The 144,179-nt window shown below is 32.2% G+C and overlaps 4 protein-coding genes and 1 pseudogene across 6 annotated transcripts; 3 read left to right on the plus strand and 2 right to left on the minus strand.

Annotated features, from left to right (window-relative positions):
- Nucleotides 1–13,309: 13,309 nt before the first annotated feature.
- LOC127714611 (leucine-rich repeat-containing protein 74A-like) lies at nt 13,310–47,765 on the minus strand. 3 transcript variants are annotated; one of them, XM_052220682.1, is made up of 14 exons: nt 38,038–38,177; nt 31,829–32,210; nt 25,497–25,699; nt 24,617–24,724; nt 24,001–24,094; nt 23,337–23,386; nt 22,908–22,989; nt 21,666–21,751; nt 19,608–19,802; nt 18,801–18,896; nt 17,610–17,873; nt 16,462–16,547; nt 16,032–16,051; nt 13,310–13,558 (listed from the first exon to the last, which is right to left on the minus strand). In XM_052220682.1, the coding sequence occupies exons 1-14, from the start codon at nt 38,047–38,049 to the stop codon at nt 13,518–13,520; spliced, it is 1,719 nt and encodes a 572-aa protein (XP_052076642.1). In that variant the 5' UTR covers nt 38,050–38,177; the 3' UTR covers nt 13,310–13,517. The 3 variants fall into 3 exon arrangements, with proteins under 3 accessions (XP_052076642.1, XP_052076641.1, XP_052076640.1); XM_052220681.1 differs by lacking the exons at nt 16,032–16,051; nt 38,038–38,177 and adding an exon at nt 47,485–47,765; XM_052220680.1 differs by lacking the exon at nt 16,032–16,051 and having other exon boundaries at nt 38,038–38,171.
- A 4,918-nt stretch (nt 47,766–52,683) lies between these two features.
- LOC127714613 (actin-5-like) lies at nt 52,684–57,800 on the plus strand. Its single transcript, XM_052220684.1, has 7 exons — nt 52,684–53,115; nt 53,447–53,601; nt 54,317–54,556; nt 55,319–55,457; nt 55,874–55,981; nt 56,290–56,601; nt 57,304–57,800. Exons 2-7 carry the CDS (start codon nt 53,473–53,475, stop codon nt 57,507–57,509), a joined length of 1,134 nt encoding a protein of 377 aa, XP_052076644.1. The 5' UTR covers nt 52,684–53,115; nt 53,447–53,472; the 3' UTR covers nt 57,510–57,800.
- Nucleotides 57,801–65,381: 7,581 nt separating this feature from the next.
- On the minus strand, nt 65,382–69,059 carry LOC127714614 (actin-5-like). The gene is made up of 7 exons (XM_052220685.1): nt 68,974–69,059; nt 68,427–68,582; nt 67,879–68,118; nt 67,349–67,487; nt 66,877–66,984; nt 66,247–66,558; nt 65,382–65,776 (listed from the first exon to the last, which is right to left on the minus strand). Exons 2-7 carry the CDS (start codon nt 68,553–68,555, stop codon nt 65,571–65,573), a joined length of 1,134 nt encoding a protein of 377 aa, XP_052076645.1. The 5' UTR covers nt 68,556–68,582; nt 68,974–69,059; the 3' UTR covers nt 65,382–65,570.
- Nucleotides 69,060–75,130: 6,071 nt separating this feature from the next.
- On the plus strand, nt 75,131–80,213 carry LOC127714612 (actin-5-like). Its single transcript, XM_052220683.1, has 7 exons — nt 75,131–75,249; nt 75,946–76,100; nt 76,383–76,622; nt 77,718–77,856; nt 78,290–78,397; nt 79,042–79,353; nt 79,789–80,213. The coding sequence occupies exons 2-7, from the start codon at nt 75,972–75,974 to the stop codon at nt 79,992–79,994; spliced, it is 1,134 nt and encodes a 377-aa protein (XP_052076643.1). The 5' UTR covers nt 75,131–75,249; nt 75,946–75,971; the 3' UTR covers nt 79,995–80,213.
- Nucleotides 80,214–80,388: 175 nt separating this feature from the next.
- LOC127713986 (actin-like) lies at nt 80,389–82,960 on the plus strand (annotated as a pseudogene).
- The last annotated feature ends 61,219 nt before the right edge of the window (nt 82,961–144,179 follow it).

Here is a 144,179-nt window from a genome sequence, read left to right on the forward strand (position 1 = left end):
ATTTTATTTATAGTATATGTATATTCATAGTATCCAGAAAAGGCGAAAATAATTGTTCTGTCCCAAAGAACCTATGCAATGTATTTGTAATTTTAAACAGTCCTAAACGGAAGTCTTGTCTATGACTTTAAAGTTCGTCCGATGACGGAAACAATATCCGGGCGCCTTTATTTTCGTTAAACTCCGTAAATAACCCAAACGGAATAATCATAAGTAAGGAAGGCAAATGCGGCTATGCATGGTACCTATATGACACAAAGGCATGATGATTAATTTATTGTGGAAGGAAGAGAAGCAACACACAAAATGAGGTCTTCTCAATTAATAGTATAGAAGATGGTTAATGTAAATTTCATGAGGTATGTTAAGACACACTCATGTCTTTCAATCCAGATAAAACATATTGCAGTGAACACCACCTAGTAACACTCAATTGCATCAACTGCACAGTAATAGTTGGGATATCTTTGAATTATGTGATAAAAAGGGAACGCTATCTACTTTCTAAACATTTTACATCAACACAAATTCATTCAAGATATATGGTTGATTATTCATGGACTGTGATTGTCCAAAAAGAAAGTTTTTTTTAAACCTTGCATTGAGTTCAAATTGAAATATTGCTGTACCTTGGCTACCACGGTCGAATACCTCGTAGCCTGGAACGGACATTAAACAACAAAGTGTTCAACACGGCTCTCTTTTCGAACTAATGAGCATTTAAGGTTCAACAAATGAAGATTCATATTGGCAATTATCGTTTTCTGTTGGCGAAAAATTTCTAATTTATACATGTTATATCTTAAGATATACACAGTTACTATTTTATGCTCTAATAAAATTCTGTCTGAAACAGCTGCTGACTTCAAATGAAGCAAATTACTTTGTTCATATATCATAAAAAAAAATGTTATTTTGTATTTCTGAGTCATACCCTGCACAATAGATTTTTTAATAAATAACGATACATTAAATAGAACTGTCGTTCTTTAAATGAATGTAGGTTAAATAGAATACCTTCCAGAGTATTTGGGTCTGTCCTTTATGGAAAAACTGCATGGTCCCTGTCCAGGACCATAGATCAGTAAACACAAACGATACCATCAAAGATACCGTGCTTATAGTTTTGTATGCTTTACGTGCAGGCCTGCATCATACGCATTAGCAGCACAAAAGTTTAAACTTTAGTTTTTTTTTTTAAATGAAATATGAGCATAACATACCGAATCTTCAAAGTTGTAAAACAAACGGCTAAAATAATCTATGCTTTGGGTGTCAGAAAAAACCCTAAGTGTTTCAAATAATTCAGCATTTTAAAAACAATTATTTTACAAAAAATTAACGTACCAAAAATGTTCACTACTAGGACGATGACACCCCCCAGGGAAGAAACTTCCACCAGCAGCGGAATCATCACAATGGTTGTTTAATCTTTGAGAAGATACATGTACTTGAATTAAAACAGGGTGAGTCAAGCCCACATTACGTCTACATGTGTACATAAGACTTATTAATGGCGATCGGATACGAGCATTTGTAAAATCGATTGAAATACGAAATTAAAGTGCATTAAATCTCGAGATTTCCGAAAAGTTGCACTTATTAAATTTAATACAAACTGGACTTCATAAAATATTGATTTTGTTAGTGTAATTAAGAGATAACTGTATTGTATTAAAGCTTTGCGGACGTCCATCGGTAGTTTTACTGTCGCAAATTTAGTTTACTTGGTGACGCTTATCGGAGACAGGTAAACGGGTATTTGCGACAGTAAAACTACTGATGGACGTCCGCAAAGCTTCAAATACAATACAGTTATCTCTATTTTAATGCAAAACACGTTAATAATTCAATTTCAATCATTATTTCAGTGTAAAATTTTCATTAAGAAAATTCCGCGAAAAGATGTTATCTTCTTTGGCCCCTAAACTAGGTGACGTCATAGGTATGCTTCCAGCGTCTAACGTAAACACCGGGCGTTTTCTGGCTTCTTGGCCACTTACGAATGTAATTAAATTTGATAAAAAGAAGATTTATAGGTGCAACATGTGAGTTTATTTGGTTATTATTGTAGAGAAATTACATGTCAATACATTCCGCAATTCAAAATGTCGGCTTCCTTAGTTACATACTTAAGAATTGAATGCTTCTTTTTGTAAATTCATTGGGATGTAAAAGCGTTGACCGAAGTACATTTTGTATGAAGCGCGGAAGCGCTTCATTCTAAAAATGTGCGCACGGTCAACGCTTTTACAGCCCTATGAAATTTGCAAAAGAAGCATTCAGTACTTATAATTACATTTTTTCGTTATGATCATGAAAAATCGATTTTTATCGTTTATTTTTTTTATTTACCAGTGCCCTTTTTTGTGATAGCACGTGTCATCATGAATGTTAAACTTCATTTGGGATATGAAGGTGGATTTTAGTATGACGCATAAGCGTTGTTATCCAATCAAAATAATTGATTCTTCTGAAACATACATGTAATGTAATTATAAGGAGATAGAGAATTTTACGCTTACTCTCATCCAATCAGAACCATTGATACAAAATAATTGCATTAGAATGTTGCTGAACTCCAACCTTTAATAGAGTGTTAACACAGTAAAATTTGTCGCGAATATGTTGGGTTTTTTTTTTTGTCGTAATGAGTAATACATATCTCAAATGCAGTTACATTGTACACTCGTATTTTTTTTAATTGTAAGCGAGAATTTAGAAAGTAAAGAGTTATCAGCAACTCACCTAATTTATAACGCTAACATAAGTAGTTGCAGAACTGAACAGGATGAATTTGAATTGAATCATGACCGTCTTTTGTTCTTTTTCAGAAAAGGACTTTTCTCCTCACAATAGATATGTTTTCATTATTTTTTAAAAATTAAGAAGCAAGAAACATTTCATCCATTACAAAGTCTTATCACAAGCGTCATTATATAACTACAATAAAGTCCCCCTTTTGGTTAAGAAAATTCACGATTCCCCGATACACAGTAATTTAGATAATTAACAATAGGTTTTCTCTCTAAAAAAATTCACAATTCATTTAACTGAAGTTATTTTGTATTAAGTTTTCCTTCAGCAGAACGATAACATTTGTTTGGTTTTTTAACCTTTACCTGTACATTATGTAAAAACGAAAGGAAATGTTTATGGTAATTTCCGTCGGTTTATTTAGGTAAACAAAATTACACAAAAATGGCAGGCAAATGTTGTTTAATAACCAAGTTTACACCGTTCTTCACACATGCCACACTCGTTACCTAAGCACATTTTATATTGAAATTGAAAAAAATAGCCAAATACATCATGTAAATATAATGTTTAAGTTCATGATAAAGTCTTATTAAAATCGTTGTTTAGATAAAGCTACTAAAAAGCTCCCTTTTGGTAAAGGAAATTCACAATCCAGTGTTTTAGATAACCACAAATATGTTTCCACTCTACTTTCTTCACTTAAGTTATTTTGTATAACGTTTTGCAACACAAGAGCATTTCTTGTTTTATACCTGTACCTGTACTTTATGTTGAAACGAAAGTAAATGTTTATGGCAATTCCCGACAGTGTATCCAGGTAAATAAAAAAGGCAGGTAATTGTTGTTTAATAACAAAGCTTACACCCGTCTCCACAGGCGTTACCTTTTCTCGTTTTAATATTGAAATTGAAAAAACAAACCAAATATCTAAATCATATATATGTAATGTCCTACAATAAATCCCCCTTTTTTTAAAAAGAAATTCACAATCCCCAATGGTCAGTGATTAAGATAACTTCAGAACTGACATGATTAATAACAAACTATCTAAAATTGCCCGTATATAAATTTGGAAATTAAACAGAAACTAAAGTTGGCCTTAGATGGATTTGGCTATTGTTTTTAGGTCCTTTTTGGTTTATAGCTCTTCAACGTTTTCGGTTCTTATACATTCGTGGCTTTCAAATATTCGGCTTTGAGCGTTCCTGATGAAGGTAAATCCAGAAAAGCGCTTCGGACGCATGAAATTCATAACGTGTTTTTATTTTTTTTTTTCAAATATATTTCCGCTCTATAAGCATTCACAATTATTCTTCACTTAAGTTGTTTTGTATGATGTTTTGCGATACAAGAACATTTCTTGTTTTTATACCTGTAGCCGTACTTTATTTAGAAACGAAAGTAAACATTCATGGGAATTCCCGTCAATTTATCCATGTAAATAAAGATTACACGAAAATAGCAGGTTATTGTATTTTATAACAAAGCTTAAATCGTTTATCACATGATATTACCTTTAAAAACTGCATATTGAAATCGACAAATAAACAAATACCTCAATTTCACGATTTTAGCACGAATTAATTAAGTTTAGAGTACGCCAAATCAACTACACTCCGCTTGTAATGAATAAACTATGCCTGCTACATGTATACGCGTATGACTATATAAGTTTCGTGCAACTTTAAGGTATGAATATAAAAAAGATTATGTGGTATGATTGCCAATGAGACAACTCTCCACAAGAGACCAAATGACACAAAAAATTAACAACTATAGGTCACCGTACGGCCTTCAACAATGAACAAAGCCCTTACCGCACTGTCAGCTATAAATGGCCCCGAAATGACAATGTAAAACAATTCAAACGAGAAAACTAACGGCCTAATTTATGTACAAAAAATGAACGAAAAACAATTATGTAACACATAAACAAACGACAACCACAGGCTCCTGACTTGGGACAGGCACATACATACAGAATGTGGCGGGGTTAAACATGTTAGCGGGATCCCTACCCTCTCCCTAACCTGGGACAGTGGTGTAACAGTACAACATAAGAACGAACTATAAAAATCAGTTGAAAGAGGCTTAACTCATCAGATGGATACAAATACAAATATTACAAATACAAGTGGACGTGACCTTGTACTTGTACATCCAAACAACAAAAAGACACTAAGTACAGATTTGAGAGTACTCGCAGTTACTGACAGATATTTCAAAGCCACTAAAAACTAATAAAAAAAATCATGCATCTAAGACTAAAAATTCAATCCGTACACATCCAGCATCCAATGTATTAAGTGTAAAGACGTCATAAACAGTCAGAGAAAAACATGACCTTGTGCAATGCCAAGATACAGGTATCGACAGATTGTAGATCCATGAATGTGTAAATGTATATAACAATAATATTTAGTTTTTAATTTACTGATAACAAAATAAATATCAGTACCAATAAAAACAATATTTAATGATTTAATTACAGTGTTGAATTGGTAACCTTTTAGACTAAATAAGTTTATTTAAAGGATCGATAGTTTACCAGGATCGTTTCTAAATTTCCGGGCACGGTAAACAATATTGCCGTAAAAATGAAGATGTGCAATCCCGTTTGAAATAAGTTTTCTACAGGTACAACGAAACTTCAAAACCAAATCTTTATATCTGTGGAAGAATTTAGTAAAGGTTTTAAGTAATTTGTGGTAACGAAATTCCTGGCTTAATAATTTACCAGTAATACATAGATTACGTTCGTTAAAATCAAAAACGTCACAACAGACACGGGCATAGCGAATGAGTTGTGAAATATAAACACCGTTGGATGGTGGCAAAGGAAAATCACCATCCAAAAAGGGAAAATTAACAATAGGGAACGAAAAATCGTCCCTTTTGTCGTAAATTTTAGTGTGGGGTTTCCCGTGTAAAACCGAAATATCTAAATCTAGGAAAGGACAGTTGTTACCGTTTAAATTTGATTTATTTAAAGTAAGTTCCTTTGGGTAAATTTCAGCAGTATATTGAGAAAATTCTTGATTATTTAACGAAAAAATATCATCAAGATAACGGTAAGTGTTGTTGAATTTATCAATTAAATGCAATTTAGACGGGTCTTTACTGAGTTTGGTCATAAACTGTGATTCATTACAGTACAAAAACAAGTCTGCTATTAAAGGGGCGCAATTAGTGCCCATAGGAATACCTACAACCTGTCGATAAACTTTGGTGCCGAAACGTACATAAATATAATCAAGGAAAAAATTAACAGCTTCAATCATCTCATCACACCTCCAGTAAGTATATCTAGCATATTTACCTTTCTCTTTGGGAGAAGAAGGCTTTAAATGAGTTGCAGAAAATATATTTGCATTCAGATTTACCAAACGACCATTTAATTAAATAGTCAAATTTGTGTTTGATAAGATTGTGTGGAAGTATAGTGTAAAGAGTAGAAAAGTCAAAACTGTCAACAGAATCAAAAGGACCATTAAAAGCACGTAATTTATCTAAAACATCTAAAGATTTTTTTACACTCCAAAAATAGTTAATTCCACTATTTTCATATATTTTATTACAATAGTTTATGATAAGCTCTTTGATAGTAGTTAAGGAACTTGTCAAAAGAACTGAAAGATTAGTTGTAGAACACTTACTAGAGGCCGAGATGAAACGATATTTTACTGGTTTTTTGTGTAGTTTAGGTAACCAATACATAGTAGGGACCTTCAAATGTTCAGAAGAAGCCTTAAGCTGTGATGTGGTTATGATATGTTTGTTAACTATATGACTCTCTGTGGGGCGCATGGACTTGAATGTAGATGAATTTAAAATTTCATTCTTAAGAACGTCCGTGTAGTATTTACGGCATACCACCACCACATTGTTTGCTGCTTTGTCGGCCGGTACAAACACAAACCGCTTTGAAAGTTCTTGAAGTTTATTTCTTATTCTGGAAATAGGCGTATTATGTACTCTATTATTTACTTCTAAATTATTTTCAAAATGTTATATTCTATTATCTACCACATTCATACATTTATTTAAATAAGAATCAAGAGATTTTTTATCAGATTTTTCCCGTTTACACCAGTTTTAACAAAACGAGGAAAGAGCATTTTTGGTGACCTGACGACACTGTTTCCAATCTATTTTAGATGCAGAACGATATTTTGGTCCTTTTTTCAAAAAGTTTTTAACTTCTCTGTCCTGGACGATTTTGGGGTCCCCCGTAACAACATGGCCATAGAGAACATATCTAAACTTCGACGATTCACAGTTTCAAGTTAAAGGAGTATTATTTTCTACATGGACGTCTGGTGTTACCGGCGTATAATTAATTAAAAATTAAACCTCTGCTGGATTGCTTGTATGTGTATGAAATAAAAGGTGGTTATCAAAATAGGGAGGTATGAAGTTTTGAACGGTAGAGTCATTAAATATACTAGATAAGTTGATAAAATCAATACCTCTGCTGATATATTTAATTTTTAGAAAATTGCGTTTATGATCTTCATGTTTGTCGATACGAGGGAACAGCCTATGAAGTCAATTTATAAACAGTAAACGAATGCAGTTATTATTTTAGATTATCGTACTGAATATATAGCATCTGCTCTTTTAACTTTTCAATAATCGTACTTGCGATAGTAGTGCACATGTTTTATTTGCAACATTAAAACGAGAGTAAAAATTATATTGAACCGTAAATATATGTAATATATATATATATATATATATATATATATAATGGAGTCGCTTGTTCTATTTACTAGTTAGCAAGTAAACACATCGTAAACGTTGAATTGATATACTGGGATGTAGGTTTGTAGCCTTACATTTATCCCTATCGATATTTTAGGATTAGTTCTTATTTTACAGAATTTGCGACGCAAGATATATTAGTAGCTCTGTATCGGTATATGTGTTTATGTATTGTTGGAACAGAGGAGCACGTAAAAACAATCAGAATGATGAACACTGTAAGAGACAATTTATCAAGCGACAATATAGCAGCAGCCATCACTAGTGGAAGCTTTGGTGAGGGACTAGAGATGCGAGGTAGCGATTTGGATATTATGCAAATATTTAAATTCCATGAGGTCTATGAAGGCACAAACATTCCTTTTTAATCTGGTATAACGTGTTTCACAATGGAAACAGATGATACACAACCGGGTTACACTAGATTACGCCTACTGCACAGTAATCAGTGGAATTTACCTGAAATATGCGTAAAAAAGGGACATGATTTCTTTCTTTCAAGCTCTGTATGCAAACAGATGGTCTCATCTAATTTTTTGTCAGTTGTTCATGGGCCATGTATTTCCGATAAGAAAGGGCATTATGACCTTGCATTATCCTTACATAGTAAGTTATGGGTAACTCCCGTGTCGCAGTGGATAATACGGTCTAATAATTCGTGGCCTGGAAAAGATGTTAAAGCTTCAATTGTTCAATACGGCGTTTTATTCGTACCAATAGGTGTAAAAGGTTCTACCAATGAAGATTTAGAATGGCGAATATCGTTTTCTGTCGGCGAAAAATTACTTATCTTTACGTTTACACATAGGCAGTTACTATGTTATGCTCTAATGAAAATTCTTTTAAAAGACATTATAGCTATTGACTTACAATGTAACGGATTACTCTGCTCATATTTCATGAAAACAATTGTTTTCTGGATATCTGAAGAATATTAGCCTGTTTATGAGATGTTTAAGAAGACTTAATATATTGTGTTAAAAACTCAGTGTGCCCGCATTACTTCATCCCTGAGATTAATTTATCTGAGAATAAGATAAAGGGACATGTACAGGAAATACTCCTAAAAAAACTGTATAGTATCAACAGTTATGGTTGGCAATGTCTTTTATTTTCAAACCAATTTTCGAATTTCTATAAACTATTTATTGGCAGTCCCAAAGAACCATATTGTTTACGTGTCCACTGAACTGAAAAATTGTTATGTTCAATTATTAATCCGGCTGATTGTATGACAGCTGAGTTTTCACTGGAAAAGAGATTGTGGAATGTATTGTCGTTTAAGAGTTCCAAAATAACATATCTATACTGGTATTATGTGTCAAAACTTTCCAGCAATTGTGTTCAATTGCTAAGTTTCAATGAAACATTTAATTAAGGTAATAAATCTACGTACATGCAATACAAGAACTGCATAAGTATCCTGTTACGGAATTTACGTCATGATGCTGTATCTTTATGGCTGTTGTTATCATCGTTTTTCTATAAGAGAAAACAATATAGGTAAGCATTATACATCCTCCAGTACTCCTTATCCAAATATACTTCGGAAAAAATGCAACGATTCAGGGAATTATCACACATGTATTGTGAATTATCAAACCTAAGTTTATTTAGACAGATGACTATTGTGCAGTTGTTGAAATATTTGCAGGTAGATCATGCAGTATTTTCTGTAAACTCTACGTTGATACCAAAAGAATTAAAAGTTGAGATTCAGTTGGAAAGGATCGGAATACCACCATTAGTGTATGCACATTTTCTTCGTTTTCTATGTCATTATCATCTTAATAAGACCCAACAATGTCGTGATTCAATCAGAGATCTGAAATTGACTGTGGTGGAAAATTCTTGTATAGCAAAGCCAATAGAACAAGCTTCATCTTACAGAATTCTTGGAATAGCTTTCCAATTAACAGGAGACAAAGAATCGGCCAAGCAGGAATTTACACAATCTATAGGATTGCAACCAGATCCAGTGAAAAACAGTTCTTACAGCAGATTGTCATTAATAAATTCATTGTAGTTATTATCATGTGTATGAAATTCACCATTTCAATGAGTATATTATTTCTATATGATGTATGTCCTTTTTTTATTTTTATCTGCCGTCGATCATATTTAATTTTTTTTATTTTTGGATGTTTATTTAATCATTTTTAATCTCTTAAAGATGTGTTACTAACAAATTGTACAAAATATATGAATATCAAATGATACAGCCTATGACCTATGTTTTGTCAAACTCTAAATTGCCTATAAAGTGACCAAGTGTGTTCAAGCAAAGCAACCTTTCTTGTGAATGAATGAAGTCTCGACAGCTGGAGTCTTCTTTCATGACTGATCCGTATGAATATATAAGTGCATATAGGAGGATTTTAACAGTGTTATGCTATCGTAGTAAAATAATTTATTCGATATAATCCTGCGAAAATAGCCTTGGAGGTTTTACTTTTGACATGAATCCGATTTAACCTAAAGTCCAACATGTAATGCTGTTGCTACGACTATGTCAACTTCCTTTGCCGAAAGCATCACTCTAGGAACATCAATAGTCAAAATGCTGATCTGCTTATGTAAAATTGGTAAATTTTACTTTGAATCATTACTTCTTAGAATATTCTAAATAGTTTTAACGGTATGATTCAATATCCTCTAGAATAATTTCAACTGACATGCTGCCTATAATTCTAGAATTAAAGCCACGGTATATAAGTTGACTTCGTATATCATTGAATAGAAATATCTAGTCAATTATCATAAAATGAATAGCTAGAAACAAACCAAAAATCTACAAATGTCATTGCCTCACTGCTGAATTCCTAAATACAAACTTAACTCTTAATTTTTGACATGTTTACATATTATGTCTGTTTGTTTTGTTCACACATCGTTGTAAATATATTGAAATTTTATGCAACTGTCATACAAGTGAGATGTTTAGCTAGCAATAAACCAGGTTTAATCCACTATTTTTCTCGGAGTTCAGTATTTTTTTTGTGATCTTACTTTTTACCTCAGCTGAAATTGACAAAAAATAAATCACAAAAATACTGAACTCTGAGGAAAATTCAAAACGGAAAGTCCCTAATCAAATGGCAAAATCAAAAGCTCAAACACATCAAACGAATGGATAGCAACTGTCATATTCCTGACTTGGTACAGACATTTTCTTATGTAGCAAATGGCGAATTAAAACTGGTTTTATAGCTAGCTAAACCTCTCACTTGTATGACAGTCGCATAAAATTTTATCAAACATATGTCAACACTTTGAGTCGTCTTTACTCTTCGTACTTTATTTTTTTTTTCGATTTGAGTGGCATTGGCTCGTCTTTTGTAACCGAAACGCGAGTCTGGCATACAAAACTTAAATCCTGGTATCTATGATGAGTTAATTTACAAAATTATTTACCAATAATGTTGACCGGTTAACCAAATTATCCAAGAACCTTTATCTTATATACGCTCATCTTGTTTTTATTTAAACCAAGCTTCAGTTACAGTGAAAGTACAAGCTATACGAGTGATCTGAATCAGTTATGGATATTGTAAACAGCTGTTTGAGAACGTTTTATATAAGTCTCTCCATTCGAGTGTCCTCTGGTCTTTGCAAAAAGGTTCCTCTCTCTAAACTAAAAAAAGATGTGATCCAACTTTGATAAAATAAAACATAACAACGCTGAATAGGGTCACGTCACAGTATGTAAGACACACACCAATTGTAACAAATCATTTACTGAATTGACATGGTATCTAGAAGGACATTTTTTCAACTTGTTCCTTAATTTGTTAGTGGAATATTTCATACAGGGTCTTTAAAAGAAGAAAGCACGAAACAAGCAAACTGTTTCCTTTGATTTCCACTTTTTAGATTATGGTCTCGAAGCCTTTTATAGTTTAATATGTGGTATGGGTTTTGCTCATTTTAAAAGGCCTATGCTGTTAAAATATATGTGTTGTCATCGTTGTCAGGTGCATAGTTATCTATATCCTTTAACTCTACGTTCCGCTATATATATGATGTTCTCTCACTAAATAATACAAAATTTGGTGACTATGTTGAACGAATCTATCCCATCGAACTAGAGATAAAGGATACTACAGATACAGTTAAGTCTGCGTCATATCTTGACTTACATCTAAAAATTGACAATGAGGGTCGGTTGAAAACAAAACTTTACGACAAAAGAGATGATTTTAGCTTCCCAATTGTGAACTTTCCATTTCTATGTAGCAACATTCCAGCTGCGCCTACATACGGAGTATATATATCCCAATCGATACGATATTCCCGGGCTTGTGTTTCCTATCATAATTTCCTTGATAGAGGATTGCTGCTCACAAGGAAGCTATTAAACCAAGAGTTCCAAATGGTGAAGTTGAAGTCATCCCTTCGTAAATTTTACGGACGCCATCACGAGTTGGTTGACCGTTATGGAATAACCGTTTCACAGATGATATCGGATATGTTCCTTATGTCGTAACTACAATACCCTCCCTTTTCACGAATATGACTTACCGAATTAGACTATTTACCGGATTTGTAATAACATAAGCAACACGACGGGTGCCACATGTGGAGCATGATCTGCTTACCCTTCCGGAGCACCTGAGATCACCCCCAATTTTTGGTGGGGTTCGTGTTGCTTAGTCTTTGGTTTTCTATGTTGTGTCATCTGTACTATTATTTGTCTGTTTGTCTTTTTATTTTTGGCCATGTGTTTTTTTTGTTTGCATGTTTAATATCCCTTGCTTTTATCTCTAGTAACAAGTTTTACTACTGCAACGGTCATTTTAAACCGAACAACTCTAAAATGCCTGAACTTAACGCAACAAAATATAAATTACCGCGCATGTGGTGTCGTCGAAATCACTGCATATTTACTTAATTACATGAAGTATTCTAGCTTGGTACCGAAGGTCGACCCAGGTTATAGTTAGTAAAATGTAATTCTATCTTAGTGTTATGCACTGTGTCTTACGAAATTGTGTTTGTTTGTCTTGTTTGGCATGTTTGCTGTCTTGTGTTTTTCTTCCAATGTTTTTCGCCTGCAGCCTTCTTATATACTCTTTGTTTTTTCTTATGATTTCAGTTTAATAAAATTGGCCATGGTTTTGTTATGCATATAACTTTTATTAACCATTGAAATTGTAAACATTCAATTGTATTCAAACTCATTCATTGTTTCCTTAGATATTGAACAGAAAGTAAAAAACCAAGTAATTGCAAATTATATAGGAAGCTCAGACAGCATTTTATCAAAATGAAAGTTGTGGGGATATACAAAATTCTTCAAACAATGAAGAAGTCTTGGTTGTTTGTATTGTTTGGTGTTTTCTGTGTGAGCCAAGGATCTGTGTTGAAGGCCGTACTTTGACTTATAATGGGGTAATTTTGCATATTGTGACTTGGATGAAGAGGTGTATCATTGGCACTGACACCACATCTTCTTATACATACGAAATTTTAACACCTGTATTTCTATAACATGTGTATGTCCTGAATAAAACAATCCTCGTATATTAGTTGCTCGATAAACTTCTAAGCATACAACATTACTAGCCCAGATGACTTTTGCCATGAATCTTTCAGAAATGATAAGGAAAAGTGTGGCAAATATTATAGATGGTCCCGTGGCCATTCCCATAAAATACAAAAACCTTTCGTTGATCATAAGAATATTTCATATGATAACTTTGAGAAATAAATGAAAACCTTGCATTCAATGTTTTTTAAATTTTAGTTTAAATTCAAATGGGAAGTGTAGGCGAAGACAATGACGAAATCTATTATAGTTGTAGTTTAATCAACAAACACGTCATGAAAGACAATGGTTATGATTATTATAATGCGTATAAATTGTCACAGTCAATGGTCAAATGATACTACTATGTGAATTCATGAATGTTCTCCTATTGTCAAAAGTACTTTTGTTCTTTTGAATTCTGCTCTACGTTTGGCATTTGCTTTTTCTCTTTCTAATCGTCTTCTCATTCTCCGCCTGAATATCCTTTCGCCTGCAAGTAGTTCTCTGTAAAGAATAATGCGTGGAAATAAAAATCATTACTATAAAGATGTCGAATTAAAGTGTGTTGCAATTCTATTCTCAGACCATCAGATCCTATAAAGATGTCAAATACAAAGTGTGGTTTTATTTTCAGAAACAACAAGGCTAACTCTATTTCCGAGGCTAATTTTTCTTGATTTTCATATTTTTCGATTAAAATTGCAAAACCAAGTTTAATTTACGCAATGTTGTCATATTTAAGAAAAAAAATCAATATCAATCCCTTTCTTTGGATTCACATAATCGGAGACATCTAAATTAAATTACAAAATGAAGACAACACTTTATAGTGTTTCGGCTTCCGACGCGCTTTTCTTGATACGTAATCAGGAACGTTCCATGTCAAGTTTTTGAAGACCAAGGATGTATAGGAACAGATCCTTAAAAGACATTACGAGAATAGCCAAATCCATGTAACGTCAACTATCCCTGGTGAAGATAAAACCTTTGGTGGTTTTTTTTTTTTTGGCAACTATTGCTTATTTCATAAACGGACAATTTAAGAAAGGTTTATAATTATCATAAATTATGTTAGTATCGAAGTAACTTACTAATGATACACTCGGGGATTAATTTTCCACCAGCAGTGGTAGCAACCAATTGCTGTCAAAAACATTCGAACTACTTTTCTGGATTTACCTTTATCAGGAAAGCCAATGGAAAAGAATCGAAAAGGTGAAGAACTATATGACCAAATAGGACCTGAACATAATAGCCAAATCGATGTAAGGTGAACTTTGTCAGAGGGAGTTGAACCTTTAGTTTCCTATCAATTTAGAAATTTATAAACAGAAAATTTTAGAAAGGTTTTTTATAAATGATATCAGTACCGATGTACCGAAAAGGCTCTGTAAATGTACATTATTAAATGAAACAAAAAACTAGACGTTGATTCTGATCATTACATTTTCTGTGCTATTTTGTTTACATTTTAATGCTTATACTTACCATTTTGCCACATTTCAAAAATAACGGTAATAAATTGTTTATTTAAAAAATGCAAATAAAATGAATTATGATCTTGTTTCTCCCTAAAATATATTTATTTATTTTGAACCTACACACTCAAGGTACTGATCAATTACAAAACTAAAAAGAAAAGTAATTTTGTTCATTTAAGCAAATTAAGTAAATACATTTTTTTTTGTGTAAAATGTATAATAGCAAATAATTGTGTCGGAATTAACATTTTGATTATTACAAAACTAATCTTGCATAGTGTTTGCAATAATAAATATCGGCAAGTAGTGTCTGAAATTGCAGTAAATTCCAAGTCCACTGTTATAAGTATGCAGTTATAAAATATAACTTGAATGTATAATTTTAATGGTAGCAACTAAGTAAAAATTTGGTCTATACCATTAGCAAATTCATTTCAGTCTTGAACGCGTATGGACATTTTGATATCAACACAATCTGTTAAGCCAGAACCTAAAAAGAGTTAAGATAAATTTAGAATCTTTTTGTTGTAATTTTTGTAATGTTCAGACATTTGTCTTGCAGTCAATTTAGCCATGTTTACTACTGAAAAATCTGAATCACGACTTTACAGATCTTTATTGACTACGGATGAATTGTCTTGACAGTACTGAATATACCGCAGTCGAAAAGTCTACATATTTCCTGAAAGTCAAACATTAACCAATAGTCTGAAATCAAAATTCACTTACTAGTGTTTCTAGCTAAAACGTAATGTCCATTGTCATACTGTATCATAGCAAAATTAATGACTAGATTAGAAATATAACAGGCTAGAAAATCAGTGTATTCGTTGTTCCTTTATGACGATATTTCAAAAATTAAAATTTGTTCAGTTTCGACTTAATTTGTCTTTGGAATAGGACATACAATGTATACAGCGCATGTGTCAACAAAACAGGTATTTTGTCATAACAAACAACTCGTATGACGTGTACATTTATTTTTTTAGAAACGTTCGATTTACCTTTGATATTCATTAATGCAATTCAAATCAAATAACTTTAAAGTATTTTTGTTTTGGACTATTTGCAGTTAATTTAGGCAACAAAAATCGTTTAATTTCATATAAAAATAAGGAGATGAGGTATGAGACAACTATCAACCAAAGTTAAAATGAAGTAGATGTAACTATATATATGCAATGTTCCCTAAAATATATGCATCACTTTGACCCACAACGTGATACGCCACTGCACGTTACATCCTAAAAAAGGACTTATTTATTAGGGTCAATCCCAGGGCGTTACCAATCATTCTTCTTTGTAAATTGGGTGACTTTTAGGTGTCAAATATCATGAATATGAATAAAATGAAACGACCATACCTAAATTCATAAATAGCATTTGTGTAGCATTACACTCATTCGGTTACTGTTTTAACTGTCACCACTAAAATGGATAAGCAAGATCTAGCTTCTACATTTGATACCAAGCACATGAATAATCTAAATACCTACCAAACATCTTTTCTAATTTTCTGAGAATTAGAATGATAGCAAACATTAAGATTTAAAGTTATTGCAAAATCTCAAATAGTTTAATAGTTTTTTTTATTGTTCGTCACCAGACAATGTGAATCTCCTGCGCAACTTGAACTGTGTGGTGTTTAGTGATCTTTAGTGAGAAAAAAAAGTATTGAAATGGAGTCTGCTTCCACCTGTCTATGTAAAGAACCAGATTCATTGCATACTGATTTTCGCTGTACATTTATTTTATACACATTAAAATGAACAAATGTGGTACGGGCTTTCAAAATAAACATTTTGATGAAAATGAGAACATGTAATTTTTTCCATTATGTGGCTTAATGTTAAGGCTGTCAGTTTTTGATTTCTGACAGTGTTTAAAGGGAAACAAATCATATATGCATTTGTGATTAATTCTTACGAGAAATCAACTTCGCCATCACCATCCATGTCTAGTTCGTCTACCATTTTGTCTAGCTGAAATTCTGTCAATGGAAACTGTGCTGTCTACAAAATGAGAAATTATTCGAAATTTGATTGTGTAATCATGTTACCCCACAGTAAGTATACATATGTGTGTATGTGTGTATTGTTTGTATATGTGTTTGATGTGTTGCACGAAGTACAGATAGTATATTTTCCCTTTGTCGCATTAAAACGCATAGTTCCTACTATGTTACTCTAAAAACGAATTTGTAAGCACAGTTTGTAAATTTTCCATTTGTGACATTAAAACGCATAGTTCGGACTATATGACTCTAGGAACTCATAATATAAAAATAAGAAGATGTGGTATGATTGCCAATGAGACAACTTTCCACAAGAGACCAAATGACACAGATATTATTAGTGCGATTTCTGACTCGTCAGTATTTATACTGCACTAACCACAATATTTCCCACTTGCATTTTGTTTTATTTTTACAATTTTGTAATTAATTTTTACGAAGACATGGCTTATTTTTTTAGTGATAAATCATGCAACGTTTAAAGCTGAAAATGACATATCTAAGTTTAAACAAACGATTTGATTTATATTTGCATCATGTTCACAAAGAATGTGCTATTTTTAATATTTATTTCACCTCTACGTTTGATTTCATCCTAATTTCTCTGGTACTGTTTCAGATATACTAATAGCGTATTATGGCAAATTTTAAACACCACATGCGCATTTTGACAAAAATATCTTTTAATGGTGGGGCGATGAGAACGTGATACACACATCGATCATAAGTGCTGATATAACAAAGGGAAACACTGAAAGTATCACTAAACCGATTTACTTACGTTTTAACACTGAACATATTTTTTAAACCCGTAAACAATCTCATAAAGAAATATTTCCATGTTATTCATCAAGAATAAAATAGAAAAAAACAATTTTGAACTATTTTTATCACTGTTTGTTTTGTTGGATTTTGTTTTTTTTTTAGTTGTTGGTGTTGTTGTTTTTTTTTTGGGGGGGGAGGCGGGATGGAGGGTGGCAGTTTGTAAGATTTTGTTCGAGGGTGAAGAGTAGGAGAAATAAAATAGATAAGCAATGAAAGTTGTTAGGTGCAAACTTACTTTCATCCCTTGTTTAAACTCTTCCCTACTGACACTCATGCTGCCATCTTTGTCCAGCCATTTCATTAGATCTATCACTCGGTAATTATTTTCATGCATATATTTGAAAAGTTCGTCAACCATGTTCACATTATAGTCTATGCCTTCCACTTCACGTTTTTGTAAGCCGCCATGTTTTAACACATTTGAATATAATACTTCAAAGGGCCTGTACATTGTTATATCATCAACAACGGACACAAAGTCTTCGTTGACGTCTATGTCCTACAAATAAAAATTAATATAAAAATTTTAATTTAAATTTTAATTGATAAATAGATATTTGTTTAAAATGATTTTAGTTTTGATGGAATGTGAAACAAACTCAAAGATTAACAAACAACTATATAAAAAAATTGAATGAATCTTTCAAATTACTTTGTTCTTTTATTATACTGTAACGTGTAACCAGGCGTTTATATCTCAAACGATTCGTTCCAGTAAATACTTGGATTCAAGCTGTCCATAAATAATACGGCAATACTATTAACTATCTATGTTATACACAATGAACTAAAATATACACACGGGCTCTTTGCCGATATAAAGTAACGATGAACTCATATATATACAAGTATTGTACAATCTTACAGCCTGTCCTCCAGATGGGACGGTCTGTCACTTCAAGACAGTGTGGCTGGTACAGTTTGTCTATCCAGACAGTGTGTGCTGGTACAGCTGTCCTCCGAGTGGGACAGTCTGTCACTATCAGACAGTTCGGGTTATTGCAGTCCGTCCTCCGTATGGGACAGTCTGCTCTGCCAACTTCCTATGTTAGACCAACTTGTACCCAGTACAAGTTGTCCCCAATACAAGTTGTCCTCGACTATATCACTTACAGCTATGTAACGTGCTTACTCTTGTACACTGGTCTTTTTAATAGGAATATCGACAGAACCCGATTTGTATTCCTCACCCGCTTATATACCCCAGGGCGAATACAATATTTTCTGGATAGGGTGTTCTCTAAATGTTCCCATACTGAACACAAGAATCCCTCTCAAACACCCCCATACCCTTGGACCCAACCACTGACTTTCCCGCCAAACGTCTAAATCGACACAACGCTTCCTTCTGCGTGAAACATGTATTGATACAACAAGGCTCTTCTTGTTTGTAACCATAACGACCAATAAACATTACAATACTAACCCCCATGTCCAACTGCTGTATCCGGAAATTCTCGGACTCTTGTATTACTTTTACTATAGCTAGTGCTAGTTCCGGTGAAACAGGGTTACCTCGTATCTGTAAGTGAAAATGATAATCAAACAAATGATTACTGTAACAATGACCGGACATTTCCTTTTATGATTATACCTTATTTGATTTGATAATTTTAGATAAGTTGATACTGAAGATTTCTACTATTTAGAGTACCATTGGCGGTATCAGATGTGCATTTCAAAAAGTATTATATTTAAGTAATGCTCAAGGTCGAAAAAATTGTAAATTCAAAACCTTACAATAAAAAGAGCTAATAATGCAAAGTGGACCAAAAGTATAACCAAATTAGGACAATGAGTTTTGCATGATGGACATAAATATTCGTTAATTTAAACCGATTTTTAAAGTTTTATAACAACAAATTTCATAAAGATACATATCCGTATTTTTGTGCCAATTCTGAAGCACTGGCTATAAGCCAAAAGTACTTTCTGGAATGATCTGTTGTTTTCACAAAAAAAAACATTTATATTGTTAATTGTGAATATCAACCGTGCATAGGGAACTGGGGTTGTATTACACTCTATCATAATATAATGAGACTATCGAAAGTCATGAAATTTTTTGAATTGGTGTCTTTAGCTAATGATACATTATAGCATAATATTTTATGTTCTTGAATGAATTAAACAGCAAATTTTTGACAGTTGCTTTTTGCTTAGATGTAGCTATTAAAATGCACATGTAAAATCCGGGTTTGTTTCCAATTATTAAAATGATGAAACATCTTACACGTAGAGTTTCCAGACCGTCTCCATTTTGTATTCCATCTAAAAGGTGTTTTATGGCTTCCTTGTTCAGTCGGTTATTGGATATATCAAGTTCCTTTAGTGTTGTATTTTCTTGCAGTGCATGACTCAGAATAAAACATTCATCTTTGCCATAACCATTCCATGAAATATCTAGTTTGCGTAGACCAATATTTTTCTGAAATATAAGAGAGCTTCCGAATATAAAATTTGTATCCGAAGGTTTAACGAAAATAAACAATGCCAGAATAGGAATACTCAAACATGTCACAAACGAAATAAAACAAAAGGTAAAAGGTTAAATTTCTAAAATGAAACCCATGACGTTTATGATATCATTTAGCACTGTAACATGTGTAATAACCGATAGTTAAATGCATTTTATTATATTTGATGATTTACGAACTTGACGTTGCGCACGATGTTGGTACTACTTAGCGTTACACTACGTTCCTCAAAATAAGGCGATTTCGACGATTTCAAAGAACGTTTCAGGCGTTCAAGCATATAATTGATGAGGTCAATTTACTGTTGTGAATTTGGTAACCGATTTCGGTTTGTTTGAAAATGCGTAGTTTTACAAATAAAACTCAAAGTGGTCGTATAGATATTTGTTTTTACATTATATTCATTTACAGAAGTTGTCAGTCTTTCCAGGCCATAATTGATAATTTTCCTTTCGGCAGAATTTACAATCTCGAATCCCAAATTTACACAGACTTATTTTTAATATAAAATATATTTTGAATTTATATTCTCCTATTTTTTTTCATATTTATACGTACTCCTTTTGTTGCATTTATTTCCGTTTCCGTTTCCTTTCTATATTTTATCATTTCCCGATGTTTTTCACATTTCCGTATTTTTGTGGCATTATGCATATCCTTTGTTTGTTACATGTATAACTGCCAGCAATGGTTTTTCTCTATTTCATTTTATTAACAAATATGCTATAAAAAAAAACTAAGATCCCGATATTTTTTTTATATCAATCTCACTTGGTCAACATTTGAATTTAAACTTAAACTATTCCTTTCTCGTAGATTGGTTGTATTGTAACTTATACAGGTATTGTTAATTTCATTGGAATTAAACTGGAAACAAATAATTACGATATAAAATTAATAACCAGAGCATGACATCAATTACGTTTTGCGAACGTTGGGACAAAACGGCTATACTTTTTCAAACGATCTAAAAACCTTGTTGCCTAACGAAAAAATATTAAACACTTATAGTCTATATTGTTTAAAAACAAAAACAGAAAAACTTTTACCGCCGAGTTTATTTTCTATGATCTAACTATGCTTATTTGATAGACAGGTGGTTAAAACCTCAATTTTAAAGAAAATACAGCGTTTTTTTTCGTTGGGACACGATGGCTATACTTTTTGAAGTCATTGCAATAGAAACTATACGCATGGTTTCCGGCAAAAAATTATCACGAACCAGGAGAAAAATAAAAAAAACTTTCAAAATATAATAAATATTTTTCCTCTCAGCTTTTTCAATTTCACGGTATAAATGCGCAAACCCGAAATATACTTACCATGCATGCATATGCTTGGACATTTTTCAGACCGTTTTCAAAAATAATATTTTCCGGATTACGGTTTCAGTGATATTGATTTTGCTTTAACACGCGAATAACTATAACAATAGCAACACTCTTGTGAAGTTTTACGATGATCGGAGAAAAAATACCGTAGGAAAGAAAAGGACCTCTGATCTTTTGCATAACAAATGTAACGTTGGACATTACGTTTTTGCGTAAAAATGGGATAATTAAGTGTTATAATTCCTGGTATTTTTAATTTCGGTTCCTTTTTTTCTTTATGTTCAAGTCTAATGTAATGAATTCAACCAGAAATCACCATATTTTATCGAACTGACCAGTCTACGTATTTATTTTTATGCTAATCTATAGCAAAATGGAATTGGTACCAACATCGTGCGCAACGTCGTTATGTTCACAAAGTTTTAACGGCTACAACAATTGAGCGTATTTCCTATGCAGAATAATTATGATATTAAAAATTACCTGTAATGCTGCTACTATGGCCATGGCACCTTTACCTCGAAGATGATTCCAACTCAAATCTAAAATTCTTAAGGTATCGTTAGTTGCTGAAAAAAAATTAAAAGATGATTATGTAGAGTGAAAAACTACCAACGAGTCTAGTTGCAATCATTTGCCATTTTCACGTAATAATTAGTCAAAAAGTTTTCCCGCTGAAATGTAGAATTTTGAAGATTTTCGAAATCTTTGGCAAAGCACAATATATAAGCAATATCACTAATAAACAAACTGATTTGTAATTGTTTCTTAACATTTATAACACAATTTTGCACCATAAGACCGTAAACGAATACATAATGCAATAAGGATGTACTAAGGTGAAATTAAAAAAAATCTAGAATTTAAAATTGATGCTATAAGTCGAATAAGCATTAGTTAAGGAACAAAATAAGCTAAACACATTGATAGCTTATGGAGCTCCTTTCCGATGTCTTTGGGGGTTTTTTTAAATGGCGGGATAAGGCTGACTCGGTTTTTACCTTGTATTTGCATTGGTATTATTTGGGTCTCAAATCGAAAGAAAAGAAATCTAGAAACTGCTTACATTTTTTAAATGATTTTTTATGAGCTATTAAAGTCTTAAATGAAAAGAAAAATGGTGTTATGGGGCAACATATTTTACCCTGTATTGAAGCAAAAACCCAAGTAGTCCGAAAATCTGACACAAATTCCTCACCTAAGAACATCCTTTAGTGATTTCAAAGGGTTTAAATCATTTGATATTGTTATGTAACGTTCAGAAGGCCTTCTACATGTATGTGGTGGGTTGGATTTTTAGGTTGGCTGTCCCATTTACTTGATATTACACGTCTATTTAGGTTCAAGCAATATGTTCAAAGGATTGTTGAATGGATTGATAGATGGATGGACGATTAAATATGCTAATTTATGATATGAAAATGTAAATCTGATATGGATACGAAAACTGTTTTACTAGATCTACATATAAATAATAAGGTGTAGTATGAGTGTCAATGAGACATCCAAGTCACAATATGTAAAAAGTAAACAATGATAGGTCAATGTACGGCCTTCAACAAGTAGCCACATCTGATTCTGAATGAAGCGAATTATTTCTCAATAACAACAACAGTTCGTACAATGGTAAGTCACATGTTTGCCTAGAGTAAATTAAACGTGTCCCCTATGCTATGGTTATTCTTGTAACGTCTACAATAATATTAAGATTCATTTTAAACTAACCTATAGCTGATCCTAAAATCATCCCTCCTTCACCGCAAAACTTATTATGGCTAAGAATTAATTCACGTAAACATGGAGCGTTCTGAAAAAAAAAGAAAATATATTGCAAATGTGTTTGATTTTGATTTTTGGAAAGAAAGAGATTCTAAATGAATTAAGAGACCCTGCAATAGCAGATTGAACAAAGAAAGAAAGAAAGAAAGAAATGCATATATTCATACATACATAAATAAAAAAAACTGGTCACAGATGACGGTCGGCAACATTGCTCTTATCCCAATAATCGTATTTAACGGATCTTTGTGTATACAAACTTATTAGCATTACCAAAGCATATCATGGGGTAATAATGCACACAGTATACAAAGAAACAACGCCTACAAATTGACGCAGAATTGAAACATTATACAATTATGATATTCTTCTTACTTGCAAAATATCCGCTAACACGAGTGCATCTGTATCTACTAAACCACTTCCTAGAAAAAAAATAGAACACACAAACAATTATGTTCCAGGATATACATGTACATGAACTTATTTAAAGTAAACATTTTCCATACATTTTCTATGTTGTGTGTTGTGTACTGTTGCTTGTCTTATGGTCGTTTTTTTCCTATTTTAATGTCATGGCATTATCATTTTGTTTTCAACTAATGAGTTTAATTGTTAGTTTTGGTATCTTTCGCATATCTTGTAAATTCTTTCTATGTGGTACTGGTAACGAGTCCGATTTATTGATTAATTGTTATTTCCTAAACGGCCAGCGGCAAATATTGCGTGCATGTTCAGGACGGGAACAAATTAAAAAAAATCCTATCGGTAAATCCTACAATTCGTGATCACCTAAACTAACTACGCCATGACTAAAATAGAAAAAGACAAACAGAAAAACAACAGTACACAAAACACAACATAGAAAACCAAAGACTGAGCAACACAAACCCCATAAAAAAAACTGAGGGTGATTTCAGGTGCTCCGGAAGGGTAGGCAGATCCTGCTCCACATGTGGCACCCTTCGTGTTGCTCATGTAAGTACAAACTCGGTGATGTGTTTTTTTCTTACGTCATTCACATTAAAAATTGTCTTACCTGATATATCTAATGAGGTAATTTTATGATTGACATGTAACACATCTGCTATTGCACGTACTCCTTCTGTACCAATTAAATTTTCTGCTATATTCTAAAAAAAAAATACACATAAAATGAATTATTTATTTCTACTTACTTTTGAGAATAAAAATACACAGTGCTGTTTTGTCTTGTTTTAATATTATAGAATAGATAATTGAAACGTGAAATGGGCCAAAGAAACAACAACCCGACCAAGGAGCAGAAAACAGCCAAAGGCTACAACTGGGTCTTCAACGAAGTGAGAAAATTCTTCACACAGAGGTGGGCTACAGTTGGTCCCTAAACAATGGTGTATACTATTTAAGTCAAATTGACGTCAAACTAAACTCAGAAACATATATATGAACCAAGAATTTAAACAAAAACCTAAGACAATCAAAGGCTAGATGTTTCTGATTACGGACAGGAGCAAAATGCGGCGGGTTAAACATATTTCGTGAGATCTTTACCCTCCCCCTATTATAATGTTCGTAATACAATGACATTAAAAGCCAAAGGCAGAGGGGACAGGAATTTGGACAATCACATAGATAATACATAAAAGTATGTTTACTGACAAATCTATACTTACGAGATCAATGATAGTTCTATTTTTATGGAGCATTTCTGCTATATATTTAGCACCATCTGTAAACAGACCATTGTCTTCTAAATCTAAACTAGTAACTACTTGATTATCCTGAAAACAAGGGAATCAAAAGAAATCAAAATACTAGTAATATAAACTATTATACTTTGAAAACATACAAAAAAGTCATGTAAATCAAAAAGTGTTCACTGTGACATATCGTGTTACTTAAAATGTACTTTACTGGTCACAGGTGTATACATGAGGAAAGGTGTGTCCATTTCATATTCTAGGGTTCGAGAGTGAACAGGTTTTTTGGGCGGAAGAAATATTATATTCGTCTGTTGCTATGGAGGCTTATTTTTCACTTTTGTACACATTCCATTTTGTGTGGCAGAATATTCCCATTCTGTCTTGAGCAATATTAAAATTCATTTTTTATCAGGCTACGATATTTATACCGAAAATAATCAGGTCCCCTCCTCTAGCAAGAAAATCAAATATAGTAAATTTTCACAGTGATATTGACTTGAAGGAGATGAAATAAAATCGAAAATGACGTATAACCAAACAAAACAAAATTGGCTTTACATATTCAAATGAGCAAATGAAATACATAACAAAATTGGTTGTATCAATAATTCCTAGATTTTCATGCAAGAGATAGCATTGTCATAATATAATGCTGACCTGCACAAACTGTATACTTGATGGTTTCAAAACAACAGATTGTATAATGCTGGTTATTACTACAGGTTGGATGTTGAAAATCGAAAATTTATCTATCTTAGAAGAAACACTATAATAATATTTAGTCGGATTCCAGTGGAAAAAAAGGCTTTGATCATTTTCCAATTAAGAACCACGACTCTAGTTTACTTACAACTAATGCGATCGCCATCGCTCTGACTCCTTCGGGTCCGGTCGGGTGACTTCTCATGGTAATAGCTGGTGTCGCCACCTGGTTTTTAAATGATGATGCAGGTGTAACACCTAGCATTTTACATGTGTTACGATATGTGCTTTTAATCTGACGAGTGTCGTCGTCGTCATCTTCGTCGTCGTCTGAACCCTCTGGTGAAGCAACTACAAAAAGCATTGTGAAAATATAATATGAGAGTGTGGATAGGGGTTTACAGAATAGAGAGTACGTTATGGGCAAAAAACAGAAAGAACACAGAAAAATGGACAAAAAAATAAAGAATAGAGAATATCGAGGTGCTAAAATATTAAGAATAGATAATAATGAACAAAAAGTATAAAGAATAGAGAAAAATAGCATAAAAAATACATAATACAGAAATGAAGGGGCCCCATCCATACTCTAGAATATCAGTTTCAAATAACGAAAGACTTAATCTCAACGTATGTCTTCACTGTGTATCCAACTACACCGGATATTGCAAGTGCTGTACCGTATTGAAACCGGGGAATCGGGAATTTGGGGAGCTGATACACCGAGCAGTATATCTGGGCAATCTTTAATTTTCAATTTCTTGTGGATTCAGTTAGAGTTATGGCTGGCAATTTGATTTAAACATATTTTTAGAAAAAAAATCATCGTTACCGGGTATATAATAATATTGTCCTCAAATACATGTACATAGATATAAGAAGATGTGGTATGAGTGCCAATGAGACAACTCTCCATCCAAGTCACAATTTGTAAAAGTAAACCATTATAGGTCAAAGTACGGTCTTTAACACGGAGCCGTGGCTCACACCGAACAGCAAGCTATAAAGAGCCCCAAAAATGACTAGTGTAAAACCATTCAAACAGGAAAACCAACGGTCTAATCTATATAAAAAACGAGAAACGAGAAACACGTATGAACCACATCAACAAACGACAACCACTGAACATCAGGCTCATAACTTAGGACAGGTGCAAACAAATGCAGCAGGTTTAAACGTTTTAATAGGTACCAACCTTCACCCTTACTTGAAACAATAGTGTAACATTGTTTGTATGTATATCTGGCATTGTTGGAAATATATATCGAATAGGGTTTTCGTCGGGTCATTTATAGTTTATCTAAGTGCCATTCATAACAGCAAAGTATTAAATAGCTATGCCCCTACTCAGGTATTTGTTTTCCTAACGGAAAAATATCAAATTCGCAGGTAAGTAGAGTTTTCGGACAAAGAAAATCCGAAAAAAAAAGAACGAACCAAAAAAATTAAGAAGGAAAAAGGCATGTAGATCAATAACGATAGCAGGTAAAATACTTGTACCGTCTCAAATATATAATAGATGTGAATTTACAAGTACGATCATTCAAAAAAAAAGTCTTTTAAATTACAGATAATCAGTTGATTAATAGTTAACAAAATGCCAGTAGCATATATTACACATATGATTTGTGTTGTTTTTTATTTGTATCAAAGTCTCAAGTAACCTTTACAGTTACAACTGATCTAAAACGTATGTTTACTGTCTATCACATTCGGTTTTAGCCAAAAAGATCAACTGAAAACTTCTATTTTGTATCTAATGATCGCCGCGGGACGTTTGCGCTTTTTCATAGGTCATTTGCGCTTTTTAATGGACATTTTCGCTTCAATTAATAGGATAAAAAGGACACGTGCGCTTTTACAACATTTGCTTCTTATGACTCTACTCCTGTTTCATCCGGGTTTTGGACCGATAGGTTTGACCTATCAGAGTTAAAGTCACAGTTTACATTATGGTTCAAAGTTAAATAGTCATTTCCTATTACATTTGTGCTTAAAGGTCATTTCATAGCAACATAATATACCTGAATGTAAACATTCTAAAGACATAAAGACGCGTATAGTCATCACAGGTCAGTTTTCGCTTGATATCTGAAGCTCAGGGAATATACAAATGTAGCTCTTGTAATGTATCCTAATTGGTATTTCGCCCACATTTCAAATAAATGTATTAGTTTCTCTTTCTCAACTATTGACTGAGGTCCCTGTTCATCAATATAACGAATTTTAATGTAATTTAGAGATAGATAGATAGATAAAACAAGTTTACAGAGAAACATACAATATAAATACATATACAGTAGTTGAGGTAAAAAAATGCAGTACGATGTTGTAAAATGAAGTATAAAATTATGATGGCATACATGTTTAGTAACATGTATAATAAAAAAAACATAGAAAGAAATCAGTACGATGCTTATGCGTTTACATTTGCATGGAGGGACTAACTTTTTTATTAATACACTTAATAAATAAACACAGTTTTCTTAAAACTGATTAGTTTTTAGTATTAAACAGGGAGCAAATTGACATTATATTTGGACTATGTGAAAATTTAGTTTGTAGAAGTAATTTATGTTCGTTCTTCTATTGCGAAAAGCAAAACAAATTATGAAATTCATCACCTATATCACTGGAACTACACAACGCACATGTCCTTTCATTGCAGGCAATGTTTTGCCATCTCCCCTTTTCTTTAGGCAACGCATGGTTACCTGCTCTGAATTTACATAAAGTAAACACATATTTGTCATCAAGTTCTCAAAGTCCAATGTTTTTTTAACAGTCTATAGTTTATGCATTTTGGGGAGTTTTGTATTCAATGATAAAAATCCATCGTTTTGTTCGATGATAAAAAAACATATACAATTTAATTATTTCCTTAACTAGTCTTTAACTTAAGGGCATACGATACAGTGTTGATCCCATAATGAAATTTTGATGAAAATTTGCAAATAGGATATTTTTTACATGCTTAAATCAAATATGTAATAAAAAATGTACCTTTATGTGCTACTTTTTGAGAAATTTCAGATATTTGCTCAAAATTCGGATTTGTGGACGTATTTTTCCTTCCGACAGAAATGCATAACTTTTTTGTTTTAAAAGATAAACACAAGCTGTTTTTTTGTTAAAATTATTAATAATTTCTCTTTTTTTTTTAAGTATTTTATAAATTTATGAAATTTTTTGTTTAGAATTACTAGAATTTATAAAATGTTAATGAATGTAGAAAAAAACGTCATTTTTTGCAGTATATTTATCAAATTTAAAAAAAATGCATTATTGACTTTTTCAAGAAAATTGGTACAAATAATCTTCATACGTAATCAAACCGAATGTCATTTTAAAAAAGAGGTGTCCATGAACTCGTTTAAAAGTTAAATCAGTTTGAATGATAAAAATCAGTCGAAAAATGCATCTTTTCACGATATGTCACAGTTTGACGTCGCGAAAATAACATTTTACGTTAGCAACGTCATTACCTCCCCTGTAACTGTATCGTATGCCCTTAAAACTTTATGTTTAAGAAAGACTGTGTCAATGTGAACTAACTACCTGAAATATAAGTTGAATAATTTTACCCAATGATAAAAATTCATTAAAGTTACAGGTAGACGACTTCACTAAAAACGCAAATGTCCGGTCAATTTCAAAATTTAGAAATCATTTTAAACTAAGGAATATATCTCCCTCATGCAAAGCCTTGATTCCTTGCCCGTTTTTGACAATACTTTAAGTCCTTTCGGTTGATCAGCTCTTCAACATATGTATTAAATTTTGGATTCTCAAATAGTTTGGCCTCGAGCATCACTTAAGACACATTACTTGTCAAATGCCCATCTGTTGCAATAAAACAGGTACCGTTCTAAATAATTAATAGAGGTGTATCAAAAGCGCAAATGTCCATAGTGTTTGGAGCGCAAATATCTTATCGTGTTATAGGTAAAAAAGCGGAAACGTCCTGTGCCTCTAATGATAGTCAGCATTTGATGGTCTTTCAAAGACCACTAGCTTTTCGTGATCTTTACGGTATTGATTCAGTCAGTTTAAGGGGAGGTAATTACGTTGCTAACGTAAAATTTTATTTTCGCGACGTCAAACTAGGACTAATCGGGAAAATATGCATTTTTCGACTGATTTGTATCATTCAATCTGATTTAACTTAAAAACGAGTTCATGGATCCCTCTTTTTTAAAATGACATTTGGTTTGATTACGTATGAAGATTATTTGTACCAATTTTCATGAAAAAGTCAATACTGCAATTTTTTTAAATTTGATAAATATACAGCAAAATATTACGGTTTTTTTTTCTACATTCATGAACATTTGATAAATATGAGTTATTTGTAAAAATAAAATGCATAAATTTATAGGACATTTACATAAAACAGAAATTACAAATAATTTAACAAAAAACAGCATGTGTTTTTCTTTTAAAACAAACAAGTTATGTATTTCTGTCGAAAGGAAAAATACGTCTTCAAATCCGAATTTTGAGCAAATATCTGAAATTTCTACCTCATTTTACTCAAAACGTAGCACATGAAGGTATATATTTTATTACACATTTGATTTAATCAGGTAAAATATAGCATATATGCAAATGTTCATCAAAATTTCATTATGGGATCAAAACTGTATCGTATGCCCTTAAGTACATTGCACGTTACCTGAATTTTTAATAAAATTAATACAATCTAAAACAAATAAAATCACCGTCACGGTGGTAGCCATTTTGGATTTCAGGTTTCTGTTTCTAAATTTAAAAGAGGTATATCAAAACATTAATTTCCTCCATAAGCAGTTCCTAAGATTGAAACATTTATCAAAATAACTTTGAAAATGCATTGTTACCTTGATGCAACACACAGTTCCAATAAAAATATCTTACCTTCAGTAATAAAAGAGCTCTTAGATTTCCGTCTTACGAATTTTAGTTTCAACATTATTCCACTTATAGAAAAACTGAGGCTTAATTCATATTTCAAAATTTGATATCGAATTCATAAGTAAATATTGTAACCCAACCCATGGTTTTGTGCATTAATCTTTCCCAAGTACCACTTTCCTTCGGCCAACAGGTCATTCGTAAGAGTTGCATTTGTTATCAAGTGATCTGATTTATAGGATTAAGAAGCTTTTATATAAAAGACCTACGTGTATTTTACGTAAATCACAATAGAATTTAAATACACCTGGTGCCAATCTTATTATCTCAAAATAGTAAACATAGAAGATTGCAGGTCGGTGCATATTGAATTGTGTAAATCACCTGCATGCATGTAGTCGTTATTGTTTAATTGAAATACAAAGCAAAAAGCATTTAGTTTAATTGATTTGCGCTATAATCTTAAGTTCTTACAATCCTAAAATTAAATATAAAAAACGATAACAGCAATTACTAATAATATTGGACAATTTAACAGGCCACATCTAACCACAGGTACTCGGTTAGTGGATATATATGTATTTTAATTATTATAATGTTATTTGTTTTTCGTATGTCCTGTCTAGTTGCATGATTTGTATTAACGTTGGCACCAGTATTTGTATGTTTATAAGCAATGTGCGGTTTACCATCTATATCTGTTTTCTTAAACACCAACTGCTACTTAGGTCTAGATAGTCTATCAGGCACAATATGAGATGGGCTAAAACTAGGTTAACATGCGCACAAAATACATGAATTCAGAGAATGCTTAAACCAATGTTGCTTCAGTTTGTTTTCCAAATACACCGCATTTAAAAATACAATTTTTAGTTCATTATCCTATTAGCGAAGTGGTTAACTTTAGAGGTCAAGAGTGCATGCTAGTTGTTAGTTATATTGATCTTTCTTCCAATAATACATTTTCAATAGTATTTTTAAAAGTAGTGTTTTGTTTCTTATTCGACCTAAACTCGGAAGCAAAGCAAATCAGCTTTATAATGATTACATTTGTTTATGTGCGCACAGAATACGCCAAAAACCAATGTATAGCTTCAGTTGGTTTATTTTTTTTATTTTTAATACACCGCATTTAAAAATACCATACCATTTAAAGTTCATTATCGGATTAGCTAAATGGTTAACTTTTTTTTTAGTCGCTTCCACCATAGAGGTCAAGACTGCACGCTAGTTGATAGTTATATTGATCTTTATTCAAATAGTAAGCTTTGGATGGTATTTTTAAATGCAATGTATTTTTTTGTCTGAAGGAACAAGACATCTTCAAAAGACAATAGTTTCTGAAAATTTGCAATCAAAATAAGCATATCGCCAAGAAAACCTATTCGACCTAAAACTGGATAGCAAATACAGCTTGATAGTGATGTCATTTAAAGTGCATTGCCGTATTCTATTATACTTAATAGAACTATTACTGTAACAGCTTCAGTGGTTATTGATAAACTTAAGTATGTAAAATAAATAAATTAAAAAATAAAGTATTAAAGGAAATGAATAAAAGACAGAAAATATACTGAAACCACTTACCATCTGCCATTATATCGTATCCAGTGAAAGTAAATTCCCTTGTTGGTCTGATCTGTAGCATTTCATCCGGAATCAATCGGGATTTTTCACGTTTTGTTTTTGTAGTCTGTCTAGATATCGGCGCAGGCGTAGTTGATGGTGATTGTTTTGCATTGCTCGTGTCTTTTGGTTTAGCTTTCGAAAGATTAATGGATGCTGAACTCAAAAATAATGAAGCACTTCGATTTCCAATTTGAACAGTTTGTGTTTCCCTTTTCGTGTCCGATGTATTCTGAACCGGAAAATTTTGATTTTCATCATGTTTTGAATTTGCATCCTGATTTCCAATGTCGTCTGTTTCTCGTCCATCAAGTTGCTCTTGGGCCGCCTTCATTGCCATTAACTGAAATGAACAAAAACATTTATTTTGATTTAATTACTGCAAAATTCGATAAACTCATATACAATTATATTACATGTTCTTTTGTTGGTTAATGACTGTAATGTCTTATAAAGATGATAACTCAGTCGGAAAGTTTGTTTAACTGCATCAAATGGTGTATGGTGTTTCTCGTGTAATGTGAAAATTATGTTCCTATAAGGGACCAGTATATCGTGAATGACATCATCATTGATACTTTCCGAGATGAAGATTTAAAAATAAATCATTTATATCAAATAAGCGTAAATATAATGAAAATTTATCAGAACAAAATTATAACTGTCCATGACAAATATGAAATATTGGATCTTTGATTTAAGATTTCAGTGCTTGCAAACACAGAAATTAGCATACAGGTATAAATCTTAAGACATTTGAAATGTACATGTCAACTTCATCACGAGACGAAATCTGATTGACCGTAATAATCGAACGATTTAAACAATAACAGAAGAAAAAGTATCAATTAAAGACAACAAAAAAACTACATAAACAATTAATTATCAGATCTTATGTTCAATTTCCCATTATCGTCCTAGGCATGGTTGTATTTTAATTAATTTAGTAGAATTATTTCTTCAATGAACTGAATGATAAATAACTTGCAACATAAAATTCTGACATTTCTTTAAAAAAAAAATAATGATTGAATAAAAAGGATCTAATATGGATCTGAATTAAAATTTGTTTTTGTTTTTGGTTTGCATCTATTTTTTGAAAATGATTTTTGTTAAATAAGTGCATCTTTCACAAAGGTCACATAACAATGTGAAAGATATTTATGAACTTTTAGAATTGTTAATCTGGATAAGCTTTATTTTAAATGCAATTGTCCTTTAGTCTTGTTCGAAACTATATACATGTAGCTATATCTTGAAAGGCATCTGAAATCTGCAAATTTTGATCATTTATTGAATTAAAACCAACAGAGAAAGAGAAAAAAGGCGAGAAAAGAAAATGACTTTTTGAAAACTTTATAAAGTATCATTTATTACGTGTATAACTTTTTAAATTTTCTCATTTCAAATAGCTTTGGCGAACATCATTCTCAGTTATACCACCACGGAAAGCAATTTGCTGTTTAGGAATCTAATGCATTATTGGTACCTTTTCTTTTTTTTAAAAAAAGGTACACCAAAACGTTTTGATTGGTTAACATTTTTAGTCATTAAAACCAATGACGTGACGTTATTTTCTTTCCGGAGTACAAACAACGAAATTACCCATATTCCTCTATGTTCTGAAACGGTGAGAAAAAAAAGAAAACAACACGTTTTCTGATTAATGTTCTTCATGAACTCTCAATGCCGAATATTTGAATTATTATTGATTTATCGATTTTCTAGATTTTGGAGTGATTAAGAGCTTGACATATTGACATAAGGGAAGACTGTTTGTTGACCCTTAGATGTCTTTTGCTTTTTACGTTGTTGGATTGTTGTCTCATTGCATCACCTTTTATTATAGAATGATATGATAAATATCTAGTCAACTGTATCAAACATTCTGTTTTTTTTTTTACATAAATGTGAAAATGAATTAGGATCATTCTGATTGCATAAAACAGACGCTATAAGTGTTAAAGAATTTTGAATTATTTCAGTTTGTAGGAAAGGTGATTTTTACATGCAGGAATAAGATAACAAGGAGATGTGATATGACGGTAATCGAAGAAAGGCCACTGAATGGCAAAAAGTGTGAGAGAGAAAAAAGGAAAACGGACAACGCACTGATTTAAGGGTTTATGTAGATAATAAACGAACATCAACAATGGCATGCAGATGGCAACCAACAGTACTCATATATAGGACTGTACACTCCTGATGTGTGACAAGCAAATAATGATCTTGGTGGAGTTCAAAATGTTAAAAGAAGCATGTTTTAAGGGCTTAACCCCATCCCGATTCCTAACCTGGGATAGTGTTGTAACAGCAGAACAGTGGACAAACTGTAAAGTAACATCGAATGAAAAACTGATACACAGGGTTTTGAATCATTTATAATTATCAATATTATTTATTTTTACTTTTATTATTATCATTATAACCCGAATAATGTCAGTCGTCATATTCTGCCGGTCTCGGACTGATCTCCGGATGCTTAATTAACCTCGATAAGGCCGGTAGAGGGCGCAAAATTATTATTATTATTGTTGTTGTTGTCATGTTCATTAAGTGTTGCAATAATCATTATTTCGATGTGTTTTTACAACAGCTCTATTTGTTTATAGATTGGTATCTAACGTGGAAAAGTTGCACAATATCCGTGAAATAAGACATTCTTTAAAGAATTTATAAATTATGTAAAAGTTCTAAATGACATAACTATTGACCGAAAAGGTGAAATAAAATTAGTAAAAGAAATATTTTGATATCTTTGGTAAAATCGCTAAAATATTGTGTAAACAATAAGGTTACTACACACTGGTCACCTTAGATGTCCATAAGCGGAGAGGAAAATAATTGAAATCATTCATACAATAAAATTACGTCAAATGTTCATAATTTTTCCTGAAGACATTTTATTAACAGCTAAGGTAAATTTACAACAATGTCAAATACACTGAAAAACATATATGTGCCACTTTTTCTTTTTTTTACATTTAATTTAGGAATTGGATCTATCGATAATATAAAAAATGAAAGTCTATAGAGTGAAAATACACAATTTAAAAACTAATTGCATATATTTTTACATACTAGTACGTTATAAATTTACATAAAAGAACTAAACCCAATTAAGACACACATTGTTTTGTTCGTTATAAAACTATTCGCCTCTTGGACAATTGAATTGTTTAACAACCTTTGTAAATCAAATGATATAAGGTACATTGAGTAGAGAAACTGCTGCTTTCTCTCTAAATCATCACATGTGTATATAATTTAATTTTGGATGTAACACGTCTTCTGATTGGCTGAAAGTGTTTTATCTATCAGCTCATAGACATAATTTTGTCATGTGACCGTGACGTCACCAACGTTTTTTTCAAAATGTACACCTTAAAATGGAATTTAGAATTAAATTATAAGGAATGACTGTAATATTTTTTCTGTCTATTCGAAATAACCTAAAAAATGTGGTGCACACTTTTACATAACCCGCTACGCTGGTTATTCAGCGTGCAACACATTTGTTATGTTATTAATTCATAGACAGAAAAAAATATTACAGTCATTCCTTAAATATATTACACTTTTTGTTACTATCCATTATCATCTAATTGTGTTCATGTGATCACGTGGTTATTTAAACTTTACAGATTGCACAGACGTTTTGCTATGTGGTCAATAGATTTAGGTATACATTTAGTTTTGTAAAAATATTTATACTGTTTGATATTGTGTATTCTACTCATTTCGCTTCTATGTTATGTGTAAATATGTATGTATTTGTCGCTCCTGTTACGCAGAAAATCTGCGTCTAAGTGTATTTTGAATAAACAGTATTTAAACAGAGTCTTATTGCATTGATGGGCTCAATGGCAACCATAATGTTCATGCATTAATAACCGCATATTATGACGTCAATAGTATGAAATCCTACACAGGCGAAATGTAATGATTTTATCTGGACAAAAATTGTTAAAACATGTCTTTTCGTATACTTAGTAAATTTGATCTTTCACTCAGCAACTTTTCACAAAGTTCCTCTTTTTTTATGTTTCCTGATGTGAAACACCATCGACGTTCAGTATAGTTCAACAACTTAAATCGTTCAGTATAAATACACTGGGCTTGGTACCTTTAAATGAATTAAGAAAATATCACAAAATATTTAAATAAATGTTTTGATTTAGACGTAAACTGATTTTCTTTCATTACTAAGAACATACTTTGTTTACATTTATTTATATAAATATTTTATTCCATTAAGTATGAAGTCAAGAAATAGTGTTAAAGTTAGCATTCTTAAGTTTTAACAAGCGATAAAATATGATATGCCGAATATCAATATAATTTAAAGAATCACCATATGGGCTTATAAACATGTATTGTTACATTAATATTGCATGTCATTTTGCAAAATGAAAATTTTAATTTCAATAGTGCTTTTATTTACTTATAATCTACTCCGTGCTTTAATTACGGAAAAACATGACAACGTCAAATTGTAAACTAAACCATTTACTAACTATTCTATTCAAACACATCTGTTTATAAATGTCAAAATCGCGGGACCAGTTAAAATTTAACTTTTAAGAAAGGTACCCTTTCAATTGAGTTTCAAAATGCATCGGTTTTACTAAAATTGGACAAGAAGGGGTCATGAATGTTTTTGCTATATATATGTGATCTTCATAGACGATGATGATGGTGGCTGCTTAACATCCGGTGGCAAATTCAGGTCGAGAACACTTTAACGTAATATTAATAGTAACTACGTTAACGTAATATGAAGATCAAACCTGCTTTGTACTAGACCGACATGTTGATCCAGCCGGATGTTTAACATGCTATTATATAGTTCACAGGGACACAGTTCGCAGGAAGACATGTGACCCTACCCGGACATATTGTTCTAACTCAGAGCCGACCAGTCTTTGCTCTTACTCCTTAATGCCGCGTTCTTACCGGAGAAGTAACAATTACCATGCAACTGCAATGTCTTTGGTTTGACCAGGTCGGGGCTTGAACCCACAACCTCCCGCACTCCAAGCGAAAACACTACCACGCGACCACCGAGGCGGTTATGTGATTTTTATAGCAAGTGGACTGTATATTCATTTTGACATATTTCACAAAGACCTTACAAATGCTCACCCTGCTATAGCGTTATTATTGGACAAAAACGTATAGTTTACAAACACAATATACACGGTATAATGCATTACTGTTTTTCTCGACTCGAAGCCGGTGTAGCAGTTTCAAAACCCTGTCCAAATTTATAGCTCTACAGTGTCTGACCCTTAAGTTCGGAACACTCTAGTGTTTTGAAACTAAGGTTCATAACACTTCCCTCTAGTTCCAAAACACTCCTTATTAAAGTGATGAATGCACATTATATAATATTATCATATTCCATCTAATGCTTTTTTCGGTAGAAAAAAGGGGGAAGGACAGTTATGTGTGCGTTATGTTTAGAAGAAATGGACGCTCATGCATACATAAATATACGCCTCTGCTTTTAGCTGTGTTTTTTGTTGTCTGCATTACCGATGGTTATCGAGTAAAACGCTTTTTCTATTTATCTGCATGTATTTTAAATGATATATTTTTCTGAACATATTTTTGAAAAACAAATTATATGCCATACCCCGTCGCAAGTTCATGTCCAAGCCTTTTTGATTGATTGCAATTCTTCGCTGCTGTTTCATGAACGAGTATCACTTTAAGTTTTTAAGTTTGTTTTTTCACAGTTACAGTATTATTACTACATAAACAATAATTGTCTAGTTACTTACTAGTAACTGTGTAAATATTGTATTTGCAATTATAACAGAAGGAATTGTACACAAGACATGACAAGTCAACATAAGAAAGGTCCTCTCCAAATACGTATATAAACAAAATAACATTTAAAAATGACAACAAGTAGTCTAAGTTACTAAGGGGTGCGTGATCCGAAAATTATTAATTGGTATACCTAAAAGTTTAGCAAAATGCCACCCTCTCCCTTAATATTTATATAATGACATTAATTTAGAAAATCGACATCTTTTCTTTTAAATTCAATATCACGCATATAACATATTAAGCAAAAAGCCTGAAGACAGCTTTTAATTATATCAATTTGCACATTCCTTCAAAGTATTGTCAAACTATTAAGATATAAACAATGTGTTTACCTTATTTCCCATCGTTATACTTTTCCTAATCCAAACTTCGGAAATGTCAATCAAATATAAATTAATAAATCTTCTTTCCTTCTTAATGCACTGTCGTCTGTATATGTTACATGAACTACTAGTACTCTAATCAAATTTAAATTTTAACTTCTGATCGGGGGATTTAACCGGTTAAATCACTCTTGTACTACTTTGAATAGTTCAATTACATTGTAAAAGTCATAATTTTGATATTAGTTTTAGATTTTGTAGCGTAACGAGGTTTTTATTTTCAGATAATTGTAATGTTTGTAAAATGAATACACTACAAAATTACCGTTTTACAAATCAAGATTTAAAGGGAGATATTCAAATGTGTCATTTTTGATAATAATTTAGATATTACTAATTTGACATGACAACTTTCATGAATGATATATTTTAATGCCTGTTGTATAGGTAGATTTCAAAATAATTAAGCTTTTGTTGTTTTGGAAGATATTGGAGGTATGTACATAGAGTATAAATATACCACAGTGACTGAAAAATGCACTTAGTTTTATTCAAGTGTTTCGAAACATAATCCAGACCGCTTTCTCCGTGAGTTTATATTGCACATACTTAAAGAACGCTAATCAAGTTACGTGACAATGATTACAGTTTTCGTGTTTCCTGTAGTTTTTGAGAATGATTTGCTTAAAATACAAAAGTGTCAGTGGCGAATCGAGGACATACCCCGTTCCCCCCTTTGGTCGCCAAAAAAAATAGTATATCATGTTCTTCACGATTTATATGATTTTTTTAGCATAAAATCGACCAATTTTTTTTCGACTCGCTTTGCTCGGTGGTATATAATCCGTTGTATTGAATTACCACTCCCCCTTTTTTTGAAAAATCCTGGATCCGCCACTGGGTGATCTCCTTCATTTTCCCAATCAGTTGATGAACTTATAATTTTGTTTTATACTGCTTGTATGCGTGCATCAGAAAAGTATATTGTTTTGTGTAAATTTTTGGTTTTTTTCACATGGTTAAATTTAGTATACGGAGGTTTTAAAGGCAGAATGTATAATACAAAAAGCCATGGTGGACAAACTATGAAGTTATGCAAAATCCGTGTCTTAAAACAATATTATACAAGTCTTGGTGGAAAATGGAAGATACAGCAAAATGAAAATGTATTGGCATTTTAAGTTGAACCCATTGGTCTATAATATGTGCCTAGCTGATTTCCACATATTACCGAATTTATTGTTCAGATAAAAAGATGATAAGAGAATTGCATTATGTTTTGTTATTTCATTTAAATTTGTTGCTTTTCTGATCTAATCAAATATTGTATTCTTATATTGATCACCAATTCACCAGAACAATAACGTAAGTTATAAATACAGAATGATTAAGTGGATAAAGAGGAATTAGTGTCTGAATTAGGACATATTTAAATCTGTTAAGTAACCCCAATACTCTTCGACAGGAATGATTGGATAACAAGATTAGCATCTACTATTATAGTATGGGTAACCTATTGGCTGTGTTTATATAATTATCTAACTAATTGAGAAAATCTATAACAAACATGTCGGGGCTTTTATAGCCGACAATACGGTATGGGTTTTTTCTCATTGTTGAAGGTCGCACAGTGGCATATAATTGCTTACATCCACTTCATTCTAACCTTGGTGGATGGTTGTCTCATTTGCAATCTTACCATATCTCCTGATTTTTATATATGTTGTGGAATAATTTTTTTTGATTAGCAAGAAAACACCTCAATAGTCTCATGATAACTTGCTCGCATCGAGAGCTAGATGTAGTGAGTTCGAGCGTCGAATGCTAGAATTTGTTAGATTGATCTTTGTTAATGTGTACTAGATCACGTCTGCTTCTCTGTTTAACACGAAATTACCCCTAAATAAAATCCAACACGACACATTAACCACTAAGTTCAAACCCAACACGAGACATTTCCAAATAAGTGCTAACCCAACACGAGACATTTCCAAATAAGTGCAAACCCAACACGAGACATTTCAAAATAAGTGCAAATCCAACACGAGACATTTTTTGCTCTTACTCCTTAATGGTGCGTTCTAAGCGGAGAAGCAACAATTAACAATTGTAAAGTCTTTGGTATGACCCGGTCGGGGCTTGAACCCACGACCTCCCGCACTCGAGGCGAACACGCTACCACGAGACCACCGAGACGGTTATGTGATATTTATAGCAAGTTGACTGTATATTCATATGATCATGACATATTTCACCAAGACCTTACAAATATTAACCCTGCTATAGCGCATTATTATAGCACAAAAAACGTGGTTTACTACTACAATTTGATACGTAATGATGCATTACTGTTTTTCAAGACACGGTGTGGAAGTCGTTGTAGCGGTATCATAACACTCCCCAAATTTATAAAATCTTAGAGTGTTTTGAACCTTAGGTACATTTACGTAACACTCTAAGAGTGTTTGGAAACTAAGGTTCATAACACTCCCCTCTAGTTCCAAAACACTCATTATTATCATTTAAGTTGTATGCAATACTGCAATACAATACTGGTTATTGAGAATAAAACTTGTTTCTAAAAAAATATATATGCCCCTTCACTAGTTAATGTACCCCCCTTTTTGCTGAATTGAAATTCTTTGTTGCTTTTTCATGAAAGGGTATCACTTTAATGTTTTTTTTATACAGTATTGTTAGTACATACCCAAAAATTGTCAAGTTACTTACTAGTAACTGTTTAAATATTGTATTTGCAATAATAACAGATGGGATTGTACACAAGATATGACAAGTCAACATAAGAGAGGTCCTCTCCAAATACAAATATAAACAAAAAAACTTTTAATAATTACAACAAGTAGTCAGGTTACTAAGGGGTGCGTGATCCGAAACATTCTTAATTGATAAAATTGAGAATGGAAATGGGGAATATGTCAAAGAGACAACAACCCGACCAAAGAGCAGACAACAGCCGAAGGCCACCAATGGGTCTTCAATGCAGCGAGAAAATCCCGCACCCGGAGGTGGTCCTCAGCTGGCCCCTAAATAAAATTGTGTGCTAGTTCAGTGAAAATGGACATCACACTAAACTCCAAAACATATAAATGAACTAAAATTGAAAAACATACATGACTAACAAAGGCCAGAGGCTCCTGACTTGGGACAGGCGCAAAAATGCGGCGGGGTTAAACATGTTTTGTGAGATCTCTTAAAACTTAAATAATTTGTATACTTAAAACTCTAGCAAAAGAGAACCCCTAAATTTTTTGAGAATCAAATCAAATCAGTAAATCGACATATTTTTTTAATTCATTCAATAACACGCAAATAACATAAGCAAAAAGCCTGAAGACAGCTTTATATCAATTTTCATGTTTTCTTTTTCGAATTATTGTCTAACGAAGAAATACGCAATGTTTACCTTGTTTCCCATCGTTAATATTTTTCCTAATCCAAACTTTGTAAATGTCAATCAAATAATCTTCTTTTTTTCTTAATGCACTGTCGTCTGTATATGTTACATGAACTAGTACCCAATCAAATTAGAATTTTAACTTCTGATCAAGGGATTTAACCGGTTAAAGCACTCCTGTTATACTTTGAATAGTTGAATTACATTGTAAAAGTCATAATTTTGATATTAGTTTTAGATTTAAAAAAAGTAACGAGGTTTTTATTTTCAGATAATTGGTTTGAATGTAAAATGAATACACGACAAAATTACTCTTTAAAATCAAGATTTTACGGGAGATATTTAAAAGTGTCATTTTTGATATTAATTTAGATTTTACTAATATGACATGACGGCTTTTATGAATGATATATTTTAATAACTGTTGAAAAGGTAAATTTCTGAATTCAATATACTTATGTTTTTATCGTTTTGGAAGATATTAGAGGTACATGTACTATGTTCAAATGTACATAGAGTATAAATATACCACTGAAAAACTCTATCAGTTTTATTTAACTGATAGCTTTCTCCGTGAGTTTATATTGCTACATTTGTAATACTTGACGAACGCTAATCAAGTCACGTGACAACAATTTTCTTGTTTCTTGTACATTTTGAGAAAGATTTGCGTAAAATGCAATGGGGTTTTCCTTCGTTTTTTTAATCAGTTGATACACTTTTATTTTGTATGCTTGTATGCGTGCATCAGACAAGTATATTGTTTTGTAAATACGTTTAATTTTAATATTTTTTGTTTTTTTCACATGTTAAATTTAGTATACTGAGTTACCCAAGTAAACATCGTTTTAAAGGCAGCATGTATAATACAAAAAGCCATATTGGACAAATTCTGAAAATATACAAAATCCATGTCTAAAATCAATTTTTACAAGTCTTTTCAACTGTTTTTACAGTTTGTTCTTATGATGTACGGCTGCATCACTATTCGAGGTTAAGGCAATGGTTAACGCCTTCAAACAAATTTAATCCCGCCACATTCTAATGTGCCTGTCCCAAGTTAGGAGCCTGTAGTTCGGTGGTTGTCGTTGGTTCATGTCAGTCATATTTGTTTTCGTAAATTGTCTTGATATAAACTAGGCCGTATTTTTTCTCAATTGAATTGTTTCATATTTCCATGTCGGGGACTTTTATATCAGACTATACTGTATGAGTTTTTCTCATTGCTGAAGGCCATACGGTTGCCTATAATTGCTTACATCCACTTCATTTGATCTTTGGTGGATAATTGTCTCATTGGCAATCATACCACATCTCCTTATTTTTTTATAATGATAAGAAAGGAAGATATAACAAAAAGAAAATTTATATTAAGCATTTAAAGTTTAACCCATTGTCTTATTATATCTGCTTAGCTGATTTCACCATATTACCGAAAGAAGTTGGATAATTATATATAAACACTGACAATAGGTTACCCATACTAGTATAGATGCTAATCTTGTTATCCAATCATTCCTGTCAAAGAGTATTGAGGTTACTTAACAGATTTAAATATGTCCTAATTCAGACACTAATGCCTCTTTATCCACTTAATCATTCTGTATTTATAACTTACGTTATTGTTCTGGTGAAGTGCTGATCAATATATAAGAATACAATATTTGATTAGATCAGAAAATCAACAAAGTTAAATAAAATAACAAAATATAATGTAATTCTCTTATCCTCTTTTAATCTCAACAATAAATTCGGTAATATGGTGAAATCAGCTAAGCAGATATTGGTGTCTTGAATTCTATTGACAGCTTCCGAAATACTTATTTGTAACTTAAAGCTGGACTAAATCACTACTTTACTTTAAAATTCATGACCCAATATTTTTTTACAGTATAATTGCACCCCCCCCCCCCCCCCCCCCCCCATTTGAGGCATAAAACATGAAGAGATAAATTTTTAAACACACTGTCCACACTAGGGACGATATTTGTAGACGACGAAAATCAAGGGACGATAACTCTGTTCCGGACCATTTGAGAAAATCTTAAAACAAATATATTTTGTCGAATTATCTTTGGATTAACAAGAAAACGCCTCAGTGGTCAAATGAAAGTATGATCGCTTCGTATGCTGAAAGAAGTGAGTTCGAGTGCCGAATGCAAGTAGGCGTAATTCCACCAATCATTGTACGTCACATCCGGTTTCATACGAAAAAGGGTTCAAAAAATATACTATCATGAATGACAGTTACCTTGTGAGATAGCTCGTTGAAACTCAAAATCAGTTTGTCGGTCTTACATAAAACATATGGCATATTCATACCTTACTTGCATGTTTCGCCCAAAATATGTATGAACTATTTGCCGCTGAACATTTCTAATTCATCAATCATAAATCAAGCAGTTATGAACTTGTACAATGTCTGCATGGAAATAACTACTAGTATTGTATTATCTACTTTCAACTTCCAAGTTATAGATCTCATAATGCTTTCTGGTTTATGGTTTATCAAACAAACACAAACATGCCTAAAAATGCATGTTCGTGCGTTAGTTATTATGTTGTGTCGGTATGATTTATGTATCCACGGCTAATATGCATAAAACCACATAAGTTAAGATATCAAATCGTAGAACTAATTAATTAATCGTAGGACATGTAGAAAAATATGTCCGTTCGGAACAAATCTTGACTTAAGTAGTTTTATGCATATCAGCGGCTATCTCGGCATTCTCTTGATAATTACACATTTTGAACTGTATGATATACTTTTGTATATTGTGTTATCTTTTTAGCAGGTTGTCAATATACTTACCGATAAGACCATATTAGTTTTCCATGTTTTAGAAAATTATTTTAATTTTATGAAACAAATACAATGCGGACGATCTAACCTAAGGTCTTTACTCCGTATTGCAAGAATATATACTATTTACTTTTAAATCGTTTATTTCAAATTTACTTCAAACACCTAATTACAGGTGTGAACTAGTATGCACATTAATTGATACTTTAAGCGGACGGACACATTATAGTTTGACGTATTTCTTGACGTATATGAGGGGAAATACGCTATTTGAAATGTGGGTGGGTTATAGAGGGTAAAAAAGTGAGAATTTTAGATTTAGGGGGTACAAACGTGAGAATTTCGGATTAAAGGAGAAAAAGTGGAATCTGGGAAAAAGAAGGAAACAGAGTGGGAAGTGAGAAAAATTAAATAAAAAAATCGAGCATCCCTGTAACACCCCCTCGTCTAAGGAAATTGAAAAGTAAGAAAGACACGTCTCGTTAAAGTATTTATTACATATACTACCATTAGACGTTCGGAGGTGTAAATGAACATCTCAATAGCTATGCAAATATTGACTTGAAAAAAAATCTAAACTGTCGTCATTCAAATTAAATATTTAAATACATTTTATCGGTTTGAGATGGACATGGGTTACAAATTGCACTTTAAATACAATAAAATCAAAATACCTTTGAAAAGGTATACTTGAGATTGTTTTGAAGTACTTATCTTTATCAAGTGTACTGCAATTCAGTAAGTTATTCATGGAGATGACAGTGATTAAAATAAGAGGTAAACACATGTGAGGGTCTGGATTGGGTCCTTCATTTCTGTATTCTATATTGTGTTAGGTCATTTTGCTCTATTTTTTATATTTTTTGCCCATTATTCTATATTTTATAGCACACTATTATTCTCTATTGTTTAATTTCTTGCCGTATTTGTTTTTATTCTAAAAATTTTTGGGTCCACTTTTCTGTACATCTAGCCCATTATTACCTATTCTGTAAACGCCATAAAGACCCTCACGTATTACTTACAAAAGATATCAACTTGAAAGAAAGCTGATGTTTGTTTGGCAATGTGAAAGATTTCTGTACGTGTTCATTGCGTAGCATTAGATTTGTTTGTAGAATGAAGCACAAAAAGTTTGCATGCCTTTTCCAAATCATGAAGTGATTTCAGACATTGGCTCCAAAATGAACATACGGGTACTATTTTTCGTATTCTTTAGCACTTCGACAATGACTATATAACTGGAAGCAGACTTATTTCGTTTTTCGGTTACTGGGTAATATGAAGAGATTATACTTTTGAGAGTCAAAGAGCTGTGCAAAACGAAAAGAAGGGGACATTTATATAGTCTAAAGTTTGATTTTGTCAGGTTTTTATTGACATTCCATTTTTAATTTCTGTATTTTGTTAGGTAAATTTATGCTTTAATAAATCATAATAAAATTTTAGAAAGTCCTCCTTTCATAGATAAAGTTTGCATCATACGAAAATGGAGGAAACCCACCAAGGGCATTAAACAAATGCAATTCAATCAAAAACAAACAGCACTTTGACCAAAATAAAAACAACAACTCTCAACAAAAATTACACACCAAAAAAACATCATGGCTCTCACCAAAAATTAAAATAGGGTAAGTAATTCCTACTTTTCAATATTCATTTGTTCATTTGTAATTTGGCTTTTGATTATTGGTTTTTTTTCGTGGACCGATATATTACGACATTAGCAGTCAAGTTTTGAAATCTTTGAAATTATGGAAGGCAAAATATCATAAAAAAAAATTTAAAGAAAGACGCCTCAATGTCTAATTGATTTAGTAATAATTGTAAAATAAAGTAATAATTATATAACCATAATTAGACTCAATTGTTTGTTTAATTATTTGTGGGTTAAGGATTACATTAAGATGTTAAAGAACGATTATAGGTCAAGAAGATTTATTAGAAATATCCAGTTACGTACATCATCATTTTTACTGAACACGTAAAATTGTCTACTACATATGTTGACCTTTGCAAAAAAAGTAATATATCCAATAGGAATAAAAAAGAGAGTCAGACGAGGGGCGTTGATATAGCAACCAATGCCAACAATATACAAAAATAACAAAAACGATACCTATAGGTGTATTTTTATAAATGCAGACGAGTATTTATACAAAAATTTCAAACTCTCAATCGTTCAAAGTCGAAAATTGTTGAGTAGAATAAATTTTACTGATACCATTAAACTTATAAGATTAACCATCTATTATAGTTGCTAACTTCTGAATCATTTGGTCTCTGATGGAAAGTTGTCATACTGGCAAACATACCACATCTTCTTATTTTACACATCAATGCCATCAACGCTTATCTCTCCATAACAAAGAGTATTAAGAATGTGAAATTAAAAAAAAAATCTTGAATTTAGAATTGATACCATAAGTCAGAGGAGCATTAGTTAAGGAACAAAATAAGCTAAAAATATTGATAGGTTATGGAGCTCCTTTTTGGGGCATTTATTTTTTTTTAAATGGCGGGAAAAGGCTGACTCGGACTTTTACCTTATGTTTGCATTATGTTTGCATTGGTATTATTTGGGTGTCAAATCGAAAGAATCGAAATATAGAATCTGCTAAAATTTTGGTAAATGACATTTTATGGGCTATTGCAGTTTTATATGAAAAAAAACAAGCAATGGGTGTTATGGGGCAAAATATTTTACTCTGTATCATAGGAAAAAACAAGGAGGTTCATGATATAGGACAGGTTTATGAATATGTTGGGGGGGGGGGGGACTGTTTAAAACCAATAATTATCTCTTGTTGTTTTTCTTTTTTTTTTTCTTTTTTTACTTTTCTCTCAAATCTCTCAACAATATTTACAGTGAGTCCTTTTTTTAAACATTAAACCGGAAATTCCTGGGGTAACTACGATTGGCATATGGTAATTCTCTTTTGTTAAACGATTGTTCTCTGTTTTTTTTTGTTTTTTTTTCTATTATTTATACATTTCAGCAAACATCAGAAAAACACATGACCGAACACAAACAACTTGTTAAGATGCCTTCAAAGTTAAAAAAAAAAGAAGAAGAGTAAAACAAAATATTAATGTAGCCTTGTATATTGTATTAATACTAATCCGCATAGTTTAAGATAAATTTATTTTATTTTTTTTAACAAAACATTTTTTAAAATATAATTAAAAAAAAATAATTATACTCAATTTATATAATAATAATATGCAAACTTACCGCAAAGTAGAAGTTCCACAAATACTGAGTACAGAACCAAGCAAAATCCCAAGTTAACGAAGAATTCAAGAAGTATCCAATTCAAATGCTATATCTATAAATTTTATCATGTATATTTAAGTCACTTTGAAAAATTGTTTTACACAAATCTCTTGAACAAATGGTCTTTGATGAATTAAAATCACCGATAATTCTATTTATTAACTTAGATTAAATTCAAAGTGGGCAGTCGAACAGATTAATTTTTTATATGTATTTAACGGTAAACAATAGTATTTGTTAAGGCTAAGCTAACTGTACCGTATTGGACGTTTAAAACACGATGGAGTACCAAGTAATTAGTATGTCAAGAAGACATTTTATTTTAATGCTCCAATCAAGCGTAAAATAAATTTAATTTAATTTATTTTAAATTACTTTAAAACAGAAAAAGGAAATTCAAATGCCGGAAGCTTTAGTAGAATAATACTTTCTGAAAAATAGCTTTTCTTTTTAATTTAATTTGAAAATTTAGTTTAAATCAAAGAAAGATATTGTGTCTACTTTTATTTGCCGTAAGCGTGCATGTATATATAAGATTTACAATTACCTGTTAAACATTTTTGTTAACAATTTTGTATAAATAAATAATAAATAATGAGGCATTTTATAAATTTAGCTATTCGTAATTGCATGTACATGTATCACAGATAGCGAGAAAAAAAACTTATGGTTAAACCGTTAATTTGGAATATTGTTAGGATTTTAAACCAATTAAGTATTTCCATAACGTTGTAATTTTAATCACTGACCTTATGATATTGTATTGGACGGTGAAATTTTATTAAAATAGGTTATGTATGTTATATAAATAAGAAGATGTGGTATGAGTGCCAATGAGACAACTCTCCATCCAAGTCACAATGTGTAAAAAGTAAACAATTACAGGTCAAAGTACGGCCTTCAACACGGAGCCTTGGCTCACACTGAACAGTAAGCTATAAAGGGCCCAAAAATGACTAATGTAAAACAATTCAAACAGTAAAACCAACGGTCTAATTATGTATGTATGTATGTATCTATTTTAAGGGGACTCGGTGGCCGAGTGGTCTAAGTTGTTAAACAACCGTAGCTCTAGCCTGTCAACACTGAGGAGTAGTAAGCTTAACTAGGATTGTTATTTTTCCTGCCGAAGGTCAGTGGTTCTCTCCGGGCACTGCGGCTTCCTCCAACAACAAAAAACTGACCGCCACGAAATAGCCAATAGTGCTGAAAGTGTCATTAAACACCAATCAATATATTTTAAGCAAAAATACATGTACATAAGGAAAGCCGTGTATTATCATTTGCAGGTTTTGTTTTTTTTATGTTGACCGATTTTGTGATTCTTTAAAACTACGGGCATACTTTCCAGTCACGTGACAAATGAAATCTGACAACAATTTAAAATGTTTTGGTTTGTGATCTCAAAATACACGCGAAGTCCGAGATTGCAATGACGTCTGACAGTCTTTTTGGGACTTGTTAGGATCGTGTTTCATCGGTCTTCAACTAAATGTTATAACGCGTTTGAAAATGCAATTGAAGGTTTTAAGTTATATCGTTTGCTTACATATCAACTCCTGCAGGAACACTTTTTGCCACTCGTTCTGATGAGACACCAATAAAACGACGATAAAGATACTCGTCTAGTCTAAATTTCCACATGAATGTGTGAAAAAAACATGAACGAATTCTGTTGATCTATAACTTTTACTTGTTTTGTATACCCAGAATACCAAAGCTAAAGAATAACAAAATATAACTATATTTTTTATTTAGTTTGAGCACTCCTGATGAAGGTAAATCTTGAAAAGCGCCTCAAATGCACCAAATTTAATGCGTTATTTTCATTTTACAGCTATGGTTCGATACCGCTGCTGATGGACTGCTAGTGCTCGAAAATATCATCTACATAGATGTCAGTATTTCGGTACTGCCATAATTCATGACAAATTTTTCCTTAATTCTCCGTTCGTTAATAAGTTTGTAAATCATTAAGAAATTGGGTTCTTAATCCCTCAGTCAAAGTTGACCTTAGTTGAATTTCGCTATTCCTTTATAAGTCTCATTTGGAAATAATGCTCCTCAAACATACAGTTTCTTGTGTACAATTTGGAGTTTAGTATGGCGTTCATTATCACTGAACTAGTATATATATTTGTTTGGGGGCCAGCTGAAGGACACCTCCGGGTGCGGGAATTTCTCGCTGCATTGAAGACCTGTTGGTGACCTTCTGCTGTTGTCTGTTCTATGGTCGGGTTGTTGTCTCTTTGACACATTCCCCATTTCCATTCTCAATTTTATCTTCCTATATCTATGTATATATACTAGTATCCCACGCCCTCCATCAATATTATCTCCCTAACATTTCATGTTTTATATGAATAAAGGCGAGCTATAGTTTTTGACCTTTTGATCTACTAGTGGAAACCATCGTCTACTTGTACAAACGTTGAATTTTACTTTTGTTTCTGTACAAGTGTCCATACAATAAGAAGATCTGGTATGATTGCCAATGAGACAGCAATGTGTCAGATCCGAAACTACGTGGATGTAAGCAAATATATGTAGTCAGCGTACGGTAGGAGCTTATTTCTAACATTTACGGTAACATTTTGAATAATGATTATTTGATCACCACATAAACAGTTACAATCAAAGCAAGTACCAAAGTTTGTTTATCTTTTCTAAAGAAAATTTAAATTTACCAAAAGAAAATAAACTCGGGCTAAAGAATATTACACGTTTGAATGTAACATCTATCGGCTGTTATTAAATTAAGTTCGATTCTTTTCGGTTTGTTGTTTATTCATATCAAAAATGATGAACAAAGTTATACTAGGTTTAAATAATTTATTGTAAAAATATGCCTTTAGTACACGTAGATTGTATTGTTATCGGAAATAATACGAGTTGCAACTTTTCTATAGACCCTTTGATTGCGACTGTATACAATATACAATTTGACTAGATACATTACAAATGTGTAAACATGTAATACAAATATAATATGTTTTAATATACATGTAGCTCATATACACAAGAACATGCACATTCATATTATATTAAAGAATTTTGATTTCGTTATTAGATAAGAGCATATCTCTAATAAAGATCTCCTGATATTTGTTAATACCTATATCTAGCATGATTAAAACGACTCGACAAGAAAAACATCCTACATTGACTTAACTGTGGTTCTTCTAACACTTATATTCAACAATTATGAAATATGAGTAGTTGCATAATACAATATCAGGTACAAGAAAAGAGGCGAAGAATACCAAAAGGACATTAAAACTCATAAGTCGAAAAATAAACTGACAACTCCATGGCTAAAAAAGAAACCCGGCCACGTCCACTTGTATTTGTAGTATTTGTATATTTATCCATCTAATGAGTTAAGCCTCTTTCAACTGATTTTTATAGTTCGTTCTTATGTTGTACTGTTACACCACTGTCCCAGGTTAGAGGGAGGGTTGGGATCCCGCTAACATGTTTAACCCCGCCACATTCTGTATGTATGTGCCTGTAATTCAGTGGTTATCGTTTGTTTATGTGTTACATATTTGTTTTTCGTTCATTTTTTGTACATGATAAATTAGGCCGTTAGTTTTCTCGTTTGAATTGTTTTACATTGTCATTTCGGGGCCTTTTATAGCTGACTGTGCGGTATGGGCTTTGCTCATTGTTGAAGGCCGTACGGTGACCTAAAGTTGTTAATTTTTGTGTAATTTGGTCTCTTGTGGAGAGTTGTCTCATTGGCAATCATACCACATCTTCTTTTTTTATAAAGAATAGTACACAAAACAACATAGAAAACCAAAAACAGAGCAACACGAACCCCACCAAAAACTGGGGTTGATCTCAGGTGTTCCGGAAGGGTAAGCAGGTCCTGCTCCACATGTTATATATGGAAATCAATAAGAACGACTACAAGATTCAGTTTTGACTATATATCAAAAATGACGAATCCTTAAATTTGGAAAATGCAGTCCTCGCCTTCTTAATTTTCCTTAAGATTTATGCAAAAAAAAATACAAAATTAAAGTATACATCCTACCCTGCTGACTTTAAAAGCATTTCACATTACCCGTGTTATTCCAGAACGTGTCTTGTGCACCGATAAAGCTTGTATTCATTATTTGTTTTTGCTTCAGAACGAGTTTGCTTACATGCCAGTGGCAAATATTTCATTTATATCCAGAACGAGAACAATGTTAATATATCTTCAACATGTAGTTTCTGCAATGGTGACAGCCACAAGAAAATAAAAGTATGCTTGAAAAGGGCGGACGTTTTGTCTTGCAATAGTCCATCAGACGTGGTATCAGTATGATACCATTTACATATACATTAAATACTTCTTTGTTTTTTTTCAAATGCCAAAAAAAAAACTGTCACCAATGCATTGTTATAGTTTGTTAGTTATCTAAAATTGAGAATGGAAATGGGGAATGGGTCAAAGAGACAACAGCCCGACCAAAGAGCATAACACAGCCCCAGGCCACCAATGGGTCTTCAACACAGCGAGAAAATCCCGCACCCATACATCTGTTTTGTTTGTTTGTTTGTTTGTTTGTTTGTTTGTTATGTAGAATGTTTCTCTTTGTCACCAATTTAATATTTCATTTTATGTTTGAATACCCTCTTGTACACTGGTCGTGTTATTGGCTTATAAAGTGTCAGATGGTTGAGTTACACGAACTATGCAATTTACGGCGGAGAAAATTTTAGCGCATTGATAGGACATTTCAATCATGTACAACAAAGATGAGAGTCATGATAGTCCACAAAGTGGTGTCCCTATTTAGACTTCTTATTAACGTGTTTTTTTTTTTTTTTTTTGTTTTTTTTTTTGTATAATGCAATGGGTTGAAACTAATTTAAAATTAACAGGTTTTGTTAAAAGTCCATGATAATGAGTATTGAATGATCACTCTAGCAATTGTTTTTTTTTTTAATTTTTTACATTTTTTTACGGTTGACTTCCCCCAAAGACCTGGTATTTGCTTACTAAAGAGATGTAGATGTCCATTTCCAATATTTATTTAGGTAAAAAAGGGGGGCAATACTTTATTGACATGTCTTATGAAATTTCGTATTTATATTTACAAGCATGTTGTGTCACACAATTTTAAACTTCAAGTTTTATACAATTTTATGATTGTCTAATTTAAAAAAAAGTTAAAGATGGTAAATACATTTCTTGATCATATTTTTAATATATATACAGTATCCCAAAAGAAGGTGAACATTTCAGGTTACTATACAACATATGAGTAATGTAAATTTGACGTCAGTCTTTAAATGCCCTGGCTAAAAATAGTATTTCATACAGGTAATGGGTTTATCATTGTCTATTTTAAGCTATTACAGGTACAAAATGTATATTATAATTCTATTTGTATATATAACCGATGAGAAATCTCCATTTGGTATTGTTTGATAATAATGACTAAGAGTAAATACAAGCTTACTAAGGTTTTTCTACTAATTCAATCCGAGTTCTTGGAAAAAGTCTTCACTGGGTATAAATAGGACTAATTTTTAAAATTGTTATCATAGTAAAATTGAAGACGAGAGATTTCGCAAAAGATACATAAACAAGTAAGTTATTTGATAATATTATTTGCCTGTCCTTTGCAATATAAAGGTTAGAAAAATAATTTTTGAAGATATGGATGTTATCTGCGTTTAGTATATAATTAGTACAAACTAGTAAAGTAGTTTGTTTTAATCATTCTAAAATAGAAAAAATAGAAAAAAGGTACAATTTCAAAAAGGTTCTTTATATTTGTATTTATGTACATGTGTATAAAAAACCAAATCATACTTTCCCGCATTTTTTTAAATGAACAAGAAACGATTGTAAAAAAGAAATCCCATACCATATTTTAGCAAATCTGAATAACGCACTATCGCATATTTGCATTTGCAGATATCACTAGAAATAAAAAAGACAAAATGAGTTTCAACGAAGATATCACTGCAGTTATAATTGACAACGGTTCCGGAATGGTTAAGGGAGGTTTTGCCGGAGATGATGCTCCAAGAGCCGTGTTCCCCGCAGTTACTGGACGACCAAGATATCAAGTAAGCGTCTGTTATTCTAATGCCTATTATATATTTTATTTACACTTTATAAAGCTGAACATGAATTTCAGTATATCAAGTATAGTATACGTATGAAATATGCTTTAATATTTCCTTTAATAATATATCACAATTCAATCAATCGCTGAAACGCCATGACATTTTTTTCTAACATCCGATTCCTAATAAATAACGTATATTGTATACGGTATATAAACTAAAGCATTGATTGATTGTTTCTTGTTTTTTGTGTGTGTGCGCTGTCAAATATCTATGCATATTCAGTACGAAAAAATATTTATCTATAACTCTTATAAGTGGATTCTGTATAGTAGAACTATCGAGATTAAACGACCGGCACACAAAAGCATAACATATATATGTTGGATATTGGGCAAATATTTTTTGCCTTACAACAGGCACCCTATGAGCCATTTTAGGAGTTGTTGTGAGGGTTCTTTATTAGCATGCAAGGATTTTTCTTATAGGAGACAGGATTTAACGTCCCCAATTCTTACAGGACTTGACTGCGTATTTATGTATCTCTTTCAGTTCTATACAGACGCCATTTTTGTACCACGGGTTTTACTGCCGGATGGAAAAAGTACAAAGATAACCATATTTATAGATCTGTCAACCCTGTCGTTGTGATACATAAAACAAATAATTGGCCATTTTTTTGTACTCAATCAACATATATTTTTTAATCTTTCAGATGGTAATGGCAGGCATGGGAGGAAAAGATTGTTATGTTGGAGACGAGGCACAAAGTAAACGAGGTATACTTTCTTTGAAATATCCCATCGAACATGGAATAGTGACTAATTGGGATGACATGGAAAAGATCTGGCATCATACGTTCTATAATGAACTGAGGGTGGCACCAGAAGAACATCCGGTTATGTTGACTGAAGCACCGATGAATCCAAAGGCAAACAGAGAACGAATGACACAGGTAAAATATGTACAGATGATATGTTTTCCGAGTGCACAGAATAGGGAACACTATTTCATCGAGACAAAAAGAAAAGACCCACATTTTTCAAAATAAAAAAAGAATGAATTAAAAATGTTTGTAAGCTTACAGAAAGAGCAGACAAATATGCGGATTCACAGAATGAAAACTTGAACATTTTTCGTATGTAATGAAATAATTTTGTTCTGATATTTTTGGAGAAGTCTAAAATTGAAACATACAAGTTAAATATATTATTAAGACATGATACTATGGTGTATCAAAATATGGCAAATAAAAGGTTTTTGAGATTTTTACTAGCCTTGTTTCTAAATGATACTTTAATATGTTTAATGGAACGAACCAATAATACGAAGAAAAAAAACTGTTGGACAATGTTTAAAATAAATATAAAATTCATGTATGTTTTCACGATAGCTATTTTTATATTACCAATTTTCAGAAACAAAACGTACGTGCATGTTCTTATATATTGTCACCGACTTATGAGGGGCGTAAATGGGAGGTATCTGCACGGAAGAACGCGAAATAAAATTGCATTTTCACGATGAACGAACAACTAAAAATTTCTTGCACGTACATCTTTTAACCGATTTCACGAAAAACGATGAATAACGAACCTTTTTAACGGCTGCACGTGGAATAAAAAAGGAAAAACACGTTGCACGAAAATAACCCTTTACCACCCTCACTTATCTTTTTGATTTGAATGCTTATAATCATCTGTCATTTTAATTCCAGACAATGTTTGAGACATTCAATACACCAGCATTTTACGTCGGTATCCAGGCTGTTTTATCCCTGTATGCATCAGGACGAACAACAGGAATAGTGTTTGATGCAGGAGATGGAGTTTCTCATGTTGTTCCTATATATGAAGGTAAACAAACTACAAATGTAAAGTATTATTTAATGATTTTTGTGATACTTATCATGAAAAATGATTTTTGTGATACTTATCATGAAAAGACAGTCCTTAATTGTAAAATGCTAGATGGACTTTACTAACGTTAATATTTTTAATTTCATACTCATACTATACCTGATCTATTAAAATAACAATTAATTGAATCCTTTTTTTTTCTTAAAAAGTCAAAACCTATATATTTAGTCTTTTTGATTTTGTTTTTAAATAAAAACTTTTTTTCATGCTTTGCTATAAGGGTCTTCAATGCAAATGACATTATTGGAATTGTCAAACTTTTTCAGATCATTTGAATAGTTATATATAATAATTGTATATTAATATTGTACATGTACATTTTTGTATATATTGAATATTGTTTATACCCTTAGGGTACGCTTTGCCCCATGCAATTAAGAGACTAGATCTTGCTGGACGAGATTTGACGAACTACCTACAGAGGATACTTCTTGAAAGAGGATACAGATTTACCAGTTCTTGTAAGTAGTTTTCCCGCTTTTATACATACAGATGTACTATAATACTTTTAACAGAGCATTAAACATTTGCCATTTTTTTTATGTTGTTATCGTTAACAGATATTTAAAAGAAGTAACGATTCAACGAGTTAATAATCTGAACAAAAAAATAAACAAACAAGAAAAAATAAAGAAATAAAAATCCATTTATTTTCAAAAAAGTTATTAGTACCAGACTTGAGACTAATGCATTGATGTTTGTGCATTGTATTTTAGACAACAATCTCGAAATGCACGATGTGTTTACCTTTTATTTATTTTTACTTTAGCTGAATGGGAAATTGTTCGAGATATAAAAGAAAAGTTGTGCTACGTTGCCCTTGATTTCGAAAAAGAACTAGATGCATCTGCCAAATCATCTCAAGTAGAAAAGAGCTATGAGCTACCAGATGGCGGTGTCATTACCGTTGGAAACGAGCGATTCCGGTGTCCGGAAGTCCTGTTTAAGCCATCTTTTACTGGAATGGAGGCTGCCGGTATACATGAGATGTTACATAACTCAATCACGTCAACAGATATTGACATCAGGAGAGACCTGTATAATAATATTGTCTTGTCTGGAGGGTCAACAATGTATCCAGGTGAGAACATGTTTTAAGCAACATACTTACAATCTAGGGCACAAAGTTCATATCCATTCAGTCCGTGTTATGCAACACTGCACTTAAACTATATAGCATACATGTAGCATGGAACGGAAAAGATAAATATGATCCTTGTGCCGATGATTGATATCAAGTGGCAACGTAATGAAAGAATATTTTACACTGGATTGAATTTTGAATGTGCTAGATTTAAAATTTTGTGAAATGCACTATTTGGTCCTTTTCGGACAAATGTTACGTGATGATTTGACAAAAAAAATTCATTTTAAGAATATGGAGATCAATTAGAGAAGAAACTATCAATAAACAAATAAAAAAAGTCGCTAATTTGTTGAATGTTACATGATCCATTCAGAATTAAGTTAATAATTTGAAATGGCATTAACAAACGTGCATACTCATAGCTTTTAAGGATGTTCGCTCCTTTGTCTCAAAATATCAAGCTATTTTGCAAGACTGTTATTAATTGATAGTATATATTTAATGGAACTTAAACAGTAGAAAAAAACGACAGGTTCGAGTCCGTACTTTTGAAATATAATCGATTGAACATTTTGGCGGGAAATGATTCTCTCTCGATTTTTCATACATTTAACATTGACACTTTTATTCTTTCAAAAACTATGAAAAAATAACAAAGATTTTATAATTATTAAGAATCCTTTACTTTTGATTTAGGAATTGCAGATAGGCTGAAAAAAGAATTGGACGCGATCATTCCAAATTCGATGAAAACAAAAATAATTGCTGCCCCAGAACGGAAGTACTCGGTATGGATTGGAGGATCCATTTTAGGATCACTTGCTACTTTTGGACAAATGTGGATATCTAAACAGGAATACGACGAATGTGGACCCAGTATTGTTCACAGGAAATGTTTCTGATGTTGATGTAGATATACACAACAATATATAGTTGTATGTGCAATAATATTACGTATTTGACGGATTGGACATATTTGACCATTGGGCTTTCGTGTGAATAATTGTAAGTGATACATTCTCATTCTTATTACCACTGTTATTCTCATTGTTGTTATCATAGTTATTCTCATTGTTTATTGTTATTCTCATTGCTATTTCCATTGTTATTCTCATTGTTATTATCTATTATCATTGTTATTCTCATTGTTATATATTTGTTATACAAGAAATAAAAGTTTTATAATCATATAATTTTGTTTATGCACGCCTAGACATTTTTTGAAAATTTGGAAGGACATTATAAATGTACATGTATGAACAATGCAAATATTTAGATTGGACTGCATAACAATTTAACTTTGGTTAGAAAATTTGGCACGACATTATACATGTACATGTATGAACAGGGCAAATATTTCGGGTTGACTGCATAACAATTTCGACAATCAAACAGGACGGAACTGAGTAATCGAGGGAAGAGGTACATGTACAATTAGATAATCTATATCAAGAATAGATGCACCACTAATGTAAAAAAAGAAAAAGAATACACAGGCACGGGACAACCTTTTACAGCCCCCAAACCATAGGGGATACTATCCGTAAATCAAAGGAATAGAAATGTGATGTGCTTTTTGACACCAAATCCAAACACGCACTTGTCAAAACAAAAAGCGAAGAAACAGCACTGTTATAATATTATTGTTTTAATATCACAGCGAGGCGTTCAACAGGGAGCGAAAGCGTACATTTTACTACAATATAAGCTAACTGAAAGACAGACTCAAGCACCGGGTTGAGATCGACTGGTACATGTACATCTGTGTAAAATACTACCTACCTATCCTCTTCGCTCCTGGTGGAGCATAAGGTCGCCACAAGTGTGTAAAATACACAATGCATGAAATGAATAAAAAAGTAGGTTGTTATCAAAAGAATTTAAAAACAAATTATTTAAGTAGTTTCAAATCAATTTAACAGTCATGAATCTCAGGTTTAAAATAAATTCAAATGTTTTGGGTTTTTATATAAATCGAAATTTTGAATATCGTATATCTTTGTTGAAACAGCTATTTGTTTTTATAATAATTAAAGTTATATTACAATGTTGATTGATGTACCTCTGTTTTTGACATTTTACCTATTATATATAAAAAAGAAGATGTGGTATGATTGCCAATGATGAGACAACTCTCCACAAGAGACCAAATGACACAGAAATTAACAACTATATAGGTAACCGTCCGACCTTCAACAATGAGCAAAGCCCATACCGCATAGTCAGCTATAAAAGGCCCCGAAATGACAAATTCAAAAAACAATTCAAACGAGAAAACTAACGGCCTAATTTATGTACAAAAAATAAACGAAAAACAAATATGTAACACATCAACAACCAACAACCACTGAATTACAGGCTCCTGACTTGGGACAGGCACATACATACAGAATGTGGTTGGGTTAAACATGTTAGCGGGATCCCAACCCTCCCCCTAACCTGGACAGTGGTGTAACAGTACAACATAAGAACGAACTATAAAAATCAGTTGAAAAAGGCTTAACTCAGCAGATGGATACAAATAGAAATACATACAGCAAAAACACAGAGTAGACGTGGCCGGTTACTTGTATATCCCAACAACAAAACGACACTTATTACTGATTTGAGAGTACTCGCAGTTACTGACAGCTAGTTCAAAGCCACTAACAACGTATATGTCTGTTTCTTTTGTTCACACACTGTTTTCAATATACTGATGGAATTCTATGCGACTGTCATACAACCGATCGAGAGGTTTTAAATTAGCTAGCTATAAAATCAGGTTTAATCCACCATTTTCTACTTCAGGAAATGCCTGTACCAAATCAGGAATAGGACAGTTGTTTTTCATTCGTTTTATCTGTTTAAGCTTTTGATTTGGCTGTTTAATAAATAAATTTGGTGTATTTGCTGTCTTCTGATTGGTTAAAAGTATTACATTTATTTTCAATGTTGTTAATTTTTATGGGGACACGCCCACTCTGACGTTGTGTATTCATACGCCAACATGTGTGTATGTTGTTATTGTTAATATAAATAATATAAAAAGCTCTTTGAGCCTTATTTTTGATTGAAATTTATTTATAATAAATGGCTATTATTTATTTTGAATTTATTGAACCATAACATTAATTTGGCTGTTTAATAAAGGACTTTCCGTTTTGAATTTCCCTTGGAGTTTGGTATTTTTGTCATTTTACTTTTTTCGAATATACGAAACCTTTTTTAAGTATTAGGTTGCACTTTGTGAATACAGCTGTTTCATAAACCACGACTCTATTCGGGAGATATATAATATTCAAAGATATTTTTGAGATAGAATTTAAACAAGGACACAAAAAACCTAACTCAAACTGTGTCGTATGAAAGCAACAGGAAACACAACCGAAGGACAAATAAGCGAGTGTTCACACATTGTATTTGTAATAAGTAAACATAATAGTAGTCATGTAGAGGCTGAACTATTGTCATATGAATTGAGAACTATTATAAATATATCGTTCTTCAAACGCTTTGAGTACACACCCGTGGCAAAATATGATTATATTGTTTGGGCTGTTCCGATCATACTCCTACGTCATATGCTTTATTATGAATGAGCTACCCGATCATAAACCAGACAGCTTGAAGGACACCGGATTTTAATAAATTGACGAATACAATCCATAAGCATAAATACATAAATAAATCATTACAATTATAAATGATGACTGAATGATGATATGCTGTATTTTTAGGTTAAACACCAAATAATGACAAAGTCTCTACTAGTATCATGATAGACGATCCCGCCGGCCAGGAAAAACCAACTAAAACGAGTTAACTCGATCAAAGGCTACATTAAATACTAAATATTTAGTGGGAAAAAGTTGGAAACCTGTGTCCAAACCTAATGCTCGGAAGACCGTCTCAAGAGGTATACTTGGACAGTATAAAAAAAATGAAATAAATATAATTATTCGAAACAAAAACATAACTAATTATGAACAAAAACATGAATTAAAACTAACAAATTATACATATCTAAAATATGTAAAAATAAACTTGACACTACGACTGTTGGATAGAAAGTAAAGGCTTTCAAAATATTTTCCCGCACATGAAAATTTTCACGTGACTAAATTAGAAAATGTATACGCATCGTTAATACAAATGTTTCCGGCTATTCTTTAAATCTGCCATGCCTTTTAATGCATCGTTCATTAACTTCTGAACTAGAAGCAGTGGTCACCCCACCAGCATGTAAGGAATGTAAACCTAAATTCAACGTAGGTGCGACTAATTTCAGTCTTTTCAATATATTTTCTTTAGCCTCTGTGTAACTTATTTTCTTTTTTTTGTAAATAAGTTTAGCTATACATTTATGCCTAAATATAGGTCGAAATATATAAAATTCTGAATTCAGGTTCAATTTAGCCAAATTAATATAATTCTTGAAAATACTGACTGGACATGCTATAGTTGTTCTTTTAACTTATCGGCAATATGAATAATTATATGGTTTTGTTTTTATTTAAGCCTATGTATTTATGGGAAAGAAGTTGAGGTAATACTTTGTTTATTTTAATATAATGAATTTCTTTTTATTTGCACATGAACATTATAGTAATTTATACACATTATAATAAGATATATACAACAAATTAAATAGACACAGCTAAAATATTGGCGATTACAACTGATAAAAGTGTATTCAAAATAAAGTTACTTAACTTAACTTTAATTTCATTTTCTGAAAGGTAATTAAGTACAGACAGTTTAGAATTTCTGTTTCTAAATGCACCCCTCATGTCCGTAATTGACGTCAACGTGCATACAGTGTTGTTTGGTTATTGCTGTCGTTGCATTGCTGTATCATTAACGTTAACTCTATTTCTCATGTTTATACTGTCGAATATCTTTAAATATGTCTTTTTGCTATTCTTAATTGCATGTACCTTGGTTGCTATATAGACGTTTATCTATCATATATTCAGTACTTGTTATTGCGAGTTTGAGTATTTGATAAAGATGGAAACTCCAGACCTGTATTGTACTTTTTGGAACATCTCGAGATTATATCTGGGATTCCTAGAATGTTATCCGCTTGAAATTACAAAAGACGACAATGTTGGACAAGTAAAGCCTCTTCATGCTGCCGGAGGGGCTCATATGGCCATATATTTAAGTTATGCAAGCACTTAATCATCACCGCATCTCTTTCAAATAAAACACCGAAGATAATAGGTTATCAATGTTACGTCATCAAGGCGTGACGTCAAAGTCGGATATATATGCCGTATTTCTTGCTCGGGGGAGGGGGGGGTACTTCTATTTACAAGGTGATAGGACGTGCCGCTGGAATAGGTCACCTTTTCAAGCTTGAAAATATGTGAATAGGTCGGGAAAACTATCCAAAATATATGATAAGGTCAATAAAGTTCCCATAACTCCTTCGTCTGTCATCTTTCTTGTTGTTCCCGTCTGTGTTTTTATCAACCAATTTTTCTCTTTTGACACTTTGGTATTCCACTCTTACATTACATACCACATGGAACACAGACATTATGGGAAAAGATTACATTTTTACCTACGCAATATATGAAAAGGTATACATTTTTAAAATCTATATTATATGAAAAGGGTGAACAGAACCCAAGCGGCACCCCGTATCAATTAAGTATTTAAGTAGCCCCCCGAGATTTCTTGGCATGATACGAAATGTAGTAACATCAAATAAGCGATAGCAAAAGAATTATTCAGCAGTCCGCTTACATGTAGAAATGGGTAAAAATTAGAATTAACTACAACCGTTCCTGAAATTTGTTGTAATTGTACATCGTTTTCCTGACTTACTTTACATAGTTTAAATCAAAGAAAAAAAAATGATCATCTCAGAATGAGAACAATGCGGTTTTTTCTCTCTCCCCCTTTTCCACTAGCCATTGACTGTGGCTGAACATTGGACGAGTTATATACACTTCGGCACCGAGACAATTCGGTGCCCGGACAATAAGGCATCCGTGAAAAACATTTTGGGCACCCGAGAAAGATAGATCAGTATCAAGACAAATCGGCACCTAAACAAATCGACACCGTATATAAAGTTACTGTTTTATATTACACTGTACAGCTTTCAGACCTTATTATTTTAAAACAACTAACTTGTGATATAAATTTTGTGGCCACATTCTATATGATACTGATGTAGGTTTTCTAAGATTTAATACAAAAGTTATGGAGTCGGCCAAAGCAAATGCTCTGTGATATGAAACCCTTGATGGATTCGTTGATGGAATATCCTTTTATCAGGTTTGTTTCACCGTGCATGCAATTCAATTTGCTTTAGAGTAGAATTTTAGTTTATTAAAAGACCTTTTGTCTGATTTTAAAAATTTACTTTAAATTGTAAAAATATTTGAATTAACTCTCGCCGCGATATAGTCTTTTTTGCGCTTTAAGGATGTTAGCTACTATGTTTCAAAATAACAAGCTTTTTAAAAGACTGTTATAAATTGATAGTATATGAATAAAGGAACTAAAAAAACAGAAAAAAATGAAGGGTTCGTGTGCTTGTTTTCGAGATATAAGCCATTGGAAATTTGGCGGGAAATAATTCTCTCTAGACTTTTCATACATTTAACATTGGCACCCTTTTTCTTTAAAATATTATGAAAAAATAACAAGGATTTTATAGGATTTTCAAATATGGATTTTAAAACTATTTGTAATAAAATTATGAAAAAAAAAGTAGGGGTTAGCGGGGAAATTTTTTTAATGGCACTACATGGATGAAACCAGAGGATGCCGAATATCTGGCAAAAATTCAAAAACATGAGGAGCGAACATCCAATTTTATCTACGTATACGGTGATAACCATCGATGTTTAAATAAATAACAAAATATATGTGCCACATTTATTCTATATAATTATTTCAACAAACAATTTAATTCAAATAAAAACAGTAAATAAACAGCACTAAAGATGAACCATAATTGCATAGAATTTAAGAAACACTGAGAACTAATATAATTGTTTAATACATCAAATTTTACTTGTATACATTGTCATTTTGGTGACAGAGCATACACACTGGCAAATTCTTTTAGGAGCCTGGATGCATAAATGATGTTGCAAAACTGGTCCCAGAGTGCAACCTGGATAATCGGCCCTGGATCTGCCTACTAAGTGGTGTCAAATCCATATTGAATGCTATATCAATTTTCAACCAATATAATTATCGGACGGATACTTCAATTTAAATTGGAAAAACTAAAGTCCTCTGTTTGAATATATGATAAAGTGATTAATTCATGAGAAAATCCGTATCGCATGCTGTTTCAATCCGAGTAATCAATATCAGCCAGAGAACAAAACGCCCAAGGGCTGATATTGATTACTTGGGTTAATACATAAAATGGAAAATAGAAATGGGGAATGTGTCAAAGAGACAACAACCCGACCAAAAAGCAGAAAACAGTCACAAATGGGTCTTCAACTCAGCGAGAAAATCCCGCACACGGAGGCGGGCTTCAGCTGACCCCTAAACAAATTAAACTGTGTACTAGTTCAGTGAAAATGGACGTCACATTTGTGTTATATATATCGCTAGGTTGCTTTATTACTTTCATATGCACCACCTCCTCTTACTGATGTACACATATTTTTCAGACATGCAGTACATGTTTTGTTCATGTACGATATAGGGAAAAAAGCAGAAGAAAAGATAAAAGAAAGAAATAGAAAAGACGAGAAGTTGAATCATTTTCAAAAGGAGTTGTTTGGTAGCTCGTATTCGGTTATAATCGAACGTAATCCCTATCGTTTTTATGAATGTAACCTATTATTGTGTCTTTTCATGCGACAGCCGTTATTTCTTTTATAATTAAGTATATCACCATAATTACATATCTAGGTGCCATTGCAGTATTTTCAAAATGTGTGTGTCAAAGTAGTATGAAGGTCACTTCTTTCTCTTTTAACTTGTCCTTTCTTCGCAAAAGAAAAAAAAACACATGTAGAACATCAGTTCAGCATATTATTATCAAGATGACACACGAATTAAATGCAATTGTTACGTGGATGGAGAGTTGTCTCATTGGCACTCATACCACATCTTCCTATATCTATAAGATATGTTTCATATTTACGCTCTTTGTTTCATTTTGTTAACTTTATACATCAAACATAAAAATAAGGAGATGCTGTATGATTGTTGATAAGACAACTTCCCACCACAGTTAAAATGAAGTGGATGGAAGCAATTAAAGAAAACCGGAAGGCCTTCAACAATGAGAAGAACCCATACAGTATAGACAGCTACAAAAGACCCCGACATGAGAAAACTAATGACCTAAGGTTAAATGTGTGTACATACAAGAATAGTATTTGTCATCACTGGGGACTTATGGTTAGTGGGGGAGGTAATTCGGTCATTTTTGTAAATAGGAACTTTAAACGTTATCACTATAGCGTAGTTTTGCTTCCTAAAGAGTACTAAGGTTTGTTCAACTTTAGCTGTCTTTTGATTTTCCTGTCGTTTGGTTGCTGTCTAATTTAAAACAAATTACATATAAAAACAAATGCACAATCATTTACCCAATACAGGTATGACAGACTTTTGTAATCCGTTCTAATTTCGAATTTATTCTCCATAAATATGATGCCCTCGAGGCGCGCTCGCCACAATGACATCAGCAAAGGTCTTCTCTTTCTCAATATATTCTTTTTTGTTGTAATTTCTTAAAACCAATCACAAAATCAGCAACAAGTAAAATTAAAAGAATTATTAAATAAAACTTTATTCTTCAATAACAAGTGTATATAATATACAATAGTAATAATAACGCCATTCATGAATCAATGGAAACTAAAAGACAAAAATAACGTATCACAGACGAATATATTTACATGAAAGCCCATCTGTCCAAAATGTAAAATATGTCACTCTAGTATTGTTATTGCACATAATTACATATTGTAAAATCATCCACATTTACATCAAAAGCATTTCCTGTGAACAATACTGGGTCCACATTCGTCGTATTCCTGTTTTGAAATCCACATCTGCCCAAAAGTAGATAATGATCCTAAAATAGATCCTCCAATCCATACTGAGTACTTCCGTTCTGGGGCGGCAATTATTTTGGTTTTCATCGAACTAGGGATGATTGCGTCCATTTCTTTTTTCAGCCTGTCTGCAATTCCTGAAACAAACAAAAAACATAAAAATTATATACCCATAGCTTTACATTTTTATAATACTTCAATTCTACCTGAGTGTATTTATAAACATCTGTGTATGCAAATTTTAAGTCATATACTTATTTTTCATATTGTTTTTCAGGTTCTTCAAAGTATTGGTTATTTTTTACCCATGTCTCCTGTTTACGCAAATGCTATCTAATTGCTATATAAAACATCAAGAATCTGTGTCCGAGGACATCTAGACCCGCTCGCAATATATCTAAATGTTCAATGAACCGTTTAGTTTTCAAAACTGTTATTTGGCTTAGAAGTTTGAGTTCTTTAGGCAAAACTGGTATAAAGCAATGTGACAGCGACTTATTTTGTATTTTTCGTATGTGAAATTAACCTTTTTTAATTCTTGTTCCTCCGTGAACATACCCCCCTTTTTTTTCTTTAACGGATGTCTTTGATTGGTTAAGCTACTAACCTGGATACATTGTTGAACCTCCTGACAGTACGATATTATTATACAGATCTCGTCTGATGTCAATATCAGTGGACGTGATTGAGTTATGTAACATCTCATGTATACCGGCAGCCTCCATTCCAGTAAAAGATGGTTGAAACAGGACTTCCGGACAACGGAACCGTTCATTTCCGATTGTGATGACACTGCCATCTGGTAGCTCGTAGCTCTTTTCTATTTGAGATGATTTGGCAGATGCATCTAGTTCTTGCTCGAAATCAAGTGCAACATAACACATTTTCTCCTTGATATCTCGGACGATTTCACATTCAGCTAAAATAACAAACAAAAGTATTTTAAAATCATTTAAAATTTATGAAATGTGGAAAAAGTCAAATTGTTGCTTTGCAGAATTCATTAATATACTTTTAAACTACTGATCGTATGAGCCTTGATGTCTTAGTGACTCTCATGTTGATCATTTTTTAGAAAAGTATATTTATAATTTTTAACCCATCTATATAAATTATGTAGTTTTCCTTTATATTCATGAAACATTTGCCACTGGACTTTAATGATAGAAAATAATTCTATAAATATACTAGACAAGTAATAATGTGTTTTGAAACACATCAAATTAAAACTACTTACAGGAACTGTTAAAACAATATCCTCGCTCACGAAGTATCTTCTGTAGGTAGGCTGTTAAATCTCGTCCGGCGAGATCTAGTCTTTTAATGGCATGAGGTAGAGCATATCCTAAAATATAAACAACAAAATTCAGTAAAATTGCTCCTGAGGGGTGTTTAATTAGCTTCAAGCAATGCAATTTCTGCACTTTATTTAGTCTTTAAAAAAATAGAGGCACGTTGACAATAATGCAATTAAGATTGAAATATAAAGAAATAAAAAAAAGTAGCTTGTATCGGAATTTTTCATTTTGAATTCAAATATGATTATATTCTATAATTGAGATGGACTTTAATATCGGGTTTAATTTAGAATAATAAAAAATATTGGATGAATATTGTTTAAATTAAACATAATATATTATTCAATAAAACATTTTTGTATAGGGAATATTTTAAATAAATGTTGTCGAATCATATGTCAATGGGTTTACCTTCATATATAGGAACAACATGAGAAACTCCATCTCCTGCATCAAACACGATTCCTGTTGTTCGTCCTGATGCATACAGGGATAAAACAGCCTGGATACCGACGTAAAATGCTGGTGTATTGAATGTCTCAAACATGGTCTGGAATTAAAAAAATATTTCACCTTTTTTTCTAATCGACACTATCACGACAAATTAGAAACATGAATACAAAAATTCAAATTGAGTTGCCTTCCTTTAAACATGTTTACTATCAATTGAACCGAAAGACAGAAACAAAAAAATATAAAAAAACTAAGTACGATTGCGCGTGTTTTTTTGCAAAATAAAATAAAAGGCGTTCAGTCAATTTTTCCCAGTGTGACTGTTTGAAAAGATTTCCCCAAAAACTAGCCAGTATCGACAAAATTAATTATCATAGAATAGAAAGATCTACTTCTTTATCGATACATTATCCATTTTCTATAAGAAAAATGGAACTTTAGATTTCTTTATTTTTCTGCGAATCTAACAAGTAACTGCTGTAGTGAACCTGTGTCATTCGTTCCCGGTTTGCCTTTGGATTCATCGGTGCTTCAGTCAACATAACCGGATGTTCTTCGGGTGCCACTCTCAGTTCATTATAGAACGTATGATGCCAGATCTTCTCCATGTCATCCCAATTAGTCACTATTCCATGTTCGATGGGATATTTCATAGACAGTATACCTCGTTTACTTTGTGCCTCGTCCCCAACGTAACAATCTTTGCCTCCCATGCCCGCCATTACAATCTGACAAAATAAATATGGTTGGTTGGATTTATACGTGAATTGTAGGGAATAACATCGATTTCAACAAAAGAATTATTAGCTATCAATGTTGCATCTAAACAACAAGCAGTAATTAGAACTTTATTTGCAGACATCTAAATTTAATAAATACAACGCAAAACAAATGACTTCAAGATCCTTTTAATCTTTATCTGCTCGAGTTATCTTTAAAAAAAATCCTATGAAAAGATTAAAACATTTCGATGCGTAATTTTATTCAAAAAGTGTTAGGACAAAAGCTTAAAAGGTGAAATGAACTATACACTTACCTGATATTTTGGTCTTCCAGTAACTGCGGGGAAAACGGATCTAGGTGCATCATCTCCGGCAAATCCAGCCTTAACCATTCCGGAACCGTTGTCAATAATTACTGCGCTGATGTCTTCGTTGAAACTCATTGTTACTTGTTAATAGTCACGTGTGCTCTACAATTACAAAATAACGATAAAACTTAAATATGACGAAAGCTATTTGTTAATTTATGATTTCATGATTTCACGACATTTTTTTTTTTGCGAAGAACGATTCATTTCTGCTGTTGTACATGCAAAAATCAAATTTGCAACCTTTAAAAGCAAGATGATTTCAATTGGCAATCACATTGTGCATTGCATGGACCATCAATTCTTACCAACATCAAAGTTTACGAAACCAGAGAAATCATTTTTTTTCAACAATTGCATCATCTTAATGGTATAGCTTAACTTTACATAATAAAACGATTTTAAAACAATTTTCGTAATCTTATTTTGGTGAAAGTTTGTTAAAAGAAAAATCGAATTACTCCGTATACAAAGAACACAAAATGGTACTTACTTTTTTTAATTCCTTTTACGATCTCTTTCGCGTTTAAATTTGCTATGATAATAATTTAATTTTTTTATCGTATTTATACATGTTATATACCCAGGTAAGACTTTTTCTAAGAACTCAGATTGAATTAGAAGAAAAACGTTAGTAAGTTTGTATTTAGTGTTAGTCATCAAAATCAAACAATACCATAGGAGATTTCTCATCGGTTATGTATAAAAATAGATTAAGATAAACATTACCTGTCGTTTAAAGGGACCTGTAATAGCTTTATATAGACAATGATTTACCCAATATTAATTGCTATTTTAAGAAAGGACATTTAAATAAAAGTCGAACTAGAATTACTCATAAGTATTCTCCTGGTATAAACCACCCATCAATGTAGACATAAAACCAATACTTGTACCAAATATCCAAGTATATATAAACACTCTGAATATACACGCCATAAAAGGCTATAATAAATACCAAAGACTTAGTAAAGTGGATAGTCGCACGACAACGCCGATGCTCTATATTTAATATGAAATAAACATTATTCATACATATATCTACACATATAATATATAATTCAAACATCAGTATCAAGTAAAAAACTTTTTAAAATATAAAGCTGAATAAACTTTAACCAGAAGTAAAATTAACCAAGAAAATTCGACTGTTCAGATTGACGGTGTCGTGCTGAATGATTACATATAGGCAATAAAATACCGCGAAAATAATTTTGAAGCGGGAAAACTTAACGCCCTCTATGATACATATGATGAAAACACCCAGGAGAAATTAATTTCATTCTAATGCACTGCCCGTTTAAACGAATGAAATTACAAATATATCAACCCTAATTAGGACGTCTGTTCAATGTTATTTTGCTTCTTGTGAGTTTTATAATGAATGACAAGGCGAAAAATGTGTGTAGCACGAATGTTGGTGGTATTTTATATTTTAGAGCCCTGTTTACAAAACTGTCGCAGAAACATGTTCTAAGATGGTCTTTGGGCATATAATTGTTATAGGTCTTATGTGATGTTTTTGAAATCATTAAGTTATGATAGTTCAAAGTCATTTTCCATTTCAAGAACTTCTTTATAACTGTGCAAAATGTTCATCTCAGAATTGTTGTGGTTTATCATTGAAATTTTGTTAGGATATAAGAATATTGAGTTTTCATTGACCTCATATGGCAAATGTGAACGACATATTAGTTATATTTTTAATACATCTGAAAGTTTACACAATTACTGTCTTTTGCTGAGTTAAATTTGTGGTTTTATTGACTTTTGAAAAACTTATATTCACTGAGGCCAACGAGAGGCATATAATACAATTTATTCAATATTGATAATACTTTTTAGTAGGTTTTTCTATATGGGATTTTGAATAAATAAACATATTCACCTGCGGAAAAAGTATATTCACCGCGCAAAACGTCGCGTGCTTTTACGTCCATAATTTTGGTAAAAAACGTTTGATGTACAATTGGCTTTTGTAATTAGTTGCCATTACATACATTTGGAATATGGAATAAAACAGTTACTGTCTTTTGTTTTGTTAAATATATGTGGTTTAATTAACTTTTGAAAAACTGATAATCACTTTGGCATCTGGCCTCAGTGAATATCAGTTTTTCAAAAGTCAATAAAACCTAAAATCTAACTCATTATTAGACAGTAATTGAATATTATATGCCTCTCATTGTATTATATGCCTCTGCTGCAGGTAACGTAACAATAAAAAACCTGATATTCATGCTATCTGCAATTTCCTTATGAATTCATGGCCATGTCTCGAAAGTAACCGTTACTTTGTGCGGGTAATCGTAGCCAGTGCCTCAATAAAATTAGTCTTAACGTTAGGAAATCAAAATACATGACCTTGCAGGTAGGTTAGAAATGTTATATCATATTATAGTTATTATACTATATTATATTATAATGTTATATTAAATGGGTGTTTTGATATTGATTTTTGTATTATATTCAAGTACAGTTATAATGGGTCGAAATCAGCTGTACGACATCTTTTTCTTATCTTAAAGCATGTTATAAGAGCTATCTTCTCACGTTTTATCTTAAAACTCTATGGTGTAGTTTTCTTTTTATCACACAAAATTGGATTCTCCATGCATAATCTATACAAAATCTGACAATTTTGCACAACCTGTAGCGTGAAAAAAAGTCCCGTGACCAATAACTTTTATTATATTTTTGAAAAAAGCAGAACAAAAACTTCATTTTGACAAATTATTAAAAATTACAAAATATTAAGTCACGTTAATACGTTCTACTGTTAAGGATGTACTTAGGTGAGGTTTTTGAATTTGTGTCAAATGTTCGGACTCCTTGTTTTTTTCCATACAATATAATAACACACATTTATCTTTTCACATAAGACTTAGTAGCTCATAAAAGGTCACTTTCCAAAATTTAAGCAGATTCTTGATTGTTTTTCTTTTGATTTGAGACCCAAATTATACCAATGCAAATATAAGGTAAAACCCAGAGTCATCCTTTTCCCGCCATATTTTAAAAATCAAATATCTCGAAAAGGAGCTCCATGACCTATCAATATTTTTAGCTTATTTTGTTCCTTAACTAATGCTCTTCTCATTTATGGTATCAATTTTAATTTCTTAATATTTGAATGTCACCTTAGTACATCCTTAAGGAAATATTCAACTTCACAATGATAAAAATGAGTGTTTTTCAAACTGCTATATCCAATGAAATGATTCTAGTACTACGGAAGCCGGTTAGTGTCAGGGTGGAGTTTTTATTGTAAGTCGTTATAACGACTTAGCTTATCTAACTCATTATAACAACTTAGATAACTTGTTATAACAACTTAGCTAACTTGTTTTAACGACTTAGCTAACTCGTTTAAACAACTTAGCTAACTCGTTTAAACAAGTTAGCTAACTTGTTATAACGACTAAGCTAATCTAACTCGTTATAACAACTTAGCTAACTCGTTTAAACAACTTAGCTAACTTGGTTATATCAAGTTAGATTAGCTAAGTCGTTGTAACAAGTTAGCTAAGTCGTATAAACGAGTATGCTAAGTTGTTTAAACGAGATAGCTTAGTCGTTTAAACGAGTAAGCTAATTTGTTATAACAAGTTAGATTAGCTAAGTCGTTACAACAAGTTAGCTAAGTTGTTTAAACAAGTTAGCTAAGTCGTTTTAACGAGTTAGATAAGTTGTTTAAACGAGTTAGCTAAGTTGTTTAATCGAGTTAGCTAAGTCGTTAAAACAAGTTAGCTAAGTTGTTATAACGAGATAGCTATGCTTAGTCGTTATAACAACTTAGCTAAGTCGTTATAACGACTTAAAAAATAAAACTCCACCCTGACACTAACGTAGCTAATCTACCTCGTTATAACAACTTAGCTAACTCGTGAAAACGACTTAGCTAACTCGTTTAAACAACTTAGCTAACTTGGTTATATCGAGTTAGATTAGCTAAGTCGTTGTAACAAGTTAGCTAAGTCGTATAAACGAGTATGCTTAGTTGTTTAAACGAGATAGCTTAGTCGTTTAAACGAGTGAGCTAAGTTGTTATAACAAGTTAGATTAGCTAAGTCGTTACAACAAGTTAGCTAAGTTGTTTAAACAAGTTAGCTAAGTCGTTTTAACGAGTTAGATAAGTTGTTTAAACGAGTTAGCTAAGTTGTTTAATCGAGTTAGCTAAGTCGTTAAAACAAGTTAGCTAAGTTGTTATAACGAGATAGCTATGCTAAGTCGTTATAACAACTTAGCTAAGTCGTTATAACGACTTAAAAAATAAAACTCCACCCTGACACTAACCGGCTTTATGATTCCGATAAAGCGTGTGGTTCAAGTTTTTTTGAATCTTTTATATTTTATTTCAAAGGATTAAAGTAATTATTTCAAAATCTTATGAAAATTAACAAAGCCAATTTAGTCTAAGTAAAGGTATTTTCGCAACGATGATGAGCAGATATAAATAATATAAATGTTTTTCTCTGACTGTTTATGACGTCTTTACACTAAAACCATTGGATGTTGGATGTGTACTGATTGATAATTTAGTCTTAGATGCATGAATTTTTTTATTAGTTCTTAGTGGCTTTAAACTAGCTGTTAGCAACTGCGAGAACTCTCAAATCGTACTTTCTTGTTTATTTGACCTGTTGATACTAATTGTATTGCTTTTTTGTTATTTAATGTTATTCAGGGTTATATCTGGTCTATATACCAGCTTTGATAAGTGTTTGGTATAACTATAAATTTTCACTACGTACCCTGAACATCAAAATTATTTATTTTGTAATAATATTTCCTTTCTCTATTGGTACTGTACACGTATACCTAACAACAAAATTATTTTCATTTACCTGTGTTTAAAATAATTGCAAATGGATAGTATATTGTTCGAGCATATTGTTTTTCTTTAATTGTTTAACATTTCTTACCGATATAACATGTTACTTTTATTATTCTTCCCTTAGTTTATTTATTTTGTATTCAAAATTATTTATTTTGTAAAAATATTTCCTTTCTCTATTGGTACTGTACAGGTATACCTAACAACAAAATTATTTTCATTTACCTGTGTTTAAAGTTATTGCAAATGGATGGTATTTTTGTTCGAGCATATTGTTTTTCTTTAATTGTTTAACATTTCTTACCGATATAACATGTTACTTTTATTATTCTTCCCTTAGTTTATTTATTTTGTATTTACATTGTGTCATAGGTCAAATTTATTTGTTCAATGTATGTTCAATGGTGTTAATATGTCCTTTGATTGAGTTAAGCTATTTCAGTTGATATTTTATAGTGTGTCTTTCTATGTTGTGATGTTACACTATTGTTTCAGAAAAAGGGTGAAGGTTTGGTACCATTAAAACGTTTAAACCCGCTGCATTTGTTTGCACCTGTCCTAAGTCAGGAATCTGATGTTCAGTAGTTGTCGTTTGTTAATGTGGTTCATAAGTGTTTCTCGTTTCTCGTTTTTTATATAGATTAGACCGTTGGTTTTCCCGTTTGAATGGTTTTACACTAGTAATTTTTTGGGGCCCTTTATAGCTTACTGTTCGGTGTGAGCCAAGGCTCCGTGTTGAAGACCGTACTGTGACCTATAATGGTTTACTTTTATAAATTTTGACTTGGATGGAGAGTTGTCTCATTGGCACTTATACCACATCTTCTTATATCTATAAATGTATTTTTGTTGTTGGGATATACATGTACAAGTACCCGGCTAAGTCAACTCTGTGTTTTTGTTAGCTTTATTTCTATTTGTATCCATCTGATGAGTAAAGTCTATTTCAACAGATTTTTATATTTCGTTCTTATATTGTACTGTTACAACACTGTCCCAGGTTAGGGGGAGGGTTGGGATCCCGCTAACATGCTTAACCCCGCCACATTTTAATGTTTGTGCCCGTCCCAAGTCAGGAGCCTTTAATTCAGTGGTTGTCGCTTGTTGTTGTGTTACATATTTGTTTTTCGTTCATTTTTTGTACATAAATTAGGCTGTTAGTTTTCTCGTTTGAATTGTTTTACATTTGTCATTTCGGGGCCTTTTATAGCTTACTATGCGGTATGGGATTTGCTCATTGTTGAAGGCCGTACATTGACATATAGTTGTTAATTTCTGTGTCATTTGGTCTGCTGTGGAGAGTTGTGTCATTAGCAATCATATCACATCTTTTTTTTTATATGAAGTTGTTTGCAGTTGACACACATTTTTTTTATTTTCCATTACATGATGATACATTGAACAAAATAATATATTGTTGCTGTTAATTATGTCTCATTGTGATATATGATCATTTGTATTTTTTTTAAATGACATTTCTATATTTTTTGTATTTTTTTTTAGCTGTTTGAACAATTTCGTATTTCACAACCTTGTTTATATAGAACAGCTGGACAGACTTCCCAATTAGGGTTGCTACACAACGTATGCGTAATTCTGATTCGACTTTTATTTAAATGACCTTTCTAAAAATAGGATTTTGTATTTGATAAATCATTGTCTATTTTAAGCTATTACTGTTACAGGTCACTTTAAACGACAGGTTATATTTATCTTAATCTATGTTTATACATATAAAGCGAGATGAGAAATCTCCTTTGGTATTGTTTGATTTTGATGACTAACACTAAATACAATCTTACTAACGTTTTTCTTCTAATTCAATCTGAGTTCTTGGAAAAAGTCTTACCTAGGTATAAATATGACCAAATTTTCAAATTATAATCATAGCAAATTTAAACACGAAAGAGATCGTAAAAGGAATAAAAACAGGTAAGTACCATTTTATTTTCTTTGTTTATTGAGTAATTCGATTTTACTCTTTACAAAGTGAACTTTCACAAAAAATATGAATTACGAAAAATGTTAAAATTTAAAAAAAAAAAACTTAAGCTATATATATAATATTAACATGTTGCATTTGTTGCCAAAAATAATTCCTTTGATTTCGTTCGATGTTGGTAAAGAATTTAAGGGACGACATCAAAAGTTCAATGTAGGATAAAAACCTAATTCATATAGTTTTTTCACTGACCCCCTACCCACCCTCTTAACTTAATTTGTGAAAAATTGATTGACCAATAAGGATATATATAAAATCGATGTCAATTAAACAAAACTTGCAGCAATTTTGACACCCCCCCCCCCCCCCCCCAAACTATTTGAATTAAGTTTTACATCCTTCATTGATTTTTTGATGTCGTCCCTAAGTTTATGCAATTTGCAATGTAATTGCCTATTAGCACTATACGTGTGCCTAAGTTGTAATAAATTGTCTTGTCTTGTCTTGTCTTGATTTGTCCTATTGATATCATCTTGCTTTAAGAGGTTGCAAATCGCATTTTTTGATGTACAATAAAGCAGATATGAATCGTTGTTTGCAAAAAAAAAAAATATCGCGAAATCATGGAATCACTTTTAAATTAATAAATAGCTAAGATTTAAATTATCGTAATTTTATATTTGTAGATCACAGGCGACTATTAAAAGAAACAATGAGTTTCAACGAAGACATCAGCGCAGTAATTATTGACAACGGTTCCGGAATGGTTAAGGCTGGATTTGCCGGGGATGATGCACCCAGGTCCGTTTTCCCCGCTGTTACTGGAAGGCCGAAATATCAGGTATGTGTCTTAACATTTTTTTGTATATTATAACACGTTGAAATATTTTTGTCTTCAATCTCAGTTTTTTTTTAAGATAACTCGAGCTCACAAAGAATAAAAGGATTTTAAAGTCATTTGTTTTGCGTTGTATTTATCAAATTCAGATGTCTGCAATCAAAATTATAATTACTGCATGTTGTTTAGATGTAACGTTATTACCTAATAATTCTTTTGTTGAAACCAATGTTATTCCTACAATTTATACGTATAAATTAAAACCAATCATATTTATTTTTTCAGATTGTAATGGCGGGCATGGGAGGAAAAGACTGTTACGTTGGAGACGAGGCACAAAGTAAACGAGGTATACTGTCTATAAAATATCCCATCGAACATGGAATAGTGACTAATTGGGATGACATGGAGAAGATCTGGCATCATACGTTTTATAATGAACTTAGAGTGGCACCCGAAGAACATCCGGTCATGTTGACTGAAGCACCGATGAATCCAAAGGCAAACAGGGAACGAATGACACAGGTACAGTAGAGAAACTAATTGTTTAAATTAACAGAGAAAAAAAGAAATCTTTAGTTACATTTTGCTCATCGACATCCCAAAGTGATGATTCTTTCTATTCTGTAAACAACTATCAGAAAAACACTTTACGTATCCACTATAGAGTCCTTGCATGAGTGAACTGCTGTTGTAACACATCATGCAAAATGAGGTATTATACGAATAATGATGAACAAATACGCTAAACGTACCATATGATTCAGAAGCTACTGGATTTGTCTTTGGAAAATCTTTTCAAACTTTAAAAATGTGAGCAATCGGCTGCCGTAGTCTTTTTATTATTTTTTTTAATTTTTTTAAAATACGCGCATTCGTATCTATTAAGTTTTGTCCCTTTCGGTTATAGGGAAAACGGTACTATTATATTTTCCCAGCATTAGGTTGGTCTTTTGTGTACCCAAGGCAGGTGAAGGAAGTCAACTTAGGAGCGCTGTGATTGGATGTTAGGGTACAATATATTTTTTTATTTATCTATGAATAACTGCAGTGTGTATATTTACAATATAAATTTTGAAACCTATTGAAATATTTTCTAGAGAATTATTCGAAAAGACTTCAAAAATTTCATAAATTTGGTGTAAAATGACGGTGGGCATGGATAACATTAACAAGCTCCATTGGAAGTTGGTCATGATACTATTTGGCTTCAATTTTCAAAACAGAATAATAAAGTACTAACACCACACATAACTGTTTTATCGGGGTTTTTATTATAAAAAGTGGTAAATTTAGAAAATGTTAGTATTGTCGCCTATGGCAGAATAAATAGTACCGTTTTCCCTATATTGACATTAAACACGTTTAAAGGGAGACAACTCAATTCAAATATATGGTTTATGTTTCTAATGTCGATTTAATAAAATAGGAAGACATTCGTAAATTTCTTTAATAAAAACATGCATCAGTTGTATTTTGAATACCAATTCCAAAATATAAGTGATAGAATAGAATCATACCGGAATTTTAATTATTTTAAGATGATACAAAGAAATTCATGTATTTTTACATTTTCTGAGGATTTTATTATTTATGATTTTAAGATATTTTTGATTTCAGACCATGTTTGAGACTTTCAACACACCAGCATTTTACGTCGGTATCCAGGCTTTTTTATCCCTGTATGCATCAGGAAGAACAACAGGAATAGTGTTTGATGCAGGAGATGGAGTTTCTCATGTTGTTCCTATATATGAAGGTAAACAAATTGAAATATCATTGGACAATATTTTTGCAATTTCCCTTTATACAAACATGTATATATTTTTAATTGAATACACTATAAAATGTCAGAAACTCCATTCCAACGAATTTTACTAAATTAAAATAAAAGAATGTTTTATCATAATAAATTGCATGTAACGTTTTACGGAGTCAGTTTAATTGTGGCATCACACATATAATCTATCAAATGACAATCTTTTATATTTGCAGGAAAAATGTGATTCAAGGTTCTCTTTTAAATTCTTGATTTCTTTGCCTTCATTTTGATTAGTTGTCAATTTCCACATAAACGTTTCGACTAAACAGAATGATTGCAGCTTGAATCAAATGAAGCAAAACAATCACATTTTCCTCAAAGACCATAACAATGTTACATCATGTACATAATTTTGTTGTTTATATTTTAGGATATGCTCTACCTCATGCCATAAAGAGACTAGATCTCGCAGGACGAGATTTGACAGCCTACCTACAGAGGATACTTCGTGAAAGAGGATACTGTTTTAGCAATTCGTGTAAGTAGCTTTAATTTGACAGTGGCGGATCCAGAAATTTTTCATAAGTGGGGCCCACTAACTGCCTAAGAGGGGGCCCGCTCCGGTCATGCTTCAATGATTCCCTATATAATCAACCAAATTTTTCTCAGAAAAGGGCGGGGGGGGGGGGGGCGGGCCCCCTGGCCCCCCTCTAAATCCGCCTTTGTTTGATTTGGCTTCGGCTCAGGGAATATAAACTCTAACACGGGAATGTCACACATATATGATATAGAAATGATGTCCAGTGGCAAACAAATCAAGAATATATAGGAAATAAAACAATATAATGTTTAACGGATAACAGAAATTAATTAATATACTATAATTATTAATTGATAAAAACGTTCTTCTATGAATAAAGTCCAGTTGCAAATATTTCATGAATATTCAGGAAAACCACTTATTGTGATGGGTTTAATATAAATGAAATGCAATTCTAATCGATGATCAACAGAAAACAAAGAGAAATAAAATATGTTAACAGAAAGAATAACTAATTGTACTCATATAATCGGTAGTCTAAAAGTATTAAAAACTTTGCATTGCAAACATCTGACTTGAGTTTGTACATTTCAAAACTTTAAATGACATGAATTTAGAATCTTTTATTTTTTTAATTTTAGCTGAACGGGAAATCGTTCGAGATATCAAGGAGAAAATGTGCTATGTTGCTCTTGATTTCGAACAAGAACTAGACGCCTCTGCCAAATCTTCTCAAATAGAAAAGAGCTACGAACTACCAGATGGTGGTGTAATCACTATTGGAAACGAAAGATTCAGATGTCCGGAAGTTCTGTTTCAGCCATCTTTTACTGGAATGGAGGCTGCCGGTATACACGAGATGTTGCATAACTCAATCACGTCCACAGATATTGACATCAGACGAGATCTGTATAATAATATTGTTCTGTCCGGAGGTTCCACAATGTATCCAGGTTAGTAGCTTAACCAATCAAAGATGGTTGTTAAATAACGGGGGGAGGGGTGAGGGGATATGCATTCAGACGAACAATATTAAAGTTTCACGATACACGAAAAATGCACAAAAAAAATCGCTGACACGTTGCTTTTTAACAGTTAGCACAAAGAACTTAGAATTAAATGCCAAATAACTTTTTATTTACAGTTCATTGAACAATTTGAAATATAATGCGAGCGAGACTTCCGACATAGATTCTTGTTTTAAATAGAAATTTGATAGCATTTTCGTAGAGTAAGACATGCCTTAAAAAAAACTTATAAAAACATATATGAGTAATAATAGATGAAGTATGCATACACAGTTGTTCATAAATATACATTAGGTAGAATTACATAATCGTTAAACATGTAAAACTATGGGTAAATAAAATGTTTTTTGTTTGTTTCAGGAATTGCAGATAGACTGAAAAAAGAAATGGACGCAATCATCCCAAATTCGATGAAAACAAAAATAATTGCTGCCCCAGAACGGAAGTACTCGGTATGGATTGGAGGATCTATTTTAGGATCACTATCTACTTTTGGACAAATGTGGATTTCTAAACAGGAATACGACGAATGTGGACCAAGTATTGTCCACAGGAAGTGCTTTTGATGTAAATGTGGATAATTTTATGTTATGTAATTAGGTGCAATAACAGTAATTAAGAGACACATTATGTATATTGGACAGATGGGCTTTCATGTAATTATATTCGTCTGTGATACGTTATTTTTGTTATTTCCTTGTCATTGATTTTGATTGATATTATTGCAATTTTTATATGATATTTATACACTTGTTATTAAATTATTAAAGTTTAATTGAATTTTTAAAAAATGTGTGTTGATATTTTGATAGGTTTAGATAGAAAGTAGAAATTCAAAAAGAGTAAAACAAAAGCATGTATGGAGAGATGGTGAACCGCCATTGTGTTGTCATAGTAGCGAGAATGAAACGAGTGCGTGAGGTCTTTGTGGAATAATTTCAAAGTTAGATCAGCTTACAAATGTTTGGCATATTTGGTAAATGATTGTGCATCTATTATTTCTCAAAGTGACGATACGCCATAGACAGCAATCAAACAACAAGAAAAATCAAAAGACAGCACAAGGTCAACAATCTTTTTTTAAGGGGAGCAAAATTTGGCTACATTGACAAAGTCTAAAAGTTCCTATTTTCAAAAAATGACACAAATATTTACAGACCTACTTAACAAAAAAAGAAGATGTGTACGTATGATTGCCAATGAGACAACTCTCCACAAGAGACCAAAATGACACAGAAATTAACAACTATAGGTCACCGTACGGCCTTCAACAATGAGCAAAGCCCATACCGCATAGTCAGCTATAAAAGGCCCCGAAATAAACAAGTCCGTTTCAAATATTAGTCTGCTTTTCGTATCGTCGACTCTGTTACTTTCTCTGTTCTTCTCTTGTGCGTTTCATTTTAGCATATATGTACATGTACATGAAACACCACATTGACTGTATTTCTAAACATATGTTCATCTATAAAATATGGAAGTATAAACAAATAAGACAGCAACCTAACAACATAAAAAACCAAAAGTTATCTATGCACATGTTTTTCAGTCAAACATTATTGGGTATTTGTTAATGATAAAACAACCTCGCGAGAAAAATAAGTGGATGTTTGTTGGTAAAAAGGATATGGGGGTATTTGTCAATGGGACAACAACCTAGCAACAAAAATATCCAAACCACTACTATGCGTATGTTTGACAGTAAGATGGTTATGGGGGATTTTTGAAATGAAACATCAACAAAGCGACACAAATACCTAAAACACTACTATGTATCATATGAATCAGAAACTACTGGATTTGTCTTTGAAAAATCTTTTCAAATTTTGAAAATGGGAACAATCGGCTGCCGTAGCCTTTTCATTTTATTTCTTTTTGCAAAAGAAAACGCGCATTCGTATGTATTAAGTTTTGTTCCTTTCGGTTATATTGACATTAAACACGTTTAACGGGAGACAACTCAATTCAAATATATGGTTCTAATGTCGATTTAATAAAATGGGAAGACATTCGTAAATATCTTTAATTAATACATGAATCAGTTTGATTTTGAATACCAATTTCAAAATATAAGTGATATTATAGAATCATACCGGAATTATAATTATTTTAAGATGATACAAGAAATTCATGTATTTTTACATTTACTGAGAATTTTATTGTTTATGTTTATAAGATATTTTTGATTTCAGACCATGTTTGAGACTTTCAATACACCAGCATTTTACGTCGGTATCCAGGCTGTTTTATCCTTGTATGCATCAGGACGAACAACAGGGATCGTCTTTGATGCAGGAGATGGAGTTTCTCATGTTGTTCCTATATATGAAGGTAAACAAATTGAAATATCATTGGACGATCTTTTTGCGATTTTCCTTTATACAAACATGTATACATTTTTAATTGAATACTATATGATGTCAGAAACTCCTATTCCAACGAATTCTACTAAATAAAAATAAAACAATGTGTTATCATAATAAATTGCATGTAACGTTTTGAATCAATTTAGTTGTGGCATCATACATGTACTTATTATTTATCAAGTGACAATTTTTCATACTTGCAGGAAAAGATGCGATTCAATTTACTCCTTCAATTCTTGATTTCTATGCCTTCATTTCATTCATTATTAATTTCCTCCTAAACGTTTAAACTAAAAAGATTGATTGAAGCTTGAAGCAAATGAAGCTAAACAATCACATTTTCCTCAATAGCAATGTTACATAATTATGTTGTTTATATTTTAGGATATGCTCTACCCCATGCCATTAAGAGACTAGATCTCTCAGGACGAGATTTGACAACATACCTGCAGAGAATACTTCGTGAGCGAGGATACTGTTTTAACAGTTCCTGTAAATATTTTTAATTTGATGTGTTATAAAACATGATATCGATATGCAAACACATAATTACTTTGATAGTATATCTATAGAATTATTCTCTATGATTAAAGTTCAGTGGCAAATATTACATGAATATAACGGAAAACTACATATCATAGATGGGTTCAATATATATATAAATTTTTCTGATATATGACCGGCAGGAGTCAAAGAGTAACCAAGCATATCAGGAAGTCACTTAGACTTATGGGCTATTTAAAATTAGAAGTCGAAGAGTATAAAGAAATCATTATAGCAAATGTTTGACTTTTTCCAAATTTCACAAATTTAAATATGATTTTAAAATACTGTTGTTTGTCATTTTAGCTGAATGTGAAATCGTCCGAGATGTCAAAGAGAAAATGTGTCATGTTGCACTTGATTTCGAGCAAGAACTAGATGCATCTGCCAAATCATCTCAAATATAAAAGAGCTACGAGCTACTAGATGGCAGTGTTATCACTATTGGAAACAAAAGATTCAGATGTCCGGAAGTTCTTTTTCAGCCATCTTTTACGGTAATGGAGGCTGCCGGTATACATGAGATGCCCCATAACTCAATCACGTCAACAGATATTGACATCAGACGAGATCTGTATAATAATATTGTTCTGTCCGGAGGTTCAACAATGTATCCAGGTTAGTAGCTTAACCAAAACAAATGTAGTATTCAAATTATATGCAAGACCTTGGTCGCCATGTGGTCTAAGAGAAGAAAAAAAAATTCTTTCTTTATACTCCGTTTTCCTCCCTCAATACAACTGACCGTTTTGATATCGTCATGCTTGCTGAAATCGGGTTTTAATATAGATGAAAACTACAAACAAACAAAAAACAAAAAAAACAAAAAAAGAAAAGTGTTTTGCATAAATCATAAGGGAGCTACCATTTGATTTTTCTGGGGGGCTAGGATGAAATTTGAAAAAAATAGGCAGGACAGGAGTTTTGAGAAAAAAAAAAGGCAGGATGAGACACTTGCTAAAAAAAAAGTCAGGATGACACTTTAGGTAAATAAAAGTCAGGATAAACTTTAAAAAAAAGGCAGGACCGAATAGAGTGAAAAATAAAAAGGCAGGACAAAGATTACAACTAAAAAAAATGCAGGACAAAATTTTTCATCCTAGCCCCCCCCCCCCCCCCCCCCCCCCCCCCCCCCCCCCATAAAAATCAAATGGTAGCTCCCTTAGTGCGGTTTGGTAATTTATTTTATACTTGAATGCCATTTTCCATAGTAAAAAACCCCAAACGTTATTACGTTTTATTATTCTGCTGTCAGTGTGAAAGTGGTTAAAGTATACAGCAATAAGACGAAAAGAGTCGAGGAGAATTAGAGATTTCAGATAGTTTGACTGCATTACATAAAAATGCAAATGAAGTGTAAAATTAAATATCATTGTATTTAGATAATGATCACAATGCCCTGTAAATCTATAAATCTATACATAAGAAAATGCCTGTACCAAGTCAGGAATATGACAGTTGTTATCCATTCGTTTGATGTGTTTGAACTTTTGATTTTGCCATTCGATTGGGGACTTTCCTTTTTGAATTTTCCTCGGAGTTCAGTATTTTTGTGATTTTATTTTTTACTACAACCAAGTCGATGTCAAGTTTCTTCCTAGAAGAATCTTTACTGCTGGTGGATTATTCCCCGAGGGCATCATTAACTTGGTAGCTTTATGCATGATGAAAACAAATAATACAAAGAACAAACCGGCTGGGACGTCGCCCGGGTTACCAAGGTCCTCTTTTGCTGCACGGAACACTGTAGCATTTGATTTGTGTGTTCCACGGAATATCCTCCGGGATACCCCTGATTTGACGTACGTTCAGCCAGAAGGTAATGACTACTTTAAAAATTCAGATACTTTTCATAAATTAAAGCCATGTTGCGTTAATATTTTCGACTGTTTGAATACACCTGCTACAAGTGAATCAACCCCTATCATTTCTTCTGATTGTAAACACAAAAAAGGAAAAAGGAGCACGTGTAAGACATGTAATATGTTAATCACGACTCCTGATTTTACCAGTAATTTAACAGGAAAAACGTATTATACTAAATCTTTCGAGCCTCTGGACTGTTCCACGGACAATGTCGTGTACGGAATTGAATGTACTTTGTGTGGACTACTTTATATTGGTGAAACCCGACAATATTTGCGTAAAAGGATGAATCAACACCGGTCTGATAATAAAGATCCGCAATTCAGGGTTCTTTATAACCATTTTAATCAACCGGACCATGATCCTTCTTTATCTATGAAAGTACGCATCATCGAGAAAATTTATCACCACACAAATAGCCCTGTACTTAGTACTCCTTTTCGAAAAGATAGAGACAATTTCTGGATAAGGGAACTAGGTACTGCAATGCCATATGGTTGCAATGATAATGTCAAAGGAGTAGGAAATTTGTCAAGTCCAGCCTGCAGTGATGTTAATGTAATGAGTTTATTTAATACTACCTTACGAAACCAACGTAGTCATGGGCAAAAACGTTACCATCGGCCTAATGTTAATAAGTCTTCCAAATCTAGGTCGCCCTCTGGGAGCTTTGATGACCTTCTTTCTCATCTTCATCATCCGCTAGGGTTACATTACAATAGAACTATTCTTTTTTCACTGCCTGTTAATTTTCTAAAATGTTTGAGAGATTATGCACTTGACAAAGGATGCATAAATACATTTTCTCCAATATACAGACTTATCAGTATAATTTGTGATGTAGCTCTTTTCCGTCTTTTTAAACCAGTAAGATCGGAACCTTTACACGAGGAAAAGAGAAAATTCCTTCCTGTTTACTTTACCAATAGAGGAATTGATGCAATCAACATCAGCAACGTTCTACATCACAAGGAGGTAACATCTAAAATTCCTATTTATTTTCAAAATCAGTCTGTTCCTATTGTATCCTACAGTTACACCAAAACCATTGCACCCAAAATAGTTAACTATAAACAAGCATTACAGGACCTTGATTTAGAAAAATACCTAAAAAAAACCTCTGACATGTGACTGTTTCCACTCGCCTTACAATTACAGCCCCTCTGGCCATGTTATTACTGGGGATCTAAACATAATTCAACATGAAAATCTCCGAAAGGTGATTTCTCATGGTCCTAAGTTTAGAGAACCCCAACACATCAATTGGAACCATAACTTCAAAATAATTATGGATTCCATTGAGGACTACGCCAGAGCATGGGCTAAACGAGAAGAAGTTCAACTGGACACTTTGTCAGAATGGGTCAAAACAATCAGGTCTCTGATAAAACGTCGCATTCATAAGTTGAAAAACTGTGTGAATGATCGACCAAAGTCCGTTTTCAGAGACAAAGAGGCTGTGAAATGTCTATCATCTCTTCAAGATAAGTATGTTGTTGTTCCTGCGGACAAAGCTTCAAATAATATTGTCTTTATATGTAAATCGTATTACTACGAGTGTCTTGTAAAAGAATTAGGAATAAATGAGCACTCAGGTAATCCCACATACAAAAACATTATCATTTGACAAGGATGAGATTTTTGCGAATCATAAGTCCTTCATGGCTTCAGTGAACATTGCATTGAACAACAAATCGGAGGACTTACCTTGTTTGTATTGGATACCTAAACTTCACAAAATTCCGTACAGACAACGGTACATTGCCGTCTCATCTGCATGTTCCACTAAAGAATTTTCCATTAGATTGACTAAAATTATGTCCGCAGTGAAAGAGGGTCTTCAGAAATACTGTGAAACTGTTTACTCGCGTAGTGGTATTAACCATATGTGGATTCTTAAAAACTCTAAAGATTTTCTGGATAATTTTAAATCTCGGTCTTTTTCTGAAATTAGTTTTATCAAAACTTTTAATTTTTCAACCTTGTATACCATCATTCCCCATGTGAAATTGAAAAAACCGTCTAAAAGAAATAATCCACAATGCTTTTCATCATAAAAATGGTAGCATACGCTATAAATTTATTACCTTGTGGATACCATAACGCATATTTTGTTAATAGTGAACAAAAGGGTAAAACATGCTAAACAAAGGAACAAGTGATCAGTATGCTGGAGTTTCTTATTGACAACATATTTGTTGAATTTGGAGGTAGAATTTTTCAACAGATTGTCGGCATTCCTATGGGAACACACTGTGAGCCTCTCCTTGCCGACCTCTTCTTATTTTCATATGAATCGGAGTTCCGTCAGACACTTGTCAAAAACAAGAAGATCAAAGAAGCCAGGTTATTTAATTTCACTTTCAGATATGTTGATGATGTTCTTTCCATTAACAATCCGAACTTTTCTGATTGGGTTCCATTAATATATCCACCAGAACTAGAAATTAAAGAGACAACAGACACGGCTTCCTCCGCCTCATTTTTAGACTTATACCTCGAATTTGACATATACAGTCATCTCAGTACCAGAATCTATGACAAACGAGACGATTTTAATTTTTGAAATTATCAATTTCCCCCACCTTAGTAGCAATATACCAACTTCACCTGCATATGGGATATACATTTCCCAACTTATTCGGTATTCAAGAGCTTGCAGCTCCTACTCAGACTTTGTAAAACGTCACCAGTGTCTGAGCAGAAAGTTGATGAACCAGGGGTATGTCAAAGAACGTCATGTCCTTTTTCTAAAAAAGGTACCAAGAACTTGTTGATAAATATTCCGTACCAACTTCAAAAATAATAAACGATGGTCTTGAAGTATAGATTTTGCGTACTGACTTGTTTATCATCTTAATAACGTGTTATAGTATTCATTTATTTGTCTTTATTAATATTACTTTTACTGTTAAGTCTGTTTTTTGAGATATCCATTTGACGTGACTCTGTGCTTATGTATCCCGTCATGCTTTGAACGACAAAATTACTTTATTTATTAATATTACTTTTACTGTTAAGTCTGTGTTTTGTGATATACATTTGACGTGACTCTGTACTTATGTATCCCGTCATACTTTGAACCACACAATTATTTTATTTATTATTATTACTTTTACTGTTAAGTCTGTTTTTTGTGGTATCTATTTTACGTGACTCTGTATGTATCCCGTCATACTTTGAACGACAAAATTATTTTATGTCTACCTGTGCGAATTTCAAACGCGCAAATTTACACCATTACTTAAAACCTTCCATCCTTTATGGGTGGATTTTACATAGATAAATAAAATCGTATAATACAAGCAAAATGAGGATGTTAAATTTGATGTATGCCTTTTTGTGCTTCTTCGTTACATTTTTTTGTTTTTATAGTGATTAAGATGATAACACAATGTTAACAGCTGTACCCCTATTTGTGACATTTTTACCTATTGTGTCTGTTTGTTTTGTTCACGCATCGTTGACAATATAATGGAATTTGATGCGACTGTCATACAAGTGAGAGGTTTAGCTAGCTATAAAACCAGGTTCAATCCACCATTTTCTACATAAGAAAATGCCTGTACCAAGTCAGGAATATGACAGTTGTTATCCATTCATTTGATGTGTTTGAACTTTTGATTTTGCCATTTGATTGGGGACTTCCCTTTTTGAATTTTCCTCGGAGTTCAGTATTTTTGTGATTTTACTTTTTGGACAGATGTGGATATCTAAACAGGAATATGACGAATGTGGACCCAGTATTGTCCACAAGAAGTGCTTTTAATGTACATTTAAACGTGGATGATTTTACATTATGTAATTATGTGCAATAACAATACTTTATTTTTTTAACATATATTGGACAAATGGGCTTTTATGTAAATATTTCTTCTGTGATAAGATATTTTTGTTATTTTATTTCCATTTCATATTCGTGATTGATATTTTCATAATTTTTCATATAATATTTATACACTTGTTATAATATAAAGTTTTATTGAATCAATAATGTGTTTTTATTGATGGCTAATTTTTCGACTGGTTTATATCAGAATACAATTGAGAATGGAAATGGGAAATGCGTCAAAGAGACAACGAACCGACCAATGGGTCTTCAACACAACAAGAAAATCTCTCACACGGAGGTTCACCTTGCGCCTATAAATAAATTTGTGTACTAGTTCAGGGCTTGGATGAAATTTGAAAAAAAATAGGCAGGACAGGAGTTTTGAGTAAAAAAAAACGGCAGGATGAGCAACTTGGCAAACAAAAAGGCAGGATGACAATTTATGTAAAAAAAAAGTCAGGATAAACAAAAAAAAAAAGGCAGGACCGAATAGAGAGAAAAATAAAAAGGCAGGACAGAGATTACAAATAAAAAAAGTGCATGACAAAATTTTTCATTCTACCCCCCATAAAAATCAAATGGTAGCTCCCTAAACTCTAAAACATAGAATGAACTAAAATAAAAAAACATTTAAAAAAAACAACATACAAGACAAACAAAGGCCAGAGGCTCCTGACTTGGGACATGTGCACAAATGCGGCGGGGTTAAAAATGTTTTGTGAATTCTCAACCCTCTGTTTTTAACATCTAGCCTATGTAGAATAAACAAACAAAAAGCAATACGTACAGTAAAACTCAGTTCAAAAGAAGACCAAGTCCGATGTCCGATGTCAGAATAGGTAACAAAAGAAACTAAGCAAAATGACAATGATACATAAATTAACAATTGTATTCAACAAACCGAACAAAACAATGTATAGAGAGAGTGATTCACAATTGTGCTCATACAAAGCTCAAGTGCGTGAAATTTTGGAAGAAAAATTTCGGGCTAATAGCACGGCTCAAAATTGTCTGTCATAATGGGTGAATGAGTGTGCATGTTTTTTGTTTAAATTGGTACCTCAATAAGACATTAAACAGCAACAGACGACAGGAAAAAATCAAAAGACAACCAAACGTCAAAACTCGTTATGTATTTGGAAATCACCCGTTTTCTTAATTTCTTTCTCCGCTTGCAAGTGAGTATGATTAAATTATCTTGACTATTTGGCCATAAGAGTGCAATAGGGTATAGAATTTTGGTCTTGTTTGATAATTTGACATAAAAGATGTAAGAAGATGTGGTATCATATATAATGGGTGCCAATGAGACAACTCTCCATTCAAGTCACAATTTTTAAAAGTAAACCATTATAGGTAAACATACGGCCTTCAACATGGAGCCCTGGCTCACACCAAACAACAAGCTATAAAGAGCCCCAAATATACTAGTGTAAAACCATTCAAACAGGAACACCAACAGTCTAATCTAATCTATATACAAAACGAGAAACGAGTTAAAACGAAAAACACTTATAAACCACACCAACAAACGACAACTACTGTACATCAGGTTTTTGACTCATGCTCATTTTTCGTTCTATATTATCAAAAAAATGTGACTTATCATATTTAGGAAACCAGAAAAGCTTCAAATAAGAACACGATGTTAAAAAAAGTCCCATTGTCAATTTCTAGATGCAAGTCGAAATATGAGGCAGACTTAACTGCATTTGTGGTATTCTTTATATAAAGTTAAAAATAGGATAAATGCGTTTAACACAGTAATCAAAATTGTTCGAATAGTTTTATTCTAGTTTTCTGAGTAAAATGTTATTACTTTCGTTTCTTTGTTTTTATATTTCCTTTTATATCTGTATAACACACCTATAGTATATTAAGGTATACCGCGTCTTTATCATGTTATATATGGACTAGGTCAGTATTTATTATGTGCTGTGTTTAACGCGTTGTTAATGCTTTGTGTATAGCTCGTCTAAATTATTGTTCTGTTTTTGCGCATCTTTACTATGTTGTTTGAATCTCGCGCCTATGTTATATTGTAATTTCTATTTATTGCGAATCCTTGTTCTGTGAATGCGTTGTATGGTTAATGTAAAACTACATTTTTTCAAAAAAATATTTTTGGGTCATTTTTGGTTTGATTTTAAGCAACTTGGTAGCAATAGAATCAGCATTGTCACAGGTTTATTTTTTATTTGGTTAAATTTTTTTCGTGGATCATTTTCATTTTTTCACAAGATAAACACAAATAATTATTTTCTGTTCAGAAATTCGCTATATATTCAACCAAATTAAATTACAAAATTTTATTGTATGTGTTCTCATCAAGAGAAAACAAAAACACCTGAATACAAAACAATAACCAAATAAACAAACATACTTTAGACAATTCTACGTCTTTTAAGGCCTTGTTGATAAAAATCCAACCATAAATGCCTTCAACATATTTTTTTTTAAAAAATGTGTTTTTATATGAAATATATAGCAAAAAAATGCAGGTGACAAATACTTTTGGCCATGTACTGGTATGTTAAGAAATGGTAAATTCGAAGGCAAATATCAAATTAGTTTTTGTTTCTGTTATTTACATAAAACAAGGTCAATGTTTCATATAATCTTCGATGTATAATTGAAGTACATAAAACAACTATGTACATGCACGTCCTAATTTACACAAACCTCAGTACACTTGTCATCCTGAATATTTACGAGGGACCTTGGTGGTTAAGTGGTCTATGTAGTTGTGCTACTGTAATCACTAGCCAGTCAACACTGAGGTCGCGAGTTCGAACCCCGCACGTGCAGGTGCACTCGACTTCAATCTTAATTGACTAGGATTTTCAGTTTTCCTATCGAAGGTCGGTGGTTTTCTTCCACCAATAAAAACTGGCCGCCAGGAAATAGCCAAAAATGGCACTTAAAAGTGGCGTTAAAACACCAACAATCAACCAATCAATCTGAATATTTACATATCAGGTCTTACAGGTGACCCACTTCAAGTATCTTTAAAAATATTTATTTAACTAATTTAACATTCACAATGTGAAATATTCAAATGATGAATGTTTAACGTTGCATAATTGAAGAAACACACAATTAATGATACCAATTTAATGCATCAGATGCATTTTTTTTATATTAGATTTCTCTTTCGTGAAGCTCGAGACGATAAGATTTGATAATCAAAAAACCTTAAACAAACGTTGCTGTGCTGATAAAATCTAACAAAAGACCATTAGTATATCTAAATCCGGACAAGGAATCAGAGCTATGCACAAGGGAATTACATTAATTTCAAATGATGTCCAAAATCTTGTACTTCAAATTCCATTTCAACAATAACCTTATATTCATGCCAGTACCAAATTACTTGCTACTGGACAGGTGAATGACTGTCAATTAACAGATATAAAGGTATCGACACCGTGGTAGTTAGTTCCAAATACTGCTCCTGAATTACATTTCGACAATAGACCACTTTCGAGTTCATCCTTCACCGGAAAAAACTCGTCAATTATGCGCGCCTTTATGACGTCATTTACCAGATAGAGGGATCGCCTGTATCCCTGCACTATTAACGTTCATCAAGCGTCTTAGTGGTCGTCATTGTGCAGGATAAACTAGAAATAATGTTTGTATTGTAAGTACTTAATCACAATTCCCTAATGACAGAAGTGCTGATTGTCAATTATGAGAATTTAATTTGCCGAATAATTCGTGCAATATAGCATGATAGTTTTCCAACCACTTGCTCAACATTGGAACGGAAGTGACGATGCCCATAAACGCACGAATGATGTTCACTAAAACCAGAGTTTTTGACGGAAATGCATCGAACTCGAAAGTTGTCTATTATGTATATTCAGCGATATTCAAGGCACAACTATTTCAATATCCAAAATGATTGATGGAATTTTCGATAATCTTAATTTAAAGTAAAACAAAATTGATGTATGGGCATTTTTACTTTATTCATTAACATATGTATTTATCTATTTATATGGATTATATCTCCTGAAATGTAAGTTGAAGTATTGATTCATTTACTCTTTATGTTATTATACGTGAATTTGTTTTGTTTTACTCCTGACCAGGCTTTTGTTTTTTTTTCTTCTTTGATGTTTTTTTCATTGTCTCCCTCCGTCTGCATTCATCTCTGCTATTAAAATGTCAGATATTTGGAATCTATATAATTATATCTTACGATCCTTTACGATAGGTATTCAGCTAATCTGCAATCAATTCCATCTTTAAGCCTAAGATACAATGTATCATATAATGTGTTACAACTCTAGATTATACTGACGAGGAAAGGTAACATTAGGCCACCGCAAGATGAATTAAAAGTTCAGTCTAGGTAACCGAGTGGTCTAGAGCGATGGACACAGTGCAGGCAGTGTTGTCTCGATATCCCAAATAGCATAAGTCCGAAACCCGGCGAGGGAATAACAACATTTGCTTTCGCAAATTTGCAGATTTAACATTGTTGTGCTGATATTTAAAGTTTTTATGAATATTAAATGTGTTTTTAGCCGTATATCAACTTCACTGGTGATCCAATGAATGGATCTGTCGTAGAATTGTCACTTGTTTAGACGTACTTACAATGTATCAAGATAATTATTTTTGTGACTGTATCTTACGATCCTATACGATAGATATTTAGCTAATTTGCAATCAATTCCATCGTCATGCCTAATATATCATGTCCTGTGTTACATCTCTAGATTCTACTGACGAGGAAAGGTAAAACTAGACCACCGAAAGCTGAATTATTAGTTCAGTCGTGGTTGACAAATGGTCTAGAGCGATCGACACAGTGCAGGCGGTGTTGTCTCCGTATAACAATAGCACAAGTTAGAATCCCGTCGATGGAAGAACAAAAATTTGCTTCCGCAAATTTGCAAATATAACATTGTTGTGCTGATACATATATATATATATATATGTGTATTTTTTGATAAATATCACAGGACATCGGAAGCTAATATTACGGAAAAATTTACAGAACTGTAAAAAAAAAAAAAAAGACCGAAGCATGCTTATGTATTGATGGAATCGTATTAGAAATAGGCAACAGTTATTTACCAATGTTCAAATCTCATTAATCGATCGAGGGGATACACATCAATGTATATACGTAACAAACAAAAACTGGAGGAATAACTCCAAATTGAGCGGAACCAGTTGCGTAGACAGGGTAATAGTGTCCTGCTATGTATGCATCACCCGCCATGCAAAAAGTAAAATAACAAAAAATACTCCGAGGAAATTCAAAACGTAAAGTTCATAATCAAATGGCAAAATCAAAAGCTAAAACACATCAAACTAATGGCTAACAACTGTAATATTCGTGACTTGGTACAGTCATTTTCTTATGTAGAAAAGGATGGATAAAACCTGGTTCTAAAGCTATCTAAACCTCTCACTTGTATGACAGTCGCATTAAATTTCATTATTTTGACAACAATGAGTTAAAAAAACCAACAGACATGTGTCAAAAAATAGCGCAACACACTCGGCCAAAATGTACTCGGCAAAATTGTCACAATTGGGAATATGATTCAATTGTTAAAATTCCAAATACGACTCTTCTAGCATCTAACGCTCCGATATCATGAAACCATGTTGCTAGTGAGTTGACTCATATATAAGGTGTCAGTCAACTAATTCAGAAGTTGTGACAGTACATCTAATATAGAGTCGATTTCAATTTGTCTTCCTCCTAATTCTATTGGATCAGTTTTGTGTAATTGTGTAAGTAGCACATCCCAATAAATCACAAGTTCTTAAATTGTAAACATGCACAACAGTAATGTATCACTTCAAATATATAAATACCACGATTTGGGGCAGAGGGTTTGTTACTGTTAAAAAATTAGAAGTTGACCGTTTGAAAGATGAAATCATCATGTTTGTCATACATTCATATGTGTAAATATCGAGGAAAATATCAATCAATGAATTGATGTGGTTCATAAATGTTTTTCATTTCTTGTTTTTTATATACATTAGACCATTGGTTTGAATGGTGTTACACTAGTCATTTTTTGGAGCCCTTTTTAGCTTGCTGTTCGGTGTGAGTCAAGGCTCCGTGTTGAAGACCGAACTTTGACCTATTATGATTTACCTTTTACTAATTGTTATTTTGATGGATAGTTTCATTGGCACTCATACCACGTCTTCTTATATCTACTTTCTGTTTGCTGGCATTTGTATATTGAATTTCAAGTTCAGGTATATGAGACTAAGCATTAATTGAAATGTGGAGTTTTAGTGATAAGATATCATAAATATATCTAAATGAGAAGTAAACGAATTTTGCAATATGTATTTTTGTTTTTGTTCTTGAGATGATTTTGTATAAATTCTGCTTCATATAAGTACAAAAGCATGTCGACCAGAAGAGTTTCACAATTAGTACCCGTTGGAATACCTACCACCTCAACAAAATTGGCTTCTATCAAAACGTCCAGCAATCTGATGATATCATCTTTAGCGTATGTTTTGTTGGAATCTTTCATGGGCAATGGAGTCAGTTCGATTATCCATGGACAATTCATGTTTTCAAAAAACCTTACCAATTCAACACTATAATTAGATCACTGAATATTGTTTTTATTGGTATTACTATTGATTTTGTTATCAGTAAATTAAAAGTAAACTAAATATTATTGTTATATACATATACACATACATGGATCTACAATCTGTCGATACCTGAATCTTGGCATTGCACAAGGTCATGTTTTTCTCTGACTGTTTATGACGTCTTTACACTAAATCCATTGGATGTTGGATGTGTACTGATTGATAATTTAGTCATAGATGCATAATTTTTTGTATTAGTTGTTAGTGGCTTTGAACTAGCTGTCAGTAACTGCGAGTATTCTCAGATCTGTACTTAGTGTCTTTTTGTTGTTGGGATGTACAAGTACCCGGCTACGTCCAATTGTATTTGTAGTATTTGTATTTTTATCCATCTGATGAGTTAAGCCTTTTTCAGCTGATTTTTATAGTTCGTTCTTATGTTGTACTGTTACACCACTGTCCCAGGTTATGGGGAGGGTTGGGATCCCGCTAACATGTTTAACCCCGCCACATTCTCTATGTATATGCCTGTCCCAAGTCAGGAGCCTGTAATTCAGTGGTTGTCGTTTGTTTATGTGTTACATATTTGTTTTTCGTTAATTTTTTGTACATATATTAGGCCGTTAGTTTTCTCGTTTGAATTGTTTTACATTGTCATTTCGGGGCCTTTTATAGCTGACTATGCGGTATGGGCTTTGCTCATTGTTGAAGGCCGTACGGTGACCTATAGTTGTTAATTTCTGTGTCATTTTGGTCTCTTGTGCAGAGTTGTCTCATTGACAATCATACCACATCTTCTTTTTTATATTGATGATTTCGCATCGAGAACAACGAAAGTAGAGACAACGAAAGTAGAGACAATTATGACAATAGAAAAACGTAGGTGACACCCTGTCTAACAGAAAAGAAAGAGAGACTCAATATTTTTGTTTCAAGTTTAAAAGTTAATTTTATTTTACCCGACTTATCAACAAACATCATAACAATTTGGATGAAAAAATATATTAAACACCATGTCATATTTACCACGTAGCTAAACATTATAATTGAAAGACAACTCAATTGTTTGATAAAAAAATGCATGATGAGGAAAAAAAATCTGCATTACTAATCATTATTGTTAGTGCTGGACTGATCATCTAAGCACTTTTCTTTCCACACATAGATATCCACTGTCTTGTATTGTGCATTTGGTAAAGTTAAAATTGGCTAAAACATTGATGAAATATTCGTCTGCAATTTTTTTATCATAGCACACACCAATTGTGATGTTGCAGTATTTTGAATTCAAACAACTCTTAATATGTCCATATATATGAGATAAGACATTCTGATCTACATTTCCATAAAGATCTATGACATATGTTAAACCATGAATAGTTTGAAAACTGGTACCAAAGGATACCATTGCAGTTCTTAAATTATCTAAATCTGAACCAATCACTGACGTTGTTTCTCGTGTAATGAATGATATATTTGATTGGATTGGATAATATGGTACCCAGTTGACAACAATTCTACTTTTTCCAAATAAGCTACATACTGGAGTATCGAATAAGCTGTTTAATTTTTCTTCGCTCATTTCGTGAACATTAGATTGTTCGATTTTACAAGATTCCAGCGCAATAACTAGGTTCAGTGTACTTGTCTCAAAATACTTCATCTCCTGCAAAATCAAGCAAATAAGTATGATATAGCTGAATCCTGGATGGAACTCGGTAGCTAATTGGTTTAGGTAGTTCATCAACAGTGGCCCATAGTCATTGAGCTTGTGAGCTGATGGCGAGGTGCTTGCAAATTGATCTTAATTGAAAAAAGATTGCCAGTTTTCCTGCCAAAGGTTGACAGTTCTTTCCGGTTACTCCAGCTTCCCCCGCCGATAAACATTGCAGCCAATAAACGTGTTTACACTTTTGGTATTTAGCTATATTTTGCCTCCGAATGACCTTAGATTTACTCCGAATCACCTTTTGACGTCAGACAACAATCACTTTTTAATTATGACGTCAAATGTTTTGAATTATGATGTCAAAGTTTACGGGAACCTGTGTGATTTTACGTAATGGCCGACAAACTTGCATACAAGTGTAAATACGTCTATATAAAGCATGTGGTGAAGGTGGTGTGAAACACAACAAACAAAACCTTAATCCTTCAAGCCCTGACAAAAATACTGCTCATAAATGTTTGTACGACATCGTGTTATAAGCTGTAAATATTATTATAATCACAAATTTAGATGAATAAGGAGAATAACTGATGTCTTAAAGAAAAGATAAACCATCAGATTACCTTTATTATATATATTTTGCAGAGACTACACCAAATCTTCAAATGAATTATTTCCAGAAACCGTAAGCAATTATTTTCAGCTACACAAAATGTATATTTCTAAATACATGAGATCAAAAATATATAAGCACATTTTGAAGATTTTATTTTGATTAATGTTTTTAATGCATTGAAATTTAGAATGACTGAAATCAGTCAGAATTATATTCAATTTTATACCAATATGAAATTATAATAAAAGTATACTTTCACATTCGATGATTTTCTTGGGATTTTAGATAATTTTTTGATTTTGGTAGTACATTAAATTACCAAAGTAAGAATCATTTAATTTTCCTAATTGTAATACATGCAAATCCTCAATGAACCTAACAGTTTAACACAATATGTAATAGATATAATAATTCAAAGTTGTTTCATTTCAATCTCCTGTGCTGAGTTGTAGTTGGAATCATTCCATACTACTAACACTGCATTTAATTTGACACATTAGTGAAGAATTGCAAAGCATGTTCGGAGCGGATATAAACTCTTTACCCAGAGATCCAAGTCATATTTCAGATGCCATCTATGCGCTAAAAATAAGTAGATATTCTGTTTCTGCCATAATGATGTGTGCATATACCATGCATATTAAATACCACTAAAAATATCTCGTACTACAAAATTGAAAATTTATACGAACCCTGTCGACAGCAATGGAACATCTCATTTCCTGTAAACGTTTCATCGTGTTCTTGTCGTTTCCGACAGTGGCTGATAATTGACGTTCGACGAAAGTTGTCTTAAGGAGGGTGTTTTCAACGTTAGTCAACAACCATTTCATAATACCTGCACCTTCATATGCTTTTGAAACTCTATTAGCCCGAAACACAAATGTTTTGCCATCGTCTATCAAATTTACCAATGTGAAAGCTATCTGATTAATAAGTAAAAAAGTTCGTTAGTCATTTTTTGTTGAACAACAATTACTTTATTTGGTGTAGTTATTATTGTCAAGAGATGTACCTTATTTTTCCAAGACACAAATTACAGCAATGTTCATCATATTCATTCAGAGGATGTATATGAAACATATATATTTGTGTAGGAAGTTCATATTTCAAGTGTATAGAAAGGGCTATTGCAAAAATAACATAACATTAACGTATGGTTTTGTCAGTATATTTCATTCTAAATGAAATGCAATGGATGTTGGTGTTTTTCTATTCGTTTTTATTTGTTTTGTATCGGTTGTTCACAAATAACCTGAAGAAAAACAAAATTAATGCATTTTTTTTCATTTTGCTTCCGATATAAGATGCTTTTCTTGACAATAATAAATCACGATGATTAGAAAGTCAAAAAAGTACAAATACCGTCCTCAGAACTATTCACTCGCGTTTCATCTCAATCATGCACATAAGTGTCAAACCAGGACAGTTCAAGACCAAATCAAGCTAAAAATTTAAAGGAATGCAAAAAGATAATACAAAACAAAATTGCAAATCTGCATTGCCGAACTTTTTTTAGTTCTTCAAAAATTGGTCTGTTAACATAATATGTACAAACAAATTACAAAAACTAACAACACCAATTGAATTGTGGTCAGTGCATGATTGCTGGTTACTGGGTTAGTAATACTGTAGGCCAACTAATTTTCGAAAGCGATTTAATTCCTCAATTTTTGCGAGTAAAGACATAACGCGAACATCAATCACCGCGAATATGTATCAAAGTTATCTGGTTCTTATTGAACGTTGGATACCACGATAATTATGACAGTTCTGGAAAGCTCGAAAAAGATTAATTCTAGATACAAATTATTACTTATAGTGTATGCAGATAGAAACAAACAATGTTGACTTACGAATTGTTGATCAAGTTCAGCTGCAAATGCCATTGAGTTTGGAGAGTCCAATAAGTCATGGAAGCAAGAAGGGAGATAATCATGTCCACCATATACATCATCCGGGTTTCGAATTTTCATTACTCTTTCGTAATCACATACAGCTACTCGGTACAAAACAATATCCTTCTTTATATCCGACATTTCTTTAACTTAAAATTAATCATATTAGTTAATATTAGTTATGTTATTAGTATTACAAACAACAACAACAACAACAACAACAACAAAAACAAAAACAACAACAACAATAAACAACAACAACAACAACAACAACAACAACAATAATAATAATAATAATAATTATAATTATAATTATAATAATGACAATAATAATTATAATAATAGTGTTTATAAAAAGATAACATAATGAAAACAACACAAATATAATTGTAAATCATAATAAGAATATTTATCTATACGAAATTATATTACTTCTGCTTATACACCTTCTACTAATTAAATTACTATTACTTCATTAATCATACTACTACTAATAATAATAAAGAATGCGTTTAATATAGAAATGAGCAACAGACAAGTCGAGGAATAGCACTAACAAGCATGTTTCTTTGAGTATTTGTTTGCCCTGCAAAGGTTTAGTTTCATGGACCACGACTCTATTTTTGCTCACATCCACACAAATATTGACTAATAAAGTCTAGAATAACCAATGTTAAGTAACGTAAAACAGTATATATCATGTTTCTTAGTGATCTTGAGAACATCATTGCGACCAATTGTAAATGGTAAAGAAACTGGTGAGAACAATTACCTCTTTCAGGAAAACTTGCATTCCGTATTAATTAAGATCAGAGTCAAACACACGACGGCGAAATCGGGGATCGGCTCACAACATCAGATAATTGACAGGCAGTTGATCACTCTAAAGAACTTAACAAATAGTCCTAGTACATTGTATTTATATGAGTTTTTATCATGTCGAGTTTCCTGTATAATAAATAAACTGGTGAAATTTAATAGTATGAACTAAAAATTCGTTATTTCCGTGGGTACCAATTTTCGTGGATTGAGGAACACTTACATGTTTGTGGATATATAATTGTTTGGTTTTGCCGAAATCTGCAAAAATGCTTATAGAAAATTTATTATTGGTTGAATATTTAATTTCATGGTTCACCTGTACCGAAGAAATCGACAAAAAATGGTAGCCAACGAATACTAATGAATCAACAGTAAACTTCTTACCAATATAAATCTAAGTTTAAAACTTGAGACGTATCTTCAAGGGTTTGGATATATATTGCAAGAGCTTTTTTTTTTAATTTTTGATGCATACATATACCTCATGGTTGAAGTTTGATCATTAAAGCACACAAACGTATTTCTAGAAACACATGTCACGCGCATTAATATTGCTTCCATGCATTTTTATCTTAATGGTAGTATTTTTTTTCCATTTATGACAAAAAAAAAATATTTGAAGTAAATCACTAATTTAGTTATGCGTTACTCACCGATTACAAGGTAGGACTTTCATATAATCACCCCTGTATTTTGTTTAAACATATGTGCTTGTATGATTAACATGTGTATATTTTCTTGTCGAAGTATGACCTCTATTCAAAACTGGAACACATTCTCATTTACATATTATGTACATAACTATAGTATACGATCGTGACATACAAAAATTATCTATAGAAATAGAATAACTAACATTTGAGAGATGAACTTGGCGACATAGTACTTTGATAATAATTGACCTTATGTATATGAAAGACTTATTAACCTTTTTTGTTATTGTATGCACCTTTTGAAGGTTGCAACGTTGTATTTTTCTAATTCGAGTATAATAGAAATGTTATGTTAGGAAAATTTAAATTCCCAAACAATAATATTTGTATAAAATGTATGCATTGTTGGCATGACACGGGTTATGTTCTTCTCATATATGTTATGATGGTATGATACTAAACCCCTAACGGGAAGGATTGTGCCTGATATTCATATGATGAAGACATAATCTTTCAATCAGTTTAATTGAAGTCTGGAGATGGCATGTCAGTTAACTGCTAGTAGTCTGTTGTTATTTATGTATTATTGTCATTTTGTTTATTTTCTTTGGTTACATCTTCTGACATCAGACTCGGACTTCTCTTTAACTGAATTTTAATGTGCGTATTGTTATGCGTTTACTTTTCTACATTGGCTAGAGGTATAGGGGGAGGGTTGAGATCTCAAAAACATGTTTAACCCCGCCGCATTTTTGCGCCTGTCCCAAGTCAGGAGCCTCTAGCCTTTGTCAGTCTTGTATTATTTTTAATTTTAGTTTCTTGTGTACAATTTGGAGTTTAGTATGGCGTTCATTATCACTGAACTAGTATATATATTTTTTTAGGGGCCAGCTGAAGGACGCCTCCGGGTGCGGGAATTTCTCGCTGCATTGAAGACCTGTTGGTGACCTTCTGCTGTTGTCTGTTCTATGGTCGGGTTGTTGTCTCTTTGACACATTCCCCATTTCCATTCTCAATTTTATTGTTAATCTAAATTCTTTGGACCACATTAAATTATTTTTAGTTTTTCGGGATCCTACTTTCTAATAAAAAAAGGAGCGTGCGAGCAAACAATTTATTTTGTTTTCCAAGTTCGATTTTTCAGAGGTAAAACACTATTCTTTTATCGAACAGCCAAATATTTCGGATAATTTTAAAAATGAAATAAATGAAATGAGTTATATTCAATTGAGAAGCTTTGATTTTTTTTTTAATAGAAAATAATGTAAGCTAATATAAACATTTTTTTTTTAAACCAAGAAACCAAATAACTAATTTTTAAATAAATAAATTAACATATTGTTCTAGTATAATTTTACCACTCTGCATGTTGTCTTATAGTAAATAAATAAATTAACATATTGTTCTAGTATAATTTTACGACTATGCATGTCTTTTAACATGTATAATTGCATACGAATTAACAAACGTTCACGAATATTTATTTTCGAGTTAACCTGCCGAATAACCTTAACCGAAATTTTATTTATAAAACAGTTCCTGTAATAACTCTACTGGACGCGAAGATTTGTATTTTCCCCCTTCTTGGTACGTTACGGAGCTAACAGATAAAAGTGGCGATCATTGTAAGTTTTTTTTAAAGAAATGGATCACAAATTGGAAAGACATCATCAACTTCAGCCGAAAATTTAATGTTATAGATGACCAAGAGAATCACTCGCTTTCGTGTTTGTATTTATTTCAAATTACAGCGCTGACTTATTTATGAAATGTCGTTTTCAAACGGATTACATTCTAGATTTTGCCCGGTCACCTCAGCCGACATATGTCCCCAACATCATTGAGTTTCAAACTAACAAACGACCAATAGGATCTTTCATTTTTGTATAAATAAGAAGATGTGGAATGAGTGCCAATGAGACAACTGCGTGCATTTGTTTCAAATTACAGCTCTGACTAATTTTATACAGTGCATTTTTCACTGGGTAGAATTTTGGAAATCTGCACAAAAATCATTTTTGAAGTAGCCAGTTTGCGATTATGTTCGTGATTATATCAAATCAAATCGAAAAGCTTAAAAACTAAAAAAGTCAAAAAGAACGTACATCGTCCGTAACTATAATGGGGTATTATATTAGCACCATTAACTTATTCATGCTATTCATTTCAAACCTTTAACTAATCATGTACTAGTTTTGAATAATAGATACTGCATCATAAAAACAGGAAGCACTAAATGTAAACAGTGTAAGCATTTAGGGGCCATATTGATTTTGCTGAAATTTAACAAATGAACGAGTGCCCCTCCACGATACGATGTTTTCTTTTCTTCATATTATGCTGTCTAAATCAAACAATGAAAGAAGGGTTTTTATATCCGATTTTTTATAATAAATTCATATGAAACTGAAACGAGTTTCTTGAAATTTTAATGTTATCGTAATTATTGAAACAATGCATGCACAAATACTGAACTAAGTCTTGCATGCACGTTTATTTTTTTATATTCATTACACATCTATAACGTATTATCGACAAAAATAGATCATTCAGTGGGTGATGGCAAGCTAATTAACGTTTTCGGTCCTTATACATCCTTGGCTTTCAAATATTCGGCTTTAGGCGTTCCTGATGAAAGTAAATCCAGAAAAGCGCTTCGGAGGCATGACATTTTTATCGTGTTGTTTTCATTTTTTTACAGCACTGAGTCGATACCTCTGCTGGTTGACTATCAGCCCCCGAGGGTATCATCAGCTCGGTAATCAATACTTCGGTATTGACATGATTTATAAAATATTATCTAAAATTGCCCGTTTATAAATTTTGACATTATACAAAAAACTAAGGTTTCAACTCCCTCAGGCAAAGTTTACCTTAGACGGATTTGGCTATTTTTAGGTCCTTTTTGGTTTATAGCTCTTCGACATTTTTGGTCCTTATACATCCTTGGCTTTACAATATTCGGCTTTGAACGTTCATGATGAAGGTAAATCCAGAAAAACTCTTCGGACTCCTGAAATTTATATCGTGTTGTTTTCATTTTTTACAGCACTGAGTCGATACCTATGCTGGTGAACTATCAGACCTCGAGGGTATCATCAGCTCAGTAGTCAGTACTTCGGTATTGACATGAAAAAGAACAAAATATCTAAAATTGCCCGTTTATAAATATTCGAAATTATACAGAAACTATGGTTTCAACTCCCTCCGTCAAAGTTGGCTTTATATGAATTTAGCTATTTTTAGGTCCTTTTTGGTTTAAAGCTCTTCAGCGTTTTCGGTACTTATACATCCTTGGCTTTCAAATATTCGGCTTTGAGCGTTCCTGATGAAGGTAAATACTGAAAAGCGTTTCGGACGCATGAAATTTATATCGTTTTGTTTTCATTTTTTACAACAATGAGTCGATACCTCCGATGGTGTGCTGGTGGACTATCAGTCCCCGAGGGTATCATCAGCTCGGTAATCAGTATTTCGGTACTGACATGATTGATAACAAATTATTTAGAATTGCCCGTTTATAAATTTTGAAATTATACAGAAACTAAGGTTTTAACTCCTTCAGGCAAAGTTGTGTTTAAATGGATTTGGCATTTTTAAGTCCTTTTTAGTTGAAAGCTCTTCAATGTGTTCGACCCTCATACATTCTTGGCTGTCAAATATTCGGCTTTGATCGTTCCTGATGAAAGAAAATCCAGAAAATCTCTTTGGACACATGAAATTTATAACGTTTTGTTTTAACTTTTACATCACTGAGTCGATACCTCTGCTGATGAACTATGAGTTCCAGAGGGTATCATCAGCTCGGTAGTCATTACTTCGGTACTGACATGATTTATAACAAATTATCTAAATGTGTCTGTTTATAAATATTCGAAATTTTACAGAAAATAAGGTTTCAACTCCCTCAGGCAAAGTTGGCCTTAGATGTATTTGCCTATTTTAAGGTCCTTTTTGATTTATAGCTCTTTAACGTTTTCGTTCCTTATACATCATTGGCTTCAATATACGGCTTTGAGCGTTCCTGATGACGGTAAATACAGAAACGCGCTTTGAAAGCATAAAATTTATATTATGTTGTTTTCATTTTTTTCATTTACGATTTCTTTATAAAAAATCATACCCATGCCAACAATGAATAAATTAAGAACACTCCTCATCTTTTGAATCCATCGATGATGCAAAATCTTGCCTGTATCTTTATGTAACATGCATAAGACTAAAGTATTCTAACTCCGTTTTCGTCAATACTTTTGTATTGCTTATAATATTATTCATTGTTTCTAAGTATTGTAGAAAAATAAAAATAAAATAAAAAATAACTTCGATGTCTTACCTTAAAATAAAACAAATCACTGCCGAGGATGTTGGAATTTTCACCGAATATATGAGATGACCAATTAATCGATTAACGTGGATAACGTGCATCTGCTTGTATGTTATATATTGACGTTACGCTATATACATGTACTGGTAGCTTATAGTAAAGTCATTCGCATACAATGAGTGGCAACAAAACGTGGCGCTCATAGGGTTAAAGGTGACGATACAATATTAAGACTTCAAAAGTGTTTGTTGATTGTATTAGGTAATAACAACGCATTTTTGAATTGTCTTCGGGTTTTCTATAATCAAATTATGAAATATTTTGTGGTATATTTTCACTTTGTAAAATGTATCTGCTAAACAAAGTTTTATAAGTATGCATTGGACCCAGGAATTTATAAAAAAAAAACAAGCAATAAATTAAACTTTGAATATTTCGATCATAGTTTACTCTTTGTATCTCATTGTTCTATTGTCAACAGGAAGATGTAACAAGCACGTTCCAAATATTTTTTCAACACTTTGTGCTATGAAACTGTTTCCTGCTGAAACAAAAAAATCGTCAACATTATTATTACGTTTATTTTATTATGGCTAGATTACAGGTACTACTTTTATTGGTTTTATCAAATGAAGTGGGAACTTTTCCATTGGGATACTGCAGCGAAAGAAATGTCAGGTAAAAATTGATCTTATATCAATTTAAAAAAGTTCCATATAATATACATTGAAGTTGGTTTGAATATATAAAATTTGAATTATTTTACGAATATCGCATAACGTTAAAGGAAATATGGCAATTCATTTAAATGAGCAGTCATTAAAACTAATCAACGAGAAGAGAAGGTCCTTGCATGATTAGGGAAATGACCTAGAGTCAGTAAACTGTCATATTCCTGTAATGAAATGGATTATATATTATGTTTTACTAGCAAGATGTCATTTTGACTGCGAGCCGAAAAATACCTGAGAAAAATACTGTATCAAGCGTCATATATTTATCATTTAAATGCAATCGTTCTACGCAGGATAACAAGCTTAGAATACGATTGTCTATTGATTTTTTTCTTTTTTCAATTCCTTTGCTTTCTGATTACCCTCTTTGGATCGTCTTTGTATTGCAAAATATTTTCTGGAAACATGGAATACATTAATTAACAATTTATAGCTGATTTCAATAAAATAAGAATCATTAATTTCTTTAAAGGGGCATAAGTTACGAGATATACAATATTTTTTTTTTTTTTTTTTTTTTAATTATTAATGAAAGTGATTTAGTGAAATAATAATTCGCTTTTAGCAGCCATTTTGGTTTAATTTTGTCATAATAAGCTTAGAAACATCTCTGATGAATTGATAACAAGTGAATAATTCGACCTTTATTGAATCCGTATTCATGTAACATGCAATTTAACCTCGTAACTAGAGATGGGTTACGCATAAACTAGGCATGTTCAGCTTTTTAAAGGAAAAACATGTCAACATTGAAAGTGAAACAAGGGTAAACTATTAGGTTGACTGATTTGATCCACAAACTCATTCTTATACAGGTGAAAACGATGATTTACGTATTCTTTTAACATATGATATGAAATCAAACAGGCCTGAAAATTTCAATTGCACGTGTTTGCTATCTATTTATATCTTTATTTATGTTTATATCAGGTTATATGACCGTCGGCAACCTTCGGAAGTCACCTCAATGGTTAATTAGATATTACCGAGTCGTTAATTTTTTATCTTATACTTTGTATAATTGGATATACGTTTTAGTATGTTATAAATCAAATATGAGAATTTGAGTCAAATCAGTGAACATGAATTTGACAGCTAACGCTCCTTTAAAGTAAATGATGATCATTACACTTACTGAGGACTTCTAAAACCAAAACAATAAATTAAAACTAAGGATTTATACTGTATATATTGACGAAGGAGTTGGAGCCTTATCTATACTTCTAAAATAACGAGGTCCAATCTGTTAACCGACATGAAGTAAAAACGACGAATCAAAGAATCCAACTTTATATATAACTACTTTAGGACAATGGTGTTGATTAAAAACTACACCATTCCAGGCCATTTTGTTTTTCCACATAACTAATATTTCCTACAATTAACAAGTTCCAGGTCGAATCCGATACCAAAAGTACTTGTTACCTGCTACGTAATATGTACGTTCCGCTGCTTTCAGGCGCACAACCAAGCGGTGTATTTGGAGTTTGCTATATACACGGGGTATAATCATAACTTAACTTTGTCATTATAAAGGGATTGCCACTACTAATTTCATGCATGCATTCATGGACCTACAATTTGTATCTATTGGTAGTTTCCGCTTGTACATATTGTAGTAAGAAAACCAGGACGGATTCAAACACAAAGATTTTGATTGATTTGATTGATTTTTGGTGTTTTAACGCCACTTTTAAGCACCGCTTTTGGGCTATTTCTTGGCGGCCAGTTTTTATTGGTGGAGGAAGCCGCAGTGCCCGGAGAAAACCACAGACCTTCGATAGGAAAACAAACAATCCTATTCAATTAAGATTTGAGTCGAGTGCACCCGCACGAGCGGGGTTCGAACTCACAACCTCAGTGTTGACTGGCTAGTGATTACAGTAGTAACTACTTAGACCACTCGGCCACCGAGGCCCCCAAAGATTTCGAAAGCACAGAACAAATGTGCACCTTATAATCAGCATGACTTTATGAAATGACAATTCCAATACTAAAATTTCAGGCTGAAAATAATTCAGTCACGGACTCGCGATGTCGCGGGTGTGTTCTAGTTTTCTTTATAATTCACTCATTTATAAATGGAGAATTAAACATGTATGTAATGAAAGAACTGACAACAGGGATCATGATATCCTCGAGGACTAGCAGTCCATCATCGGCGGTATGGTCCAAGTAATATAACATTAGGCAAGGGAATGTTCAGCTACATATATATACATTAACGACTTGGACGTTCATATGATGAAAGTTTTACAATGATAAAAATGATATATAAAAAGAGGAAATCAACGAAATCCGTAACAAGTAGACTTTTAATCGTGACACCGTAATTTCGGTACAAAATTCGAAACAATTATGGAAATAAGGTTACGGATGCCACATTATAGAAGAATAAAGAAAAAAAAATATTTATCGGAATCACCATCCGAACAATATGGACCAAGGACGTAGAAATTCTAATGATAACCTTCGCTGTGTGTTGCTCAAGATTGAATTCGTAGCTACTACATGTACTAGTAAAAGAAGAATTATAATAGCGCAAAAGAATCTGCAGTCCCAAAATTAATGTAAAAGTAAAACGTCCACGTGTCTATATACGGTCACCAGCAATTGTCATCTGCTTATACCAAACCCAAAATACACAGGCGCTGCTTATATTATGTAGAGTTCACAGGTCGGTCTAACGTCGTATTTTTCGGAGATCTTGGCGTCGTTAACAATTTAAAAAAAAAATATGATTTTTTGCCAAATCTACCTCGACCATAACTGAACAGATATTTTGATGAAATGCGTTCCGTTGTCCAATAGCATTCAAACTATCTATGTTGTTATTCATTGTAATACAGAATATAAAGGTATATATACCTACATACAGCTACATATAATACCTTATACCTTTCCTGACATGATACAGGAACGTTGGAACCTTCACTTTAAGCAGGATAATTGGCTTTGCTCATTGTTGAAGGCCGTGACCTATAGTTGTTAATTTCTGTGTCATTTAGTCTCTTATGAAGAGTTGTCTCATAGGCAATCATACCATATCTTCTTTTTTTATAAGCTAAACCTTATTTATATTATTGTATATTGTGTAGATTTGGAAGAAAGTTGTTTTGTTGTGATAATTATGAAGAAATTAATGGCAGTTGTATCCGTAAGTTATTATTATTAATTAAACTAATTTCTTACCATTAAAACGTATTGAATACGATATAAAATGAGAATGGAAATAGGGAATATATCAAAGAGATAACAACCCGACCAAAGAGCAGGTAACAACCGAAGGCCACCAATGGGTCTTCAACACAGCGAAAAAATCCCGCACCGGTGGGAGGCCTCAGCTGGCCCTTAAATAAAAATGTGTACTAGTTCAGTGAAAATGGACGTCATACTAAAAAAAAAGGTACTAAAATTAAAAAATATACCATTTGTGTAAGTCAAAACTATATCCGTAGACTAAACCATAAAATAAAACACTGCAATAAATAAAGGCAAAAGTATTATACCGCTGTTCAATAGTCATAATCGATTAAGCGAAAACAAATCCGGGTTACAAATCAAAACCGGGGAAACACATCAACTATAGGAAGAAAACAAGTAATAGCTTTTCTGAAAAAGCTAGCAGTCTCATAGCTGATGAAAGTTGAAAGTGTTCTTGCTTTGAAGATTAAGTCATTCAGGAAACTCTTGTATATAAATTGTAATGGATTGCCTTTGGATTTTCTTACTTAGTATGAATATTTATAACATAAGAAAAAATGCACGATGTTTTCCTCAGTATGTTTTCCATGTTTTCATGTATAAGATGTACGTAAAAAGTAAAATAACAAAAATACCATACTCCTGACTCGGTACAGGCATTTTCTTAGGTAGAAAATGATGGATTAAACCTGGTTTTATAGCTAGCTAACAGTGATCGACTGGATAGAATGTTAAATAATCACATGTGCGTTTACAAGATTTCAGGAGTTTCGGCTACTTATAGATAAGGGTTACCTGTGTACCGATATGCATGATTGGCAACCAGGCAAAATAAAATTGCTAGAATAGAGAGTTAAAATCCGATACTTTATGGGATTAAAATACATTTACTAGGTTTCGAAATGTCCCAACCAATCAACAAAAGTTAGCTTTAAAGAGTCAGTAATATCTTCCAATCAGATAGTAATAAAGCATTCAGTCCACAGACCGTCCATCGTTCAACTCTTATTACCGTCTCCTCTGAGACGTTAACAACGGAACAGAAACACTGAAATGCAACAACAACAAACGCCAACAAATATAAAAACAGACTATACAACTTCCATATTTCTGACTTGGTACATGACAATTTAAGAAAAATTGTGGGTTGAACCTGGTTTTTGTGCTTGTCAAACTATCAGAAATGGGTTTCTGGGTTGTATGGTTTGTTGTTTGTCTGTTATGGTTGGACTTTACCAACAGCACACCTTGCGGACTTAGGGGGATGAGCAAGGGCCTGAAAACAGTTATAACAAACACAGTGAAGTAGGTTTTAGAACTTGTATCTTCAAAAGCGCATGAGAAAGTGCCACTTTTGAGACCGAAATTCACTTGTTCGATTTTTGCGTTACTGTTTCAGGTTCGACCAATCAGATTCGTTAAACACCCGAGCCACTTAGTTACCCTGATAATTTGGGGTAAAAAGGGGCGTGGAAAGATCTTTGCTGGACAGGACAAAGAACCCTAATTGACCAGGTTACCTAGACATATGTTGTTTACACAACAACTTGTTTGTGTTTAAAGGACAATAGACTTAGTAAAAAGACATGTCTAATTGTGTTCACTTAGCTTGTCGCTAAACATCTTAAATTGATAAAAATAATGCCTAACAAAGAGAAAATCTAAAGTGACAAATGCCAAAGTAAATATCTGTTTAATTTGAACTTTTTATCTTAAATATATCGAGAATATAAAATGATTTCCTTCAACAATAATGAACGAATATAAAACAAAAATACTTTTAATCAATACTGCAGCTTCGAAATGGACTTTAAAAAAATAAAATATCTTAAACTTATTACTTTTTGCTGAAAACTAAATGTTCACAAAAATATAAAATTAGGTCTAAAATGACTCTATGACAACTCCCCTCTACTTCAGCTGATTTCGTCCCGAAATCTTGAACTTTCTACATCTTGATTATAATAATAATTGGTAGGAGTTGTAAGCATAAAAAAATAGATTAATTAAAAATTCATATACATATATATAAGTATCTACAAACACATCAACATAACTAACAGCCAGTCAGTAGTCTGAACACTAAATATTGTTTTGCCATTACTGCTTTACTGTAGTTAAAAAAACATATACTAGTATAAAGATTACAAAAAGTTTTTTAACTATAGATGTCTGCAAACTATTATATGGAAAAACTATTGTAAACTATGAATTCTTTGATGATAATGTTAAGTAATGAATTACATTGTGTGTACCTAAGACATCTAAATCAGAAAAGTATGTATTGTGAACAACTTTTTATTTACAATAATTCTGTGTTTTCATACCGAAAATGAACATGTAAAATGTGTTTACTCTAGATCATGATTTGGAAGCTCATTTTGACTAAACGATGTACACATATCAACACTGAACCAACTGTGAAAGCACGATATAAATATCAAATTATGGACGCTGAAATATACACTGACTAACCACAAATTTGCATACAAAAATGTAAAAATAATAAAAAAAATAAAATTTTAAACACAAAGATGAAATGCAAGTCGTTTGAATGTATGCCGCGATCATACATTTCTAGCACTGAATATTAACAGATGATCAACATTACTGTTAATAAAATGACTTGAAAACACCTTGTGAGAAAAAAAAATCCAAATTGGTAATGAAATAGTGATTAGCTTTAGTAAATATTTCCTTACGTTTTCATAAAATTGACTTTCAAGATATATTTGGTGTGTATGATAGATATGTATTATAGTCTGAAAAATTTGAGTACTACCATAAGCATACGAGTACTTGTGTGATAAGTGCGGTCTGAGCAGATAATTCTGCCAGCAAAATGCAAGAACATACATCAGTATCTGAAACATACAGTAGTAAAATATTACTGATCAATTCTATATGAATCACTGTGTTACTGATTTCTCCATTTTTGAAATGAATTGCAATAAGTACGAACCTTAAAAATTATGAGTACTTATTCAATAATGGGCACTTATCGAGTACACCTGATTCTACAAGCTCTGTATTAAAAAGCAAGAATTAGACGTCATTGGCTGTAGCAGTAAAAATTATGTTTCTACCGATAATCTTTTACAACACATGCTGACCTTGTCATGTTTTCTCCTATATACATTAACTTATGAGAACCATTCATAAACTTATGAGTACGAATCAAAAATATAAGTTCTTACATACATGTGTAAAACTTAAATACATGAGCGTTAACATATAAAATGAGTATTAATTTGTAAAAATGAGTAATTTTCTCTAAAGAAACAATTATGAATATTTTTTTTTAGCAGAATATGCATACATACATTTATAATAACTGAAACATGTTGATCATCAAACGATTGATATATTGTTGGTTTCTTAACGTCCAGTGGCAAATATTTCTATTTATACGACAATACTATTGAATTAACTGAATTAAAGTATAAATGTCAACGTAAATGAGTATGAATCTTTAACTTGAATTGTGTGGGTAACGAATTCTTCATGCTATCACCGCACGATAAATCTGTTTCTTGTCTTGCTTTGCTGTTTTCGGGGGGAATTGCGTGTATCTGTATTATAGTTATGTATTTTTCAACCGTTGTTTAACTTATCTTGAATTGAAACTTTCTTTCCTATGTACAGTGTCTCCGGAACTTCTAACTGTGTGTTGTTGATGGTTTTATTCATCGTCTTTGGTTTTCGCACGATGATTAACTTTTCTTCGTTTAACTTTGACTAGGAACTTCATTCTTGAGTCTGCTACTCTGAACGTATTTGTTGTCTGGTTCGATACTGTGTAGATCATATTTCTCTTGTCTAGTTATCAGGTACCGTATTCTTGATCTTAAGGGTCTCCACCAGTTATCAGGATTTGGAGTTTTTGAGGTTGAATGGCCTGTTGTTTGTCTGTTATGGTTGGACTTTACCAACAGCACACCTTGCGGACTTAGGGGGATGAGCAAGGGCCTGAAAACAGTTATAACAAACACAGTGAAGTAGGTTTTAGAACTTGTATCTTCAAAAGCGCATGAGAAAGTGCCACTTTTGAGACCGAAATTCACTTGTTCGATTTTTGCGTTACTGTTTCAGGTTCGACCAATCAGATTCGTTAAACACCCGAGCCACTTAGTTACCCTGATAATTTGGGGTAAAAAGGGGCGTGGAAAGATCTTTGCTGGACAGGACAAAGAACCCTAATTGACCAGGTTACCTAGACATATGTTGTTTACACAACAACTTGTTTGTGTTTAAAGGACAATAGACTTAGTAAAAAGACATGTCTAATTGTGTCCACTTAGCTTGTCGCTAAACATCTTAAATTGATAAAAATAATGCCTAACAAAGAGAAAATCTAAAGTGACAAATGCCAAAGTAAATATCTGTTTAATTTGAATTTTTTATCTTAAACATATCGAGAATATAAAATGATTTCCTTCAACAATAATGAACGAATATAAAACAAAAATACTTTTAATCAATACTGCAGCTTCGAAATGGACTTTAAAAAAATAAAATATCTTAAAATTATTACTTTTTGCTGAAAACTAAATGTTCACAAAAATATAAAATTAGGTCTAAAATGACTCTATGACAACTCCCCTCTACTTCAGCTGATTTCGTCCCGAAATCTTGAACTTTCTACATCTTGATTATAATAATAATTGGTAGGAGTTGTAAGCATAAAAAAATAGATTAATTAAAAATTCATATACATATATATAAGTATCTACAAACACATCAACATAACTAACAGCCAGTCAGTAGTCTGAACACTAAATATTGTTTTGCCATTACTGCTTTACTGTAGTTAAAAAAACATATACTAGTATAAAGATTACAAAAAGTTTTTTAACTATAGATGTCTGCAAACTATTATATGGAAAAACTATTGTAAACTATGAATTCTTTGATGATAATGTTAAGTAATGAATTACATTGTGTGTACCTAAGATATCTAAATCAGAAAAGTATGTATTGTGAACAACTTTTTATTTACAATAATTCTGTGTTTTCATACCGAAAATGAACATGTAAAATGTGTTTACTCTAGATCATGATTTGGAAGCTCATTTTGACTAAACGATGTACACATATCAACACTGAACCAACTGTGAAAGCACGATATAAATATCAAATTATGGACGCTGAAATATACACTGACTAACCACAAATTTGCATACAAAAATGTAAAAATAATAAAAAAAAATAAAATTTTAAACACAAACATGAAATGCAAGTCGTTTGAATGTATGCCGCGATCATACATTTCTAGCACTGAATATTAACAGATGATCAACATTACTGTTAATAAAATGACTTGAAAACACCTTGTGAGAAAAAAAAATCCAAATTGGTAATGAAATAGTGATTAGCTTTAGTAAATATTTCCTTACGTTTTCATAAAATTGACTTTCAAGATATATTTGGTGTGTATGATAGATATGTATTATAGTCTGAAAAATTTGAGTACTACCATAAGCATACGAGTACTTGTGTGATAAGTGCGGTCTGAGCAGATAATTCTGCCAGCAAAATGCAAGAACATACATCAGTATCTGAAACATACAGTAGTAAAATATTACTGAGCAATTCTATATGAATCACTGTGTTACTGATTTCTCCATTTTTGAAATGAATTGCAATAAGTACGAACCTTAAAAATTATGAGTACTTATTCAATAATGGGCACTTATCGAGTACACCTGATTCTACAAGCTCTGTATTAAAAAGCAAGAATTAGACGTCATTGGCTGTAGCAGTAAAAATTATGTTTCTACCGATAATCTTTTACAACACATGCTGACCTTGTCATGTTTTCTCCTATATACATTAACTTATGAGAACCATTCATAAACTTATGAGTACGAACCAAAAATATAAGTTCTTACATACATGTGTAAAACTTAAATACATGAGCGTTAACATATAAAATGAGTATTAATTTGTAAAAATGAGTAATTTTCTCTAAAGAAACAATTATGAATATTTTTTTTTAGCAGAATATGCATACATACATTTATAATAACTGAAACATGTTGATCATCAAACGATTGATATATTGTTGGTTTCTTAACGTCCAGTGGCAAATATTTCTATTTATACGACAATACTATTGAATTAACTGAATTAAAGTATAAATGTCAACGTAAATGAGTATGAATCTTTAACTTGAATTGTGTGGGTAACGAATTCTTCATGCTATCACCGCACGATAAATCTGTTTCTTGTCTTGCTTTGCTGTTTTCGGGGGGAATTGCGTGTATCTGTATTATAGTTATGTATTTTTCAACCGTTGTTTAACTTATCTTGAATTGAAACTTTCTTTCCTATGTACAGTGTCTCCGGAACTTCTAACTGTGTGTTGTTGATGGTTTTATTCATCGTCTTTGGTTTTCGCACGATGATTAACTTTTCTTCGTTTAACTTTGACTAGGAACTTCATTCTTGAGTCTGCTACTCTGAACGTATTTGTTGTCTGGTTCGATACTGTGTAGATCATATTTCTCTTGTCTAGTTATCAGGTACCGTATTCTTGATCTTAAGGGTCTCCACCAGTTATCAGGATTTGGAGTTTTTGAGGTTGAATGGCCTGTTGTTTGTCTGTTATGGTTGGACTTTACCAACAGCACACCTTGCGGACTTAGGGGGATGAGCAAGGGCCTGAAAACAGTTATAACAAACACAGTGAAGTAGGTTTTAGAACTTGTATCTTCAAAAGCGCATGAGAAAGTGCCACTTTTGAGACCGAAATTCACTTGTTCGATTTTTGCGTTACTGTTTCAGGTTCGACCAATCAGATTCGTTAAACACCCGAGCCACTTAGTTACCCTGATAATTTGGGGTAAAAAGGGGCGTGGAAAGATCTTTGCTGGACAGGACAAAGAACCCTAATTGACCAGGTTACCTAGACATATGTTGTTTACACAACAACTTGTTTGTGTTTAAAGGACAATAGACTTAGTAAAAAGACATGTCTAATTGTGTCCACTTAGCTTGTCGCTAAACATCTTAAATTGATAAAAATAATGCCTAACAAAGAGAAAATCTAAAGTGACAAATGCCAAAGTAAATATCTGTTTAATTTGAATTTTTTATCTTAAACATATCGAGAATATAAAATGATTTCCTTCAACAATAATGAACGAATATAAAACAAAAATACTTTTAATCAATACTGCAGCTTCGAAATGGACTTTAAAAAAATAAAATATCTTAAACTTATTACTTTTTGCTGAAAACTAAATGTTCACAAAAATATAAAATTAGGTCTAAAATGACTCTATGACAAAACCTCCCGCATATATGGGAATGCTAAAAATACCGTTATTAAAATTGACAACAACATCTACACACAAACTTGAGATGAGCAACAAAGTCTTTTACTTCACAAGTGATCATGACATTCGCCGTGTATCTCAATGTTGCTATTATTGTAGAATTAATCATCATTTAAGGTAGAACTAGTGACGAAGAAACTGCTTAACCTTAAGCTTTCTGGGCATATGAGTTCAGTCAAAGATTTTGATGGCGTTTTCGTTGCTGAATTCTTAGTTTGTTTTTGTGTTTTTTGTAATGTTTTGTTATTGACAGATGACTTTAGTGTGTCCGATAACTTTTTTCTCCTATTAGAGGTTTCGCAACGTTTTACGAACGGACGAAAGTTTGCGAACGTATCGTTAAGGAGCAGTGATTTTGTTCAGTAACACATTATTTGGACATTGTAGTGTGCTTAAACAGGAAATAATTTGTTATTCTGTTCGCAACCCTGCATTTTATTGTTGTGATTAAACATTAGTGTTCCGACATCAACAAAACTGGTAGTCACATAAATATAAAAAGGTACATTTTTTCAAATCACATGACTAAAATAAAAAGAAACAAATAAGAAATAAGAAAACAGAAGCAATTATAAACAATATGCCATAATAGCTCATTGAAGAGAGAAAAAAAAAACAATACACAGTAAACAAGAAAACAAAATAAATTAATGTATACTGATATTTATATATACGACCACAAAAAGAATAAGAAAGGTCATGAAAAAAAAACCAAATAAAAAAAAACACAAAAACACAATACATCTTTTTCAAGATAACTGTTTTCTTTTAAATATTTATTTCAATATTTCCCTCTATTTATCTTCTTGAGTAAACCAGTTTAGCTAATATAAATCCAGTAATAATCATTTAAGGTGAAGAAGTAATCATGTGGATTTTAGGGGTTTGGGACAACGAAGTTACCTCGATTCCGACGATGGATTTTTTCAAAAGGCCTTTCCTCCTAAATTTGTTTTACCTCATTTTTGCGCACGACTGTTTAACTTTGGTCTTAGCCTAGATAAGTTTTAAAAGAGATTCCTATTTCCTCTATTCCGAAGTTCTACATAAATCCTTATTCACATGTATGTATCTCTTGTACGATTACTGTCCTTGGTCTCAACGTTTCATATTCCTTGCCAAACATTATATGAATGGTTTTACACTAGTAATTTGTGGGGCCCTTTATAGCTTATAGCCAAGGCTCCGTATTGAAGACCGTACTTTGATCTATAATGGTTAACTTTTATAAATTGTTAAACAAATAAATGAATGCTCCCTCTTTTCTCATTACGATAGGTTACGCCAAGTAAGGGCAAATTTCTTGCGTTCGTAAGATGTTGAGAAACCTCTAATTTTATAAGTCAAGATGACTTTATGTTACAATGATAAATAACGTTTGAAATAATATTTATAGAATAACTAATCGAAGAATTCAAATAGAGAAAAATATTCAACGAGTGACCGAACAACACATTAATTCACGAATGCGCGTAGCGCATGAGTTAATTATCAGTGTTGTTCGGTCACGAGTTGAATATTTTTCGATATTTGAATTCTTTGATTAGTTATTCTTTTTATTACATTGGAAAATGGCTTTTTTATGAAATTAAAGTAGAAAATGTAAGGAACTATATTTCTTTCTACGCATTCACAATTTGTTTTGATGCGACGTTATCGACGTCTTGACAACGCCTATTGTTGTATGACGTCAGAGAGTGAAATAACCACGTTTATTTCACATTTGAAATTATCGGTTTTTATTTAACTGGGAAATCAATGTAATGCATTGCTACCAATGTAATAAATGTATTTTATTAACGGCATACGATGCAGTTTCGATCCCAGGCTTAATTTTTGACGGAAATTGGCATACAAGCTACTTTTGACCTAGTAAGCAATTCATTTATGTCATACCAAAGATAACTTCATGTGCTACTTTAAGTGACAAATGGGTCGAAATTTTACACATTTACTCAAAATTTCAATTTTTTTTACATTTCTATCCTTTGGATAGACATACCTAACCCTTTAGTTCCAAAAAATAAACACAAGCGTATTTTGTGAAAAAATTTTGAAAATATTCTGTAAATAAATGTGCTATTTATTTTGTATAACAATTAATGTTTATCCAAACTATAGGATTTTAGATAAATAACGGCATTTTTGGTGATATTTATCGAATTCTTAAAAAAATGAATCGGTGACTTTCTCATAAAAAATGGTACAAATCTGTATACGTAATCAACCCTAATGTCATTTTAAAATATAGGGGGCCTTGTACTCGTTTTAAAGCTAAATCAGTCTGAATGATGAAAATCAGTCGATAATGCATCTTTTCCCGATATATCACAGTTTGACGTCGCGAAAAATTACAATTTACGTTAGCAACGTCATTACCTTCCCTGTAACTGTATCGTATGCCCTTAATATCTACATGGGTAATCAACGAGTTTACCCTTGAAGTTCAATACATTAGTAAAAAGTCAGGATTATACACAATAGGCAATTCCTCATCAAAATACTTTTTTTGTTTTTATAGAATGTTTAAATGGATTCAGATCTAAAGATGGGTACCCTTGCATACCTTGTTTTTATGGAGTTTGGGGAAAAGATTGTAAAGTTAGATGCAGTTGCACAGCATTCCAAATGTTAGTAAATTGATACATTTCCACTACATTACTCTACTGTTTCTGATAAATTATTATCTATACTATTAACTGAGAAGACCTCATTTTCGCTTCTCTTCTTTCCACAATAAATTAATCATCATGCCACTGTGTCTTATAGGTGCCATGCATAGTCGCATTTGTCATCCTCGCTTATGATTATTCAGTTTGGGTTATTTTGGGAGAAAAACGAAAAAAAAGGCGTCCGAATATTGTCTCCATCATCGAACAGGTTTTTAATTCATTGACAAGACTTCCGTTTAGGACTTTTAAGAATAACACATAATTTTCATAAGTACTTGGCAGGGGCCTCGGTTGCCGAGTGGTCTAAGTAGTTACTACTGTAATCACTAGCCAGTCAACACTGAGGTTGTGAGTTCGAACCCCGCTCGTGCGGGTGCACTTGACTCCAATCTTAATTGACTAGGATTGCCAGTTTTCATATCGAAGGTCGGTGGTTTTCTCCGGGCACTCCGGCTTCCTCCACAATATAATTTGGCCGCCACGAAATAGCCCAAAAGCGGTGCTTAAAAGTGGCGTTAAAACACAAAAAATCAAAATCAAAATCATAAGTACTTTGGGACAGGACATTAATTTTCGCGTTTCTCCGTATACCATGATCATATATATATATAAAAATAAAGTGTATTTGCTATTTACTATCAATTCCAAGTTTACTATCCACGGCTGTCACTGATAATATATATAGAGAGTCTGTATAATGACTATATCGCCTAGTATAGTAAACTTGGAATTGATAGTACTAGTAAATAGCAAAGACACTTTATTTATAGTATATGTTTGTTCATAGTATACAGAAAAACAGAAAACAAAAAATAACGGAATTTAGAAAAAACGGGGAGGGCTAAAAAAAATTGTCACCAAGTACCTGCTACTTTTGATACCTATCCTGAAATTCTCCAGTCATAATTTTTTTTACAAAAATTCATCCTAGAACAGTTTACATACTTTCAACCACGCTCTAAATGTCCGCGATTTCGAGGGTGTGTTCTAGTATAATAGATTTCTGTATGAATGGTCCATAATTAACCCAAACGATCGGTACGAGGGACATATGATAGCCGATATGATCCAAATATTGTAACTTCTATCCCGTCCCATGTTCCCCCCAAGGTGACCTACTGAATTAGACTTATTAACGGGTTTGTACTAAAGTGAGCACCACGATAGGTGCCACATGTTGAGAAGGATCTCCTTAACCTTCCAGTTTTATGTGGGGTTCGTTTTGCTCAGTGTTTTGAATATTGATGTTTCTCTATTTGTTTATCTTCATTTTAACAATGACGATGTCAGTTTATTTTCGACTTATGAGTTTGAATGTCCTTTTGATTTATTATTCATCTCTATTGAAGGTGTAATTTTATCCTGGAGGTAAAATCTTACTAAATATTCTATTAACACTTTTTTGGTATTCTTCAATATTTAACATGATTATTTCATATTACTAAGAATTTTATAGTTACTAGTACTTCACACTTTTTCACATAATGCTCCATACATTTAAACTGTTCTTAATCATTACAGCACTGTATGTTGGACTTTTATAATCTTTGATACATACCCAACATCTCCTTTGTTTCTCCTTTTATTGAAACGGAAACACATATTGATATTGCAAACTCATTGTTAATCTTGAAAAAAGAAAAAAATTCAACTTAGCAAAAAATCAAAAATTTACATACAAAGTGAAGGTCTGTCCACCTTCAGAAATTTTGGTTTCTTCAAAATTAGAATAAAAGATAAAAACAATTTCGTAGAATTAGGTTACCTTTCGCTGATTCCGAAAATACAAAATATTTAGTTTATCAATACGAAGAAAGATTATATTTTAATCACTTTCGGGTTTACATCAATTATTAATGTGTTTTAAATTTAACACTGCTGCCAAACAAATGTGGTTTCAATGTTAAAATCATTCTGATAAAAGGAGATATTTTCTCCTTTTGGCTACAAATCATTACTTTCGGAGTCATATGATGTTTTACAATGATACGTTTCCCAAAAATATATGTTCACTAAGCACTTTTCTGAAAATAAACTTTTTTTCTTGTCACTCAAGGACACCTTCGATGGACAAATATCAGTTTCAATTAAAGGTAGATTAGGTAGGGAGACATTTCAAGTTAAAAATAATACATTTTTAAGGCTGAAGTGATAAATGTCAGCTTGGAACTGGGGATAGTAAAAGAGGGGCAAAAGATACCAGAGGGACATTCAAACTCATAAATCGAAAAAAAAACTGACCACGCCATGGGTTAAAAAAAACCAATTAACAGACAAATGATAGTACACAAGACACATCATAGAAAACTAAAGACTAAGCAATACGAACCCCACACAAATACTTGGGGTGATCTCAGGTGCTCCGGAAGGGTAAGCAGATCCTGCTCCACATGTGGCACCCGTCGTGTTGCTCATTTTGTTACAAAACCGGTAAATAGTCTAATTCGGTATGTCACATTTGTGAAAAGGGAACGGGATTGTAGTTACGACATGAGGAACATATCCGATATCACCTATAAAACGGATATTCCATAACGGTCAACAAACTCGAGATGGCGTCCGTAAAATTTACGGAGGGATGATTTCAACTTCACCATTTGGAACTCTTGGTTTATTAGCTTTCTTGTTAGCAGCAACCCTCTAGCAAGGAAATCTTGATAGGAAATACAAGCCCGGGTATATCGTATCAATTGGGAGATATATACTCCGTATGCAAGCGCTGCTGAAATGTTGCTACATAGAAATGGGAAGCTGAAATCATCCGTTTTGTCGTAAAATTTTGTTTTCAACCAACCCTTAAGTGTCAATTTCTAGATGTAAGTCAAGATATGAGGCAGACTTAACTGTATCTGTTGTATCCTTTATCTCTAGTTCGATGGGATAGATGATAAACTATGAACTGCGAAAAAAAAAAATGAAAAAGAATTGTGAAAATGGAACTGAAGAAGTTTAAAAACATGATATCCTAACTTCACAGTACTAAACTTGCACCGAATACAAAAACTGCTCCCATTTAGCCAAAATAGTGCGGAAATCTTACAAGTTTATTTTAAGACTAAACATTTTGTATATCTATAATTTGAAATTATGCACGTCTTTCAACACAGTATACACCAAAAGATGTAGTATTCACTGGGGAAAGTCAAACCTACGGAATCGTTGCCATACGACATCAACAAAACAATGAACTTTTAAGAATTAGCAATTAAAATTTGTTACAGACATCAATTTCTTAAGAAATAAATAGTAAGCATTGACTATTTATTAAATTATTCTAAATGTTTAGAGAAATAACACGAAACATCAGTTATTCAAATTTTACGGATGTGAATTTAAACATTGATCCAATTTGGGTACTCAACCTGCATTTCAGTGATCGTTTAGAGGTTGGTTCAAATCAATTTTTCTACGATTCAATAATGAGTCAAAATTAACTTGCTGAAACAAGTTAGTTAATAAGGATACATCTACAAACAACTTTTTAGTGGATCATAAATGAACTATCAAATTAAGTGCAATTTGGATACCCTCGCGTTACAAGTTTTAAATTATTTCACTGGAAAGTGCTAAAACTGATTATCCATAAACACTAACTTTATATGTAATACATCCATCTTTTGCAGATGTAATCATGTATTAGGATGTATCAACAGTCAACTAGGTATCCAAGAACAAACTACAGGTAACGATGGTGTTGACCCTTAACACATGCAATGTCTTTCATTGATACAGAATTGTACGGTGCTTCCGTACTTCTATCATACTTTTTATTTTGTTTTATAAGCTGTAAAGTTTTTGATTTGATTTGATTTGTTGCTTCTACCATCACTGATATATATCGTGTAAATAAGCATCTGGTGCAGCAAACTTGCTATTGTTTATGTTATTGCTACCACTAGGACGTTGCCTATGGTGATGGAATGTTAGGCTCCGAGGGTAAAACCAGGTCAGAAGCCAGTACTTTTTTTAAAATTTGGAAATCATTTGAAATAAGGGAATATATCTTCCTCATTCAAAAGAAAAGCGAAATATACAAGCGGGAAATCAAACACACAAGTCGAAAATAAACTGACATATAGCTGTTAATTTCTGTGTCATTTGGTCTCTTGTGGAGAGCTGTCTCATTTGCAATCAAACCACATCTTCTTTTTTTTATTGTCATTCCCATGGGTGTTCCATGGCAAGAAACGGAAACGATAAAAAGACAAACAGTACACAAAACACAACATACAATACTAAAGACTGCGCAACACGAACTCCATAAAAAAAACTAGATCTCAGGTACTTTGGAAGAGTACACATAACTTGCTCAACATGTGGAAAGCTTTAATTCCTTGTCCGGGTTTGGTTATACGTTTTGTGCTTTTTTAGTTTTGAAATATATATAACTTCCCCCACCCCTTATTTCATGATTTATATTCATTGACATTTTGTTGAAAAGTAAAGAATATTTGAGCAAAAATATTTGTGGTCAAAGGGTGGCGCCACTGTAAAATTTTTCAGAAAACTGTCATAAATTTTGCACAATTCTGCTATAAAACAAGATTCGAAATTCACCTATGATATGACGTCATCAATACGTCACCAATGACGCAATAAAATTTTCACCTTATTTTACTTTGGAAAAAAATCCAGATTTTTAGGGCCAACATTATGACTATGTGTGCATGTATCATTCATTGTAATTGCTTTGGAAAACCAGATTGACACCCACAAAGATCTTTTATTTGTCATTGAGTTTTGTGAACATCCAATTTGATGATGACGAAACACAATAATTTTTATTTGTACACAGTATCTTAAACTGTCAAATGCAAAACATTGTATGTGTAACTGGCAATTATAATCCCTGGTCTCTAGTGTGAACAGTGTGTTACTTGCCCTTTTTCAATACCCTTTCAAATTTATTTCTTCAAGTTGCATGCCTCAAGTATAAAGTAGGGGGATAAAACTACATTGTAAACATTTTTGGGTCACTAATTTTGGAGTAAAGTAGTGATTTAGTCAAAAAAGGTTAAAAACTAACATTTCGGAAGCTGTAAAAAGAATTCAAGACCCCCTTGAAATAAAGTTGTCCATATTCTGAGTTAAAGCGGATGAAGTTTTCTATAACTTTTTTTAATAATTTTTCCAAAAGTAGTACACTACCTTGTAAAAATATTGATAAGAAAGCGCAAGTGGGATTTTTTTAATTTCCATTTATTGTCTATGGATAAATGCACAACGAAATAACTGTGTTCTCGGGCCAACTGAGACAACGATGCAGCATGACCAACGGACATAGATTCAATCAACTAAAGGACATCGTGTGGCCTGCAACAATCATGATGAAACATTCATGTCGTATAGTAAGCTTTAAAAGGCCTCATAATGCTTGGTATGACAATAATCAATTTTGTCAAAAGTTAAAATGGTCATTGTGTTACATAATTTGACATATAAATGCAACCTCAATCATCCAAGATTTGATCATACTTTAGCAAAAATGATAATATACTATTTATATGAAATGGAGCTTGTGTATACTGATGGAACTAGTAACATGCTTGAATTTAGTCTCTGATGCATGATTATTTATTGATTAATTTCTATGCTTGAAGCTAGCTTTCAGTAACTGCGAATACTTTCAATTTGTACTTTTGTGTTGATTAGACCTCGTGACACAATTTGTAAAGCATTTTAGTTATTCAATGCTTACTTATTTTGTGTTATATCTCGACTCACTACTTTTAATATGTATCACCTTTGAAAAGTATTTAGTATGATGATACATTTTCACTTCTGTTCTCGTACTGTTTACTACAAATGTATTTATTTTGTAAAAAATATTTCCGTACTCCTTACAACAAAATTGATATATTACAATTTATACCTATGTTCGTTTTTTATTTAATGCCATTTTGTCTCAGATTATAGTTGTTATGTCTTTTTGATATTGTTTTACATCAACTTTTATTTATTGAAATTGTATTTATATTGTGGCAATGATTAAATTTGTTCATTCAGTGTATGCTTACTTATTAATATGTCGTTTGGATCGAGATAAGCCATCTCAATTGATATTTTATAGTGTTTCTATCTATGTTGTAATATTACACTACTGTTTCATGTTAGTTTGAAGGTTGGCGCCTGTTAAATTGATAAAACCCGCTGCAATTTTTTGCACCTGTTCGAAGTGACATTCTTGCACCTCTTTCATCTGGAACCTGTATTTTCATACTCACTGTGCTCGCTTATAATTTCATTTTGGACAGTGTCGTAGTGAACCAAGGTGTTAAATTTTCAAACCACATTAGACACTGAATAATTGCTTCCTACTATAGGAAACCTATTAAATCAAAATCATTTTTTCATTGAACAGAACCAAATTACAAATGCGTGTATGTGGAAGCACGTTTAAACTATTATATTGTTAACTATATTATTGCATATTATTGCAGCTCAGAAGCCAGTACTTTTTTAAAATTTGGAAATCATTTGAAATAAGGGAATATATCTTCCTCATTCAAAAGAAAAGCGAAATATACAAGCGGGAAATCAAACACACAAGTCGAAAATAAACTGACATATAGCTGTTAATTTCTGTGTCATTTGGTCTCTTGTGGAGAGCTGTCTCATTTGCAATCAAACCACATCTTCTTTTTTTTTATTGTCATTCCCATGGGTGTTCCATGGCAAGAAACGGAAACGATAAAAAGACAAACAGTACACAAAACACAACATACAATACTAAAGACTGCGCAACACGAACTCCATAAAAAAAAACTAGATCTCAGGTACTTTGGAAGAGTACACATAACTTGCTCAACATGTGGAAAGCTTTAATTCCTTGTCCGGGTTTGGTTATACGTTTTGTGCTTTTTTAGTTTTGAAATATATATAACTTCCCCCACCCCTTATTTCATGATTTATATTCATTGACATTTTGTTGAAAAGTAAAGAATATTTGAGCAAAAATATTTGTGGTCAAAGGGTGGCGCCACTGTAAAATTTTTCAGAAAACTGTCATAAATTTTGCACAATTCTGCTATAAAACAAGATTCGAAATTCACCTATGATATGACGTCATCAATACGTCACCAATGACGCAATAAAATTTTCACCTTATTTTCCTTTGGAAAAAAATCCAGATTTTTAGGGCCAACATTATGACTATGTGTGCATGTATCATTCATTGTAATTGCGTTGGAAAACCAGATTGACACCCACAAAGATCTTTTATTTGTCATTGAGTTTTGTGAACATCCAATTTGATGATGACGAAACACAATAATTTTTATTTGTACACAGTATCTTAAACTGTCAAATGCAAAACATTGTATGTGTAACTGGCAATTATAATCCCTGGTCTCTAGTGTGAACAGTGTGTTACTTGCCCTTTTTCAATACCCTTTCAAATTTATTTCTTCAAGTTGCATGCCTCAAGTATAAAGTAGGGGGATAAAACTACATTGTAAACATTCTTGGGTCACTAATTTTGGAGTAAAGTAGAGATTTAGTCAAAAAAGGTTAAAAACTAACATTTCGGAAGCTGTAAAAAGAATTCAAGACCCCCTTGAAATAAAGTTGTCCATATTCTGAGTTAAAGCGGATGAAGTTTTCTATAACTTTTTTTAATAATTTTTCCAAAAGTAGTACACTACCTTGTAAAAATATTGATAAGAAAGCGCAAGTGGGATTTTTTTAATTTCCATTTATTGTCTATGGATAAATGCACAACGAAATAACTGTGTTCTCGGGCCAACTGAGACAACGATGCAGCATGACCAACGGACATAGATTCAATCAACTAAAGGACATCGTGTGGCCTGCAACAATCATGATGAAACATTCATGTCGTATAGTAAGCTTTAAAAGGCCTCATAATGCTTGGTATGACAATAATCAATTTTGTCAAAAGTTAAAATGGTCATTGTGTTACATAATTTGACATATAAATGCAACCTCAATCATCCAAGATTTGATCATACTTTAGCAAAAATGATAATATACTATTTATATGAAATGGAGCTTGTGTATACTGATGGAACTAGTAACATGCTTGAATTTAGTCTCTGATGCATGATTATTTATTGATTAATTTCTATGCTTGAAGCTAGCTTTCAGTAACTGCGAATACTTTCAATTTGTACTTTTGTGTTGATTAGACCTCGTGACACAATTTGTAAAGCATTTTAGTTATTCAATGCTTACTTATTTTGTGTTATATCTCGACTCACTACTTTTAATATGTATCACCTTTGAAAAGTATTTAGTATGATGATACATTTTCACTTCTGTTCTCGTACTGTTTACTACAAATGTATTTATTTTGTAAAAAATATTTCCGTACTCCTTACAACAAAATTGATATATTACAATTTATACCTATGTTCGTTTTTTATTTAATGCCATTTTGTCTCAGATTATAGTTGTTATGTCTTTTTGATATTGTTTTTCATCAACTTTTATTTATTGAAATTGTATTTATATTGTGGCAATGATTAAATTTGTTCATTCAGTGTATGCTTACTTATTAATATGTCGTTTGGATCGAGATAAGCCATCTCAATTGATATTTTATAGTGTTTCTATCTATGTTGTAATATTACACTACTGTTTCATGTTAGTTTGAAGGTTGGCGCCTGTTAAATTGATAAAACCCGCTGCAATTTTTTGCACCTGTTCGAAGTGACATTCTTGCACCTCTTTCATCTGGAACCTGTATTTTCATACTCACTGTGCTCGCTTATAATTTCATTTTGGACAGTGTCGTAGTGAACCAAGGTGTTAAATTTTCAAACCACATTAGACACTGAATAATTGCTTCCTACTTTAGGAAACCTATTAAATCAAAATCATTTTTTCATTGAACAGAACCAAATTACAAATGCGTGTATGTGGAAGCACGTTTAAACTATTATATTGTTAACTATATTATTGCATAACTAATGTATGTTTATTTCTTTTATAAATATTTCTTTTATTAATGAAAAAACAATTTCAGATCACACAGATCAATTAAAGTATATGCCAAATATCACAGAATATATCTGGCTAACTTCATTTATTTCTAATACTATCAAACCATTTACGTCCAGAGGAAGACACTCAACTGTTAAGATTAGCGCAAGAGAAACACACTCGACTATGACGGTTCGAGCGAGAGGATCAACAACCACAACTCAAAACTCTGACCCAGACGATATCGGTAAAACCTTATAGCTATTATCATTGTCTTCCGACTCCAAAAAATCTGTATGGCTGATTATAATTGACAAATGAAAGGTTAATCTAGTTACTGTTTGACATAATCACGTGAATGGCATACAAAATTTTAGTAATTATATCTTTGATGGGTTTATTCAAACTATTAAACGCGAAAAGGAAGTTTGTATAGATTCATCACAAACTATCAAAGATCTTCAATAATCACAAAATCGCTAGATTTTAGCCAGTATTATTTAAATATTGAAACTCTTTATTCATTTCTAGTTTATGCTCATATTTTTGGAATATTTGAATAAGATGATAAAGTTTGGGTCACATGTGGCGTTATATACAAGTAAAAAGACAAATCAGTTTACAAACAAAAACAGAAGATTTCTTTTGGGTTAAAGCTGTTCATCAAATAAGGAATCTGAAAATGAGAAAATTTTTCTTCGACTTTCAACATGCATGCACATAAATATTTCTGGAATTTATATGTTTTGAATATATACATTGTATACTTGCAGGATTTAGTAACAGAGAACTATTTGCCTATTCAATTTGCGCCGTTATGTTTGCTGTCTTAATACTTCTGTGCATTGTATGTCAGCGCCGGTACAAACAGATGTATAGCGACTTCAAAATATACCAGACAAGATATAGAAGAAGAAATATTACAGATAATTTAGTTCCGGAATTCCCTCTTGAAGAGACGCACGTGATTTATGAATTGATAGATGAGTCGAATATGATAGAAAACCTTGAGAACATTGGGGATAGCAATATCTCATCTACCGACACTAATGGAAGTTATGTTCAACCTGGTAACAACGGTTACCTTACGCCGTATCAACATGTTAATGAAGATACAAATACTGATTACTCATCTGACAATAAATCTGAGTCGTCAGGGTCAACCGAAGCAAATGATCAAACCACAAACGATTGCCCATCAATTTCATCAACCTCCGACACAGAAGGCCGAAGAAATAGCTATCTCAACCCGTATCAACCAATTGTTCATTCATTAGATATTCATGAGTATTCATCCACTCATATTAGTTAGAATTCCATTTCGTTGGGATCTGAATCACTAACGAAGGAATCTGGTTAGCTGGATCAGTATCACACATTGATTACCGTCAGGGATTTACATGAATATTAAATTATTTATGTGTGTTCAGATGGACCAAGCTCATCATTAGAGACATGAGAGTTGAATGTTGACATCTGTTTTGAACATTGTGTTTTAGAAATTCAAATAACGTAAGCACATTTGTCACCTTTTAAAAGTAATAAAATGATTTTTTTATTTATTTTTTTTTATTTTCAAGCAGTTGAATTTTCGCATTTACTAAGTAGATACATTGTTTCATTCGCTTAAAAAATAGAAATTCTTTCTACAGCGACATCTAGTCTTAGCGTCAATGAATTTCATAGATGAACATTAGCAAACAAATATTTAAACAATTTCCAATTTCTATCGAACAATTTGAGGGGGTTATTGAATAGTTGAACCTGTTAAAAAGAGACACATGAAATAAACAATAGCTAACATAAAGTACAATTAAATATAGGATTGAATATCATGAAAAAGAGGTTGACATAATTTTATGTTGACTTTAAACGGTGCACCAGTGGACTCCGTCGTTAAGTGATGATTTACGTTAAGCTGTCTATAGCTATATGAGATAATTATTTGTTTAACAGATAAGACTTTTTTTATATGTATTTGACTATCAAACAAAAACAAAAAATACATGCATAAGAATAAAAAAAAAAATGTTCGCAATATAAAAAAAATATTCGGCATACTATAACAAACAAAGAGGGCTGAAGAAAACACATGAACATTTTACTAGAGCATACGCAATATAATAGACCGATCCCAATTTGATAATTTGAAGAAAAAAAAGTACTGGAACGGTGAAAAATTATATAGGAATAAACATAAGGTATGAGATACAGGACAAATTCCAATTTAACAATTCCAAGATATATTAAAAGTATATTGTCATCGAAGCAACATCCTGTTTAATTGCTTTTTTTAAAACATTTATCCAGTTTGGAATTCTAATTATTGAAAAAAGAACGATAAGGTAAAGACTAATTCTGTAATAATTCATGCTCTTTAACTTCGTACTTTATTTGGTCTTTGTGACTTTTTGATTCGAGCGTCCCTACAGAGTCTTTTGTAGACGAGACGAGCGTCCTGTGAACCCCACTTTAATCCTGGTATCTATGATGAGTTTTCGTTGCTCATTTGTTTTCCAAAGCCTTTTGTTTTATGTAATACCAACCATACTTCAATTATTATAGTAATATATAATGTTTGAGATTCTACTTCTTCGATTCTTTGGCTTGCGAAGACATGAGTTGATATTGTTTGGATTGCTTTTACTTGGTTAAATTTTTGGCATCAAGAAAGGTTCCGTAGTCCAAACTTTTCATCGAAAGAAGCAACTGAGCATTGACCGAATTGTTCTCGCTACTTTTTGAAGAGTAAATGATAAAATTATGAATTGAATTAACCATCACCATTTGTCGAAGTTATATAATGTGGGTTCATTTATTTTTGTGGGTACCAATTTTCGTGGATTAAGGAAAACTTGTTCGTGGACGATATTTAATTTCGTGGTTTTGCATATAAGCTTATAGGACTTTGTTTTTCGTTGAAGATTTAATCTCGTCGGTCATCTGTACCAACGAAATCCACGAAAATTGGTATCCAACGAATCATAATGAATCCACAGAACATCTTAAAAATATTATTGGTGTATCGATGCATGGATGACTCATCTGGCTCAATCCAAATTAATACAACCATGGGTGGTATTGTTCTTGGCAACTGACAACTCGAAATCATTTCTAAAAGTCCTTAATGTGCCAATTTATATTCGAATACGTCGTCCAGCAGATACCCCTATAACTATTGCTCAAAAGCATTACTCCAAACATGGAATGAACTTGAAAATATATGTCATTATAACATATAAATATAATGTATAATGTTATAATGTTCGTCAAATTTAATACTCCAAGTTCGGTTTTGAATTTTCTTCGAGTATTTTTTTTTTTTTACTTTTGAAGGTTTAAGTATGCAAAATATCTCATTAGTTATTAAGAAGGTCAAAACTCCGCCAATGCGATGAGAAAATAATTCTGAATGCATTTCATTTTGTTTCCTATTGCTTGAAACATTAACAATTAGTGAATATTTTTTCACTACTTTTTCATCATAAGCATTCTTAATCAATTTTGAAGTGGCGGATTAGTTGATATGTTTCCTTTTTTTTTTAAATAGATCGTTTAATTATTTTCTCCTTTACATACAGGTCGTGGGGTGTAACCTTACGTGTTTAACCGAAATAAAAATGAATATAGATATACATGTAAATAAACAAAAACACTTTTTTGTCGGAGCACAAAAAGGTCCATGCACGAGTTAAATATGGTTTAATGAAAAAACACATGATCTCATGCTTTATTCAGACAACACATGTGTTTACATTTAATACTGATACATTCTTTTGAATTACTGTTTCATGTTAGGAGCATGCAGTCCAGTGGTTGGCGTTGGTTGTTGTCTAGTGTGATTGTATTTTCGTTTAATGGCATCATCTGAAATAAAGCTTTTAGTTCTTTCTGTTGTACTGTTTTACATGTTCTTATCCTTGTTGTGTAGTTTCCTACACCTAACAATTTTCTGCTCATTGTTGAAGGTTCTACGCAGAGACAATGTTGAGGATCGTTTTCTTTAAACCGAAGCCTTATTTTCTCAAAGTATCAACAATTAAGTCAATATAAGCATGTTTTTCGCAGTAAATTTGGATAACAATATTGTCGCTTTCGGATTCAATATTTTTATCCGTTCCATATGATACTGAATGTGGGCTTCGATGTTCTTCACGACGTTTCCGTATACATCAATATAATACAAAAGTCCCCGATAAACTTCTGAATAATCTCCAAACGAAATCAAAGCACTGTTTGCATCATCAAGATTAGAGCCAATCACTGATATCGTTGTTTGAATCATGTATTCAACGTTTGATTTGTTGGAAAGTATGGTACTAAGTCAATCACTACCCTGCATTCAGGAAATAAAGACGCTGATGTATGTGGTAAAGTTAGTAGTACCTCTAATTGTTGTCTGTCTAAAAGTTTAATATCAGACGTGGTATTTATGGAAAATTTTTCTTTCGATGTGACTAAGTTTCTTCTATTAATGTAAAATTCTGTAAAACCCTGAAATAAAATGTTTACCAATTTGAATACATATTGAAGTTAGGTTACTTTCATACAAGGAACTCAAATATATATTATAAGATAATGATTGTGTAACATAAACACATTTTAAAAACAAATTAAAATGAAGCAACTGATAAATAATCAATCTTCAAGGTCTGTTATGAATGCCACCAGTGAAGCAGGAACTGTCTACCAATCTTTATTGCAAGAGTTTACCACATGTATTTGGTCGCAATTGAGAACGCTTTGTCAGCCTTTAGTTTTTTCTGTGTAGTGATTTGTGGTCTGGTTGTTTCTTTAACCATGCCATGCTACAGTGTATTATCCGTATTTATTTGACTAAAGGATTTTATTTAAGACCCCCGCCCCCACCAACCCACCCCAACCCCTACTGACAAATCGGTATCTTCTTTCACTTTTCTTTTAATCTGTCTATATCTAAAATTACGTATTATGTTTTAACTCGAAGAAAACACAATCTTACTGCATCTACAAAAATCGGTACCTACGAAAATAAATGAATCAACATTATACACTTCATGCTACTCGTTGCTGTCGGATAGAAGTTTTATATTGTGAACACACCTTGTTTCAATACTTACGGAATTTACATGACTTTTTATCATGTTTATGTTTCACATGTTTATGTGCTTTACTTTTGAGAATACAAGTGACCTATGCATGATCTTTCAATGGCAATCATTCCAATATATATATATATATATATGCATTTCTTTTATATTCCTAATAAAACCTACTGATGTGTGTTTTATTGATGTTTAAAGAATATCACTTACAATAAATAAGACCATATCATAGCTGGATAGAGTGAGCGAAATGATAAATCTGTTTTCTCATTTTCCAAAATCAATATATATGTTGGTTGTTCATTTTCTCCTGACATGTTATGACATTGATGATTTTCGTCTGAAAATTAAAAAGAAAAAACACGAGTTGACATTGTTTCATTTTTTTTCAAGGTGCGCAATATTTGGTGGAGTTGCATGGACTCGAACTTTTATATAACATGATGTATATGGTTGAAACCCAAATTGCCCGACAATTATTAAGATGTAAATGGTATATGTGAAAATTTGAAAATATAATTACCAGAGAGAAACATGAAAATAAGGGTTCTTAAGTCAAACAATACATTTGCAATCAAATCATGAAAATAGAAAAATATATGCAATATTTTACTTACCACTAGGTGAAATTATTCATAATAAATTTACCTGAAAATAGTTGGATATATCTGTAATAGTACTACAAAATATAAAAGTACAGTCATGATTGATTTGTAAATATTCTTCCTCAGGGTGTTAACCCCGGAATATTATAACATGTATCTGTAGATTTAACTATGAATAATATTGTTAAGGCAAACAACATTGATAAACATGTAAATAAAAGTTGTGCAATTATAATAGATTGCTACCTACGGTAAATACTGATAGTACATTACTATGGTATCATTACCACAGTAGTCAGTGCTATGGTTTTGGCATGATTTATAACATACCGTCCATGTTTTCAAAATTGAAAAAAAAACAATTATATTCCTATATAATTTAATTTTGGATGTAACGCGTCTTCTGATTGGCTGACGTTGTTTTGTTTATCAGCTCAAAGACATAATTTTGTCATGTGACCGTGACGTCATCAACGTTTTTTCATGGTTTACTCAGGTTTAACATGGAATTTAGAATTAAATTATAAGAAATGACTGTAATATTTTTTCTGTCTATTCATAATACCATAAACAATGTGGTGCACACTTTAAAATAACCCGCTACGCGGGTTATTCAGTGTGCACCACATTTTTGATGTTATTTCTTCATAGACAGAAAAAATATTACAGTCATTCCTTAAGTAACTAAGGTTTCGACTCCCGCAGGCTAACGTTGATATCAGTGGATTCAGCTATTCTATTTAGAACCCATTTTTGTCTATTAATTCCTCAAGTTGATTTTACATTATTTACTTTCATTTTTTTTTAAGTTTGCACGTTCCTGAAAATGATGAAAATAAATTGTTAGTTTCGTTTACAAATTTGATATAGCCATATGGTGTACCATTTGGTTCAAAAGGTATTTTTATCGGTTAACCGCTACTTTTATCTGTTAACCTATTTTTATTGGTTAACCGCTACTTATATGTCGGTTAACCGCTATAAATATGTCGGTTAACCGCTAATTTTATCGGTTAACCGCTATTTTTATCGGTTAATCGCTATTTTTATCGGTTAACCGCTATTTTTATCGGCTAACCGCTAGTTTTATTGCTTAATCAATTCTAATCTATCGTCTATGCACAAAATAACTTATTATTTTAAATGAGTAAGTGATTGATGGACAAAGTTTATCGCTTAACCTGTTAAAACAGTAATGTGGATTGCTTACGCCTCCGATATATCGATTTTTGGTCAATCACTCCCACCCAAGTTATAGAATTGTTAATTGACAAACGCACACAAGTTTCAAGTGTAAGAGACGTGGCAATTCTATATAGCACATTACACTTTATTGTACGCCAGCAATTTTTATCTTATTTTATTTTACACTTTTAATATGATAAAATGTATTTGATTTCAAGGATTAATATAAAATAATTATGACGAACTATTAGTGGAAATACATGAAAATGCTCATTTATCAAAATAGAGGTACTTGTATATATTCCACTCCTACAAATCTTTATAAATGATAATTCGATTGATGATACCGTGTGTAATGAAGACGAGAAATGTAATCTTCTAACATGCACATATATTTGTCTTATTTCCAAATTAGAAAAGGAAAAACTGTCCTCTTCCATATTTCTCCCACAGACATGACACGACATCTACGATACATTTTCTATACTATTGAATTAAATCGTTGATACTATTCAAATACTCAATGCTTTAATTCATTAATTTTTAATAAATCACTTAAAGAATGTACCTTTCGTTATAATTGTAGTAAATGTATAAAAAAGAAATGAAAGAATATGGAGATTAATGTAACTTGTTAAATAGTTTATGAGCTACCTACAAAGGAGACATAAAAGAGCAAAAATTAAAAAAAAAAACATCTGTATTTGGTCATTTTCCCGCTGAAGTCCTTCAAGAATCAGTAAGAAACTTATACTATTATATTTCATATATATATAAACTAATGACATATTTGAATAACTTATTTTCTTGGTAGACATTTTGCTGATGATGTTTGGACCAGCAGCTCGGTCTTAATGCACTGCCAATCAAACCAGTTGTTGACCATGACTTGAATAAGCTAGACGAATGGTTAAAGAAATGTCAATTTTTTTTTACAATTTAGATAAGACTGAGAACATAGTAGTTACTAATTTTACTTTCCAGATCTAAACTTTATTTCATATAGCCAGGACATTCCAATTGCTAAGTCATATAAACATTCGGTTGTTACATTTGACACTGAAATGGAACACTCATATATATTGAATTATTAATTGACCGACCAGCTTCTCCCTCTTCCCCTCTTCTCCCACCCTCATTTGTACATGTAGTTCTTGGCATAATTCTGGCGTTTATAATTTGATGACCTGATAAGCCAAAATATTTAAAGTAAAAACATTTGCGATACTATGAATTTAAGTAAAAATTGAAAGATTTTTTTCCTTTTGACCCATTCAGTTTTAATAGCATAGCTCATGTATATATTTTAACACATTTGGCAAATATTCCTGGTAATATTTTTATTTTTTAAGGAAATACTGCATACTGCTTCAAAATTGGGGAGCATCAGTACAGGTAACGGGAGAAATCAGTACTGGGAATAGGGTGATCGGGGACTATTTGTACACCAAGGTTCAAGTTAAATTGTAAGATTTCTTATTGAATAATAAAACTAAAAACTTTGGACTTAAATCATCTGCATTAGAATCAAAAAAAAGAAAAGGGAAGGTCATGATGTAACTTCAAGGCAAAGGCAATCCTTTCTTAATTGATAAATTTAAAAACACTTACCGTTATCTTGATGATATTTTTGCTTTAAATAATAAAAACAATCGCATTTTCTGCGGAAATTTACCCAAAGGAACTTGCTGAAAATAATTCTTAAACAGACAGCAATGATTGTATTTTTCTAAATTTGAATAATTATATTTCAGTTTCACACGGGAAACTCTTACTATACAAAAAAGAGACGATTTTTTTTTCTTGATTGTTAATTTTCCCTTTTTTGACGGCGAAGTTTCTTTGGACCCCGATTACTGTGTGTATTTTTCACAAATAGTTCGCTATATGCCGGTGTCTGCAGTCGGATTTTAGATTTATTTCAATTAACGTAATTTATGTATAATTGATAATAAAACTGAAAAATGTTGACTCAAATCAGCTGCATTTAAATCTAAACAAAGAAACCCGGACCGTTTGTTAAAAAACCTGGACGTTTTGAATATTGCTCTCGAAAAACGGGCAATGTTAAATGCTGAATTTGAAGTAAACAGTGTTCAAAATGGGGGTTGCTAAAAAGCGGAAAAGAAATACGGAACGGAAACGGAAAACAGAAATAAATGAAATACATGTAAGAACCCTTGCAACAACTCTTTGATGGGTCCGTAGGTGACCTGTTGCAAGGCTAAATTTCTGTCTCTATCCAATATACCCTCATTTCCCGATTCTAGATTTCTTTTATTACGATTTGAGAGCCAAATATTTCCTATGCTAAGTAAGGTAAAAGTCCAAGTCAGCCTATTCCCGCCTTAAAAAAAAATGTCTCGAAAAGGAGTACCATTACGTATCAAATTTTCAGCTGATTTGTCTTTAAACTAATGCTCTTCGGATTTATAGTACTAGTATCAATTTTAAATTCCAGATATTTGTTTGATTTCACCTAACTCCAGTATTAAGATAAAAGATTTTAAAGCATAACTAGATATAAGAAGATGTGGTATGAGTGCCAATGAGACAACTCTCCATCCAAGTCAAAATTTATAAAAGTAAACCAATATAGGTCAAAGTACGGTCTTCAACACGGAGCCTTGGCTCACACCGAACGTATTGAAATAATTGGCATGAGATGATGAGACTATGTTTTTAAAATATTTGTTGTACGTAATTTAATGGCGTATACCACTTGCAATTGTTCCAGTGGTTCATTTATTTTAAATTCTACTTGTGACCATGGACGTACGTCGTAAAGGAGCGGGCATGCAATTCACTAAAGTCTGTTTGACTTTTCTTATTTAAAAAGTAAATAATAAAGATATTGGATGAACGTCAATAACACAGTAACCCAACAACACAAAAAAGATCTACATACGGCTTAAAAAGATGGATATTCTCCTCGATTCTAGATAGGTTGTGAAGTAATACATTTTTGGGGGAAATGCTTTTCATCATATTTCTAATCTTTCAAATTGTTTCTTTTTTAATTGCTTTCAATTAGGGTTAGTGATGTGGCGATCTTGTTGTGTTGATCTACATTGGCGATTTTCCTTCTATCCTTTCTTGTATAATGGAAAGAAAACGTAAGAGAAACCCGATGGGACATTGAACTATGGACTACAACCAATCAGGAAACCTGGGAATTAGACATAGAAACTTGGATACAGTTTATTTTTGTAAAACTTGACAAATTCAATCATTATACAAACACTTTCTCACCCAATTATAATACTGAAGTACGCTGTTACCGTCGGAAAAAGCATTACCATATTCTTATGCTCTCCTGGACTTTAATATAAATAAACACGAATTGGTGTGAGAAAAACTGGCGGAAAGTCAGTACATGGATATACGATTTGCACAGTGTATTTCTCAAGTTAGCAGTAGTAATGTCCTAGGGTTCCTAAAAACCAAATTGTTCACAGTGCTTTGAATGTCATGTCGCTTAAGTCTTCTCTGAAATTTCAATCCCATTCAAGTAGCCGTAAATTTTATTTTACAATAGTACAATTGAAAATATTGTCACTCATTCAGTTTGCTGTTTTAAGCATTACTATGATTGAAAACATTAACATAAACATGAATTTATATTCATTCACACTAAAGGAATGTTGAAATTTGAAAGTTACTCCTATATACTATATATACATATATTGGTTGATTGTAAAGATTGTAGTGCTATAGAAAGATAACTGAAAAATCATTATTCTCATCATGTTCTTTTTTTATGACGAAAAAAGACACTTTATTTTACACTACGCATCTGATCGTTTGGATGTTTATTTTAGCAAACACCTGATTATCCATAATATCATTAATATGTAGACTAAATAACACCTTACCAAGGACAGTGCCTTGAGGTACCCCAGAATCTACGCATGGTGGACCAGTTTGATTTTGTCAAATTTACCATAACTCTTTGCTTGCAGTAGCATAGGAATGAGTCAATCCAACAAAGTGTTTACCTGATTTCCCGTAACTGTTTAATTTCGATTTTAGTTTATGTAGGGTTGTGTCGAAGGTTTTTTCAAAATATAATATAAATATATCTGTTTTATGTCATTATCGATGTTTTTGGCTCAATCATTGATGACAGTACATAGTCGCATCTGCGATATTTACGAACAGCATGTTTTTCATTGATGATATTATAATAAAATAGGTGACACATTATGTTAGATCATACTATATGCTTGAGCATCTTGCTGCAGATAATGCAAGTAAAAGGGCCACTAGTTACGAGATATAAAAATTAAAATATGATTTTTTTGGTTCAATCATTTATGAAAGTGACATAGTTAAATAATAATTCGCTTTTAGCAGCCAGTATGGTTCAATTTTGTCAAATTAAGCTAAGAAACATCGATGATAAATAATTCACTTGCAAGTGTATAATTCGATCTCATTGAATCCGTATTCATGGGACTTTCAATTTAACCCAATAGCTAGAAATGGATTACGCATGAATTATGCGTGTTCAGTTATCAAAAGGAAAAGAATGTCAACATTGAAAGTAGGTAAACAATTTGATTTACTGATTCGATTCAGAAAAAACTCATTCTTGTACAGGAAAAAACGATGATTACCGTAAACTTTTAACCTATAATATGAAATTAAACAGACCTAAAAAAAAATCCAGTTGCATGAGTTCACTATCTACATGTATTTATATCTGTATTGATGTTTATATCGCTTGTATGACCGTCGGCAGTCTTCAGAGGTCAACTCGATAGTTAATAAGTTGGCGTCTAGACTAAAATACACAAGAAACGATGATACATATTATCGATCCCATGCCTTGTAAATTGTTTATTTTAGACTTTTTATAATTTGGATAAACGTTTTAGTATGTTATAAATCAAATATGAAAATTTTAGTCAACTCGGTGAACATGAATTTGACAGCCAATGCCCCTTTAAGGATACTTTGCGGTATCGAATGGTCAGCCTTCTTGAAAAATGGACAAATGTCTGCTGTTATCCATTCATCAGGTATTGAGCTGGTATTGATGGATTATTGGAATAGGTGACTAATGATAGGTTCTCATTTCTTTTTTTTTTAAATATTCTAGGGCTTATCTCGGGTGGCCCTGTTTTTGATGTATTGAGTCCATTTCCTAATTATTTTTAGCCCCATCATAAGTTATGTCTATTTCTTTCTATTTTGGATATAATGGTTTCTTTAGCGGTACGTATTCAGTTGATGATTTCTTAGTAGATACAATTAAAGTTAATTGTTCATTCATTGTTTCTGCCATGTGATATTCGTTTTCTGCTGGTAGACTTGGTTAGTCTTTCGTGATGGTATACTTTGAGAGTTATTTTTTTTAGCTCACCTTGTCTAACGAGCCAAGTGAACTTTTCTCATTACTTGGCGTCCGTCGTCCTTCTTTTACAAAAATCTTCTTCTCTGAAACTACTGGGCCAAGTTTTATTAAACACATGTCCTATAAGAAATCGTCTGACAGTTTTGGTTAAACTTGGTCACAATTATCATTGATGTATTTAAATAAAAAATGTGTTCTATAACGCTGCCTGCCAACCAAGGTGGCCGACATGACTAAAAATAGAACATAGGGATTAAATCCAAGTGTTGTGTGTTATTTGAAAACCGCTATGAATAGAAAAAAAACTTTACCAGGAAGACATGTTTAGAATGTTGAGCTCTACCTAATATACCTTCACGTCAAAACGGTCAGTTGATTTGTTACAGAAGTTATCGCCCTTAAATGACGAATTTTATCCTTTTTTTCATATTCAAAGTGGCGGGGTTAAACATGTTTGTGAGCTCTGAACCCTCCCCTAACCTGGGACAGTTTTTAAACTGTTCCAAAACTGCTTGATAATTTCCTTGATATCTCATATCTTATTTTCAACATACTTTTGTGATTTCGTTATTTCAGTCTTTATTAATTTTCGTAGTTCTCACCAATCTTTTTTCTCAAATCCGTCCATATAAATATTTCTTTCCGTTTCCTATTCCGTTTCCGCCGTTTCGCAACACCCATTTCGAGCAAAATATGTATAGTATTCACGATCTCAGCAGGATACTATACCTACTATGATGTTTGGGGACAGAATATTCATTTAAAGAAGCAGACATTACTAACAACTGCTAATGGAACCCAACCCCTGAGGCATCTGTTTTAAACTAAAAGCAGTGTACTGTTACAAAACCTAAATGTTCTATACTTTTCATAAGACTGAATCAATTGATTCAGAAATCATAAAAAAATGTGGGCCAAAACATAAGCAAAAATTTTTCGTCCAGAAGAAACTCAAGCTTGATCTGTAACTTTTATGATTTAATTGAGTATAAAAGTGCGGAAAATAAGATATTCATCCAATTTTACAATTTCAAAGAACCACAACTAAATTCAGCAATAACGTGTATTTTCCATAGGCGGGAAATTGTTATTGGGATCCAAATGTTTCTTCTTTGTTGAATGCAACGAAATCTTCATCTAGCGCATACTGTTTTCGAACGACAACTAAAACGAAGCTTCCAAAATATCGTTTCGTTTCAAGTTTCGATTAAAAAAAACTATACATAATTAATACTTTGCGAGAAATGTGATAATTTTGCTGTATTCTAACCTTTTGTCAAAATACCTCTATTATGACTTATGAATCTCTCTGAACTGGAGACATTAGACAGTACTACCACATTTTAACTCCATATGAATTTGTGCGCAAAATATATTTATATTTAGCGCACAAAATATTAATTGAGACCACAATATTTTTTATCGAGCAATCAAAAGATTTATTTGTGCGCACTATATATTTATATTAAACACACAAAATATATAGTGAGCGCACAAAATATTGTGTATTGTCGAACGATATATATTTTGTGTATGCATAGATTCCTACCGAGCTTTGTATAAATCAGTCTACCCGTAGAACAGATCTATACTTTCAACTTTCATTAATGTCCATGAGAAATTAAAGCCTACAGCAAATAACCTGTCGGTTTCGTTTGATACAACACAAATATTTACAAATCTTCCTAAAATTATTCTATTAGTTGCAGTTAAAGGAGCCTATGACAAAAAGTATAACAAGAGTGAAAAACAACAGTAAAAGCATTTTCCGAAGAAAGTAGTGAGGTAAACCTGATTTTATAGCTAGCTAAACCTCAAAATTGTATGACAGTTGTTTATAGAGCATTCTCGAATTCTTTCACTATTTTCACATTTCCCAACCGATTGTGAAAAAATTGTTCTCCTCACTAGTGAAATAACTGTTCTCGGCAAATAATTGGCCGACATTTAATTATGACGTTAAATTTTCTTGGTTTCTTCTGAATTTCCTATTGTGACGTCATGAAAAAAGGCGAACATGCCCGATGACGTCACATATAAAGAACACAACTTTCAAATCTTTCAAAAAGAAAGGATAAAAATCATTAGAGAAACAGATTCCACCACTATAACTTGTGTATTACGATATTTCTCTACTCTCAACAGTTAAATTTTAATTATTCAAAAAGCTCGGCAAGCCTCTGTTGAGAGTAGATAGATATCGTAATACACAAGTTATAGTTGTGGAATCTGTTTCTCTAATGATTTTTATCCTTTCTTTTTAAAAGTTGTGTTCTTTATATGTGTTTGAGGTTTAGCTAGCTATAAAATCAGGTTTACCTCACTACTTTCTTCGGAAAATGCTTTTACCAAGATAGAGATATGACGGTTGTTTTTCACTCTTGTTATATTTTTTGTCATAGGCTCCTTTAACTGCAACTAATAGAACAATTTTAGGAAGATTTGTAAATATTTGTGTTGTATCAAACGAAACCGACAGGTTATTTGCTGTAGGCTTTAATGTCTCATGGACATTAATGAAAGTTGAAAGTATAGATCTGTTCTACGGGTAGACTGATTTCTACGAAGCTCGGTAGGAATCTATGCATACACAAAATATATATCGTTCGACAATACACAATATTTTGTGCGCTCACTATATATTTTGTGTGTTTAATATAAATATATAGTGCGCACAAATAAATCTTTTGATTGCTCGATAAAAAATATTGTGGTCTCAATTAATATTTTGTGCGCTAAATATAAATATATTTTGCGCACAAATTCATATGGAGTTTACATGTGGTAGTACTGTCTAATGTCTCCAGTTCAGAGAGATTCATCAGTCATAATAGAGGTATTTTGACAAAAGGTTAGAATACAGCAAAATTATCACACTTCTCGCAAAGTATTAATTATGTATAGTTTTTTTAATCGAAACTTGAAACGAAACGATATTTTGGAAGCTTCGTTTTAGTTGTCGTTCGAAAACAGTATGCGCTAGATGAAGATTTCGTTGCATTCAACAAAGAAGAAACATTTGGATCCCAATAACAATTTCCCGCCTATGGAAAATACACGTTATTGCTGAATTTAGTTGTGGTTCTTTGAAATTGTAAAATTGGATGAATATCTTATTTTCCGCACTTTTATACTCAATTAAATCATAAAAGTTACAGATCAAGCTTGAGTTTCTTCTGGACGAAAAATTTTTGCTTATGTTTTGGCCCACATTTTTTTATGATTTCTAAATCAATTGATTCAGTCTTATGAAAAGTATAGAAAATTTAGTTTTTGTAACAGTACACTGCTTTTAGTTTAAAACAGATGCCTCAGGGGTTTGGTTCCATTAGCAGTTGTTAGTAATGTCTGCTTCTTTAAATGAATATTCTGTCCCCAAACATCATAGTAGGTATAGTATCCTGCTGAGATCGTGAATACTATACATATTTTGCTCGACATGGGTGTTGCTAAACGGCGGAAACGGAATAGGAAACGGAAAGAAATATTTATATGGACGGATTTGAGAAAAAAGATTGGTGAGAACTACGAAAATTAATAAAGACTGAAATAACGAAATCACAAAAGTATGTTGAAAATAAGATATGAGATATCAAGGAAATTATCAAGCAGTTTTGGAACAGTTTAAAAACTGTCCCAGGTGAGGTTAGGGGAGGGTTCAGAGCTCACAAACATGTTTAACCCCGCCACTTTCAATATGAAAAAAAGGATAAAATTCGTCATTTAAGGGCGATAACTTCTGTAACAAATCAACTGACCGTTTTGACGTGAAGGTATATTAGGTAGAGCTCAACATTCTAAACATGTCTTCCAGGTCAAGTTTTTTTTCTATTCATAGCGGTTTTCAAATAACACACAACACTTGGATTTAATCCCTATGTTCTATTTTTAGTCATGTCGGCCATCTTGGTTGGCAGGCAGCGTTATAGAACACATTTTTTATTTAAATACATCAATGATAATTGTGCCCAAGTTTAACCAAAACTGTCAGACGACTTCTTATAGGACATGTGTTTAATAAAACTTGGCCCAGTAGTTTCAGAGAAGAAGATTTTTGTAAAAGAAGGACGACGGACGCCAAGTAATGAGAAAAGTTCACTTGGCTCGTTGGAACAGGTGAGCTAAAAAAAGAACTCTCAAAGTATACCATCACGAAAGACTAAGACAGGTCTACCAGCAGAAAACGAATATGACAAGGCAGAACCAATGAATGAACAAGTAACTTTAATTGTATCTACTAAGAAATCATCAACTGAATACGTACCGCTAAAGAAACCATTATATCCAAAATAGAAAGAAATAGACATAACTTATGATGGGGCTAAAAATAATTAGGAAATGGACTCAATACATCAAAAACAGGGCCAGACGAGATAAGCCCTAGAATATTTAAAAAAAAAAGAAATGAGAACCTATCATTAGTCACCTATTCCAATAAT

Source organism: Mytilus californianus, unplaced genomic scaffold (assembly GCF_021869535.1).
Source record: "Mytilus californianus isolate M0D057914Y unplaced genomic scaffold, xbMytCali1.0.p SCAF_9, whole genome shotgun sequence".
Taxonomy (NCBI): domain Eukaryota; kingdom Metazoa; phylum Mollusca; class Bivalvia; order Mytilida; family Mytilidae; genus Mytilus; species Mytilus californianus.

What these genes read in the sequence shown, in the direction of transcription:
- LOC127714611 (XM_052220680.1), bottom strand. An exon ending in ATAGAACTATCATTGATCTC is followed by an intron (nt 24,095 to 24,616) that starts GTAAGTATAGAT and finishes TTTTTTTTTTAG; the next exon opens with AATATAGCAGAAAATTTAAT. An exon ending in TGTTAGCGGATATTTTGCAA is followed by an intron (nt 22,990 to 23,336) that starts GTAAGAAGAATA and finishes TTTTTTTTTCAG; the next exon opens with AACGCTCCATGTTTACGTGA.
- LOC127714613 (XM_052220684.1), top strand. Translation starts at nt 53,473, where the DNA reads ATGAGTTTCAACGAAGATATCACTGCAGTTATAATTGACAACGGTTCC. An exon ending in CTGGACGACCAAGATATCAA is followed by an intron (nt 53,602 to 54,316) that starts GTAAGCGTCTGT and finishes TTAATCTTTCAG; the next exon opens with ATGGTAATGGCAGGCATGGG. An exon ending in ATACAGATTTACCAGTTCTT is followed by an intron (nt 55,982 to 56,289) that starts GTAAGTAGTTTT and finishes TTTTTACTTTAG; the next exon opens with CTGAATGGGAAATTGTTCGA.
- LOC127714614 (XM_052220685.1), bottom strand. Translation starts at nt 68,555, where the DNA reads ATGAGTTTCAACGAAGACATCAGCGCAGTAATTATTGACAACGGTTCC. An exon ending in CTGGAAGACCAAAATATCAG is followed by an intron (nt 68,119 to 68,426) that starts GTAAGTGTATAG and finishes TTATTTTGTCAG; the next exon opens with ATTGTAATGGCGGGCATGGG. An exon ending in ATATTGTTTTAACAGTTCCT is followed by an intron (nt 66,559 to 66,876) that starts GTAAGTAGTTTT and finishes TTGTTATTTTAG; the next exon opens with CTGAATGTGAAATCGTCCGA.
- LOC127714612 (XM_052220683.1), top strand. Translation starts at nt 75,972, where the DNA reads ATGAGTTTCAACGAAGACATCAGCGCAGTAATTATTGACAACGGTTCC. An exon ending in ACAGGGAACGAATGACACAG is followed by an intron (nt 76,623 to 77,717) that starts GTACAGTAGAGA and finishes TTTTGATTTCAG; the next exon opens with ACCATGTTTGAGACTTTCAA. An exon ending in AGGTTCCACAATGTATCCAG is followed by an intron (nt 79,354 to 79,788) that starts GTTAGTAGCTTA and finishes TGTTTGTTTCAG; the next exon opens with GAATTGCAGATAGACTGAAA.